This window comes from Cajanus cajan, chromosome 1, assembly GCF_000230855.2.
Source record: "Cajanus cajan strain Asha chromosome 1, NIPB_CcT2T_4, whole genome shotgun sequence".
Lineage (NCBI taxonomy): Eukaryota > Viridiplantae > Streptophyta > Magnoliopsida > Fabales > Fabaceae > Cajanus > Cajanus cajan.
The window spans coordinates 74302864-74409013 of NC_138517.1; the positions used below are offsets into that span (position 1 = coordinate 74302864).

The 106150-nt window shown below is 31.6% G+C and overlaps 6 protein-coding genes across 6 annotated transcripts; all 6 read right to left on the bottom strand.

The window, feature by feature from the left end:
- Positions 1–8450: 8450 nt before the first annotated feature.
- On the bottom strand, positions 8451–10424 carry LOC109803174 (ethylene-responsive transcription factor ERF098). The gene has a single exon (XM_083059181.1). The coding sequence runs from the start codon at positions 9330–9332 to the stop codon at positions 8934–8936; it is 399 nt and encodes a 132-aa protein (XP_082915307.1). The 5' UTR covers positions 9333–10424; the 3' UTR covers positions 8451–8933.
- Positions 10425–15130: 4706 nt separating this feature from the next.
- Positions 15131–17411, bottom strand: LOC145955540 (uncharacterized). Its single transcript, XM_083070419.1, has 7 exons — positions 17352–17411; positions 16648–17067; positions 16410–16548; positions 15827–16019; positions 15459–15602; positions 15400–15416; positions 15131–15282 (listed from the first exon to the last, which is right to left on the bottom strand). The coding sequence occupies exons 1-7, from the start codon at positions 17409–17411 to the stop codon at positions 15131–15133; spliced, it is 1125 nt and encodes a 374-aa protein (XP_082926545.1).
- Positions 17412–26275: 8864 nt separating this feature from the next.
- On the bottom strand, positions 26276–27709 carry LOC109803155 (ethylene-responsive transcription factor ERF098). Its single transcript, XM_083059461.1, has one exon. The coding sequence runs from the start codon at positions 26960–26962 to the stop codon at positions 26633–26635; it is 330 nt and encodes a 109-aa protein (XP_082915587.1). The 5' UTR covers positions 26963–27709; the 3' UTR covers positions 26276–26632.
- A 15547-nt stretch (positions 27710–43256) lies between these two features.
- On the bottom strand, positions 43257–45899 carry LOC145955554 (uncharacterized). Its single transcript, XM_083070439.1, has one exon. The coding sequence runs from the start codon at positions 45897–45899 to the stop codon at positions 43257–43259; it is 2643 nt and encodes an 880-aa protein (XP_082926565.1).
- Positions 45900–63574: 17675 nt separating this feature from the next.
- LOC109803779 (ethylene-responsive transcription factor ERF098) lies at positions 63575–63973 on the bottom strand. The gene has a single exon (XM_020365454.1). The coding sequence runs from the start codon at positions 63971–63973 to the stop codon at positions 63575–63577; it is 399 nt and encodes a 132-aa protein (XP_020221043.1).
- Positions 63974–102413: 38440 nt separating this feature from the next.
- On the bottom strand, positions 102414–103418 carry LOC109804576 (ethylene-responsive transcription factor ERF098). Its single transcript, XM_020366430.3, has one exon. The coding sequence runs from the start codon at positions 103297–103299 to the stop codon at positions 102907–102909; it is 393 nt and encodes a 130-aa protein (XP_020222019.1). The 5' UTR covers positions 103300–103418; the 3' UTR covers positions 102414–102906.
- Between the last annotated feature and the right edge of the window lie 2732 nt (positions 103419–106150).

Below are 106150 nucleotides of genomic sequence, written 5' to 3' on the forward strand. Positions count from 1 at the left end.
GAGTAAGAAGATCCATCTTCATATATTTATTTTGTATGTGTGCATACTAGATCCAAAGCATTGATAACCAAAACAAGCCTCCCTTAAGAGTTCTTGACTAAAGACAAAGAAAACCTTCAAAAAAGGTGTCTCCATTGCCTAAAAAAGAATTATGAAGTACCTAATGTAAAATAACTTTTAATTTTCAACATACATGGAAACTTATGATAATACCACAAATCCTTATGATTACGTTCTAACAATGGTCGTCTTACAAGGAGAAATGCTTCTAATAGTGTACAGAGACTTTTGTTAGGGAGAAATTTTTTAGGTAGTGGGTTTACTTCTACCTAGAGAATGGCTTAACTGTGCAAGCCTATACTTCATGTATTAGTTGTCTAAGTGGAGAAGGGTCACTTAAACAGCTACAAGAGATATTGTTTTATAGGAAAACTAGCTATAACCATTAATTGAGAGGCTAAACAAGAGAGAAATCTAACTCAACAAAGCCATCAAGCAATCATAATAAATTTGAGATCGAGAATTCACTCCCTATTGGATCGGGTTGAAATTTTGGTAGGTTTAAGATGTAATTACTTAATCTGAATGGTTGGATTAGTGATTGGTGGCACGTGGTGAGTTATTTTCTTTACATAATAACACCCTTTTTTTGTGTCTGTGTTTTCCATTTTCTTGAATTGTTTTTCAGCAGGATTTGTTGCTTGGTTGGCTATTTGCTCTATTTTGCGAACTTGATTGAAACTCTCTTGTAATGTTGATCATAATTATGTTATTTCTTTGGTTTATACAACCTGTAATGATTACCTTTAACATAAAAGGGATCTAACACGTTAAAAATATTTATGTCTATTATATTACTATCATTTATATAAAAAAATATATGTAAATTTCTCACCTTCAAACCTTTCTAATCGAAAACAAAAATCTGAAAAGAGTTTCAAAAATAAAATTCAGAACCATGCATGCAAATTATTCAAATTGGGAAACTTGAATCCTCATAATCCAACAATGAAGACGTATTTTGATTCCACTTGTCGGTATAAAAACCTTAATCCTCATTATTTTTAGTTTTCGTTCGGAAGCCAAAATTCTATAATTATACATTCTAGAATAATACACTAAATGTTCATAAGATAACAACATATTTGATTATTAAGGATTAGAACAAATATCTATCAATTCGTTAAGACTGGAAAATTAAAATCAAATGATTAACAAAATATCATTCCTAGATCACAACCCTTTAGCATAACAGAAAAAATGTCTCGTAAAATATATTTTTATAATGAGACCGCCATATACAATGTGTAAAATGTTCGAGTATAAAAGGATTCTCCAAAAAAAAAAAACCCTACAATTTAGGATAAAATACATGGCAAACCAAAAATAAGGCTCATGATATATACAACTCTTTTTTTTAAATACACTTACTTTATATTTTTTAAAAAAAATATAAAATATTGAAGTTTTTTTTAAATCTTCTATTTTTACATTTTTAATTTTTAATTTATTACTTTTTTCTTCTTTTCCACACATTTTTTTTTCTCTTTTAGTTTTCACATGTTACCAAAATAGGTAAGGTGAAGGAAATATAAGGGAGTGCATATAAAAATTGAAAAAAAGAGAAAAAATGTGTGAAAAAATACTAAATTAAATATTATGAATGTAAAATTAAAAAATTAAAAAAAAAAATTAAGAATATTTTAATTTTTAATATTTCTTTTTTAAAAGAAAGTGTATTTATAGAAAAAAAAGAAGTGTATATATTATGAACAAAAATAAACCTTGACCATGTATAAGTGATGATTCTCAAGAAAGTATCCTAGTATTAACGAAGTTAAAAACCTCTGAACAACGACCAAATATTCTCAGGAAAGCTACGTGCATTGGGCTAAGTCGAAGCCTAATCCACACTAACACAAATCAAACCCCAAGGGCCCAGTATATATCGGGTCAGGTAAAATCCAAACTAATATGCATACCAAACCCAAATCAGAAAAAAATAATATAAAAAAGGGAGTTAAGATGAAATTAAAACATGTGTCGGTGCATAAGCGAAGGAATGACAAAAAAATAAAAAATAAAAAAAAATAAAAACTCACCCACGGTTATTTGCAGATGAATATGTAATGGAATAAATGGATAGATTAAATAAACATCTGTAAATAATATGAATATATATGTGTATTTTTTAGTCATTTATAAAGCGGTGTAAACGGATATGGTATGTATTTATATCTATTTGTATCTACAAAGTAAAATTACTTAAATATTGATGTTTATCTTTTTTTTTTTAATATTTCAAGAATATTAACATTAAATACAAATTTAAAAAATGACTTAGTTATTTATTTTTAATATTTCAATAGAATTATAAGTTTGAATTTATTTGTAATAATTTTTTTAAAACAAATTCACATGTATCTATGAACATTCACAGGTACTTATAAAATTTATAAATATCTACCGGTTAATAAACATCTATACAAGTATAAATTGAAGTGTGTATAGGACAAATTTTTGTCCTAAACGAAAATGAGTATCCTATTATCTACGTCTCATTATCATCTTACATAAGAGTGAGAGGAATTCTCCGATAGGCTCATCTCAACTAATGGAGTGAAACGAAAGTGACAAGAGGTGGGGTTCTATGTGTTGGAGGCAATGGTAACTGGCTTGAATCTCTTTATTTACATTAATCTTGAGAATGGGTTCATTATTATATATGTTTTAATAGTTAAATGAATATAATGTAAAGGAGGCAAGGTGATAGTTGGCTTGGAGCACACTCGATTAGAAAAGGAAAAGAAACTAGCATGACAATTATAGCAGCATGCAGAAATACTTTTGTCATGTGTGTACGTGACCATGGAGCAAAAAAACACAAGTAATCAAATTTGTGCCATATAACAAAGAGCATTAGTTACTCATCGGGTAAACTTCACAATAAACATTTCTCAAAGAGAAAAATGGAAAAGAAAATATTTGTAATTTTTTTTATTAAATTCTCTATTTTTTTTTAAATTTACATATGTAAACTAGTTTTAATTTAATTTTTCCTTATTTTTTTTTCTTTTATAGTACATAAACCCTCTAACAAATAGACTAGTTGGGCCTGTTATGGTTTCATGAAGAAGAGCAAATAGAACTAGACCTCTACAAAGCGATTTGACATGTTTCCATAACAAGAATTCACATGGTTCAACACGGGTGGCTTGAGCATGGTTCTATTCAGATTATGTGAATAGAGAAATTTTTATTGGAAGAAACATAACTTAATGATCTTTAGGTTTACATAACTTAATTCGATGAATTTTGCTAATTAGTTGAAAATTTCTTGATAAAATAAAAATAAATAAACTCACATAATATTTCTCTTTCTATCATTATTACTATTACTATCATGATTATTATAGATATTATTATTAATTAATTAATAACGGTATTATATCATATCAATGTCAACACTACTATGTTAATCATCTTCACTACAATTATTAGTTGCCACACAATAATACACTTTAGAGTAATCTGAGTTGGATAAAAATTTTCAAAATAAATTTATTTTGAAATTAAAATTAAAAAAAGTAAAACTAATTTTTGAAAATTACACTAAAAGCCATCATGGAAGGGGCTTAATATATAAAACGTGTTTGGTATGTACTTTAATTTACTAACCTGATTGTATTTGTATATCTGCGTGGATTCGCAGAAGCTAAGCCTCTTCAAACTTCGGACACAGTCACGAATCTTGAACGAATAATGATCCTAGATTCCTAGTTTAATTTCCTTCCCCCATTTTTTGTTTTGTAGTAGACAAGTGGGGGTACCTATCCCAAATTAATTTATTATATATTTGCAGTGTTGCCGACAGGTTTAATGCGAAAAGATTATTAGATAATCCACCACTACTAGATTCTAACTAATTATTTAAATTTTTTATTTTAAAATAATAATTATATATTATGTTAAAATTAGTTAGAAATTATGTGTTACAAGACTTTGTGTGCCTGTGTTCCCTACTACTATAACATGTGTCCTCATGCACATTATTGTCGGAGACTCAAGTTGTATCTGCTCCTAATTATTCAATAATCTTAGCTGGAGAAGGGGATATAACTTTTTCTTTTTAATTTTTCGAAGTGAAGGGGAAAATCCTCTACAACGTAACAATTAAAAATTACTAGAGAAAACAGTAAAAGATACATTGAACAACTAATAAAAATAAAAAAAAAGGAGAACAACTTGTGAAATACTCTCAAATTCTTACATTGTGTTGGATATCCGTTAGCTTTTATGCTAACAAAAAATCTAACTTTCTAATGTACAAGATTACAAAGCAAATATTTTTATTTTAATTTTGTTCACTTGTTCTTAACTTGATTTGTCTTACGAAGAACCGTAGGATATATAGTTAATACGTGATATATTATTTATATAATAATATTTTTTTGGAAAAAGTTATAATTTTTTTTATTCTAAATAAATTATATTATTACATTTTTTCCTTCTTATTTTCATCATTTTATATTTTGTTGGAAAACATTATATAAACATATTTCTCCATTAACAGTAACGAAACATAAATATTTAAATATTTATAACTATTTATTATATATTAATTTCTTGAAGATAAAATAAAATAAAAAATACGTATAAAAATATTAATTATCCATCTATTTATAATAATTATCTTTTATTTTGTAATTATTTTGTATCTTTATTTTTATTTAATATTATTTTACTCTTTTCAAATTATACATTATTTCACTTAATTTATATGATGTAATTTTTATTATTTTTATATTTTATTTATATTATTTTTAAATAAAATATATTGAGACACACAATATCTCATTCCACTAACTTACTATAAAGCACACAAAAAATGTTAAAGGAAAATTTTGTATTTGAAATTTAAGATAAAAACATTTTAATAAGTTATTAAATATACTAATAATATTTTTAATTAATAGATATTAACTAAAAAGTGTAGATAAATAAATTGGGTCACTTACAGGATGTAAGGATATATTTTTTATTTGATTTAAAGTCCAATTTTGAATTGTAATAAAACAAATTTAGACTGTTTGGAGTGTTTAAAATTTAAAATCAGCTAAAAGAACAATTATATTTTTCAATTGTAATTCATTGTTTTTGTTATCGTAATATCAGTGTCAAACTGTTTAATATTTTTATAATTAATAATTAATCTTAAAAAAAAAAGGTCACAATATTTAGTAAAAAAAAATAATTCTAATCTCATTTTTTTATTATAAATATTTAAATATGAGACTTTGTTCAAAGGATTTTATTTTGGTGAATTAAAATATTTTTGAACCTAGAAACCTCTAGAAAAACATATACATCTAAGATCTACCCTTACAACGTTACAAATAAAATCAAGAGCATAATAGAAAAAGATGAAATTCAGAAAATAAACTAAGTTCATGAATAGTTAGTAAATCAATTGCTTAATAAGTCTCTCCCAACACGTGATACCACCTTGCAGTCCCTTCATTTCGATGAATCCCATGGATCGTTGTTATCACATTGGTATAAGGATATGTGCAACAACAACCTTTAGTTAGCAACATAATTACATTATGAGAATTAGAACAAACTTTAATTTTGTCATAGCCTTTCCCCCAAGCTAAATGAAAGTCATGATATATATATATAGCCCATAATTCAGCTAAAAGAAGTGAACAAGCTCTCAATTTTACTCCACAACCGCATAAGAAAGCTCCATTCTTATCTTGAATAAGTCCAGCATGAAAAGCTACAATCCTAAGATCTTTGATCAACCCATTTGTGTTCAACATCACTTCCCTATAGGATCCAAAAAATTTCCAAACTATGTCCCAGATGCTAAAAGTACATGAATCTTGACAATGAATAGCGAAAAACACTTCTTAAGAATCCCTAATCCCATATGTCATACTCATCACCTTTCTCACTAGATCCATAATATTCCACTTAACTTGATTAAAACCCATTAATTCCTTCTCCACCATGTTATGTACAACATGACACAAAAAAATATACTCCATATATATATCTCATACCAAGAACATCAATGTGGTTCAATAAATTATAAGCCAACCAATTCTGTTAATCATTATCCTTGAAGAAAGAATTATAAACACCCCCTTTGATAAGAAGGGCCCACCTCACTTGAATTGGTTTACACACTCTGAATAGCTGAAAGAGATTCTCTTCATAAACCCCACAAAAACAACATACATTTGTATAAGATAACTCAAATCTGAACCATCTTACATTGGTAAGCATCCCTTCGTGACCCAATTTCCACAAAAATATCCTCTTATCTTTTTAGGCGCCTTCCACTGAACACTTCTTTAAACAAAACATTATGTTCACTTTCCCTACTATGCGTAATAGCTTCATAAGAAGATTTAACCAAAACTGCCCATCACTGGTCAAACTCCAAACCAACACATCTACTCCAACATCACAATGAGGAGGATATAAGGAGAGTATGATGTTCTTCACATGAGATGGTAGAAAAAATTCTCGACCTCCTTTAGATTCTAAGTTCCACTTGATAAGCAAAAGTTAGTCACTATTTTATTCATATCCATCCTCTTTAGAAATATCAATTGAAGCACAATTATCTACCAGCCTTCCAACTCTTGGAACCGATATATCTTTCCACCAATTAAAAGAAGATTTTTTTGGGGGCAATGACGAAAGAAAAGATAAAATTTAGATCGCATGTTAGGAGAAGATGTGCCATCCTAAAAGCCATGGGAGTTTGGAAATTAAAGACATTAGTATTTTCAATGATATCTCTATTGACTAAGTGGAGTTGTAGCCTTTTCTACCAAAGGGGTAAATTTTGGGGGCAAGTCTTGGAGTCTAAATATAAATATGATGAATGGAAGAGTCTTAGAGAGGATCGAAGTTAATAGTATGTCTTCTATATAGTGAAGAGACTTAAAATAGGTATATGAAGGGGACAATCAAATGAAATGTTTGATAAAATTTTAGAGTGGAAACTAAGCGAGGGAATTTAAATAAAATTTTCGTTAGAAAAATGGACGGAAGAAGAAAGCTCATATAGGAGTCATTCATTCATCCTATAGCTATGTGGTTCCTAAATTCTAAACAGAAAGATCTAAATAGAAATATGGGGAATTGGGAAGATGAAAATTGTATATGGAATTTCAGATGGCATAGAAGGAGTTGAGTGGGAAAACAAGTAGTTGGATAATTTAAAAAAATTGATGATGAATGTAAAATTGCAAACAAGGTATGCAAACAATGGCTTGTAGACTCAACCGGAAAATTCTATGTCAACACAACATATATATATAGAGCATTAAACACAATATGTGGTTGGGAAGTCATTTTGATGAGATGTTTTCACAGGTATGGAAACTTAAAGTTCCATCCACAGCAACGCTTCTGATATGTAGACAAGATAAGCAAATAACTCGGATTAATATCATATTGGTTTTCTTTATTTTATTATGATTAGTTAATGAAAATAAGATAAACAAGGGAAGGGAAATAATGGCATAGTTATATATGGCTATACAACTTTCACAATCCAAATATTTTTATAAATATTTATAAAATAAGTATAGATAAGTTGTTGATAAGTTTTCAAATATTTAAGATCTAATAGAGGGTTAATGATGGATGACCAATTAGCTCTCATGATAATCGATTATATGATTAATAACTAATTTTATAAAAAGTCATGTTTTCTAAAATAATTAATTTTACATCGTCCATAATGGATTATATACTTTGAAACTTAATTTTGAATTTTGACAAAAAAAGACTTTCATTATGAATTAATCAATCATGCAAAAAAATTAATCAATTTCTTTGTAAATTAATCAATTACTTTGTTTATAATTTCAATCTGAAATGCATGTTGAGCAATTTAATCGATTAAGGTGAGTAATAATTGATTACAACAATTACATATGCTGATATTTGAAGATAACAGATCTTATGATCTTGTATTGTATATATCTTACTCTATGTATGGTAGCTTAATTATATATTTTTTGTTGATTGTTTGGAAAAAGAAATATATAAATAAGACTCTTGAAATTCAAAATTTTGTTGTTGAAAGGTATTACACAAACTCTTTGTAACATCTAACATGTCTCACATATCAATTACTACATGTTCAAAGAGTCACACGTAAATTTCCAACCAAATTTAATGCAAAATCTTTACATTTCTGCCATTTTACTATTTACTTGGCGTTTTTTTTACTGACATTTTAGTTTTTTTTAATAGTATCTTCTTCTTGTATCATCTTTCTTGTTTTACGTTTAAATTTTACATTTCAACTTGAAATTTTGATTCTTTAAGTTTCAAGTCATTTACATTCTTACAAGTTGTTTTCTTTTCAAAATTTTAAACTACTCTTCAAATTCACTTCCATGCATATTTAGATTTCATGTAATTTATTTTCCTTTACAGTCAATGTAAGTTTGAATGTCAATGCTTTATATATGCACAAGTTTTTAATCATTGTCAAAAGTCAAATTCGATTACATTTTAGTCAAAATATTAAATTAGAATTTTGATTTAATTAATTGTATGTCAATCGATTGAAACTTAAATGTTGGGTTGACAAAAAAAACAACAAACTCATAATAAATGTTAAATTCTAACTCCAAACATACAGTATAATTTAAAATCAAAGAAGGGAAATTAAACTCTAATTTCTTTTAAATTGAAAATCTTAAACTTAACCTGAAATGATTGACTGACACAATGAACAATTGGTGACACTGTCAAAAAAATACAGATAAAAATGAACATTTTCAGAGATCTATAAGAACTTTGAAACGTTGAAGACGAAGAGTCGAAGACACAAGTTATGATTTTAATGCAAAGGAGAAGAAAATGTAGGAGGAGCACAAAAACAGATAGTTCACTTGCTATTCTTTCTTCTTCCTCTTTTCTTCTAACTCTAGAAGTTCTTCCAACACCTTGTCATCCAAATACTCAAACTCAATAACTTCCTGCTGTGTAGCAGAAGAACTTCCAACAACACTAGTAGAAGACGACGATGACGATAAAAAAGGAAGATGAGAATGGTACTCATCGGGAAAATTAAGGATTGCAAGAGCACCCCTCAAACCAATTGCTGCACGATCATAAGCTCTAGCTGCTTCTTCTGCTGTGTCAAATGTTCCTAACCATTGCCTTCCTGTAGGTTTTGTTGGGTCTCTAATCTCTGCACCATACTTACCCCATGGCCTCCTTCTCACACCACGATACCTCACTTCTTCTCCTCCCTTCTCCTTGTCTTGTTCTTCTTTGCGAGCATCCTCCATATTGTTCTTGTGTGTTGATTACAAATAACACAGGTTGACACAAGAAGTAACAACTTGAATTCTTTGATAAAGTTGTTTATTAGTTTTGAATCCTAATCTTAAATATGAAAAAAAAAAAATATGTTGCAAAAGAAATACCTATTTTATGCGTACTTATAATCTTTGACATGCTAATAAAATAACAAATGTTTGCCCATTGCAAATTTGGTCTCTCCTTTTAACACTTTTTGAGTTTTCTTTACACTTTTTTTTAGTAGGGTGAGTTGGCTATGCTTCGCTTACGATCATGTATGTATATATAGGCAGCGTGTGTGAAAATTGTGTCACGTTGGCGCTTTTAGTTTTGTTGGGCCCTATTGACTTGTCTTCTTAGAATCTTAGTCGAGGAAGAGTAGAAATTCGATTCATCGACTCGGGTTTTATTAACTGGAATAAAAATATTTGGACCGGTAGACAGAAAAGAAAAAAAATACTATTTGGACATGATAAAATGAACAAATTCGTCATATGATGTATAAAGTCCGTGACTTAAACATCCATCATTCAAAGCACTTTTTGTATTAGGTTTATGTGGGGTGGCGATAGCATAATGCGCGTATTGCATAGGTTACTAGATATATAACTGCAACCTAATTCAAATTTGCTTATATCAATGGACTTGAATAATTAACGATATGGTTAATTTGACTTTAAGATCAATCATGATGTTTACTAATTGACCATGCATTGCATTATGATTCTTTTTATACTTCTAAATTCATGTATCTTTTTCGGTAAGAAAAGAGGGGCAAAACGCTTTTTGTTTCGAAAATTATCTCAATCGTTTTCATTTGCTTAGTAAATTTCTTTTTTTGTTTTGTGTTGTAGTATTTATTTAAATACTAGTTACCAATAATGACAAAAAAAAAGAAAAAGACTAGTTAGAGCATGGTGTTGATAGATAACTTCATCACTTACATATATAATAACTAGGGGTTTGATTATTAGTCTTAAATTATAAATTTAAGTCCAACTTAACTCTATAAAATATATTTTGAATGTGAGAATTTTCTTCTACTAATACACCATATTTTGTTCACATGTGACATCTCTTACACACACCTTTCACACTAAACTTTCCCATTAAGAATTAAATATTTCAAATATGAACACTACTACAAAAAGATTTTTAATAGCACACATCTTTTTTAAATGTTGATAAATGAAATTAGATATATAACAGGAGATACTAAACAAGTGTTGTTATAAGAAAAATAATAAACAGCGATTAATGTTATGAAGTGCTGTTAAATAGAGACCAATAAATAAGATAACACTTAATTTATTAAGTATTATATATTAATATAATAAATAGCATTAATCTTTTGAAAGTGCTGTCCAAAGTTTTCTACCATCCCCTGTATGGTGTAATATAATGTTTGTTGTTGTCCATCCGTGTAATCCAATATTTTATATCACGGTTAGTGTAAAAACTAAAAGTTTAGCCAAAAATAAGACTTCTACAGAAAGTCATGTCGTTACATAAAAATATAGTTGTCGCTAATCCAATGTTTTTACTTATTATATTTGTGCATGTTATTTTTATATATCATCTAAAATATAAATTTTGTATATTAATATGCTTTTTTTTTTATATACATGAAAATTATTTTCTTATATCATCTTAAATATAAATTTAATATATCTAATATGTATACTATAAAAATAAAAATCTTAAATCATTTTTTTGTCAATTTAGAAACACCTTTAAGACATGACACCAATTTTATTAAAATCTATGTGAGTAAAATATATTATATATCAATTTGTTTTAAAAAATTTAATAGACATTAGCCATGCAACTTAATTAATAATCCACTTATTTCATATATGATTATCTGATCTAATATCCTCATCGGTCTAGTTTTTAAAACATTGGTGATGATGTATGATGGAAAAAGTTGTTGTTGTTGTTGTTGCTATCCATTGACACCGTAATTTTTTATTTATTAAATTAGTTAATACTCTTTTGACACCATATATAGTTAAGTTTTGTTTAAAAAATAAAAAATTAATATCTATATGTTAAACACAAATATTTATCTTATGAGAGAGTATTTTTAGGAGTTTTTCTTCAATGAGAGAATTTATAGAAATTTTTAACTTGTTATTCAATTTGGTTTTATTTAATATAATTATTTATAAATTAAATTAAAATTTTAAAATAAATTATCAAAAATAAAAGCTTTTTTATTACAATAAAAATTATTTATCATAAACCTAAAATATAATTTATATGTTTAAAAATATTTATATATAATAATCTTAAATATAATTTTTATATTTATTCATATATATTATTTATTATAAATTTTAATTATATATAATAAATATGTTTATACATTACACAAACTAAATACTAATAATAAATAAATCATAATAGTAAATAAATATTATTTGAATAAATTAAGTTATCCTTCCTTAAGATCCATTTAACTTAATATTTTTAATATAAACTATACCTCCCTCATTTCAGAAATCTAAATATTGCATATAGTATTTATCCTTTATACATTAAAATAAACAATAAATTATAATTTTGTCCTTAGACATATAAATATTACATTATCACTCTCCTATTATTAATTTAGAGTCTTTAACTAAACATCACTAAAAAAATAATCATTATAAAATTTTTAAATATATTTTTAATTTAATTACTCATAAAATATATATATATATATATATATATATATATATATATATAATTTAATCATTCATAAAAAAATATACTTTTAATAAAAATATATTTTAAAAATATTTTTAGTTCATTGTTTTTCATTTACTTGATTAAATAATTATAAAAAAAAATATGTATATATAAAAAATAAAAAGTTGTCATCCTCACAGAAACTACATCATTCATACAACAGTAACAACTAATTACTTTCAAATCATTACATCATAAAATATATTCTAAAAAGTTGACCCATTTGCATAATTATCTAACAATATCAAAATGATTACATATTACAGTTATTTAACACACACACGCACAATACGCACACGCGCACACACACGCACACAAACACAGACACACACACAGAGATACAGACACACAAACACACAGACACACACAGACACAGAGATACAGACACACACACAATAATGAGACACAAACACACACACAATGAGACACAGACACAAACACATACACACACAGACACACACACACACAATCATATATGTAGTTACAAGTTACAACTAAATGCCTCTAAATGACGAACACTACTAGAATTTCTCTTATTACATGTTATTTTTCCTGCGAATTTTGTATTAATATCTACAACAAACATTATTTCTATGAATTTTTCTGTGAAATTTTATCTTCAAGTAATACCTTCATTAATAATATGCTTTTTCAAAACTCTCAACCCAAACTAACAAATTCTGCCACATGCAAACACAAAACACAATGCATAGGCTCCACACGACTCAAAATAAACTTAAATATCACATGCATCCAACCTATGCATCAAAATCATCAAAATCCTCATTTTTCTCAAAACCCCAAAAATGAGATTTTCTTCAATCCATTTATGAATTCTCAAGATTCATGCACCTATTGAGTTTCTAAACTCACATGCAACCTAAACAACAAACATTCTAGCTTTCCTCACTTGAAAATTGGCTCAAAATAGCCAATAACTGAGAAGAAGTAGAATTCCCTTCCGAAGCTCAACCCGGAACTTCAATCCTCCCAAAGTAAGCTTCCTAATTTGAATTTCAAGGAAAGACAGAAGACATTAGTGATCTAGAGGAGAAAATGAATCATACAGAGAAAATTTGGGAGAGAAAGGAGCTCACAGACCCAGAGTCCTTCTCTCTAAAACTTCTCTCTAAAAACTCATTCTCCTCAACTGCCCTTAACCCCTATTTATAGAAGTTTCGGAGTGGCCAGAACGGATTGTTCCGAATCTGGAACGGCCCGTTCTGTACCCCTTCATCATAGGCAAAAATCACATGCAGACGTTCTGAAATCAAAAAGGCCCGTTCTGAAATCAGAACGGCCCGTTCTAGGACTCCTCCAACCAGAACGGCCTGTTTTGGGGTTTGGAACGGCTCGTTCTCCCTCTATAATAGCCCATTCTCAACCACAATTTATAGGTCAATTTAATAGCTTGGAACTGCCCGTTCCAGATTGGGAACAGCCTGTTCTGGGCTACTAAATCACCTATATTTTTTTTAACTACGTTACAATACCCCCCAACAAACAGGAATTTTCATTCCCGAAAATAGGCCTACCTGAAAAGAGGAATGGATACTATTCCTTGAACTGACTCTCCACCTCCCAGGTAACCTCACCAATAGCTGCATCCCAAACAATCCTCACCAAGCTGATGGACTTGCCACGAAGCTCCTTCAACTTGTGATTAACCATAACTACCAGTCTCTTCTCATAGGTCAAGTTCTCTCTAACTTGCACCTCATCCATCTCTACCACTTGTCTCGGGTCTCTGATGTAGTTCCTCAACTGTGAAACGTGAAACACATGCTTTCCCTCTTCAAATTCTAGAGGTCTCCTCCTCCTATCAGCATAGGACTTTTATCGACTCTAGGTAGCCCTCAAACCTTTCCTGAAGCTATCTCACCATCTCAGTAGTCTAAAGAATTAACTCTGGACAAACCACTACTGACTCACCCTCCTGATACTAATATAATGGAGTCCTACACCTCCTGCCAGCTACCTAGATGATCCAACACACAAGCTCTCAAGAGATCCTCCAATGACTGAACTGTCCTCTCCGACTGACCATTTATTTGTGGATGATAAGCGGAGCTCAACCTCAACCTCGTCCCCAAAGCCTGATGTAGATTCTGCCAACCTGGAAGTAAACCATGGATCTCTGTCAAAAATAATACTAGAAGGCACTCCAAGCAACCGTACTATCTCTCTGATATAGAACTGTGCAAGCCTCTCAAAGGATCATCTCTTGTTGACAGGAAGAAAGTGTGCACACTTTGTCAACCTATCAACAATCACCCAGATAGAGTCACTGTTCCTAGTTTTCCTAGGCAACCCAACCACAAAGTCCATAGTGACACTATCACACTTCCACTCGGGAATCTCCATCAACACTAAGCTCAAAACCATCTGCCTTCTCAGGTACCATACAATCCCAAAATCCTCAACAACTGTAATTGCTTAGTTCCCACCTGTCTCAAGAACTCATTAGTTATGGTGATCATACCACAACTAATGTGATTTTGAACAACCTCCACCTCTAGTCTCAAATCTCTAAACTGATCAATTAGTTCCAACTCCCTAATCATCATAACCGACACGTGAATGAATTTCATACTCAATACATCTGCTACCACACTTGCCTTCCCAAGATGATACATCAACTAGAAATCAAAGTCATTTAGGAATTCCATCCACCTTCTCTGCCTCATATTCAACTCCTTCTGATCAAACAGGTACTTTAAACTCTTGTGATCACTAAATACACTGAATCTCGCACCATACAGATAGTGCCTCCACGACTTCAAGGCAAACATCACAACTGCAAGCTCCAAACCATGAGTAGGATAATTCCTCTCATGAGTCTTAAGTTGCCTCGAAACATACGCTACTACTCTCCCTTCTGCATCAACACACAACCCAACCCTTGGTGAGAAGCATCACAGAACACATCAAAATACTCACCAGTGTCAGGTAACACCAAAATTGGAGAAGTAGTCAATCACCCCTTCAATTCCTGAAAACTTTACTCACAAGCATCCATCCAAACAAAAAGTTGATCATTCCGAGTCAGTTAAGTCAAAGGCATTACTATTCGAGAGAAAACCTTTATGAATCTCTGATAGTAACCCGTTAACCCAACAAAACTCCTAATCTCCGTAACAGTCCTCAGACGCACCCACTGAATCACAACCTCCACTTTGGCTGGATCCACTGCAATCCCCTCTGCCAATATCACATGCCCCAAAAGTCTCACCTCGGACAACCAAAACTCACCCTTGGACAGCTTGGCATACAACTACCTCTCCCTCAGCACCTTTAAAACCAACCTCAGATGCTCACGGTGATCCTCCAAAGATCTAGAATACACCAATATATCATCAATGAAGACCACCACAAACCTGTCCAAGAATGACCTAAAAATCATGTTCATGTAATCCATGAACACTGTTGGAGCATTAGTGACACCAAAACGCATCACTACATACTCATAGTGACCATACCTGGTCCTGAAAGAAGTCTTCGATATGTCACTCTTCTTTACCCTGATTTGATGGTATCTGGTTCTCAAATCAATCATCAAAAACATCGAAGCTCCCCTCAGCTGATCCATCAAATCATCAATCCTCGGAAGTGGATACTTATTCCTTATCGTCAACTTATTCAGTTACCGATAATCAACACACAAACGGGCTCCACCATCCTTCTTTACTAACAGTACTGGGCACCCCAAGGAGAAACATTGGGCCTCACCATCTGTTTTTCCAACAAATCCTCAATCTGTTTCTTTAGCTCTACCAACTTAGTTGGAGTCATCCTATCAAGAGCCATTGATATCGGTCTTGCACCCAGTACCAGATCAATGATAAACACAACATCACGCATAAGTGGCAATCCCGGCACATCATCTGGGAACACCTCAGGAAACTCACTAAAAATCTCAATCCTAGTGATGGCCCTCTCTGTCTCAACACCCAAGGCGACAAACAACATGAAGCACTTAACTCCATCTCTCATCAACTGACAACAACACCTCATCCTCCAACTGAGGAAATACCAACTCTCTTCGAGCACAATCTATAAGGATGTGATGGGCAGATAACCAATCCATCCCTAAGATTATGTCGATATCCACCATGAGCAACACAATCAGGTTCACTCGAAATCTCTTACCAAACACCTCTATCGAGCATCTCACACACATCTCTGATGTCACCAAAGAAATTGAAACTAGAGTACATACATACAAATCAACGTTCCATGCAGACACCGATAACCCAATCTCCCCACACAATCAACAGAAAAAAATGAATGTGTGGCACCAGAATCAAACAGGAACAAAACATCCTCACCTGCTGCTTTCCTCTTCCTCTTCACCAAATCTGATGAAGTGGAAGTCCCTATACTTGATAAAGTAAACACTCTCCCCGCAACCGTAGGCCTGACTAGCCTCGAGCACTCCCAGATGGAGTCGGTGGCATCTGACAATCTCTAGAAAAGTGGCCCGGCCTACCACATATGAAAAAAAAATATTCCCCGAATGGGAACAATCTCTAACCATGTGGCTTCTCCACATCTGTAACACTGCACCGACTGTGCTCCACCCTGAGGAGTAGCAGGACGAGGTCCCCTACTAACAGCTTCTCTCTGAGACTGAACAGGTCTGTCATAGGGTCCCCTCTGCTGACCTCCCCTCCTAGATCTAGATGATCCCTCCTGAACTCTAGCAGTCTTGTCGCTGCTACTACCACCCTCCAATCTCTCAACAATTTTTGTCTTCTCAACCAAGGCAGCAAACTCCTCTATGGACATAGAGACTATGACCCTCTTTAGCTCATGCCTCAACCCCTCTACAAACTTTCTACATCTCCAAGCCTTAGATACGGCCTGAGAGTAGAAACGAGTCAATTGCTCAAATCTCATAGCATACTCTGAAACAGACAAGCTCCCCTGATGTAATCTCATGAACTCAGCATCCTTAGCGTATCTAACGCTATCTGGGAAATACTTCTACAAAAAGACTCCCTGAAGCAATCCCAATCAACAAGTACACTCTTGCTCTCTAACATCTGTTTGGTGCCTCTCCACCAGTACTCAGTCTCACCCACCAGTATACATACTGCATAGGCCAACTTCCTTTCCTTAGAAGATCTTCTCCATCTCACACAACCACTAATCTTTCACATCAGGATCTAAATCCCCCTTGAATTGAGGAGGCTAACATCTCCTGAACTCTGCTAAATCTCTCCCATCCTGAGAGACTATCGGTCTAGCTGCCTCAACTGCAACCCTACCCGCTCCATCTGAGCAAAGTGAGCACTTTGCTGCCGCATCACCATGGCCATCATCTCCATAGCCCTAGCGATCTAATCAAACTGAGGCCTCACCATACTAAAAGAATTCAAACATTCTTTTACTAACACTTCACCACTACAACTCACCAAAATTAACACATATCAGAGATATGACACAACAAAAACCTAGAAGGATCACTCCCCACAGAGTATCCCAAAAGACTTGACCGGCTCTGATACCATAAAAGTGTAACGACCCGCCATGGTCTCTACACTTAGTGGAATCGCACTACTGCTAATGAAACTAAGAGAAATATTAAGCTGGATAACTCATACATACATGTATAAATAAAAATGAAAATAACTAAGTTTCTGGTTATAAAATAGAACTCCATATATGTACAGTCATCCCAAAAATAATATTCCCTAATGCTGGTCAATCACAGACAAAACCGTTACTCAAAATGGTAACTCTAACACGAGGATCAAAACTCTCTGTCTCGCAGCGGACACCTCAACTCCAAGCTAGCCCTGACATGCTCCCATACCAAGTATGATCATCGCAGTTCCACCACATGGAAACAGAAGGGTAAGCTAGAGTTCAAAACCAATCATACAAGTACAGAATAAAATCTATACTACACATCATTCAACTATCAATCATGTTCATAGAGTCACACCATACACTCTATCCAACACTACTCATGCATAAAATACAATCCACCAATCATGAAGTCAAACACCACACTTCATCATATTAATAATCATGCAATAAATGCATCTCATGACAGATATCAATGCATATCAATCATCTAATGCGTTGTCACGCATACACCTAGGAGATCTTCATAACAATGGAGCTGTATAAGTGACATTCCATCCTGATGGAATCATGCTTTGGAGTGCAAGAGGTGACATACTCAAAGATCCAAGAGGAGTGGGCTAGACATGGAAGATTGGGCCAGTCTAGGCCCAATGGGCCCTATGGGCTTCGAAGGCCCAAACCAAGTTTCAACATGGGCCTATCTTGTTATTAACATCCTTATTATATTTTTGTTAACCTAGTTTGAATATATTTTGGTCTTGTATTTTGGACCATATAGAGTAGCATTTTAGGTTATAGGCTAGTTGGGCCTAGTTTTGGGCTTCATGGGCCTTTGGGCTTTTGGTACCCAATATTGGGCTCATTTTCATTCTTGTAATTTTTCCTTTCCATTGTATTTGTTTGACCATTGTATTTAGGTCATTAGATTAGGAATATACAAGAATTACTTAAATAGGTAAATTAGTTTAAACTAGGTTTAATTTGGAAGTCATTTAAGTTACATTTGAGTCACATGTTTAGCACCATGGGTGGCTGAACATGTGCCACTCAAATTAACCCTAAATAACTCTCAAATCAAACCTAAATGCATCTAGGCACCTAAATTTTTGGACTAGCACATGGGAGCCAAAATTTGAATTCAAATTTCAAGTTTGAATTCAAATTTTGGGCGCCACATGTAGCCTTGGATTTAGGCGCCCAAAGTTGCACACTTGGAACCCTACTTAAGTGATTCTTCCACTCTTTGTATTCACTTTTGAGAATAATGAAATTTGAGAGCTTATTCAGCCAAATTTCGTTCAAGAGTCACCATGAGAGAAAACTTCACCTTAGGAACCCTTGTGACACCCTCTACCCCATTATTAATATACAACAAATGTAACAATAAAATATTTCTTTTCTTCTTTTTGGGTAAATAAAATCTTTCATAGTTGACAAATATTTCAAATATCACAAGGTAGAAGATTACATTCGTAACTCATAAATCATAACTCCAGTGTAGAAATTATAAAAGAAAAGAAGTTAAGATTTTCAATACAATTTAGTGAAAAACAAGAAATCATATATATACAAATAATAATAAAGGAAATATAAATTAACTCCAGTAAAGGTGGCAGTGCCTCCTAGTTAGGGATTAATTTATACTCCCAAATCATATAATAATAAATATAACAAAGATGTACATTTTGGTCTTTTCTCAAGAACGTTCAAAATTACATAAGAAGAGAAAATTAAAGCTTTTAAAACAATAACATCCCTAAAAAAAAACAAGCCTAGCTATGCCCGATGTCACATCCTATCAAAGCATGCCCCACTAAAGCCTTAAGCCTCATCACCAACATCCCCATGATGTTGATCATCTGCAACACAATTTAAAACATATACAAAAACAACAAGGGAGTGAGAAACATCTCACTCAGTTTCAGGTGCAGAAATAACTGCTAGATAGCACACACACACACACAACATATATAAGTCACATGTAAACAATACACATAAATAGTTAATATCACATATATATACTCATTTATCATGCTTATGATGTCATGGACTCAACTCATAAATGCATGCATGTGGTGCCATACGGAAGATTCACAATTCATCATTGGTGACCCTAAGGTACACCTGGTTACATCACTGGTGACCCTAAGGTACACCTTGTTAGCATGTTACATCGTGGGTGACCCTAAGGTACACCTTGTTAGTCGTGGGTGACCATAAGGTACACCTTGTTAGCATGTTACATCGTGGGTGACCATAAGGTACACCTTGTTAGTCGTGGGTATGCGGCCTCAGCGGCACACCTGGAGTAATATATGCATATGATGCATGTCATACATTTATAATCTCATTAACTCAACATTTAACTTATTACATAATTTCATTTAGTACATCATGTCATTATTTGTCATAGTATCATAATCATAGTTTGTCTCAATAGTCCATTCTTAGGTCTCATGTCATTTGTCCATATTTCACATGGTCATGTCATCAATACTCCTCATAAGGTCCGCATAGGTATTCACAGAGAGCATTCTTTTTCATATTAAAACTCATTTATTATTAACATTAATTTCATATTCATTTATTACTTCAACAAAGAACAAAGTAGAATAAATAGAAAATCGGACAGAACAACGGCACCTTCAACAAAAACAAAGTAGAGTAAATAGAAAATCAAACAGAGCAACGGCAAGGGATTGAGATTACATAATCATTTATTATTTCCAACAAGGAATAAAGTAGAGCAAACAGAAAATAAGACAGCACAACGGCAAGGGATTGGGGGCCAATCCGACAAACAAACTATCCAACAATTATCCCCACACCCCCGAGCGAGGTTTCTCACTCCCCCCCTTACCTGGATAAGCAAGAGCTGGAACTTGGGCAGGGCCTCCTCCTCTAGATTCTCTCTTTCTTCCCTCTCTTTCTTTCTTTCTTTCTTTCTTTCTTTCTCTCTCTCTCTCTCTCTCTCTCTCCTCTTTCTCTCTCTCCTCTTTCTCTCTCTAAGATTTCACCTTCTCACTCAGTATATAATTTTTCACCCCTCAGCCTCCTATTTATAGGCAAACTGGTGTACCCGGAACGGCTCGTACTGATTTCGGAACGGCCTGTTCCGGATCCTTCAAACATGGGCAAATTTCTCAACTGGAACGGCCCGTTCCAAAATCGGAACGCCCGTTCCCTAAAAGCAGAACGGCCCGTTCTGAAACCAGAACGGCCCGTTCTCAATCTCAGCAAAACGGCCCGTACTTCTTCTAGAACGGCCCGTTCTCCATACCAGAACGGCTCGTTCCAGGCCCGTTCTGGGTCTTTAGAAACAAGCATATTCTTTCTTTTGGAACGGCCCGTTCTGCATTTGGAACGGCCCGTTCCGACACCCAGAAATACCCTTATTCCTTTATTAAAATTACGAAAATGCCATCAATAATTACGAAAATGCCATCTTTTAAAAAAACTGGGTGTTACAACCCTTCTAGGATTTCCTCCTCTTTGAAGTGAGCTTTCCCTTGCACCTTAAGCTTGGATGCTTCCATCCAAGGCTTAAGCCTTCTTCCTATCCGAGAATCTCCTCAATCTAGTGTTCATCACGTTGGTTTCTATTTCCTTGAAGAAGATCTGTGCATAAGGAGAGCTAAGGAGAAGAACATTCATCACTCCTCCTTACCTTCTCCATCACATCCTATCGAAACCACCCCAATCGTTTTCACGCCCAATTCGCCCGCTCGGTCATAGCTAAACAGGATATAATCCTCACTCGGGTTTACTCGGATGATGTCACTTACACAATTGAAAGTCCAGATCCACCGTCAGGTATAGCACAACTGGGTACGGGCTTACCACGACCTTGGCATGGATAACCAAGTCAATTGTGGAGTTCGCCCACCGACTATCCGCAAGGATCCACGCACCTTCCCGAGTACTTGGTTAAGGGAATAACCCTCGACCTCATACCCCGCTCCAACACTAGCTAAGGACTTAGAGGAGACTCACCCAACCTAGTGGCCTATCTGAGCACCACTCTCCCAAATCCAGTGGCCTCCCTGAGGACCACTCTCATATATCAGTGGCCTATCCAAGCACCACTCTCAAGAGACTCTATGTGAGCTCTTCCAGTTTGAAAATATTTTTCCTCTCCTCAAGTCCTAGGCTAGACTCATGCCATAAGGCATCACATGCAATTATGCATCATACATCATACATGGTCTACCACCATTATGATCAATAAACATACCCATATGAACATATACACATGTCATATCATATTCAAACATTCATACGTATCATCACAAAGCATACATATGAATCACACCGCACTATACATCATATATCATACATACATGATCTAAAATTTCAACTTTAAACAAGCATAAGCATCAATTTAAATCAATTATTTATAAACATATTCACGCTCGGCGCAGCCTGAGCTCGCCTAGCCTAATCCTAATCTAAGAGTCCTAAAACTCTTCCACACCCGGCCCGTTCAACTCACGCTCGGTGTCCTTGAGATAGAGACTCCTAAGAGTTTCCACGCCTGACGCAACCAAATCACGCCTGGTCCAACATCCAACCCTAGAGCCCTAAGCTCTTCCACGCCTAGCGCGCTCAACCTGTGCCTGGCCTAAATCCCAGTTAGAGAGTTCAAAACTCTCAACCCAAACTAACAAATTCCGCCACATGCAAACACAAAACACAATGCATAGGCTCCATACAACTCAAAATAAACTTAAATATCACACGCATCCAACCTATGCATCGAAATCATCAAAATCCTCTCTTTTTCTCAAAACCCCAAAAATGAGATTTTCTTCAATCCATTTATGGATTCTCAACATTCATGCACCTATTGAGTTTCTAAACTCACATGCAACCTAAACAACAAACATTCTAGCTTCCCTCACCTGAAGATTGACTCAAAATAGCCAATAACTGAGAAGAAGTAGAATTGCCTTCCGAAGCTCAACCCGGAACTTCAATCCTTCCAAAGTAAGCTTCCTAATTTGAATTTCAAGGAAAGACAGAAGACATTAGTGATCTGGAGGAGAAAAGGAATCATACAGAGAAAAGGAATCATACAGAGAAAATTTGGGAGAGAAAGGAGCTCACAGACCCAGAATCCTTCTCTCTAAAACTACTCCCTAAAAACTCATTCTCCTCAGCTGCCCCTAACCCCTATTTATAGAAGTTCCGGAGTGGCCAGAACGAACTGTTCCGATTCCGGAACAGGTCGTTCTGCATCCCTTTATCATGGGCAAAAATCACATGCAGAACGGCCCGTTCTGAAATCAGAACGGCCCGTTTTGGGACTCATCCAGAACGGTCCGTGCTCCATCCAGAACGACTCGTACTCCAACCAGAACGACCCATTCTCCAACCAGAACGGTTGGAACGGCCCGTTCTCCCTCCAGAACAGCCCGTTCTCAACCACAATTTACAGGTCAATTTAATAGCTTGGAACAGCTCGTTCCAGATTGGGAGCGACCCGTTCTGGACTACTAAATCACCTATATTTTTTTTAACTACGTTACAATACTACAAGAATATTTTTTACGAAAAAAATCAAAGAAATTATTACAAGTTCTATCAATAATTCTTCAACTTTCAAATGCTCACAATGAATTCATTCGAAGCATTTATTTCCACACCTCTAACATGTGATACATAATCTTTTAAACTCTAGGATTGTAGATTATAAGTCTAACACTCAACCATACAAATCAACTTGTAAGGTAAGTGTTGCCCCAACTTATATACTTTTTAATTGTTTTATTTTCAATTGATGTGAGACTTAGAGTTTTTTTTTTTTAAATATTAAACTAATTTTTAATTTTTCTTGCAGATTAAAATTGGCCGAAAAATCTGCAGGAAAAGTTACCTTTGAAATTTTTCTACCATTTAGTAAATATTACTTGCGAAATTATTTTTGCAAGAAAATCTGTAAGAAATAAAATAAAATTCTTACAATATTTTCTGCAATTTTTTACCATGGAAAAAAGTTTCTATGATCATTAAAATTGTAGCAAAATTTGCAAAATTTTCTTGTAGATTATTTTTCATAAAAAAATTTATAAGAAATATCTGTAAATTATTTTTTGCAAATAAATTCGTAAATTTTTTTTGTGAAATTATTATTGCAAGAAAGTTCATAAAAAATTTATGCACATATTTTTTTTGTAAGAAAATTTGCAAGAAAATGACCATTTTGTAGTAGTGGAAATATCTTCTGAAAGTTGATACCCTTGCATAACTATTCTACAATATCAAAATGACTACATATTGCATTTATTTTTTTTTAAAATATTATATATATATATATAAAGAGGATTCAAATGACACCGGTATAACTTTTACTAAGTGTTACACCACTCAATAACTTTATATTAAATGTGAATTTTGAAAATCCAACCGTTAGATTGAAAGTTCATATCTCTTAGATCATATATATCAAATTTTATATTAATCTAAAATGATTTGATACTTCATTCTCATAAAACAAAATTGACGTAATATATACATTTCAAAATATACTAAAATATGAACACTTTGATTACATTCAAGTTGTTGTTCAATTTTAACAAAATTTGACTTATATGATCTAAGAGATATGAACTTTCAATCTAACGGTTGAATTTTCAAAATTCATATTTAATATAAAGTTATTAAGCGATGTAACACTTAGTAAAAGTTATACCAGTGTCGTTTGAACCCTCATTATAACAAATTTTTTTTTATCATTGTAATTACTAATCACTGTATGAATATTATTTCAACTCTCACTGTTAGACAGATTCAGATGGTCAAAATATTTTTATACAACTTAAAGAAATTCTTTAAATTTAAATATTCTATACAAATTACTTTGCACATTGGAACAAAATATTAAAATTTTAAAAAGAGGTTTAATTATTTTTTAATTTTTATTATTTCATAAATTTTACTTTTTTCTTATAATTAATTTTTTTATTTTAATTTCTATACATATCATTTTTTTCTTTTGGTCCCTATAATCTTATATACTTTTCCATTTAATCTCTATAATTGCATAAATATTTCTTTTTAATCTTTATAAAAATATATGATAGAAATTCATATAAAAAATTATATGTATAGAAACTAAAATAAAATATTTTAACTATATAGACCAAAATATAAAATCTATGAAGCTATAGAGCTAAAATGATAAATAAACCTTAAAATTTGTAACAAATATTTTGCCCCTAATAAGGTTTTGCCCCTGTTGACATATATTTTCAATTTCGTCAAAGGATTGAGTAACATTCGTATTTTTCAGGAGAGAAGAGTGTTATTTACTCATATTATTTTAATATTAAAAATTTATTTAAAATAGAAACATAATAAATTAACTTTTATATTAAATATTATTTTAAGCTTAATTTCATTAGTTTTCAAGTATTGTAATTTTGAAATTTTAGGGTTTTAGTAATTGTATGATTTTTTATTTAAATTTTAATTGAGCAATTTTAATCTCTCAATTATTGTATTTTTAAAATTTTAGTTCATCTCATTAAAATTATAATAATTTTAAAATCAACTTCTATATATTAAACATGAACTTCAAAACTTCTATATTCCACGGAAGTATTTTTATTAGTTTTTCTTCAATGAGAAGGTTTTTTTAAAAAAAATTAACTTCTTATCTCAAATTTTATTTTACTTATCATAATTATTTATGAATTAATATTTTAATCTGTGCAATATATATGCTAAATTTTTATTATATATAAGTAAATTTTATAATATATGTATATATATATATATATACATTATATATTTAAATATATAAATCATATATAAAATTTAGATAAACAGATATTTTAAACATATAAATTATATATTTTTTCCAACAACACATAAATTATATTTTAGATTTATGATAAATAATTTAAATTGTAACATAATATTATTTTTATTTATTTTAAAATATTCAAATTTAATTCATAAATAATTATGATAAACGAAAACTAAATTATATAAGAAGTTGAAAAAATTTCTAAAAATTCTCTTGTTGAAGAAAAGTATTTAAAAATGCTTCTAGTCAAGATACAGGTTCATGTTTAATATATAAAGATTGATTTTAAAATTTTATACTTCCACACACACATATATACACACACTAGTATTTTAGTTTATGCATTGTATAGACTAAATATTTATTATGCATAACTAAAATTTATAATAAATCATATAATAAGTAAATATTATGTTGCAATATATAAATCGTATTTAAAATTTGTATAAATACATACTTTTACAAATATAAATTATATTTTAGATTTATGGTAAATAATTTATATCATAGCACATAACACCTCATTTTTCATAAAATATAATATAAATATTTTATTAATAATTTTTATATTTTATTTTATTAATAGAGACTGTTAAATATTTATTTTAATTATGTAATATATTTTAAAATATATTATACGACACTTTATTAAAAAATAATATAGCAAAAACATTTCCCATTTGACAATCCTTAGTTTTGTGGCCCATGGCTCCACACTCGTCACACATGAGTAGAGCAATAGGAGCTCCCATAATTTTCATTTGTATGCACATTAGGGTCTCCATAAATTTAGTCAAGGCATCTAATTTTTTATTGACTGAAGACTACTCCTCCACTAGATATGTCCCTATTGGTTTCTTTAGTATCTTTCCATTTACAATAAGGGTTATGTAATTGTTGGAGGCTAAGTCTTCAATTATTTTTTTATTTAATTTTGAGACCCATAAAAAGAGTGGTGGGAAAACTTTTGGAAGTCAATCTGAACCGTAAAACACAAGTTCAGATATATCAATACAAGAGACGGAAAAAAAAAAAAAAAAAAAAAAAAAAAAGAGGAACTCAATAAATGGGAATAGTCGAAATTTCAGTTCTTAGTCTTTGTTGCTTCTCTCTTCTTCTGACTCAAGAAGGTCTTCCAACACCTTGTTATATATCCAAACACTCGAACTCAATAACTTCCTTCCGTGGTGAAGTTGCAATTACCATAGTAGAAGAATTTGATGATAGAAAAGTGAGATGAGGATAATACTCATTAGGAAAATTAAGGATTGCAAGAGCACCCCTCAAACCAATGGCTGCACGATCATAAGCTCTAGCTGCTTCTTCTGCTGTGTCAAATGTTCCTAACCATTGTCTTCCCGTAGGTTTTGTAGGGTCTCTAATTTCTGCACCATACTTACCCCATGGCCTCTTTCTCACACCACGGTACCTCACTTCTTCCCCTTCTCTCTCTTTGTCTTTATGTGCCTCCTCCATACGTTATTGTTACCTATTTTGAAACAGTCTCCATAATATTTCTACTTCTCTTTTCACTCTTAACTGTGAGGTGAGGCCACTTATGTTTATGCCTTTCATGTGTATGTATATATAGGCAGATTACATATGTAAAAATTGGGTCAAGTTCTAGGTTTTATTTTTTGTTTGTTCCTATATTGACTTGATTTTTAGCTTTCGCGAGGAAGTGTAAAATTTCGATTTTTCTTTAACTTTGCCATGGATAAAATGATATTATGATTATCCATCCATTTGAATTGATGAGATAAAATATTAATTTTTAAATTTTTACAAAATTTACAAACTTAATCTATGTATTAATAGCTGTAAATTCAACGGTTGGATCGTTAAAATTTAATGTAAAACATGAGTTATTGAATGAAGTAAGTCTAGGTAGAATTATTCCGAGTGCAAACAAATCCCATATATATATATATATATATATATATATATATATATATAAATATAGGGTCTACATCAAATTTCAACGATTCAGCTATTGAGTTTAAAGTTCTTAAAGTATAAATCAATTTTACAAATTTTTAAAAAATTTAAAAACTATATGATACTTAGTTTTATTAATTTAAATTAACGTATAAAATATTTTTATGATTATCTGTTAATTTGAATAATAAAATGAAGTATTAAATAATTTTTAAATTTTTAAAAAAAATTTCAGACCAAATTTATACATTAAGAATTTTAAATTTAACCGTTAAATCATTTAAATTTGAATTTGATATTTTATTTAAAAGAATCGAGTTTAATATTATTCAATCTAATAATTACTAAAGAGAGGAATAATTATTACTCAGGGTACTTTTATATTTTGGAATGAATTCAAAAATAAAACTAAATAACCTCAAGCGTGTGGTTCAGTGGTAGGGGTTGATCCACGCTTAAGCAAGGTCAGGGGTTCGAATCCTGCCTTGTGTATGCAGTCGCGTTAAATCTTGGGGCCAGCTATCCCACCCTTTGAGGTGCCTCCAACGTAGCGAGGAGATTAGTCACTGCTGTCGGCGGCAGGGACGAAAAAAAATAAAAAATAAAACTAAATAAATAAAATATGTGGACAGGGTCCAATGCACAAAATTTGTCGTATGATGAGCATAGTTGTCACTTCACATCCAACATTAGTTTCTTTTTTCTTATTTTAGATTATTATTTTCATACATTAATTTTTTTTTATTATTTTACTTTCATTTCACGTTTCTCTTACTATTTCTTATCACATGTATTATCATATCTATCAGTTTTTTTTTTCTCTCAATCTCTTTTCCATACATACACTTCAAATTTATTGTGTATGTTTAGTACCTGCCACTAAGTTGAAATGAAATCAAGTGAAGTTAACTTTTATTGTTTAAAAGAGAAATATATATTATTTTAAACACTATATATATATATATATATATATATATTATTTACTGAATTTTAAGAGAATTAGAATTATTGAACCTTGTAACAGTGACAGATCGATCATCCGACGCGTTTCGAAAACCGGAGAGTCAAGATAATATTTTTATTTTACATGAGAATATAAAGTTAAAAACAGTAAAACTTAACTAAGAATGAATTATTTTAATAGTATTAAAAATAATTTGAATTTGAGTATATAGAATGTGTCCCACATTACCTAAATTACGTAAGTACACACGTCGTACGTTTCATTTTATTTTATATTAATTTCATGTTTTCTTATTTGAAAGATATGTGATAAAATTAATTATATATATATATATATATATATATATATATATATATATATATACGATAATAAAAATATCTAAAAAAACAAAACTTTATTTAACAATTTTTTTGATATTCTACCCTTTCATTTATTTTATTTAAACTCAAATCCTATATAAATAAATTTCTCATTAAGTATATAAGAAAAAAGTTCTCTTATAAGTTTAAATTAACTTTAACAAAAAAAAATTCGTGTTCGATTTCTTCCATATGCGAAAACCTTTTAATGTAATGATAATCACACTACCAAAATGAGATTTGTTTCTAATTCAATGAGTTAGAGATTCTATATATTATGCATTTTAATTTATATAAAATTTTTCTCATTTAACAAAAGTAAGTATCCAAAAAAATATAATTTTTAAAATAATTAATTTATTTTACTTTCTAATTCTTTTAATATAAGCAATTGCTGATAAATTTATCTAAATAAAGCTTTAAAATCCATGTTAATTAATGAATTAGTTGTAGTTCATAAACCAGCTGTAGATCATTTGACTTGTGTGTTAATTATTTGATTTGACATTTAAATTATTTGAATTGATCCGGTGTTGATGATGTGACCTGAATTCAATTCGATTCTTTTCGAAAATAATGAATTACATGTATATGATGAATATTAAGCTTAGGAAAATTTATTTTTCTCGTATTACAATATTCATATTGAAATTAATTAATTTTTATAAAAAAATTAGTTAATTTGTAAATATAATTCCTTTTCGAGACAGTTTTTCTTGTAAAAAAATTTAGTGACCACTGCATTATTTAAATATTATAATTCTGTAATGGTGAAGTTGAGATAATTCATGCTCAAGTTTGAATTTTGTTTTATCATTGTAATTTTTATTGATGAAAAAAATATTACAACTTTGTAATGGAAATGATTTTCAAATTTGTTAATACATATATAGAGTCATGAATAGACCTCATTTCTTTAAAAGAGTAAAGTACGATTTGTAAGTTCTGTGATTTTCTAATACATCAATTATAGAAAATTAAAGGATCTTTGAAATTTATGATACTCACATAATAATAATAAGAAAGTGTGTACCTTTCTCCATAGTAGAAAATTCCTTTGATCCTTAGAGTGCTTTGATCTTCTTGAAGAGAACCAAGATTTTGACTTTTCTTTCTACTCTCTATCTTTCGTGATGGCTAGAGTTTGAGAGAATACTTTTTATCACGGGTATGAACCTTGTCTCACATTAGTGGATATTTATAACCTGTAAAGATTATTATTTCCATCAAATAACAATTATTCTCATAAATGCTCCATTAAACTCATTTATGATTTAGTCTTTAATTATTTAATTATTTATTTATTAATCCCTTTATATTTTACATATTTTCCACATGAGACATAATTATCTTACACGATTATGATATGAAAATCAAATAATAATAATATTATTTGATATAGGAATGGTAATGAATAAGGTCTAATCCGTGTAGATAAAATCTTATAATACTTGTCTATATATTTTGGCATGTTTCAAAATAATGTTTATACTCGACTTAATACTCACACGAATAACAATGTTGATTTCCATCCTTTTATTCATACCTAGATATTGATATTCTTACTTAAACTCACACTTTACTTATATATAAAGTTACTAATAATATAAAAAAATTAATTAAAAGAATTATACAATTATATTAAAAATTTATTCTTAAAGAACCCTTGTTTATAGAGTATACTTCGAGAAAAATACTTTAAAGTTTTTTTTCCTATGTAAAACCAGATCAATATAAACAATAAAGAACACAACTAGTGTTACAAAATAATTATTTTCTCTCAAAAGATACCATTATATCCAACTTCAAATTAATAAGCGATTTAATTCTCTGTTGCTAGAAAAAGCACAGAGAAGTTAAAAACAAATAAAATACTCCCAGTGCCATTAAAATATACGAGTTTAGAAAACAAAATTTTTGTTCACAATTGAATAATCAAACATAATATTGGAATTAAAAACAATGTTTAACAAATTTTTCTTTTAAATATTGCCAAATGAAAATTAGAAACAATAGTTTTTAGTTCAATCTAGCAAGCAGGAAAAAACAAACTTGCTACAATGAAATCAAGGCTAAACAATTTTTATAGTGGTGTTTAGATGAAACAACGAGAAAGTGAGACAATAGTGGTGCATGAATAGTGGTGATAGAACTTGATAGTGTGGTTACGTGTAGCTTCAGATGGCCGTGTCACACTTGCACTCGTGGTGAAGGTCAAAGTTGTAGTTGCACTTGATCAGGTGAAGCTTAAAGTCGCAATAGCCCAAGCCACGAACTCATAGTGGTATTCACTACAACAAAATAGATTTTTAGTGACATTTAATATGATTTTTAACAACATTTTCACAATAGTCATTGTATGCAGTGTCGTTAAAATATTTAGCGGCAATTATTCTGAATACTGGTAAAAATCCTTATAATGGTCAGCAAAAGTGTATAATTTTTTATGATATTTTTTGCTTTCTACTCGATGTGAGACTTGTAAGATGAGAATTATCTTTTACTTATATATTTTATCAATAGTCGATATGGGATTTGGATTTTTTCCAGTACACCTCCTCAAATGTAAGAACTATTGAGAATAGTAAGTTATAAGTCTAACTTAACCTTACAAAACAAACTTGTAAGGTGAGAGTTATCATCTATTTATATACTCTTTAATTATCTTATTTCTGGTCAATGTGAGACTTAAGTTTTTCTAAATAAATAATTGTTGCTAATAGTAAATTTTGGTGTGATATAAATACATTTTTAGTGATCATTATATATTAGTCATTAATAATTTTATTAAATAACAAAATAAAGGCAATTAATTTATTGCCACTAAATAATTGTCGGTAATAATCAATTTTGTTGTAGTGTATTGTGCAGTTACACGATGTCAGTGTCACAGTAGAACTGTGCAAACGGTGAAACTGAAACTCATATAGTCGAACTCATAAAGGAAAAGAAAGGCACTACACAATTATGACTCGTGAAGGGGATGAAATTAGATTTAGGATTTCGCTATATTGTTAGAGACTCGTACTATTAGTATTAAATTATATATATAGAAGGGATCCACTTACTTTATTTAATAACGCATGTTCTACATCAAATTTTAACAATTCAATCATCAACTTAGGAATAGTGAAATTGTTAGGATCCTTCAACTTAGGAGGTAAAGTCTTCTAAATGATGATGCTACATATCTTGCATCTAATTCAATAGTGTCATCCTCTATGAACTTTCTCTTTTTTGTTAATAACTCCTTTATGAACTTCGCATAGGTAGACATTTTCTCCAATGCCTCAGGAAAATATATGTTGATTTAGAGCCTATTTAAAATATCCATGAAATGTGCATATTGTCTTTCTTTATCTTTTTTGGTAGGTACTAGAGGGTAAGGTAACTCTTTTATTGTTGTAGGATTCTCACTTTTTTTTTTCTCTTTCACCAATTGGTGTTTTAGCCTTTTGTCACCTTCTCCTTCGCCCACCATTTTTTTCTATTTATTTAACTTTATTTCTCTCTCTCTTTCTCACTTTTTTATTCTCCCTCAATATATATATTTTTTCTTTTGCTACCACACATACTTCTTTCCACTCCTTGTCACTATAACACTACATCTCCCACTAGATTGTGTGTGAGAAACAAACTTACCAAAACAATCCCTACTCAAGCCAAGTAGAGAGTTTCCCCATCTTGATCTCCAAGTCTCTAATTGCAGCCAATGTATTCTTCTGATTAGTTCTATTGAAATTCTCACCTTGATGACCTCCATATCTTCCTTGATTGCTCATATAGTTCATTTCTTGTTGAGGTTCCTCCACCATTGCTCCACATTGCCCTTGGAAATGTGTGGCTCCACAAATCTCACACCCACTAATGTAGTATGTAAAAGCTAATGCAAGTGCCTAGGGTTGTAATTGTTGGATTTGTTGCGGCATAGTTTCTCCACTTTGTTGTTCAGTATCTCAAATTGTCGTGTTAGGAGTTTGTTTTGGGCCAATATAGCTCCATTGGGACCCAACTCATACATGCCCTTCTATGGTGCAAATCTCGTCCTATGGGATTCAATGTGGTTGTTGGAGATATTGTTTATGATGATGAATGCTTCTTCTAGTGTCTTGTAGTTTATATTTCCTTCATTTGAGGCATCCAGAATGAGTTTATTATCATATAGCAGTCCATCCAAGAAAGTACACATCTGATCCATATCATCCAACCCATGGTTAAGACACTTCCCCAGCACATTTTAGTATCTGTCCCATGCATTCAATAATGACTCATCTACCTCCTACTAAAAGTTGTTGATGATCATCTTGCACTGCTTATTTTTTTAGAGGAAAGTAATTCTCTGGAAACTTATTAGCTAAATCATCCCATATAGGAAAAATATTGTGTGGAAATAATTGTAGCCAATAACTTGCTCTCCTCATGAATAGTGAAAAAAGGAACACTGCCAATTTGATGTTGTCATCTAGAACACCTTGATATTGCATGACACTACAAATTATGATGAACTCAAACAAATATGTAGGAGGATCTTCGTCATTGGCTCCAAAAAATTGATTCTCCTTTATCAGATTCAGTAATGTTGGCTTAATCTTAAACCAGGTTGTGCTGGTAGTAGGTCGTCCAATTCTATTGAACTCACTAAGGCCACGATGTGCCATGCAGTCATCCATCACCCTCTTTTCTAGTTGTGGATTAGGAGGAGGAGGAGGAGCAACAATAACAGTAAGGGATAAATTTATATTTGCTCCTGCTTCTTTCATTAGCTCGATTGTTGAAGAAATTTGACTTGCTAAAAGTTGTCTCCTTTGTAGATTGTTGTTTCTTCTACAAGTCCTACCATTTCTGGGTTGTAGTATACCTTTGCAACTAAATTTTGACTTCGCATAAACATAATCAAGCTAAAATAAGAATAAGTGAGATCTAATAAAATAAAAATAAAATTGATTGAATAAATAAAATTAAAAAATTTAAAACAAGAATTAAAAACTTAATCTTGCACCATATTATAATTAAACAATTATAAGAAGCAAGTCCCTGACAAAAGTGTCATTTACTTGATACGTATTTAGCAAGTATACCAATTGTTATAGGTAGTAAAGAGGATAAAAGTCCAAGTATCGAATCCACTCAGACTTAAGTTTATAATTATTTAATATAATTGTAGTACTAAATAGATGAATAAGAAATTAAAATTGTTCAACAAGAAATATTTAAATTTGCTAAGAATAAAGTAAGCAATAAATAGTGAATAATTTGAATTTATAGGAAGAAAACTCATAGATTGATTCACTCACTATTCCTATCCAAAATCTCTTAATTTTCCATTCAAAAATGCAATATTATACAATTAATTCAACAATTCATAATTGTATTTAAATCTTAATTCCTTAGGTGATAAATTCTAGTTTGTTTAAGAGAAATATCAATTCCTTGGTAATTTTTGCTAAACAATCCTGCAATTAGGTCAAGGATAAAAAGTTGACTAATAAGGTTTATCTCATTTGCTTGGTACTAAATGTTATTAGCATTTTATCTAGGTCATAATTTAAAAAGAGGCTTTCCAACCTCAACTAAAAGTTATGAAATCATGAAGACGTTGGTTAAGTCACAACAAGCATTAAGAACAAGAATAAAATGATTAACTACATAAATACTTTATTGAAGGAAAAATGAGGAAACATTTACATATATAGTTCAAGTAGCTATCTTAACCTGCAACAATAGAGACTTAGTCACTCATGACTAAGGATTACACAACAATAGAAAGACCTTCAAGCGATCCGTGATTACAATGATGATCTCATAGAAACACTCTCTAATCTCTCTAGAATTATGCTAAGATGAAAAAGAATGATCAAAAATTGGATAAAGATACCTCATAGACCTTGACTTTATAAGAATTCTGATTAACTTTTAGATATGATTCACTCACTTAGAGTACCTATGTAGCTTGCTCTTAGTAAGCATGTATGTGCTTCCAAGGATGGTCTCCAACTCCACTCATTCAAAGTGCCCATGTTGTTCACGCTGAGCGACCAAGTATATACTTCTAGAAGTGCTCTCTAACTTGGCTCGCTTAGAGCGTCCATGTTGCTCGCTCTAAGTGACTATGTATATGCTTCCAAGATTGCTCTCTGACTTGGCTCCCTCAAAGCGTCCATGGACACTCTGAGTGACCATGTCTATGCTTTTGGGATTGTTTTTTGACTTAGCTCACTCTAAGCGAATTTTCCTAGCTTGGAACAAGTCTTTGGTGTAGGTTGGAGCAATGATTCCCCTTTTAGCCATGTAGCTTTCAAATTATTTTCTACTTATGTCGTATTTCAACAAAGAAAACATAAAAAAATCTAATATTTAAACAATTAAGTTCTAAAATGAAATTAACTCTTGACTACATGTTTTGTAGCCAAAACAAGAATTAAAAGCATAATATATATTAATAATTACCTAAATTAAATAAATTATATATACATATTCGGGAATTATGAGTCTTTTAACAATCTTATTCAAGTCAATTGACTTATTTGAGGCATGCAATAAGGGAACAAGAAAAAAAGTTTTTTTAATCAAAAAATATTACTTCCATTTCAAAACCACTATTGAGTTGTTGCGCATGATTTAATTGGGGCAACTAGAACATCCTTTGTTAGTGATAAAAGGTGTGGACTAGTTGTAATGGACAATTATACAAGATGAACATGAATTATACTCTTAACTCACAATGGTTAGCTTTTCAAGGTCTTTTTTGTATTTTGTAAATGTATTCAAAATGGAAAGGTGTTTGCATCACTTCAACTAGAAGTGACGATGGAGTATATAATTTGAAAATGAATATTTTCTAAAGTTTGGTGGGGTTAATTGTGTCCATTAGAGTTTCTCTACATAAAAAATATCACAACAAAATTGTGTGGTGGAGAGAAAGAACGTGACATAATAGGAAATGACTAGAACCATAATGACAATCTCACTCTTATAAACTTTTGATCTTAAGTTGTAAAAGTTGCATGTTATCTTCAAAGATAAATATACATTAGACCTATTTTGAAAAATAATCCCTATTATTTATGAAAAGAAAGAAATCTCCACATTCCTATTTTCATCTTTTTGACCGTCAATACTTTATATTTGAAACACTAAAGATAATTTGAATGTTTAATTAACTCAAAGGTTGATAGAGGAATTCTCTTTTGATACTTAAAAAATTCTAAGGCTTGTAAAGTTTATAACTCTAGAAACTTAATCATGGAAGAGTCCATACATATTAAATTTAATGACAACACGCCTAAAAAGGAATTATCGAAATTGGACGATTTTTTTTGCAAATTTTGATCTCATTGGAAGTGAGCCAAAGCAAGCATCCAATGAGTCAGAACATAGCTCGTCCAAAGAAAAAGTTCAAAAACTCTGGTAGAAACTGAAAAAGAAATAACTATCACACTGAAGAGTAAAACATTGGAAGAGTCCATTACATAATGAGAACTATATCAACTTTTAAGGATCAAGCTCAAGTTGCACACTTGTCAGAATTGGAACCAAAGACAATGGATGATTCTCTACCAGGTGAAGGTAAGGTTGGGTGAAAGCTATGCAAGAGAAGTTTGACCAATTATAAAAGAATGATGTTTGGAACTAGAACCTTGTTCCTTTGGCAGTAGAAAAGTCAGTCATTGAAACCAAGTGAGTGTTCAAAACCAAGCTTGATGAAGTTGAAAATGTGGTAAGCGCGCATAGATGTTATTTTAAAGTCCATGAAATACAACTTTTGATCTTATCTAATAGAAACAAATTAATTTAGTTTGTTATCAGAATAATTTCAAATAGAGTTATCTTGTAATTGTTATTTAAAATAGTATTTGAAATTATTCTGACTAAATCAATAGTTTCGATTTTAATAATAAAATATGGCTTGCATCTTTGTCAAAATATTATTGTGGATAACTTCCACGTTAATAAAATGGTGATAAATATTACATATATTTATATTAATTATATTTTTTTGCTAATAAAAAATATAATAATATTGTACTAAATTATTATTTATTTGGTAAAATTAATTTTTTAATTTAATTATCAAATAAGTATTTTCTTATGCAAAGAGTAGAATGCTCGTTTGTATATGATCACATAGGCAAAATATACTAAACTAACAGTGAATTAATCAAAACTAATTTATTAATCAAGGTGGCAACCACTACTTAATGTCATGATAGCATGAAATAACATCATTTGCTTTCAAGAACTGTATCTGTCTGAAGGGCACACTAGTAATCTTCTCGTATTCTGAGGGCTGAACGAGAGCTCCGATCGAATATTCCGGTGAAGGGGAGGTACCTGCAAAAGACACTCCGACGCTCAAGTCAGGACAAAGCACAAATATCGATAGTAATTAATGAACAGTGACGTTACCTCGTGACATGAGCTTTATACTGACATTTATGAGCCCTGACCTCCCTGGGCCCTGTGGCAGGATTACCGTATTAGGTAATACGCCTCTAATCGGTTTATTGGTGTGATTAACTCTTAATCCTTAATTAGAGGGAGTCCTTAACTCTTTATTAGTGAGAATCTGGATGGATCATCTGGTTGCTGATCGGCCACCTGGTTCGGCTATTCGGGTGCCGAATGGGTGTCGGCCATCAGGTGGCCGAATGGCCGAGCCAGGTGGCCGAATGGCCTTGCTAGTACACTTGCCCCCTAGCCTTGTGGGAGGGATACCTTCTGCAAGGGTACAAAGATGCGGTTAAGTTATAGGGTAGTCGAGAGGTTGGGATGATCTCCAGCGTTGGATCTTGAAGATTAGGCAGTTACATTTTTTAATTTTTCCTGCCCTTTCCCTTTGCTATATATAGTGATGAGTGGTAGGGCCTTTTACGCGTATCGCTCTGAGCCGAACTGCATTTTCCGAGCCCGTTTGAAGATCCAACCGTGCGTGCCGAGTGACCTTCCTGAATTTACATTGCTGGTAAGTCTTCTGCTATGGCTACTTCATCTGAAATCTCTTCGGCTAGTGAGGTTCGGTCGTCATCATCCGAGGGGTCATCATCCAGTGATTCGGGGCATTCGCCGAATGAAGATGGACGATCTACCGAGAGCACGAGCGCATCCGAAGAGGCCTCGACCAGCGGGAGTGATGGGGTGCCGATTAAGACTAAGCGTGTCTTAAATCGGCAAAGATATGGGCCTTCCGAAGTGCCAGAGTATGAATGGGTTAACGGAGAGGTGACTTCATATTACTCGCGCTACCGAGACACCACTATGATTACCAACCTTCTGGAGTACACGAAGTGTTTGTATTTTGACGCGAAAGAGGAGCCATATCCAATCGGGGTTCGAGCGTGCCGAAACAACGCTTTCCCCGATCCCGACATGGTCTGTTTGGACAAGCAAGCCGAGAGAATGGCATCGTTCTATATGTATGACTGCCTTTTGAGGGATTTGAAAGTGACACTACCATTTGATGAGTTTACGATGGGAGTTCTTCGGGTTTTGAATGTGGCGCCGACCCAGCTTCATCCGAATAGCTGGGCCCAGCTTCAAGGGTTCAAACATTTATGCCGATGTGTAAATATTAGGCCCTCTCCCTTTCTTTTTCTTTACTTTTATTCGTCTCGGCCGTCAGACTTGGCGAAGTGGGTATCTCTTAACCGAGTGGGGACTCGGCAACTTTTGGATAGTTTTACCTCGTCGTATAAGAACTTCAAGGCTGGATTCTTCCGAGTGACCATTCGGCCGAACGGATGACGTTTCTTCTTCGGTGTTGCTGGCAGGAGTTTGTTTCCGTTATATTGGACACGTGCCCCTCGGCCATACGATGAAGTGCCGGACGAGCTTCTCACAGCCGAAGAGCAACAAAACGTTCAACTTTTGCTTCAACTTCCTCGGCGTTTGCCGACGAGGTCGCTGATTAACTTGGTCGATTCATCCCGATGGGATTATGATTTGATAGGTGAGTGACTTTCTAGTTTCGTCCTTAAGCTAAATTCCTATTGATGTTCACTTGGTTATTTATGCAGGAATCATGGTGAAGAGTGGTGCGAACGAGTTCAATATCCGCGACCTCCTTGCCAATCGGGTGCAACAAGTGAAGGCTTCTGGGATGATGGGTAGTTCGTCGATTGCCCCATCGCCTCGGCCAGAACAAGACAACCGGAGAGCCATAAAAGAAAAATTGCCGAAGAAAGGCCTGAGAAAACCAAAAGGTCAAAACAAACCGTGTCCTCACCGGGTGGAACGGTAATTTGCGTCCCCCTTGGTTTGATGTCTCGGTCCTTTTGGGGTGAAGGTGTGTCTGCCGATTCACTTGTTCGGCCGGAGGGCTTCTCGGAGCAGGGCTGAGAGTTACTGGGTCAGATGGACGCAGTATCAAAGTGGAAATATTACTGCAAATTACAGTTTCGGTCCTTAGCATTGGTGAACCAACTTGCCATGGGGCCGATTGGTGAATTGATGCAGATGAGGCAAAGATTGGAGGAGGCCGATAGAGCAATGGCTGAGGCGCATGCGACGACCGAGGAGGCCCTAGCTATGAACCGCCAGCTTGCAGCGGAGTTAGACGTGCAGAGGCGCAATAACGACACTCTTCGGTTTTCGTCATGCTCTTCGGCAAGCACGATACTTCGGCCGTTTTCGCGAGGGCTTTGAGTTTGATATGACCAAGGACTTCTACCAAGGGTCATTTATGTCATTTGGGGAGATGCCCGCCGGGGCTGTGCCTGATGAGGATGAGCCGACTGACACCCCTGAGGAGGAAGAAACTCAAGGTGCTTCAGATGACGATGCTGAGGATGAGCAACCCGAGCGAGATGGTGAGCAAGAGGACGAGCCGGAAACTCGAGAGGATGCCCCCGTGAATCCTGAGGATTAAGTGTTTTGAGAGGTCGATAGAGCCCCTTTTTTTTGTTTTTTTTTTGTTTTTGTTTTTTTTTTCTATGAACAAGGTCATTAGAACCTTCTAAATAAAAGTAGTGTTTTCTCTTTCATTCCGAACTAGTGCTGTATATTTTTGAATTGTGAAATCCGGGGAGTTTTACGCAAAACCGTATATTGCATAAGTTAATAATTCAATAATCCATCCCAGGAAGAACTGAGTAAGATTAATTTGACCCTAAACCGAGTAACCTTATTCGGTGCTGTTTTCACTTTGGGAGAAAACCGAATGGAGCCGTTCGAAATTGATGCCTTTTGAGTCAAAACCGAATGGAGTCATTCGGAATTGATGGCTTTTGAGTCAAAACCGAATGGAGTCATTCGGGATTGATGCCTTTTGGGTCGAAACCGAATGGAGTCATTCGGGATTGATGCCTGTTGGGTCAAAACCGAATGAAGTCATTCTGAATTGATGCCTTTTGAGTCAAAACCGAATGGAGTCATTCGGAATTGATGCCTTTTGGGTCAAAACCGCATGGAGTCATTCGGAATTGATACCTTTTGGGTCAAAACCGAATGGAGTCATTCGGAATTGATGCCTTTTGGGTCAAAACCGAATGGAGTCATTCGGAATTGATGCCTTTTGAGTCAAAACCCAATATAGTCATTCGGAATTGATGCCTTTTGGGTCAAAACCGAATGGAGTCATTCGAAATTGATGCCTTTTGAGTCAAAACCCAATATAGTCATTCGGAATTGATGCCTTTTGGGTCAAAACCGAATGGAGTCATTCGGAATTGATACCTTTTGATTCGAAACCGAATGGAGTCATTCGGGATTGATTCTGAGAGAAGCGTTGAGTTTTGAAGGTACATCCTTGGCTAAGTTGGTTACTCGGGAGGGAAACCTTGGTTGAGTTTTGAAGGTACATCCTTGGCCGAGTTGGTTACTCGGGAGGGAAACCTTGGCTGAGTTTTGAAGGTACATCCTTGGCCGAGTTGGTTACTCGGGAGGGAAACCTTGGTTGAGTTTTGAAGGTACATCCTTGGTCGAGTTGGTTACTCGGGATGGAAACCTTGGTTGAGTTTTGAAGGTACATCCTTGGCCGAGTTGGTTACTCGGGAGGGAAACCTTGGTTGATTTTTGAAGGTACATCCTTGGCCGAGTTGGTTACTCGGGAGGGAAACCTTGGTCATCCTTTGCTTGCACGCTTCGGCTATGATACGTGCCTTGTCACGGACTTCATCTATGACATCGATTTCTGCCCTAAGAGATGAGTTGTTGCTTTCTTCGTCAAAATGCAGTCGATGAAAAGAAGGTTCACCTACTTCCACGGGGATCATGGCATCAGTGTCGTATGTCAATCGGAACGGGGTTTCCCTTGTTGTGGATTGAGGTGTACATCTATAAGCCCATAACACTTCTACTAGTTCTTCGGCCCAGGCGCCCTTAGAATCTCCCCAGCGCTTTTTCAACTCTGTTAAGATGACTTTATTCGCCGCCTCGGCCTGTCCGTTCGATTAAGGATGTTCGACCGATGTGAATCGGTGCCGTATGCCCAAGTCTTGGATGAACTTGTTCAACTTTTGATCTGTGAATTGGAGACCATTGTCAGTTACAATGGCATATGGTATGCCGAAGCGCGTGACAATGTTCTTCCACAAAAACTTCTGCACCATACCAGCTGTGATTGTTGCTAACGGCTCGGCTTCAATCCACTTTGTGAAGTAATCGATTGCGACCAGCAAAAATTTACATTGGCCTTTGGCAAGGGGGAACGGACCGAGGATGTCCATCCCCCATAGTGCAAACGGCCAAGGAGCGCTAATACTGTGCAACTCTTCAGCCGAGGCGTGAATGATATTTCCGTGGCATTGGCATTGCATGCATCGCTTTACAAATTCAGCACAATCAGTTCTAAGAGTTGGCCAGTAGTACCTAGCTCTCAACACTTTGGCCGCTAGAGTTCTTCCACCCAAGTGAGACCCACAAATCCCTTCATGGATTTCTCTCAGCATGTAATTTGCTTGTGTTGAATCAATGCACTTCAATAATGGAGTGGAGAAGCCTGTTCGGTACAATTCCCCGTTTACTACTGAGTATCGAGCTGCCTGTGCGCGGAGCTTTTTGGCGGCGGAAGGTTCAGTTGGTTGCTTTCCCAACTCGATATAACTCATTATCTCAGCGATCCAAGTCTGTTGAGGTTCATCGACCGGCATACACTCATGTGGTTTCACACTAGGAGTTGCGAGGTCGAGATGAAGAGTAGTTCGAAGCTGCCCGGGTTTTCGGCTACTGGTAGCCAGCCGAGCTAATTGATCGGCGCGTTCATTGCGTTCTCTAGGGGTATGCTTGACTTGGACCTCATTGAAAGTGTTGCGTGCATTCCGAAGCAAGTGGTAATATTTAAGTTGGGGTCTTTCACTTGGAAGTGATCATTGACCTATTCCGAGACGATTTTTGAATCTGTCCAACACACTATTCGCCGAGCACCAACTTCTTGGGCGAGTCTTAACCCTGCCAGCAATGCCTCGTACTCGGCCTGATTATTGGAGGTCTTGAATGCAAATCGTAGGGACTGTTCGAGTATCAATCCGGATGGTCCTTCAAGGATTACTCCTGCTCCACAACCTTGGTTATTTGAAGACCTGTCTACGTGCATTGTCCACAGGTCACTTACAAAATGGCCTTTCGGCTGCAATTCGTTCACAAAATCAGCCAAGCATTGGGATTTAATAGGGCCTCGTGCTTCAAAGGTGATGTCAAACTGCGAAAGCTCAATTGACCAAGCCATCATTCGGCCGACCAACTCTGGCTTACGCAGTACCTTGGCAATCGGGCAGTCAGTCCAAACCACCACATGATGACTTTGAAAATATTGGTGAAGGCGTTGAGCCGCGTGCACCAGCCCCAGCGCCACCTTCTCCAAGAGTTGGTATCTTGTTTCGGCTTCTTGTAGCAGCCGGCTGATAAAATACATAGGCCGTTGCTCGCCGTTTTCCTGCACTATAACGACACTTATGGCTTCGTTTGATACACACAAATACACCACCATATCTGCCTGCGGATCGGGTTTAGAGAGAACGGGAGGGGAGCCGAGACGCTGCTTCAACTCCTTGAAGGCCTCCTCACAATCGACGGACCATTCAAACTTCTTGACCTTCTTTAACAAACCTGTAATAGGCTTTGCGATCTCTGCGAGACATGGTAGAAATCTTGAAAGAGATGTGAGCCGTCCAGCCAACTTTTGAACCTCCTTGAGGTTTTGGGGACTTCTCATATCGATGACTGCCTAACATTTGTCGGGGTTGGCTTCAATGCCCCTTGCCGAAAGCATGAAACCAAGAAATTTTCCACCCGATACGCCGAACACGCATTTTTCTGGATTGAGCCGCATGTCAAATTTGCGGAGTTGCTGGAATACTTCGGAGAGGTCATCTATGTGCTGAGTGATGCCTTCGGACATGACAACCATATCGTCGACATATACCTCCATATTCTTGCCGAGTTGGTGTTGAAAAATTTTATTCATCAATCTCAGGTAAGTTGCTCCTGCGTTCTTTAAACCGAAAGGCATCACGCGATAACAATAATTAGCTGTGTCAGTGATGAAAGCTGTCTTTTCTTCATTGCGGGGATGCATTCAGATTTGATTATATCCCGAATAAGCATCCAGGAAGGAGAGGACCTTATGACCTGATGCACCATCAACCAATCGATCGATGTTTGGGAGTGGGTAAGCATCTTTCGAGCATGCCTTGTTGAGATTAGTGTAGTCGGTGCACATTCTCCACTTGCCGTTTGGTTTTTTAACCATGACTACATTTGCCAACCATGTAGTGTATTGAACTTCCCGGATGAATCTAGCCTCAAGTAACTTTGCCACTTCGGCTTCCACTGCCAATTTTTGATTGGTTCCCATTTTTCTTTTTCGTTGAGCAACCGGTCGTGCTTCAGCGCATATTGACAATTTATGACACATAACACTCGGATCTATGCCAGACATGTTGGATGGTGTCCATGCAAACAGGTCCTTGTTCCGACTGATCACAAGGCTTAAGGCTGAGCAGTCTTCCTTGGACATATCGGCGCCGATGTATGTGACTTGCGTGGGAAGTACATCGAGCTGTAACTGGACTTTTTTGTCAGTCGGTTCAACACGTTCTTCATCGTTCATTCGTGGATCAAGATCCCAATCGACCGATTCGTCCAATGCTGAAGGGGTTACAGCATGAACCCGTTTGGATTTTTGTCGCCTTTCTTCGACGGGAGATATGCGCAGACTGGCGAAATAGCATTCCCGAGCAGCCTTCTGATCGGCGTGGATTGTAAGGATCTTCCCTTTGTCGGATGGGAACTTCATTGCTAAGTGCGGTGTCGAGACAATTGCCCCCAGCATGTTCAATGATGGCCGACCAAGGAGGATATGATAAGACGTGTTGGCATGCACCACAATATACTTCACCTGAATTTCTCTGCTTTCTTGTTCGTCAAAATAAAAACGAGTGAATAGCTTAATATATCCCTTAGTGCTTACCCATTCTCCTGAGAAACCGACCAAGGGGTCATCGTAAGGGATCAACTCCGTCTCGGAAATACCTAACTGCTTGAAGGTATTCCAGTATAAAATATCTGCCGAACTGCCCTGGTCAACCAATGTTTTCTTGACTATGCAATTGTGAATTTCCACGCTGATCACCATTGGATCGTCCTGCATGGGGTCGATGCCTTGAAAGTCGGCATCAGTGAAGGTTATGGTTGGTAGTCTTCGGGAAGGTTGCCTATCAACGACATGAACTAAGCGAATAGCACGTAAATGTCTCTTTTGAGCTGAGGAAGTTGATCCTCCTCCGGCGAACCCCCCTGCGATTGTATTGATAACCCTCTTATGCGCCGCCGAGGGGTCATCCTTTCTATCGCGAGACCTGCTTCGGTCGTGCCGAGTCCTCTCAGAGTTATCATGCCTGTGCCGATCCTGGTGTCGTTCCTGGTGCCGAGGTTGATATGATGAGCGAGGCCGAGATGAGTCGAACCAATCGACGAAGTTATGAAGTTGTCCCTGCTTGATCAAAGCTTCTATTTTATCCCTAAGTGCAGCAAACTCCTTGGTAGAATGTCCACGGTTGCGATGGTACCTGCAAGATTTGCTGGTATCTGCCCGTGGTGGGGTAGAAGCTCTCTTCGGGACCGCTAGTACCTCGGATGCGAGGGCTTGTTCTAGCACCGCTGCCCTGCTGGCATTCAGGGGGGTGTAATGAGAGTATCTCGACCCACGAGTGGGTCGGTCTCGGAGTGTTATTTCTTTGCCTTTCCCTCTGAAAGGTTGTTCTGCGGGCTTTTCGGCTTTGCTTAGTGACTCGGCACGGGCCTGATTACGGTATTCAGCTAATTCTTCCATTTGCATATACTTGTCGGCCCTCCTTCGTAAATCGTTCATGTCCGAAGGAGGTTTTTTGCAAATGCTGTTGACGAACGGCCCTGACTTCAATGCCGTTGTGAGGTGATGGAGTGCTACGGCCGGATTAAGGTCTCGGATTTCCAACGCTGCTTTGTTAAACTGATCCATGAAGGTCTGAAAAGACTCCTTCTTGTCCTGCCGAAGGCTTACCAATGATAGAGAGGTCAAGCTGTGGGGACGACTCGTTGCGAACTGGATGGTAAACTGCGAGGACAAAGTGTTGAATGAGTCGATTGAGTTAGGAGGTAGCCGAGTGAACCAACTCAAAGCCCTGCCTTTAAGAGACGTCAGAAAGATCCGAAACAAAGCCGCATCATCCGTGGTGCTCAAGGTTACCTGCGTGAGAAAAACATCAAGATGTTCATCAGGGTCGGTTGTACCATCATATTTATCAATGGGCAACGATTTCCAGTTATCAAGCAAGGGCAATTGCATAATGGAGGATGTGAAAGGGTGTCGATGTGAGCCGATGGTTGCCACGTCAGCGGGTCGTCCGACCGTATGCAAAGCCGAAGGGGATTTTGCTGGTGCCGCGGCCGTGCCGTGAGGAACCGATGTGTGGATCTCATGAGATTGATAAGACCCTTGTGTCTGAGTAGTGGTGGGATGAGTAGGCTTCCACGAAGAATCTTGGTTTTTTAATGCCTCATTTTTGGCTCTTAAGGCCGAAAGCTCCCTCGCATCCTTCTCCCGTTGTTGCTTCATCGCGGCCATTTCCTGTTTCAACAAACGCACTGTTTCGGACAGATCAGTTTCATCAACAACCTCGACATGTTCCTCCTCTTCAGTATGATGATCTTCTGTGTTGGTTCTCCTTGTCTTTGCCATAGCTCAATTCGGTAGACTCCGCAGCTGTCTTAACTTGTCTTCTCAGGTTTCTCGGTTGGCCCCACGGTGGGCGCCAAAATGTACCTGTCTGAAGGGTACACTAGTAATCTTCTCGTATTCTAAGGGCTGAACGAAAGCTCCGATCGAATATTCCGGTGAAGGGGAGGTACTTGCAAAAGGCACTCCGACGCTCAAGTCAGGACAAAGTACAAATATCGATAGTAATTAATGAACAATGACGTTACCTCGTGACATGAGCTATTTATACTGACATTTATGAGCCCTGACCTCCCTGGGCCTTGTGGCAGGATTACCGTATTAGGTAATACGCCTCTAATCGGTTTATTAGTGTGATTAACTCTTAATCCTTAATTAGAGGGAGTCCTTAACTCTTTATTAGTGAGAATATGGATGGATCATCTGGTTGCTGATCGGCCACCTGGTTCGGCTATTCGGGTGCCGAATGGGTGTGGGCCATCAGGTGGCCAAATGGCCGAGCCAGGTGGCCGAATAGCCTTGCTAGTACAAGAACCAACACAAGAATAACGTAATATGTCTTTCTAAGGCTCTAATAGTAACATAGAGCTCAGACTCTTTTATCAGAGTAAAATAAATATAACTTGTTAATTACATGCAGCCAAAATCTCAAGTCCAAGGAAGTTTTTAAGAATTTCCAATCCTAATGACATTTTAAGGTAATATTAACTATTAAATTTTTTCAATTGGATTAGTTCAAGAATTACGTACACCATCGTAAATTAATAAATAAGATATTAATTAATCTTTATCCAATGAAAATCTCTCTATATATATATATATATATATATTTGAATAATTAATGTCTTGTTAATCATATTATAAAAATAATTTAGATTAAAATTATAAAAGACTTGTTTCTTGTTATCATCAACCCTATCATGATAACAAGTTTAATATTTTAATCAAAGATCTAGTCAAATTAAATATTAATCAAATAATAAATATAATAATAAAATAAAAAAAACAATTTTTATTAATTATAATTAATAATATCACATAGGATTAATTTTGTTTGGTGGAACCTTCTTCCTAAATTTGTTAAGGAAGACTTTTGTCGTAATTGTTATGATTAGTCGATGTTTAAATTTTGTTGATGTATCATGGGTATTTGTCTAGTCTTTTAGTAAATTTTCTATTATGTTTTATCTTTTTAATATTATTTATAGGATGTCGCATATGATTAGTAAGTCTTGGAATGTCAGTGTTGTTAAAATTCCTTGATTCTATAGTGATGTTTAGTACTCCTAATTTTTATAAAAATAAATTATAATTAACCATATATTGATTGGGAATACATATTTATCTCAAACAATGTAGGCAATAACGGATAAGAGTAGAGGGAGAATCAGCTTTTTGACCCCACTAAATAAAAATAAAAATAAAAAAATACATGAAATAAATATAAAAAAAAACTATTTACTGAAATAGGTGATTTTGGACACGTAAGCAGACATGTGGCATAGAAAACGCATGGGGCTGGGCGTTTTTTAGAAAAAGCCTCCCCCAAGCGCCTTGTTTTGCTGATGTTGTAGCCAATGCAGCTGGAAAAGAAAGAGCAGGGAGGCAGGCGTTTTTCAGAAAGAGCCTCCCCCCAGGCGCCTTCTCTTTGTAGATTGACACGTGGCAATGTTTGAAATGAAAGAGCAGGGGGGAGGCCCCATCTGTTCATCATGCACAACTTCCCCCATTTTGTGTTTAAATGTGAGTCCAAGAGTAGAGGCTTAGATACGTTTTTTATTGAGAAAACGCTTGTACTCCCGGCGCTATAAGAAAACGGTTCTACCACTTACGTTCTGAAAAATTTTATTTCCCCACAAATTTATTTTTGCACGTTGTTATCAAGTATGATTTGTACTTTATTTATTTAAATTTAGAAATAAATATTTAAATCAAAAATGTTTAGGGCTGATTCGTTAATGGTTTTTGGGTGTGGAACGGCCCGTTCTGCAAACAGAACGGGCCGTTCTGATTGAACAATTTGGTTGTTATTTTAGATCTGGAACGGGCCGTTTTGGGGCCGTTCTGGTTGTTTGATTTACTGAAAAATGGAAGGATCAGAATGACCCGTTTTGCTTTCGGAACGGCCCGTTCCAGAACCCAATTTTAGAAACGTTTTGTGCAATGAGAATGGTCTGTTCTGGTTTCAGAACGGGCCGTTCTGATTGCATTCATGAAGGATTTCAATTGAAAATTTTGAATTATTATGAGGGATTAAATTAGGCATTTAGGCATTTATAAAATTTATATGTAATTAGTTGTTTGAGTTTAATATTTAATTTGTTTGTTTGTTTAATTATATCAGGATGTCTACACAGATGATTCATGCAGGATCTATCGACGATTCATTATTAAGGCTTCAACCATTCCATATATCTGAGCATATATGGAATGGAGCTGAAGATAGGGTTTTGAAGGTTAGGAGAGCAACACAATCAGAGTTGCGTGGTGTTGAGATTCCAGCTGCTATTCAGGATCTTCTACAGAGGGCTGATTTTATTGGGATGGCGCAGATTAGTTACTTTCCTGTGGACAATCATTTAATTTCTGTGTTAGTTGAGCGATGGAGACCAGAGACCCACACGTTTTGTGACACCCTTCTACCCCATAATAAATAACTAACAACAATAAGAATAATTCAATAAATATAACATCAAGAAGGGTCCACATATTTTAATAAAAACTCATAGGTTCACAAGTCTTGAAATAAATAGAAATAATAATAATAATAATAATAATAATAAAGTTTTACTCTTAAAAGAAAATTATCAAGGTCTCTAAAGAAAATGAAAGGAATCCAGAATTTACAAATATAAGGTGAATATAAAACTCTTAAAAATAAGTCTCCTCAAACGACAAATAACAATTCATAACTAAAGCATCCTAAATTCATGCCCCAATGTCACATCCTATCAGAGCAGAACCCTTTCCCTTTAGAACTCAACACTATGAGTGCCTTCATCTTCACCTAAAAGAAAACCACATAAAAACAGGACGGTGAGAGATAGATAACATCATATATGAACATAGAGCTACCCAATTCCCACCCCACACCGTGCACCAAAATATCATCATTAAATATAAACAACAAATACATCTCATATAATTACCAAACATCATTTTTTTTTTCAATCATACAAGCTTTCATACACATGCTCACTATATGCTCATACACATCTCCTCTCCTAAGAGTCTCAACTTGGCACTCTGCACAATGGGCGTACCTCGTTAATTCCCTTAGTTGTTGCCAATGCGGGCATACCGTTCTCACACCCTCCCAGGGCCGGTATGTTGCACGGTTAAACACCCAGCGGCCCGTGCAAAGGCAATCCACCCACCGTTAAACCCTCTGTGGCCAGTGAGCTGCGTAGTTAAACACCCAACGGCCCACGCATGGAATGCCTCCCGTCATGGTCCCCCCTGTCTCAACCCCTCTCTGGGCCCAGGGTCCAATGCAATATAGCCACGTCTGGCTTCTCAAGCACCACATGCAACTCATAAGTCTCATGCAACTCATACATCCCACGTAACTCATAATTAATGCATCTCCATTATATAACATCATCACATGTCAATAACAATCCATGCAATATCATCCTCACATGCTAGGTACCTATCATTAAGTTATCAACATCATAGATCACAAATTTCACATAATTCTTCACACACATCACAATATCTATGACATTCAGTTAATAATTTAACCATAACTCGAGATATACATATCCTTTCTAAGTGATCCCAACTCCATTAGAATCCTAACATCAATATCTACAACTTTCATGAAGAACACAAATCCTAATAAAGTCGTTTAGGTTACCATTCAGGGCTCACAAAAATTGATGTTGTGGTTCGCACACAGATTGGAAGGCTCAAATTGCAACTCACATAACGTGATCAAATATTAATATTTTTAACCGATTCTTGTGTCTAAATGGTATCCCTAGATGTCTAGTTTCTAACAAAACAAACAGCACTCGATTTGGATAACTACACAGAAAGATATCGCAAAATTACAAACGTATGTCGGGGTCTCGACGCCCGACGCCCAAAACTGGCGCTGAGCGCCCAAATCTCTGCCCAGACTCCCCTCTGTGCAATTAAACCTGCGTTTTACGAGTTCCAACAAGGTTTTTACCAATTTTCACTACTTCTACACCCCGTTGGTTCAGTTTAACTCCATTTATATTCTTCATACGTTCCAAATCAATCCATACACATCTCAAGCCTCAAAAATTGGTTTCCATTGGTTTTACAAAAAAAAATCTAAACTCTTCTTAACACATAAAATTCAAGTCATCAAATTTAAGGATAAAGAATTAACAAGAAAGCCCCAATGGATTTCAAAGACAATTCAAGGAATAAGTTCTTCCAAATGAATTAAGAATTTAGAACATCGATTGCACAGATAATCGTTCAGACTTTTAAATAGAGTTCCTAGAGGGACTTAGGGATTGCCCTCACTACCCGAACACCCCTATATTCACATATGAAGAAACCCATCCCCCGTACCTTAAGGATGATGAACGAAGGCCAACAGAAGAACGACGGAGCAATCTGAACACTTTACGCCTTCCTTCAAGAATTTTCTCCTCTCCCCTCTTCCTTCAAGCGTCTGACGTTAAAATGAATATTAGGTAACTGACTACCCCCAAAACCCCTCTAATAATTCCGACTGGGTCAGGCCCATACTCACCCGCCCATCCCCCTCTATTTAATTAAAATGGTAAATAAATAATTAAAAAAAATGAAACAGTTTCAACTTCTATAATTATTTAAAATACTAATTTATTTTCTGCTCTCTAGAATATAAATATAAATAACTACTAGACTCAAGTTTCTCTCGTAAATATAATTATTATTATTTAGAATCTACTGCAATTTTATAAAATTACTAAATAAAATGATATAAATTATTTTCATAAAAATAGTAATTAATTAAAATTTAATTAATTAAAAATTTAGGATGTTACACGTTTCACATGCCCTTTGGCGAGTGTACTATCACGTTGGAGGATGTTGTAATGTTACTTGGGTTGAAGATCTCTGGGGCACCCATTACTGGATACGCAACTATGGATTGGGGAGCTCTTGTGCAGCGCCTTCTTGGCATGACACCCCCTGAGTCAATGCTTGCTGGCGGTCAATTGAGGATGAGCTGGATTGACCGACACTTTTCTAATGTTTCTATATAAGCATATACATAGCCAGGAACATTTGGAACGTTATACTAGAGCGTTCATTTTACGCATAATCGGGGGATATTTATTAAATGATCACTCTAACTTGTTTTTATCTCTCAGATACCTGAGTTTCTTAGAAGACCTGGATGTTTGTGGTCAAATGAGTTGGGGGTCATGCGTCCTGGCGAATATGTACAGGGAGTTGTGCGTGTGCTCGAATTATGATCACAAGGAAATTGGTGGTTCAGGTATTTTACTACAATTATGGGCATGGTATCGGTTTCCATTTCTTGCACCACCTCATCCACCTTTATCTACATTTCATGTTCCTCTAGGGGTAAGGTTAGTAACTATATTACTTGTGATCGATTTAAGAATAAATATATTTAGAATTAATTTGTATATTGAAGAATTAATGATTTTTTTGTTTTTATAACAGGTGGAATTATGCCTTGCATAAACCTAGAGAGGAAACAAAAGATAAAATTGTGAAGTATAGAGAGTATTTTGACCGTTTAAAAAGAGAGGATGTAAGTTTTAATTTATAATATTTTATTGAAGATTTATATTAAAAAATTGTGATTATAAATGATAATTGCTAAGTACTTAATTGTTATGTTGTTTTGTAGTTTGTATGGCAACCATACTTGGAGTTACTACCTACATTACCTCCTTACTGTTTTGAGGACTCACAAGTATGGAGGTCAATTGTCCCATTGATTAATTTCCACATCGTCGAGTATCATTACGCAGATCGTGTCATGCGACAATTTGGGATGGTCCAACACATTCCTGCACCTCCTATTCATCCGGAGAAATTGCATGATCTTTCCTTGGGAGGCAAGGATATCACGGACTGGTCACGCATGCACGTTCAATTTGTACAGGAGTGGCAATCACGACTTCATCGTGTATGGACACAACCTGCGTGTGATACACCACACTTGAGCAATAGCTCAGAATACATGGTGTGGTATAGGAAACATACAAGGCGATGGATTTCTCCTTCTAGTGCAAAGGAAGGATATGTGGTGAGTACAAATCTACGGATGTATTTAAATAATTACTTGTGACATATTTACATATTTAGTGTTTTGATGATATTTGTTATGTTATTTGTAGACTGATGTTTTGGAACACATGTATCATGGCACCAGTGAAGAATATAGGGATTCCTTTGATTTTACCATGATGCATAAGAGGATCGGCCACTGCTTGCAGTTGCGAGATGAGGTGAGCAGGGTGAGTTTCCCTTTTACACCGGCTCCAACTGTAGCATTACCACAACCAGACGTAGTTCAGGTGGAGCACATTGGGGCGAGTCGACGAGAAGGAAAGGGGCTAAGTCGTCGACGTAGGCGAGTTGATCACCAGGGTTTACAGATGCCAGTTCCTCCGACAGAGCCACCGACTGGGACATATTATCCGACTACATTGACCCCGGATGTAGATGTCACACAATATGTGTATGGTAGTGCACAAGACACATCTTTTGGGTTTGACACAACAGGAGTGTTTGGTGCAGGTAATTTCCCGGCATCAACGTCGATAGGTTATGTCCTGAGTATGTCGGGTGGTAGTATGTTCCTGTTTACACCTACTCCATATGTTCCAGACATGATCTCTCCATCAGCACCTTTGATGGATTATCGAGATTATCGATTTGGACAGCCCTCAGTTTCGATAGGAGGACTTTTTGGTGGGGGTACGTCTTCCCAACATCTAGGTTTACGGCATGATCTTAATACAGCATTAGCAGCGAAAGCTGGAAGCCCTGAGGGAGATGGTGATGAGGTAGTTCGGAGGAACCCATATCGTGGTGCTCGCCATAGACAACGGCAATGTATACTAAGTCCCCATGAGCAGCACATGCGGAGAAATGAATAGGTAATTTGAATAATAAGTTATTAGTACTTAAACATAATTGATCGTTCTAAATTGTTTTGTTTACCTAAATGTTTAGTTTACTAATATTTTTTTTACAGTTGATATGCCATTAGACCACGCTGGTTACACTCTCGAGAGATTACGAGAATAGGTTGAAGAAGTAATTTGTATTTTTTTTTGTAATAGTTAATGTAAACGTTGTTGTCATTATTTCATTGTATAACAGAACAGTTTAATTGAACCAGAATTGACATATGATTTAACTTTGCATAAATTTTATTATTTAAATAAATAGCAAAATACAAACTTTTCATGCGTTATTCATAACATCTTCAGCCAGCATCGAGCAATTAGTTCTATTATGCCCTTCACGCCTACAATGTCCACATCGTTGTCTCCTTTGGGATTCAGTCCAATCCATTTCATTTCTAATGCGGGTGGATTTTGGGCGTCCCTTTGCACGTATCATTATCTCATCTGGGAGTATACGAGATCCATTATTAGGTTCAATATTTTCATCACTTCCAAGTGGGAACCATTGACCTGAATATGCCGCTTTGATGTATTCGTTAGTATATGCGGCATCAACAAAAGTTAATGGATCTATACGAACGTGTGCACAAGCTGCTATTGCATGTGAACATGGATATCTATATGCCTAAGAAAACATTGAAAACCTTCCCACCTCGTTGTGTTACTGCATTGAAGATTTCTTCAACTTCAAATCTTGTACACTCATAATTATACCTGCGAACGAAATGAAAGGTTGCTTGTTCTTGATTTGTTTCCATAGCATCCATTAACTTTTGACAGTAACGTTTATCTAGAGCAAGGTCAGCGTTTGCCTGACCTAACCTTTGAAGAAAGTACTCCACCAACCTAGCATATGTGCATTTAACTAACGCAGTTATAGGCAAGTTTCATGCACCTTTAAGGACTTTGTTAACTGCCTCAGACAAATTTGTTGTCATGTGTCCATATCGACGTCCTTCTTTGTCGTGTGCGATTGCCCATTTTTCAATGGAAATGCCATCAATCCAACAAAAAATTTCAGGGCTGACCTCACGGAACCTTTCCAACCTTCTTTCAAATTTATGCTTGTTGGTTGTGTACCCTGCCATATATGAAGTTTATGTATTAATATTTATAAAATTAAACTGAACAGTACACCACATAAAAAACAATAACTCCTTCAGTACCTATGTTAATCAATTCTACTTTAAGTTTAGTATCCTTGAATTGGTGGTTGAAGTTGCTAGCGATGTGTCGAATGCAATATACATGATATGCTTGAGGTGGTTGCCACCCTTGAGAATTTGCCACTACTGACTTGATGCTTTGATGTCGATCACTTATTAAACAAATACCTTATTTTCTCGTAACATAGCGACGAATGTTACTAGGAGACAACACTTCTGACCCATGAACAGTGTTTCTTTTAAATTCGAGATGATCTACACCGTTGATTCTGTCGGTGCGATCTAAGCCATTAGTTTTACCTACTTTATGCTTTACATTTTCAATTGTTATTTTTCATTGTAAGGAAAATATTATCACATTTCTTAATCACACACGTAAATATTATTCATACTTCAACACTTTAGTACTACATTTAAATTAAGACAATACTTTTAAACTTCAACAAACACTTAATTATTGTTTAACAACAACGACAACAACAGCATGAACTTAACAAAGTAAACACTGATTGTTTACAAAATAAACAACGATACAAACAATAGAGTCCTTTGCAAAAGTAAACATCATAACTTAACAAAGTAAACATTGATTGTTAACGTATACGGTAACCTACATGAAGTTTAGTTATCTTTCAAATGAATTGACCATGTTCCACATCTGCAATTATTGAGGCTCCAGATCTTCAAAAGTAACAAACAAATTCAGTAGTAATTCATTCGGGTCTTCTGCAAATTTGTGAAACATGAATGCCACATCTTCATCACAGGTTAAAGGATATATGGAGTATATTGCTTTCCTCCTTCTTCGTATTTAACTGGACAACGATAATGAAGTTGACTTATGCGTTTGTTATCCCCTTTGATCAACCTCCTATGAACCTCATTCAACAAATCAACAAGTGTCATGTCTTCGTTAAGTTTGATAACTCTTCCACTAGATGGCATTTGTATGGCATAATCAAGACCATATTGAGTTTCAAATATCTGAACATTTTGAAACACAAGAGCAAACACTGTTGCTGAACCCATTCTTCAAAATCACTACTACAATATTTCTATCTTAAGTTGAAGAGAAACTTAAAAGGCTATTCTTTCTCAACTGTCTGAACATAAAACACACACACACACACACTTATATTTATAGGCAGATGAAGCCTAACTAAAATAATAAAATAATATGAAGTGCATAATTTAACAATTTTTTTTTCATTACGAAATTACAAAACAAGAACAACAAATACATATTATTAACTGAAGTGCATAATTCTACCAATATGTAATAATAATATTCTCCAAATTTAAATTTTACAATCTACAATAAAAATTACATTACAACCATCCTAATTAGAAATAAACCAAAAACTAAATTACAAATATTTTTTTCTTATTAAATCAAATATCCTTCGGAATAACCTGCAAAAAATGCAACATACATTTGTTAAACAATATTAGTTACAAAATAAATTATATTTAAGTAACACTACTCACCCGTTGTACATTATTTTTAGTTATATTAACCAAGTAAGGACCACGGAAACGGTTGGGGGCAAACACGACAACCTGAAGAAAAAAAAACAAATTCAATTCAACACATAAATAACATAATTTAATATTATACAACAAATATTACCTGTTTCAGAATTAACACACACCCCACAAAAATGTCTTCCCCATATTGTTGGTGTTGCTTAACTTTGTAATGTAAGCTTGCACCAATCGTTGCAGTTGGGTCCTGAAATAAATATTTACAATTAATTACAAAACAATTTCTTTTAATGTACAACAAATTCACTAACCATACCTTTAAATTAATAGTATAATTTACCTTTCTAGTTGGGGTCATAGACTCCACAAAAGCAACAACTGTTGGGACTCTTTCTAAATTGTGGTTGATATTAATCAATGTTGTCACTTCAGGTAGATCTATTGTTAAAAATTAACATTATTTGCATCATTAAATTTACACACATGAAACTTAATATGCTAAACAAACCTCTAGATTTGACATAATGAACAGCATAGCGCCACGGGTTAGAGTTGAACACCAACATCGTAGGCCCGTTAAGATCAAACAAAAACTGTTGTGTTGGCAAGGGATTTTCAGATTCCCTGTTCCTCATTGTAGCTTGGACCAAACCAGCTGGTCCAGGAATAAGACGGCCAATGTCACGTGCACTAGATGTCTCTTCGTCATTATCATCCCCAAGTTTTTGTGTAGGGGGTGACAACGAAAACAATGGCTCATGTTCTCTAGCTTCTTCAGCCTGTTTAGCTGCCATAACACTTCTCATTATTGACAAAAATTGCTCATCTGTCAATATTTCATCTGATGGAACAATGTCTTCTTCTTCGTCACTATCAGGTACATAATCTATTCCTCTACGAGACATTCCTGATAAAATATAAATCAAAATAAATATTCCATTAATATTGTTTCAAATTCTAAAATTTAAAATATTCAGTATAATATCATAATTTTTAACATTGCAATAAATACATATATTCAATTGTAAAAATCAAATTATATAACTTTTTCAATTAAAAAAAAAATTTAATTGGGGCACTGGAACAGCCCGTTCTAATTTCAGAACGGGTCGTTCTCATTTCAACAGTTGTAACAGCCTAATGTTTTTAGATAATAATATTCTCAACATTATTATTAAGTATATTGAAAATTTTAGTTATGATAATATATATATATATATAAGGGAATAAGTATAATATTTTCACTATATATCCACAAATTTTATTATAACATGTTTAGTGAAACAAAATTTTAAAATATTTATTCCTAATTATATAATTGTCATGATTTTACTAATAAAATAGAATCACTTAATTTTATTATTTTATTATTTTTAAATCAAATTCTTAAATTTTAGTATAATTAAATACTAGCGTTTTATTAAATCTTATATATATATGTGTGTGTGTATGTTATCTAATTATATTATAAATATTATCTACGAAAAATAGCTTATTATAAATTTGCGTGATATTATAGACATACAAAATAAAATGGTTCAGTGGTTTAACTAAATATGTTTAAGGACTACAGGCACTGGGTCTTATAATTTTTATATGAATAATAAAAATTAGGAAATAGGACATGTAATTAAAATTAGGAAACAGTAGCAACAGATGACGCATATGCGTCAGCATTCAGGTAGTAAAAATACGTAAGCAGCTACTTGTAGAATTTATTGTGAGCAGGGATAAGCATTCAAGTACATAAAATTATATTACGGGATAAGAATGCTATCCGTAATTCATGAACTTAGTGAGTTTTATTCATCTATAAATAGGCTTCAATTTCACTGCCTCATTCATCTATAAATAAGCTTCAATTTCACTGTGTAAGAGATACGAAGTAACGGACTTGGTAACAAAAGAGAGAAGAGAGAAGAGAGAACGAGAGAAAATAGTGGAGACCGCAGCAGAATAAAATTTCAATAAGTGTGCATTTCAAGGTAAGGGGGAGGAGAACTTTATCTCTTTAATTTGATATACTTTTATGTCTATTTATTTTTGTTATTTTTATCTAGTGAGGTGCCCCTAACCTCATTTATTTGCTTATTCTATGCTTATTGTTATTCATAATAATTATTAATATGTTCATATTTTATATTGTTTAATTATTCTATAATAATTAACATTGTTATTTAATTAATTGGTGCTCTTAATATATTTTATTTACGTATATGTCATTTAATTAAAGTTTAATTAATAATAAATTCTCAAATTTATTTAGCGTTATTATTTTTATAATTAATTATAATATAATTTTGTTAAAATGTCTTTGACTCGTTTTAAAAATAAATATTGCTCTATGGCCATAGAAGATAAAATTTGAATTTATTTATAGCTGGAGGTTTGACCTTGGGGATTTAAATGAGTAATCTTTCATGATAAAATATTCTGTTGACATTTGGTTGATACTACAATAATGCTCATTTATCCTGACTAGTCACTATTAAATGATTCAAATTTTAATATTTAATTTTTATGTTATTATATATAATCTTGTTCTTTATTTAATTAATTATATTTATTTAATAATTGTTCTCACTCCCTATTTCTTGTTTGTGAAAAATTTAATATATAATAATAGATGGATCTGCCAATTCTTCCTGGCCCTTTTTCTACCGTTATCACTGCAGTCTTTCCAGGCACTAGTTGGGCTATGGACGCAGCTGCCAACGCGGTGACATTTCAAGGAATAGGATTGTCATCTTTTTATTTTTCACCAACGCAGCAACATCCCGTAGTTATAGATGGTCAGCTAGTAGTTACTTTTTATCTTCTTCCAGCCAATCATGTCAACCCTATAGTAAACTTATATCAGCCCGAAATGTAGATATAGTATATATGGTATAGGTAATAGATAGATTATAGCAATGTACATTATTGTAAATATTTCTTTTGGTTATGACGCAAATATAAAACGTTACTAGTAAGGTATGTACTCTTATAATAATAAAATGAGATGTAGGTGAATATTAAAAATAATAATGTAAAATTTGAGTAGTTTGGATTTCTGTATATATTTTTAACAAATATTTTAAGATAAGTGGATGTGAGTTTAATAGCTTTCTTTTACTTACTTGTGTTTTAATCCAAAACAAAATATAAATAAGTAAAATTAGGGTTAATAAGTTTTATATTTTAGACGTTTCAACAGTGGTGTCTTATCTATGGATCTAGAATGGGCGTTCTGAAATTAGAACGACCCGTTCTCAGAGAGCTCATAAGATGTTCATTTTAGTTCCGGAACGGCCTGTTCTAAAAGGAGAATGTGCCGTTCCAAAGCAAAAAATAACAAATCTTCAATACAATAAGAACAGGCCGTTATGCTTTCAGAACGTCCCGTTCTTATTGTACATAACCCTCCTTACTTTACCAACCAGAACGACCCGTTCTGAATACGTGCGTTTTCAGAACGGCCCGTTCCACGTTTAAAACTTACGTATTAACCATTGTATTTAAAAAATAAATAAATTATTACACCACTCTATTTTACAAAATAAACAACGATACAAACATACAATATATTATAAAAATTAAAATTTAAAATTACAACAAATAAAATATATTACTCACTTGCACTATCCTGGACCACCAAATAAAATATCACCTGGACCACACCGGAAGAAGTGAATTTTGTGAAACCCAATAACACGTTCTACATTTAACTACTTTGAATTTCATAGCACCTGGGGGAGAGGCGCATTGCAACATATAACCACGTAAACAGATGGCACCTGGGGGAGGTTTTTTCTTGAAAACGCCTCCCCCCTGCTCTTTTTTTTACAAACCTGCCACGTGTAACATCTACAACAGATGGCGCCTCCCCCCTGCTCTTTCTTTTCCAACCTGCATGTAAATAGAAGGCGCCTGGGGGGAGGCTCTTTCTGAAAAACGCCTTCCCCCCTGCTCTTTCTTTTCCAACTGTACTGACTGCCACATCAGCCAAACAAGGCGCCTGGGGGGAGGCTTTTTCTAAAAAAACGCCCACTCCCCATGCGTTTTCTATGCCACGTGTCTGCTTAGATGTCAAAAATCACCTACTTTGATAAATAGTTTTTTTTTTATAATTTATTTCATGTATTTTTAATTTTTTTTATTTAGTGGGGTCAAAAAGGAGAATCCTAATTATAATATCAATAATTCCAGTTTTCACTCATTGTACATCTTAGGTTATCCTATACTAAAATCCTTCACACACTCATTCCATGGAATATACTAAAATCCTTCACACAAAAATATATTGCTGAGAAGGTTTCTGATTTATTCAAGGTATTTATAACCTTTTTATCATTCAGTTTTTATAATTATTACTGTTAGAGTTTTACTATATGAGAACATATGAATATAATATGTTGGACAATAGTAATGAGTTAATATATACAGTTGATTAATTGTACAAATTAAATACGCAAGATCTTGAATCAATAATTGTTCCATTAACATACTATAAACGCATTTTTCAATGATTGTTTGCAACTGATAGGATTATATAGCACACTTAGTTACTTGTTATTAAATTTCAGAAGACAAATGTTATTGTTTAGTTCAGAATAAGAATAAAATAAGAAATAGTACACTAAGACTGTTTATTCTACTACAAGTATGGTTTATATATATATATATACTATGCCTCTATGTAAACGACTAATGTATGGGTTATTATTGAATGGAGTAACTCCACTAAGTGTTATTGTTGAAGTGAACCCCTCATTGTCTCTATCTCTTTTCTCTATGTTTCTCTCTCTCTCTCTCTCTCTCTCTCTCTATATATATATATATATATATATATATATATACAAAATTCATTTAATGCTCATAAGAGTGTCATAGGAGAAAATAGATTAAAATTGTTATAATAATTAATTTTGTCTTATTATATGCATCAGAAATGAATATTCCTGAAAATAGAAGGTGGATGGATAATAGAGTGGATTGTCATAGAAGTATCACAGAAGAATTTATTTGTCTGAAGAAAACAAATCATTGAAAGAACAATTGCAAAGCCATGCAGATTTGATTTGTGCTTCACAGGAAGAGTCTCAGTTGGTTCGTGAGCAGTTGAAGCAATTTATGGAGATGTTTTCTCAATCTTCTCGTCCTCCCCAACCTCCTCCTACACATGATGCTGACACTATATAATCTGATGATAATGAGTTAGATGATGATCATGATATAGATGTTTAGGGATGCATTATCTTTTACTATTATGTTTACTATGCTTTAAACTTATAATTTGTTATGTTTAAATTTTATTATAGTACTTGTCATACATTAGGGGATCAACTAAAGTCATGAACTTTGTTATATTTGGTGTTATTTGTATATCTATGGTATGCTTGACTTTCTTATATTCGTGTTTAGTTACATGCTTTTATAGAATTGAGAAATTTTTCTTAATTATTTATTTTGTTATTTTTTAAACAAATAGATAATAAATTCAACTTTTTTGATTAATTAATAAATTATTTGTTAATCACAATTACAGGAGAAAAATATATTCTTTACAAATTTATGAAAAAATAATTTACAATTTGTGATGGATTTTATTTATCACTGATGGATTTCATTTAGCACAACAGTTTGTGACAGATTTTACAGTTATTCATCGCAAATTTAGTTAACACATACGCCCAGTTTGTGAGTCATCCTAGTTTGTGACGGATTTGGTCATCACAGTTAGTGACGGATTTTATCCATCGCAAATTGTGACGGATTAGTCATCGCAGTTTGTGACGGAATTCTGGCGTCGCAAATTGTGACGGATTTTAGTCAATCTTGGGCATCACAGTTTGTGACGGATTTCTTTCGTCACAAATTGTGACGGATTCTAGTTAATTATAGTCATCACAGTTTGTGACGGATACAAGTCATCACAGTTTGTGAAGGATTATATTCATCACAATTTGTGAGGGATTTATAGTCATCACAATTTGTGACGGACTCACATACCTCTCAATCCCTCTCAAATTGCGAGGGATTTAGTCCCTCACAAATTGCGAGGGATCTAGTCCCTCACAAATTGCGACGGAATTACAGGCGTCACAAATTGCGACAAATTTTTATTAATTTCTAAACATTTATTGTTACAAATTAGTGACGAAAATTATATTGTTTGTGATGCCTTAATTCCGTCACTAATTGTGACGGACAAAATTATCCGTCACTAAATATTTTGTGATGCCAATTTTTGTGACGGAATCATTTCCGTCACAAATTTCGTCACTAATTTATTTGTGACGGATTTTTTAAAGATTAGTGACGGATTTGTTCCCTCTCTAATTTTAATTTTTCTAGTAGTGCCAGTGAACGTAATAAACAAACGTAATAAACACACACACACACACACACACACATATATATATATATATATATATATATATATATATATATATATATAATATTACCTCTAATGAATCAATTTTTAAGTTAGTAGAAGTTTAAAACTCGAAATTCTAACATAATATCTGTTAGATATATAGGCCAACAACAGTGAAATTAAAATAGCATATGCAACGTTAGATAAAGCCACTAACCTTTTTAAGGTTGCCAACAGTTTTCCCAGGTTACAGCATTATTTTCCATCATCTGCCAAAACTCTCCAATTTGAAGATATATATATATATATATATATATATATATATATATATATATATATATATAGCTTAATTTAAAAGAAAATAAGTTGTCTGGGAAAGCATAATTAAATTATCAATTTAATATGTTTTGCACATTATAGAAAAAGAAAAAATTGACTTCATTTCATAGAACTATGAGATATGTAATAAAGGTAATTATCATGCAATGCAGTTCAACAATACCGTATCACCACCAAGCAGAAATTATCATGCAAAGTTTTAGTAATTACAGAATTTGTACTCTAACCAAACAAGAGCAAGGTTTACATAAATAAATTTTAGAAATGAGAAATGATGCATAGAACACTTCTGAAATAGCGTGCCATGATCCGTAAATAAAATCAGAATCAACGTACGTACCCTCACCCGCCCGCATAACTTTACTCTTGAATTTTGAGATTTCAAGTATCTATCATCCTAGCTAATTAAATCCTTATTCATTAACCACATTGAGAAACATACATTCCAAATACCCAACCTCTGAACTATCTACTTCCAATTTCAAAATGCAATTTTAGTCGCTGAGATGCAAAATATAAAACGAGAATAGACTCTATATAAGAAAAAATTAAAAACATAGAAACGAGAAATTTTAAAAAGAATGTAAAAACGTAAACGTAGAAAAAATATAATAGAAAAATAAAAAAAAATTAAGAGAAAAGAACATAATAAATTTACATAATTATGTCAATTTAACCTACTTTCATAAGAGAAAACGGATTCCATTATCTGAAAAATAAAATCAAGTCTTTATAATAGAATAATTCTATGCTCATCTCAGAAACTTTTTGATCTCTCTAATTGATTATTTGTTCCTCTTTACGTAACTTCTTCTCAACTTTCTTTGTTCATACTTTGCATTTTATTCTCACTCTTTTTCTCTTAGTGTTGCACTAAGATTCCCAAATATATATATATATATATATAGAAAGAGGAATCCAAGATACTAAGATTAAATTCATCAAATTAATAAAGATAAATATTCAAAGTCTATAACAAAATTTAGTTACTGATTATAACAGTCCATACTTCATACCAATATATGGTTACTAAAAATAAATTGAAACATTTTTTAGACATATTTAATTCAATTTAATTAATGTCTATTACCATTAAAATTAACTGGGGGGAGATTTTAGGAAATCAACCTGAACCCTAAAACAAAAGTTCAGATATTAATGCAAGGAAAAAAGGGATTAATCCTATTCTTAGGTTTCCTTCCTTCTCATCTCTTCTAACTCAAGAAGATCATCTAACACCTTATCATCCAAATACTCAAACTCAATAACTTCCTTCCGTGGTGCAACAAAAGAACTTCCGTTGCCCTTAGTGGAAGGATTTGATAATACAAAAGGGAGATGAGAGAAATACTCATCAGGAAAATTAAGAATTGCAAGAGCACCCCTCAATCCAATGGCTGCACGATCATAAGCTCGAGCTGCTTCTTCTGCTGTGTCAAATGTCCCTAACCATTGTCTTCCCGTAGGTTTTGTAGGGTCTCTAATTTCTGCACCGTACTTACCCCATGGCCTCTTTCTCACACCACGATACCTCACTTCTTCACCTCCTCTCTCTTTTTCTTGTTCTCCCATATGTGCCTCCTCCATTTGTTACCTACTCTTTTTTTAAAAACTTTGGTCACTTTAATGTGTCACTTATGCACTTATGGTTATGCTTTTTAATGGTATGCATATATAGAAAGCGTATATATATGTTACACTTGTGTCGCCTTTTGAGATTTTTGGTTTCAGTTGGTCTCTATTGACTTGATTCTTGGCTTTCTCGAGGAAGTGTAAAAGTTCGACTCTTCTTTGACTGGCTTATATGTAATATTGAATGAATCAGAACTGGAATAGAAATATATGGACAGGGTCCATTTAATGTATAAATTAAGCCATATGATGTGCATAGTTCGTCATTTTAACATAATACTTTTAGAGTTCTTGTCGAGTAGGTGCAAAGTGAGGTGGCGACTGGGTCGAAATAAAATTGAGTGATGATTTATTTTATTATTTTGGAATTATAGATCGTTTAAATTACTGTAGAATGATAGAACCCTGTATCAGCGACAGATCCTCAAAGTTTTGAATAGCGGAGACAAGATAATATTTTTTATTTTAGACGAGCAAATAATTTGAATGATTAGAATAAAGTTAAAAACAATAAAACTTAAATAAGAATATTATATTATCATAGTGTTAAAAAAATTGGAATTCAGTGGAGAATGTGCCCGTATTACCTTACGTAAGTCCATACATTTTCATTTTGTTTTATGTTTCTAATTTAAAAGATACATGATAAAATTATTCCTTTTTCCTTTGAATACAAAACGTGGTAAAAATATATAAATAATAGAATAAAAATTGTTTAATACTTTTCTTTTTATTTTATACCATTCCAAAATTGTTAATTCTTTTTCATCTTAGGTACAGAAACCCACGACTTAACTAATCCAAAATTGCTGTAGATCATATATATTTTTTAATAAGGATGCTGTAGAACATATTGGACTTGCGGTGTTAATGATTTGATTTGACATTGATATCATTCAAGTTGATCCGGTGTAGGTGATTTGACCTGAATTGTATTATGATTCGATTTGTTTTCTTTTTCGAAAATAACTTCATAACCATTTAAATATAAAATCAAACTTATGAAATTTATTTTTCTTTTACAAAATTTTTTTTAAGATAAAAAAAATTATAAAAATAGTCACAATGAAAATTGAATTTAAATTTTCATATTTTTAATTATCCTAACTCTTATTTTTGTTTTTATTTTAATTTAGTACTGTTAATAATTTATTTTTATAAAATTTTCTATATTTTATATTTTTTAAGAGAAATTTTACGATATCTTTAAAAATTTAAAGGGTTTCAAAACTGTTTTTGATTTTTAAAAAATATGTACTCTTTTTTTAAAATTCTTTATATATATATATATATATATATATATATATATTTCATGAAACATTTGGATTTGAAAAGGATGTTTTTATATATTATTAGTCATAATAAATTGAGATTTTTCTTGTATGTAAATTTTGAGAAATAAATTAAATAAAAAATTCATACAATTTTTCTCTATTTCAGCAAATAAAATTTAATTATGTTTTTTTTAAGTTATTTTGATTTTTACAAAATAATTTAAAATACTTGGACTACTATTTAGTGAGAAAAAAGAGTAAATTAATTACTTAAATTATCTATTTATCAATAATACATTACTTGGTGTATATGGCAAAAAAAAAAGTAAAGTGAAAGAAAAAAAAAACACTTTACGTCACTTTTATTTTTTAAAAATTAACTGTAGCAAAATATGTTAATTTAAAAAGATATGGTTATAACTTCCAATATAATATCATATATTATGGAATTTATCAAGTAAAAAACTCCTTTGTTACGAAAAATGAACACTAGAAATCTGAATCATATATACCATCATACATTATGGGACTTATCAAAGTGATAACTCTTTGTATTATTAGAAATGAAAAACTATAAATTTGAATCATATATATCATATACATTATGGAACTTATCAAGGGAGAACTCTTTTTATTACGATAAATGAAAACAGTAAATTTGAATAATGTATATCATCATGCATGTTATTTAATATATGTTTAATAAAGTTACAGTTAGCGCTCAAATGTTCACTTAAAAATTTATGGGCATTTTTCATATTATATGGAATAGAAACTATAAATAAGTAACATACAAACTATACATGGATTTTGTTTTTAAAAGCAAAGAATTTTTCGTTTGAAGACAAGGCATTTGCTTCAAAGCACATGATGTGCGAACTAGTAATTACAAGAGATTTTGTAATGTCTAAAGTTTTGTCAATATAACTATAAAAAACTAAGAAAAAAAAAATATATAGGTCATATAAAATTATGACACAACTATAAATAAAAAAATCAAAATTAAAAGTTAATTAGTTGACCACTTAAAAAAGTCATGACACGAATATAAAGAAGAGGACTAGTCAAAGTCACGGTCTAATTCACTTTTAATAAAATTATCAAGTGTTAGATTGCCTTGCTTAATATAATCTTTATCGAATGAAAATTAAACTTTGTATCAACTTAAAGGTTTTAAGCTAACACTCAAATAGTATACAGTATTATATTAACATTTAGGGTCGGGTTAATGGGTATGATGAGATATGAGATCCTTATGGTGATGAACTTTGTTTTTTCAAAGAAGATTTCAAGAAAAGATAGTGTAAATAACAGTGCAATTGTTTGAGTTAAATGTTTTTCTATTTAATTTTATTGTGTGTACTTAAATAATTAACTATAGTCACCAGTAATTGAGAAATTGTTTTATAATTTTGACTTAAATATCAATCTATTATTGAGAAATTCTTTATAATTAAGACTTAAATATCAATCTATTATATTTATTGTAGCCTAATCACACTATAAGGAAAATAATCTATTTATATTTACGGTGTTTTAATTTTATAAATATATAATGACAGTGGAGAAAATTTAAAAAATAATAATAATGTCTATAAATATTTAATATATTTATAAGTGTTTATTGTAAATAAAATCTCAAAAACTCATAGGAATGGACGGGATTTTTGAGTAATTATAAAATACATATTTACCCACAAATTTGCAATTTTCATAGATAATTTTCGTCTACCACTACAATTTCTTGTTGTGATATCAAACGTTGCTTAATTATATTGAGAGGTTATAGTTAAACAAATTAATGTTTCCTATAATAAAATGAAAATAATTAAAATTTTATAAGTAAACTTTATTTATACTATTTGTGACTTTCGTGTTTAATTTGAATTTTTTTAAGTTAAATTTAATTTATTGATCATTTGTTAATTAAATTATGTATTGTTGTGTGTTTCAATTTAATTAGTTGTTGTTATTTGATTTCAATTGGATTTATTTTATTGTGTTAATTAGTTTGTTGTTGTTGTTGAGTTGTTTTAAGTGATTTTTATTTTTTTTTTGATTACCTAGTATGAGTTGAGTCTTATAGAATGGTTTAAGAGAGGTGAGGAGGTTGGCTGAGTTGTTTTAAGGATTCAGAAGGGAGTTCTCATCCTAAGAGCTCATAACTTATTTTCTAAAGAGGGGACAAAAGAGAGAAAGAGTTTTAGTAAGAGAATTTCCTTGTCTTGCGTGAACCCTCCTCTCCCCTTTTCCCTTGCTCATGAAGTTAGCCCTAGCTCTTGGAATTCTTGGGCATTCTTGAAGTTGGTTGTCTTGTTTGTTTGATAGTTATGTGCCTAGTTGAGTGGCTGAGGGTTTTTGAGTAGAGAGTGTCTATACGAAGTCTTTGGTCTTCTATGTTTCTTGGTTGTTTAAACTTGAGAGAGGTAAAAGAAGCTTACCTATTCTTTCACATATTTTGCATCCCGAAATGGGGTTTCAAGTACATTGTATTGGTTGTTAAAATTCTCGTTGGATGCTTGGTTAAGTTAAATGAAGTGGGCTGGATTTTAATGCTGTAGTTACCTAATTTCGTCCAGAAAATATTAATTTTGTTCTTAAAATAATAGCAAAAAAGGTATATACAAAAAAGGTTATAACTAATACAAATAAAATATTAAAATAAAATGAGTTTAAATTTGAATTTTATGAACAATAATCATTCAAAAAGAGATATGTGCAGAAGATTTCCGATTTTCATCCGCAACACGTAAAGTGATAGATACGCATTTATTGCATAGGAAACGCGTGCAGCTGCAAGAAAAACAAAAATGGCTATTTCAGCTTTTGATTGAAAAAAGCAAGCTCAGGCAGGGTGGAGCAAGAGTGTTTTTGGGGAACTTCTTTTTCATGTCATTCTCTTAAAGGCCAACGGGAGGGTTCTTGATAACCAGCACTCAAGCACAGTCTCAGGGGACTTTCTTTCACACACAAGAACGCTTGCAAGTTGCCTAACAACATTGACCTCCTTCCATCACATTCATGGCTTTGAGTGCACCAGCCATGTTCATTTGTTTTGATCCACCATGACCACCCAACACCTCGAATTAAATGACAACCTAAATGACTCAAGCTTCCATGATTTCTCTGTTCCTTACATAATCTCTGCACAATCCCTCACTTCTTCCCGACAACATTCATCATTCTAAGAAATCTCAAATCAAACTACCAAACATACCATGCATATTCATCACGTCCGAACCTGGCAACCCCTTGCGTTTTCATTTTATGCATTTGGTCAAAGACATCTTGGCTCGAAGGTTCGTTGTTTTTGCATGCGAATCATGAAACCGAAAGTGTTCTAAAGTCTCAAGTCTTCACTGTGGTCCATGGCTGTTGGTTTGCTTCATATTAGCGACTTCATGGAACTTTTCCACAACCATTCATTGTTTACCAACCACGTCATGCGAAGCTAAAATAGCATTACAGGCTCTACAAGTGTCATATTTCTTTTCTCCTTGATTATTTTGTTTTATTTTCACCATTTCAAAATATCTTCCCACGTACATATATATTTGATAGCATTTCAACTTATTTTACCCCTTATTTTTAATATATATTTATGCCTCTAGTATCTATTTCTTCGTGAGCAATAAGTTGGGATGTGACTGCATGCAGTACCCTTCTTCCTATTTCTTTGCCTTTTACTTTGGTTTTTGCTGCTACGTTGTTGAAACGGATTCAAATAATAGTAATAGTTATAATAATATCAATAATTATAATTATAATAATAATAATAATATGAATAGTTACTGTTATAATAATAATATTAATAACTATGAGATTCTCCCTTAACATTTATATTAATGATATTTATCATTTTAAAAAAATTATTAGAATGTGACAGTTTTTTATTCTAAAGCTTAAAGATGCAAGTTGTGACAATTTGTTATCTAAAGTACTTTTTATCTAAATTTAAAATATAATTAAATATAAAAAAATATTACCACAATATTTAACATAAATTTTTAAAGTTATTCTACGTAAAGATTTTATTTGAGAAATGGTTAATTAGATGTGACATCTTTTTAACTTTTGAATTTAAGATACAAGTTGTGATAACATGATATCTTTAGATTTTTCGCCAAAATAAAAATAGCCATACAAGAATTTTTTTTAATATATACCATAGTAACAATAATTATAATTAAAATTAAATATTTTATTGAGTTGACTTTGGTGTACACCTTAATCAATTTTATATTTTTAGGGTGAATGAGCTGAGACAGTTCAAGAATCCTGTATTTAACAAAAATAAAATTTAATTAAAAAATATCAACACACAAATATTTTCTAAAAAAAACTACGTGACTCTGATTCTTCATCATACATGGAGATACGTGAGAGCAAGAAATAAATCTTGTCAAGCTAAAAAATAAAAAATATATTATCTTCCTTTTTATATAACAATAATAATTTTAGCTTCTTTTAATGCATCAGTTAAGTTAGTTAAATATTTGATTATTTTAGTGAGATAAATATTTTATAAATTATAAATAATTAGTTTAATTAATTAAAGGTAATCGTCTTAGGACGAACGTTGTGAGGTGCTAATACCTTCCTTACACGTAATCGACTCTCAAACTCAAAAATCTTGTTTTCGTAGACTATTTTCTACTTTATGGTTTTTCCAATGTTTTTCCGTAAAAAATAACATTGGTGGCGACTCCCTCTTTTTCAATTTATTTTTCGCCGTCCTGTCGCGATCTCGGTTGCGACAGATGGCGACTCCACATTGGTGGCGACTCCCTATTTTTTAATTTATTTTTCGTCGTCCCGTCGCGATCTCAGTTGCGACAATTGCCTTTTTGTTGAGCATGGTTGTGACTTGCTGAGTTTGTTGATTTTTGAAATTTTCTTGTTTGCATGTTATTTTTGTGGTTGGAATCATGTTCTATAATGATGATTATATGAGTTTTTATGGTTTAGAATTGAGTTTGAAGTTAGGAAATGAGTTAAGGATGGATTTTGGTGGTTTGAGAAGTTCAAAATTTTGGAGTTTCATAAAGTGCAAACTCTAAGCCTACGCCTGCACCGGTCAGAAAAACATTGTATTGGGCACGATGAAGTCAGAATCAGTTTTCGTGGTTTGCATGAAAGTTGTATCTCTGGATGTTAACTTTCCAATGATACTATAATCACCCAAAAAGAAGGTCTAGAACTCAAGTTATGGTCTTTTTAGTGAGCAAAGGTTAAACTATCATGTTTTACATAGACTACTAGGGTTTTTGAGGTTTTTAGCATAGTAGATGATAGAATTAGAACTTGAGGTCATCATAAGAGTTAAAGATAATCTTTTTATCTTTCATATGAGATTAATATGAGTTTGTTTTGGTTGGTAGAACTCCAATTGTGATGTGTTTTGCAGAAGTGTTGTTGTATGCTAGTTGATGATTACATGTTAAAATTTTTATGTTACTTCAATTATAACATATGGTCATGTATGATGTGCTGAGATAATGTTGAAATATAATGTATATTTGATATTTAAATGATGTTAAGTGATAATAATTGATGATGAGTACTATTGATATTGAGTTGTATATTGTTGATTAATTTAATGAAAGTTAAAAGATGTAAAGTTGTATACTACATAAAATGTGGTAAAGTTGTGGACATGTCGTTGAGATACACACTACTAAAAAAATTAAAATTTGTGACGAAAATTTGTGACGGATAAAATGTCATCACTAATAGTGACGACTTTTGTGACGAAAATTTTATTTTTGTGACGAACTACTTATTTTTAGAGTTTGTGACGAATTTTGTGACGGAAAATTTTCCGTCTCTAACAATTCCGTCACAAACGGGGTCACTAATAAAAAAAAATTGCGACGGATTTAGTGACGGATTTTGATTCCTCTCTAAATATTTCGTCACAAATTCCGTCACAATCTGTGAGGGATTATGTATCCGTCTCAAAATAGAAAATTTTATTGTACAATTATTATATTTAAGAATTATGTATAAATAAAAAATATTTTGCTAAAAAAATAATTAAAAAATTATGAAACTAAAATATTTTTTTCATCAAAAGATTAAAAATTAAAACATAAGAAATGAATTAATTTAAATAATAAGTTGTCATTTTGAAGTATAAGAAATTAAAATATGAATTAGGAAAAAACTTTTAATTTAAAAATACTTATGAAATTATAAAAAGACAATATTATTTTGCATTTTAACTAAAAAAGCTAAAAATAAATATATTAAAGTATATTTATAAATTATATATAATTATATATAACTATATATATATATAGTTATATATATATATATATATATATATATATAATGGTTGACGCTAGAAAATTCATTGTACTTGATCATTTAATAAAAGTACAATTAAGTCTATCAATAAATATATAAAAATATTATCATCATACTTTATAATATACTTAAATGGAATAATTTAATATATATTATATAATTAATAAAAGGTGAATATATATATATATATATATATATATATATATATATATATATAATTAATTATAAAGTGTATTATATATATTATATAATACACTTTATAATTAATACTTGTATATTAGAAAAAAAAGGTGAAAATAATATATATTATATAATTAATAAATCTGGAATAATTTAATTATTTTTATTTAAAAATTCATAAAAATAAAAAATTAGGATTTTGTGACGGAATTGAATCCCTCACAATTTGTGACGGATTCTGTGACGGAAAATTTTTACAAATTGTATTCCGTCACAAATTCCGTTACAATTTGTGAGGAATTATGTATCCCTCTCAAAATATAAAATTTTATTGCATAATTATTATATTTAAGAATTATGTATATATAAAAAATTGTTTTGCTAAAAAAATAATTAAAAAATTATGAAACTAAAATATTTTTTCATCAAAAGACAATATTAATTTGCATTTTAACTAAAAAGTTAAAAATAAATATATGAAAGTATATTTATAAATTATATATAATTATATATAACTATATATATATATATATATATATATATATATATATATATAATGGTTGATGCTAGAAAATTCATTGTACTTGATCATTTAATAAAAAGTACAATTAAGTCTATCAATAAATATATACAAATATTATCATCATACTTTATAATACACTTAAATGGAATAATTTAATATATATTATATAGTTAATAAAAGGTAAAAATATATATATAATTAATTATAAAGTGTATTATATATATTATATAATACACTTTATAATTAACACTTGTATATTAGAAAAAAAAAGTGAAAATATTATATATTATATAATTAATAAATCTGATATAAGTTAATTATTTTTTATTTAAAAATTTATAAAAATAAAAAATTAAGATTTTGTGACGGATTTTGAATCCCTTACAATTTGTGACGGATTCTGTGACGGAATATTTTTAAAAATTGTATTCCGTCACAAATTTCGTCACAATCTGTGAGGGATTACATATCCCTCCCAAAATAGAAAATTTTACTGCACAATTATTATATTTAAGAATTCTGTATAAATAAATCATATTTTGCTAAAAAAAATAATTAAAAAATTATGAAACTAAAATATTTTTTTCATCAAAAGATTAAAAATTAAAACATAAGAAATTAATTAATTTAAATAATAAGTTGTCATTTTGAAGTATAAGAAATTAAAATATGAATTAGGAAAAAACTTTTAATTTAAAAATACTTATGAAATTATAAAAAATACAATATTAATTTCCATTTTAACTAAAAAACTAAAAATAAATATATAAAAGTATATTTATAAATGATATATATATATATATATATATATATATATATATATATATATATATATAATGGTTGACGCTAGAAAATTCATTGTGTTTGATCATTTAATAAAAAGTACAATTAAGCCTATCAATAAATATATAAAAATATTATCATCATACTTTATAATACACCTAAATGGAATAATTTAATATATATTATATAATTAATAAAAGGTGAAAATATATATATATTAGAAAATATATATATAATTAATTATAAAATGGATTTTATATATTATATAATACACTTTATAATTAATACTTGTATATTAGAAGAAAAAAAAGGTGAAAATAATATATATTTTATAATTATAAATCTGGAATAATTTAATTATTTTTTATTTAAAAATTCGTAAAAATAAAAAATTAGAATTTTGTCATTTGCATTTATTTAAACTTCTTTTAATTTTTATAATTAGTTTAAAAAATATTTATGATAATTTATAATATATAATTTTTATAATAATATATGAAAGTAAAAACACTCGTTAATAAATTAATAAAGATGTGAATCTATTATAGCAGATCAATATCTGTAAATGCAAGTAATGTAAAAATAATATATATATATATATATATATATATATATATATATATATATATATATGGTTGATGCTGGAGAATTTATGGCGCTTGATTATTATTTTGGATTTAAGTGTAAAATTTATAATTTTATTAAATATTATAAAAAAATCATTATTTATAATATTTTTTATTAATTAAAAAATTAGTTAAAGGATTATAAGTATTAGAATTAAAGTTAAATTTATAAAATCATCTGGTAATCGAATATAAGGTTTTAGTAATTGATTACAAGTTTCACAATCTAAACAACTATTTATTCTTTTCATTTTTCCTCGTTTAACCGTTTCGAATAAATTGTTTTAATTTTCAAATTATATTTATGCATTACAGTTTCGGAGTCTATTGTCCTTTTCTTTTTGGTGGAGTATATCACACTGAACTCAGTCCGTGCGTATTGGGTAGTTTGGTCCAATCAACATTATTTTTTGGTCTTAATTTTTGGATGACTTAATTATCAAAAGGTTTGATCTTTTCTTTTTATTTTATTTTTTTTGGGAAAATAACGCAAACAAATATAAGTTTAGTTTTTTCTGAAAATTTTTACTTAAGTAGTGTTATGAGAGAAATAAATTTTAAAATATATTTTTCATTTAATTATTTATAAAAATACTTTTATATTCAAATATTTACTAAAAATATACTTTCAATTAAAATATATTTTAAAAATTTTGTTAATTCATTATCATTCATTCACTTGATTAAAAAGTGATAAAATAAAATTAATTTTTAATTAATTTAATAAAATAAAAATTCTATAATAAATTATATTATGATTTTAATTATGAATCTATTTTAAATTTATTAGTTTGATGTTTAATGATGTTTGATATTATTGTGATAAAATTGATATTCTTTCATATTTATATATATATTGTTAAATAAGTATTGAACTGATAAGGTATCTCAGATGGCTGGAGAAGGAGTGTTAAGGTTAGAATTAGTAGAAGATAAGGGGTTCGAATCTTACCACTGCCAATTATTTGAAAATTAATAATTAATACTTGTAGAGTAGAAAAAAAAAAGTGAAAATAATATATATTGTATAATTAATAAATCTGGAATAATTTAATTGTTTTTTATTTAAAAATTCGTAAAAATAAAAAATTATGATTTTGTGACGGATTGAATTTTTCCGTCACTAAATATTTTGTGACGCCATTTTTTGTGACGACCCAAAATCCGTCACAAATTCCGTCACTAATAATTTTGTGACGGATTTTCTTTAATTTTGTGACAGATTCTTTCCGTCTCTAATTTCCATTTTTCTAGTAGTGACATGTCTATGTTGAGATATATAGATGCTAGAGGTGAATTAAATTATTTTAAAATTTACTTCCCTTTAGGGTCTATGTGATTTTGGTATTGAAGTAGTCGAACCATATTTTAGTTGAACGATTAATTGAATAAAGTATAAAGTCATAAGAAGTTAAAATTTCTAACCTAGTATCAGAAGGTTGTGGTATTTGGAAGGTATTTGGAAGGTATTCGATGAACTAATCCCATAAGTGACTTAGTTAAGCTAGTTAATATCATAGTAGGCCTATACCAAACTGTTCTACCTTGACATAGTATTATACTTCCTTATTTAAGTGGCAAAGCTTGAAAAATAAAACTAAGTTGTCTATACCTAGCTCTCTTATGAGGCCTAACACTATTATTCCTGACCTGGTTAAAATAGGTCTAACGTTGTGATTTAATTGGGACAAATCACTTAAAATTTTCACTTTAGTTGCAAGATACACTACAAGAAAATTCGCTATTACAGACGGCCAGAATCCGTGGGAAATGCCAAAAATTTGTGGGTAATAGTGCATTTTCGACGAATTACCGACGGACACTAATCCGTCGGTAAATTTCTTGTCTGAAATATTTACCGACGGATTTTTATCCGTGGGTAACTTTCCGACGAATTTTCCCACGGATTTATCCGTGAGTAATTACCCACGGATTTACCCACGGATATATCCGTGGGAAATTACCCTAAAGGAATTTCTAGTGAAAATTATAATTTTTTTTAATTTTAATAAATTTATTAATGTAACAACCCTCATATTTGGCTTCTCAAGGGTTCTATTTCACGATATTTCATTGTTTAGCATGTTTTATCCTTATTTGTGCAATTTCTAGGAAACTTCCCAGAAGGTCACCCATTCATGTACTACTCCAAGTCAAGCACGCTTAACTGTGAAGTTCTGATGAGTAGGCTACCGAAATGTATATGTATATTGTTAGTATAACTTGTACAAATTAATTCATTTAAGTTATCCTCAAATATACAATTTCATATTTGTACTGTAATAATAATATATAATAATTTTATATTACAAATAATAATAATTAATAATAATAATATATTTAATTATTATTTATTTATATGTACTTACTTTTATAATTAACATCTACTTATTTTTATTTAAAATTATAATTTAAATTATTTAATTTTATAATTTATAATTACGATATAATTTATAAAATTATAAATATTTATTTATTACATACTTATAAATTAAATTTTAATATTTTAAATAAATTATTAATTAATTTAATATATTTATTTACCTTAAATCAAACATATAAAATTCAAAAAATGTATTTATCCTTGTTTTTTTTCTAATTATCAACTATTAATAAAATACTAACTTAAAATCTTATCTAATTATATATAATATTCTATATCAAATTTAAAACCAGATATTAGTTATACAAAAATATTAAGATCATATAGTAAATTGTCAATAAGATTTTAGTTAAATAATTTAAAATAATTAATAATTATATTGTTAATTAGCAAATAATTTATTCAAAAACTAATTAATTTTTTATATTAATTATTAGTAAAATTTAATAACATTTAATTTAACAATTAATTGGATCGATAAAATTCAACACACGCCATGAGTTATTGAGCGGAATAACTTTACCAATAGTTATTTTGTAAGTTATCTTTAATCAAACATATAAAATTCAAAAAATGTATTTATCCTTATTTTATTTTTTAATTATCAACTGTAACACCCCAATTTTCAAAAAGGTTATTATTATTATTATTATTAGATGGTATTTGGTCATAATTATTTTAATAATTATAGAGGAATATTATTTTGTACGTTTTAAATAATAATTATTTTAGACAATTATTTTGTACGTATTAAATAAGTATTTTTATTAGCATTTTTAAATAAATATTTATATGTTTTAAGAGAAGTTTGATTTTATATGATATTTTGTTATTGAAATTATATTATTATATTTAGGGTCAGAAATATATTATTATTATTATAGAGAAAAAATATTTTATAATATACATGTATTTATTTTATTTAATTATTTTGAGGAAAATTAGAAGTGGGTTAGAAGAGAAGGAAAATGGGTTGGGTTGACCCAGTCCAATGGATTAATTTTAAGAAAGGAGTCAGGTGGTGTTAACCCTATCTGCCTCATTTGCGTTCTGAAGGGTTAGGGAAAAAAAGAGGAGAAACAAAGAGCTCTAAGGAAGAGTACTCAGGAACGATCTTAGATCACACCAAGACCATTCATCTTCTGCTCATCCAGGTACGGGGGAGATGGGTTTCTTCATATGTGAATATAGGGGTGTTCGGGTAGTGAGGGCAATCCCTAAGTCCCTCTAGGAACTCTATTTAAAATTCTGAACGATTATCTGTGCAATCGATGTTCTAAATTCTTAATTCATTTGGAAGAACTTATTTCTTGAATTGTCTTTGAATTCCATTGGGGCTTTCTTGTTAATTCTTTATCCTTAAATTTGATGACTTGAATTTTATGTGTTAAGAAGAGTTTAGATTTTTTTTTGTAAAACCAATGGAAACCAATTTTTGAGGCTTGAGATGTGTATGGATTGATTTGGAACGTATGAAGAATATAAATGGAGTTAAACTGAACCAACGGGGTGTAGAAGTAGTGAAAATTGGTAAAAACCTGGTTGGAACTCGTAAAACGCAGGTTTAATTTCACATAGGGGAGTCTGGGCAGAGATTTGGGCGCTCAGCGCCAGTTTTGGGCGTCGGGCGTCGGGACCCCGACATACGTTCGTAATTTTGCGATATCTTTCTATGTAGTTATCCAAATCGAGTTCCGTTTGTTTTGTTAGAAACTAGACATCTGGGGCTACCATTTAGACACAAGAATCGTGTAAAAATATTAATATTTGATCAAGTTATGTGAGTTGCAATTTGAGCCTTCCAATCTGTGTGCGAACCACAACATCAATTTTTGTGAGCCCTGAATGGTAACCTAAACGACTTTATTAGGATTTGTGTTCTTCATGAAAGTTGTATATATTGATGTTAGGATTCTAATGGAGTTGGGATCACTTAGAAAGGATATGTATATCTCGAGTTATGGTTAAATTATTAACTGAATGTCATAGATATTGTGATGTGTGTGAAGAATTATGTGAAATTTGTGGTCTATGATGTTGATAACTTAATGATAGGTACCTAGCATGTGAGGATGATATTGCATGGATTGTTATTGACATGTGATGATGTTATATAATGGAGATGCATTAATTATGAGTTACGTGGGATGCATGAGTTGCATGAGACTTATGAGTTGCATGTGGTGCTTGAGAAGCCAGACGTGGCTATATTGCATTGGACCCTGGGCCCAGAGAGGGGTTGAGACAGGGGGAACCATGACGGGAGGCATTCCATGCGTGGGCCGTTGGGTGTTTAACTGCGCAGCTCACTAGCCACAGAGGGTTTAACGGTGGGTGGATTGCCTTTGCACGGGCCGCTGGGTGTTTAACCGTGCAACATACCGGCCCTGGGAGGGTGTGAGAACGCTATGCCCGCATTGGCAACAACTAAGGGAATTGACGAGGTACGCCCATTGTGCGGAGTGCCAAGTTGAGACTCTTAGGAGAGGAGATGTGTATGAGCATATAGTGAGCATGTGTATGAAAGCTTGTATGATTGAAAAAAAAAATGATGTTTGGTAATTATATGAGATGTATTTGTTGTTTATAGTTAATGATGATATTTTGGTGCACGGTGTGGGGTGGGAATTGGGTAGCTCTATGTTCATATATGATGTTATCTATCTCTCACCGTCCTGTTTTTATGTGGTTTTCTTTTAGGTGAAGATGAAGGCACTCATAGTGTTGAGTTCTAAAGGGAAAGGGTTCTGCTCTGATAGGATGTGACATTGGGGCATGAATTTAGGATGCTTTAGTTATGAATTGTTATTTGTCGTTTGAGGATACTTATTTTTAGGAGTTTTATATTCACCTTATATTTGTAAATTCTGGATCCCTTTCATTTTTCTTTAGAGACCTTGATAATTTTCTTTTAAGAGTAAAACTTTATTATTATTATTATTATTATTTCTATTTATTTCAAGACTTGTGAACCTATGAGTTTTTATTAAAATATGTGGACCCTTCTTGATGTTATATTTATTGAATTATTCTTATTGTTGTTACTTATCTATTATGGGGTAGAAGGGTGTCACATCAACCATTAATAAAATACTAACTTTATCTAATAATATCATAATATTTTCATATCAAATTTAAAACTAGTTCTTACATTTTCGACAAATATAAATTTGTCTGAAATATTTCATCAATAATATAGCTTTTCCTACAAAAATTTCTCATCAAAAATATAAATTTTTCGACAGATTTAATTTTGTTTTATAAGAAATCATCTTCGATTAATATAACATTTTGTATATATGATTTAAGAGTAAAAGATTTTTAATTTAACGATTGAATTTACAAAATTCACATTTAATATAAAGTTATACGTAATCTTGTAACTGATTTTATCTAAAAAGTAATAGATAATCATACCCTTAACTGATTTTTATTTTATATATTCTAATTTTATTTGTAATAATATGATTATATATTTAAATAATTTAATTTTAATAATTTTTTAAGTATATTTTTGTCTTTTCACTTAAAATATTTGAATTTCTATATTTTAATTTGAATTATTTTTTAAGTATATTTTTGTTTTTTTGTCTTAAATTTTTGAATTTCTATATTTTAATTTTAATAATTTTTTATTTCTATTATTTATTAATTCTTTTCTTTTTTAATGTTTTATAACATTATTAAAATTTTATAATTTTAATCTCTATAATTTTATCTTACTTTTTATTTTATAAATATAATTTGGATTATTTATTTTATAATTAAATTAATTTTTTAAAATTTTTTATGAGTTTACATTCTAAGATTGTATTGAAACCCCTCAATCTTTGATGTTTTAACTTTAATGTTTTGTTTTAAATAAAGAAGATTTAATCTAGAAAAAATTCCATTAACCCCTACTTGAAGTTTTTCTCAATAACGTCATACGTATATCTCTTCTCAAATTTTTAAGTGAGTATTAATTTTCTTATTTTTTTATTTAAGTGGCACATACAACTACTTATATAAGATAACACTATTTATATACTATTAAGAGAAAATAATTTATTAATACAAATATCAATAATTAAATGAGATTTGATCTCTTATTTCATTATTTCAACTTTTTTGAAATTTATTTTAAATATCATGCACACTGTGATTTAAAAAATATATTAAATTTAAGTAATAATTTTAAAAATGAATTGAAAAAAATCTTATTTTCAAAATTGAAGATCAATGAAAGTTTTCATGAAAATAACATAGTATTGGATGTAATTTAGAAATAAATGATAGATACATATATATGATTTGCATAACATAATTTAACCTTGTTTTCCTTATTTAATTAATAACGTTATTTTCAAAGAGATGAGTGATTTTTAAAAATTAAAGAAAAGATATGTTATTTTTAAATTTGGACGTCATGTGTTGGTATTTTTCAAGATAAGTAAAAAAAAAACACATTTACGCTAATTAGTTTATAATTTATAATAACCTAATTAAACATATAATTATATATAGGTAAATCATACCTCACTCACTCTGATTTATATTTATCTTATTCATTACAATATATTTATATTTTGAAAACACCCATATAATAATGAAAATATTATATAGTGCATTGTTGTGTGTATCGATGGGATCGGGATTGCTTGCATTTGAAAAATAATTGGCTTATATTTTATTTAATAATTTCAAACGGATTTAAATCCGTGGGAAATTTCGTCAGAAATTTCAGACGGATTTAAATCCGTCGGAAATTTCGTAAAAAATTTCAGATGGATTTAAATCCGTCGGAAATTCTGTCGGAAATTCCATCAGTTAAAATTCTGTCGAAAATCCCGTCGGAAATTTCTGACGAATCTAAATCCGTGGGAAATTATCCGTCAGAAATTTAACTTTTTCTTGTAGTGATATCTCAATAGGTTGATATGCATGATGATGCATTATTTATTTAAAGTTGTTATACTACAATTGATGTTATGTTGAGACTTCCATACATGTTGTAAGTTGTACTGGTTATTGAAAATTGAGATTGATGTTGATTCAGTTATTAAATTGTTTAGTTATTTTAGTTTATTGAGAGAATTATATTGCTATGTTGAATGTTGGACACATGTTGCTAAGTTGTTATTGTTGAAAGTTATTTGATGGCTAAGTCATGAATTATACTTTTAAGTTGTATGTTGATTTCCTATTGTTGATATTTATTTGTGTATTCTTGTGTAAGTTTGTCCTTCTTTTTCCTTATGGTTGAAACTATCATGATCATACTTGATATGTAAGCAAAATAGTATTAGATCAATTACTTGGAACTTTGTTGAGTTGTTGGAGGCAATATGTTTTTGTTGATCCCACTGGAAGGGATATCTTTTTTTTTGTTAGACTTTGATTGGCAGTCTAGCTTTACTTGTAGTCTTTGGACTTGAGTTGTATAAATTTTATGTTTAGATTTTATTTTAAGTTGTGTACCTCTAACATATTTTATTATGCATGATCAATTTATATTTCTACAAGTTTCACCTAGATGTTATATGTTTAGTTTCCGATAGTTGTCTTTTTCATTATAAGTGTAGAGACCGTAATGTTAAGTCAGACGAACAATTCTCAGAAAAGTTTTGAACATGAAAAATATAATACATATTGTTATTACTAATCTGTGTAGTAGTGTTTCATATATGTATAAGAGCAGGGAAATCTAAAGAAGGGTCGAGCAAAACAAGGATCCGATAAAACAAGTCAAATAATAGAAGGATCATGGCCTGCGTATCAGTCGATAATGTACACCAAACGAAGATACGCCAAGAACAATCCAGAGCGCAATAGAAGAAATTGGAAACAAAAGTAAAGAAAGACCCAAGACAAAGTTGACTCAAGCACCAAACAAACATCAGACGAAGCTCAAGGGTCAATCATACATAGTCAAGAAAACAACCATTAATCGTTGGACAATCCAAGACGAAGAAGCATTCTAGACGGAATAAGAATTATTCATCCTCAAGATTGATCAGACGAGATGAAAAAGTCAAAGTCTAAATCTTAGACGGAGACTCAATTTCCTAAACGCAAAAGAAGCACGATGAAAAGTGTCTAGAATCCACTAGTCACAACGAGGAAGATCATACATCATCTCCAGTTATGAGAAAAGCGCACGGAGTTATCAAAGATATGAAAAGAAGGAAGAAAAATGCAAGAGCATGAATTCACAAGTTAAAGTTGCGTGTGTTAGGGCAAGTACACCTACTTTTCAGAAAGGCAACGCCTTTGCAACTATAATGACAGAAAAAGGACAAACATACCTAGGGCATGATTGAGGCAAAAAAAAAAGGAGACAAATCATGCAAAGGACTTCACGTGAGACAAATTGAGCAAACAAAGCATTTAATGCAAAATCAAAAGCATTAAATGAAGAAGATCTGTGTAGCCATGAACGAACGCTTATCTGCACCAACGGAAAACTCTACCTCAACGGACACATTCAAATTCAAATAACGGGCAGATCCAACACAAGGCTATAAATATCAAGACCTGAAAAGAAAAAGAGTAGAAGAGAAAAATAAAAAGTAACAAGCCAAAACAAGCGTCAAAACAATCTTACCTCTCTTCTTGTGCAAAAGTTGAATATTCGTGTAAAACTAAGATAGCCTATCTTAGTGAGTGTAGAAATCATCTTATCCTCTCTGTTAGAGTTACATACACACTCAAAACACATTCTTGTAAAACTAGGGTTGAAAAACTTAGTGAGTGTTGAAACCATTTCATTCTCTTTGTGAGAGTTACAAACATACTCAAAACAACTATCGTCTATAAAGTCTGAAGAGGCTAGCAAAACAATACTTGTGGAACCAGAAGTGTTTTAAGAATACTAGCGTCAGCAAATGAAGTTGACAAGCTAGGAGTGGTTGAGAATAATTGGGGAACCAGAAGTGGTTTAAAAATACTAGCGTCAGCAAGTGAGGTTGACGAACCAGAAGTGGTTGAGAATACTTGTAATCCGTTGTGATTAGTGGAACCCTTCAGTTGAAGGAGACTGGACGTAGCTCAAAACAAGTGAACCAGTATAAAAACTTTGTGCATTGTTATTTATTTTAGAAACGCAATTTTACTCATATTGACTCATCACTCTGAAAAACTTCGTCTACTACTACCTATTTTCCAAACAATATTTAGACGAACTTATATTTGTTTGACTGAGAAAACCATTTTTGATTAGATGATAGATCTTCAGACGCATAGTTTCTTTTAATCAATCTTGCACTTTCCTTACGCAGCTGAAACATTATTTTCTAACGGAAAGTAGCACCTTTGTGAAAACGTTTTTAAGATCCTTCGTACAGATACATTCAACCCCCCTTCTGTGTGTAGAGACCATAGTAGATCGTTATACTATTCATCCACATTGGAAAATATATTGTCTAAAATACATGGTCACATTTGTATAATTGTGGCTTAAATATGTAATATGTGTGACAACATTAAATACACATGAAAAGCTTAGCCAAATTGAGCTTAAGAAAAACTCAAAAAGAATTAGGCCAATTTGGTCCAAATTTGTTGACCACCTAGAAGCTATAATTTTGAAGTCCAAAACCTATTGCACCCCTAATTTTATTTTAAATTTTCTAAAATTTAAGTAAAAATAGAACAAAAAAAAAAAAAGACCAATTTGACTTGGTTTGACAAACTAGTATGTTAAGCTAAATCATAAAATAAGTGGCTCATAAGAAGTTAATTGAGTTGGATTAAATGAACCTATTATTTTACATACATTAACTTGAACTATTGAAGTTTCATCCAAGATTTAAGAATATTATGTGTCTTTTTCTATCTTCCCCACTTGAACCTAGATGGAGAGTTTGGAGGACACCAACAACCTTAATGTTGTTTCTAAAGTTGGATCAAGTGTGTGATGTTGGAGTAAGGTATATATCTCATGGTTTTTGTGGTGCCCGAAATCTAATTAATGGTATAGGATGCACCAAGTCTTTATATTGATGGGTTAAAGAATTTGGATAGCATTTTTGTGGGAAGTGTTATATGAAACACAATCAAATAAAACTTACTTGAATAAGCAATATCTAAGAATATCGGCACAAATTAGTGTTTTCTTAAACAAACATTATCTTAAAGTTGTGTCTTATCAAATAACATTTTTCCCCAAAAGTTCTATCTGAATGCTAATATATGAGGATGTTTTTGGCATACTAAGAGTGTAATGACCCACATGATCACTATACTTACTATGGTCCAACAACAAATAAGCGGAAGCTTAATCATCGAACACATCTACCTAAGATGTCATGCAAAAAGTAGGTAAATATCATGTAAAAGTAGTCATATATATAAGAAATAAAAGAACTATTCCTAAACATATATACATACTTCATACAAGAAAAAGTAAATATATATTACAAAATAAAGCTAATCATAGTCAAACATTTATACAAAACCCAACTACCTCAAGATAGCAACATCCAAAAGAGAGTTACCTCCAGCATGACTCACCACCGAAAAACACAACTTTGCCCATTAATCTTTTCTTGCTTCCATACTAAGTATGATCATAATAGTCTCAAACCACAAGGAAAAACACAAGGTAAGCTTGTGATACAAAAGTAATGTCATATAAAAACATGCAATATAAACAACTTAAAATGAACATCATTCATTATTACATCATATCATGTTTTGTCATTCAACTTAAAGTACCCAAACACTTGTACAACTTAGATAATTTCATCACGGTTATCAAACAATGCCTCGTCTTCAAACAACATTACGATTACATCATTCATTGTATAACAACTCATACACCTTTGTACCTTCAACAAAGACAACATAAATAACATCATTTAATACGCCCTATAATAATTCTACAACACAACTTAAAGCACTCGAACAACTCATACAACTTAGAAACTTCATTACAAATACCATATAACACAGTCATCAAACAACATCTCACTCATAACTATCACCACATAGCAACCTATACATCTTTATACCTTCAACTTAACCACTTTCAATATGAACACATACATATCACCATATAGCATGAACATTTATGCCATCAACACATCATAAGCAACATAGAACAATACAAACATTCATTCGACTATCATCCACCCCAACACCTTCAATAGAACAACATAATTTATATGTATATATATAAATAAAATTGATGTGTTGTCACGCATATTAACTATAAAGATCTCCTACAACTAAGTTGAACAATTTAAGTTCCTTGACCTTACCGAATCATAACGACTAGTATAAAATTAGAAACAACGGCTGACACTATAGTTAAAAACATTGGTTGATACTAAGGCCAGAAATAGGGGCTAGCATAAGCTAGATTGATTTCTTAGGTTTTTCCACTTAATTAAACTAGGAAGTATGATATTATGTTAATGTAGAACAACTTGGGTATAGGTGTAACGCCTTAATGTAACGCCCAATTTATATAATAACAATTATATATTTTCTTATATAATATTTTCGCAATTATATCATTAACAATATTTTTTTATGAAGATAAAGATAAAGAAAAAGAATATTTGGTGAACTTAATACATGACATATCGTTCTAAAATATTTACAATAATGTATTATTTTATACAATATTTCTTTCTTTCACTTCTATTACAATATTTACATTGATAGTGGGAATAAATTTACAATAACAAATAAAATTATAATAGATTCATCAAATAGTCTCCACATTCCAATTCTTTCCAAGGAAAACAACAACTATAACAACTGTAAAATGATCTGGAATCCCAAGTAGATCCATCTATTTTATAATATATTTAATTTTAAAAATAAAGAAAAGAGAGGAGTGAGAACAATATCCAATAAATACAATAATTCAAAAGAATATACAAAATTATTTATAATCAATATTAAACATATATATATATATATATATATATATATATATATACAGATCATATATTAGATTTTCATGATACAATAAAACTTGAATTATACTTGTAGTGACAAGTCAGGATAAATGAGCATCATCATAACACCAACCAACAAAAGGATATTTTACCTTAACCAACAATCGGATATTTCACCTTCATTCCTTACTCATTTAAATCCCCAAGGTCAAACCTCCAGCTACAAATAATTCAAACTTTATCTTCTATGGCCATAGAACAATATTTATCTTCATAAATACGTGAAAAAATAACAACAAGACGAGTCCAAGATATCACAACTATATCATAGTTGATTATAAATATATTTACAATAAATATATTTACGTTAAAAAAATATATTAAGAGTACCAATGATATAAATAAATATGAAAATCATTATAAAATAATTAAACAATATAAAATATAAACACCTTAATATTTATTATAAATAAAAATAATCATAGGTTAAGCAAATAAATGAGGTTAGGGACACCCCACTAAATAAATATACATAAAAAATAACATAAATAAATAAACATAGTAGTATATGAAATTTTAAAGAGATAAAGTTCTCCTCCCCCTTACCTGGATAAGCAGGAGCTAAAACTTGAGCAGAACCTCCTCCTCTGGATTTTCTCTTTCTTTCCCTCTCTCTTTCTTTCTCTTTCTCTCTCTCTCTCTCTCTCTCTTCTCTCTCTTTCTCTCTCTAAGATTTTCACCTTCTCAGTCAGTATAATTTTTTTCACCCCTGCCTCCTATTTATAGGCATCCAGGGGTTCCCGGAACGGCCCGTACTAAATCCGGAATGGGCCGTTCCGGAGCCTTCGAATATATATAAAATTTTCAACTAGAACGGCCCGTTCTAAAATCAGAACGGCCCATTTTCAAAAAGCACAACGGCCTGTTCTAAAATCAGAAAGGTCCGTTCTAGGGTTCCTTTAAACACATATTGACTATAAGCAGAACGGCTCGTTCTGGAGAAACCCAAATAGGCCTTTTTACAAATTTGGAATGGCCCATTCCACTTTTGGAACGACCCATTCTGCTACTTCAGAAACAATTTATTTTCATCATTTGGAACGGCCCGTTCCACTTTTGGAACAGCCCGTTCTGGCCTTAAAAAAAATAGATTTATAAAAATTTCATAAATAATTTAAATTATTAAAAACCTTTACAATATTCTATAAAACCTCTTTAATTAACTAAAATAACTATAAGAAAAATAATCTTCATAAAAATAAATAATAATTAACATTGTATTAGTAGAAAATTCGGGGTGTTACAATTCTTCCCTCCTTTTAGAAATTTCGTCCCCGAAATTTACCTGAAAATAAAAATGGATAAGTTTCTCGCATCTTGCTTTCTAATTCCCATGTAGCACTCACTACCTTATTGATGTACAACTCTATCAATCTCTCCAAGAAATGTCTAATGTTAATAAGTACAAGGTGAGCAAACTTGATAAGCCTATCCATTAACCAAATAAGATCAAATTTCTTAAGAATATCATACATAACTACAACTAAGTCCACAGATACAGAATCTTATTTCCAAATTAGGACATCTAAAGGTTGCATTAGATTTGAAAGTTTTTGGTGTTTTACCTTAGCTTTCTAACTTACTAAGCAAGCATACACAAATTCCTCCACTTTCTTTTTCATCTTAGGCCACCAAAACATCTTTTTAAGATCTTGGTACATCTTAGTGACTCCTGGATGGATACTAAGACTACTTCTATGACCTTCTTCTAGGATTGCTCTCTTAAGCTCTGGCACACTAGGAATGTACAACCTATTCTTAGATCTCAACATTCCATCCACTCCAAATCTAAACTCACTCTTCACACCTTGATTTAACTTCTCTACTTGACTCAATAAGAAAGGATCTACCTTCTGACCTTTTTTAATCATCTATCAAGCTATTAGTCACTCAAAGCTCCTAACTTAATACTCTTAGAGGTCAACTTACACCCTAATTTCATATCCCTAAACTCCTGAATCATATGCAATTCCCTAATCATCAAAGAAAACACTCTCAAAGATTTTCTACTTAAAGTGTCAGCTACAACATACGCCTTACCGGGGTGATAATTCAATTGGAAGTCATAATCTTTAAGAAACTGTAACCATCTCCTCTACTTCTCTTTTCACCTTAGACCATCATGTTTTCGCTGTGCCACTCTGATACATTTTAGTAACTCCTAAATGAATGTTAATAGTACTCTTATGTCATTTCTCTAAGATCATCTTCCTTAATTCGGGTTTACTAGGCACATAGATTCTATCCTTGAACCCCAAAACACCATCAACTTCCACTTGTAAAAGGCTATTTATATCCCTACCAATTTTTTTTTTCATTTGGGTCACTAAGAAAGGATCTAACTCCTGGGTCCTCTAATCTCATCCATTAATCTATTAGTCCTTTCAACATATTCAATTCAATGTTCCTACGGGTGAGCTCACACATCACGCTTAAATTTCTAATCTCCTCAATCAAGTACAACCCTTACATCATCAAAAATGATAAATGAATGATCATCCTACTTAGGCATTTGTCACCATATTAGCTTTAATTTTTATGACCCTCTCCAAGGATCAAGTACTTAAGCGTAAGTTTACTAGGTACGTATAATCAATCTCTAAGTCTTACCACCCTATCTATACCCAAGGTAACCTCATATCTACTACCTTGTCTTATGGTCTCATGTCTTGCCATCAAAATGGATCAATTAATTATGTTTCTCTAATTTTCCTTCAATAGTCCATTCTTTACTCGAGTTATACCTAGTTTCACACTACTAGGAGTAATTTCACAAGTTAAACTTAAATTCTTAATGTGAGCTAAAAGATACATCCCTTTAACCATAAGGGAAGATATATATAGAGGTTTCCTACTCAAAGTATCGACCACTACATTAGCTTTTTCCAAATAACAACTAAGATTAAAATCTTAATCCTCAACAGTTTCCAACTATCTCTTCTGTCTCATATTCAACTCCTTTGGATCAATCAGATATGTAAGATTCTTATGATCACTAAATATCTCAAACTTAGAATCATACCAGTAATGTCTCCAAAATCTTAAGCGTAAATATTACAATCTCTAATTCAAGGTTATGGGTAAGGTAATTTTTCTCATGAATTTTACATACCTAGATGCCTAGAAATATAAGCTACTACCTTTCCTTCTTGCATCAACAATCCACTCAAACCCGTCTTCGAAGCATCTCTATATAACACATAAGACTTACTAGAGTCTGGTAATCTTAACACTAGTTAATCTTTCCTTAAGAGTTTGAAAACTACTTAACACTTACTATTCCATAAAGGCAACTCTCTCTTCTTGGTTAATCTAGAAAAAGTAATGTTATTTTAAAAATTTCCTCAATAAACCTCCTATATTAATAAGTTAATGCAAGAAAACTCTTAACCTCACTAATTGACTTAGGTATCTCCCACTTAAACACAACTTCTACCATAAATAGATCTACATTATATCTCCATTAGAAATCATAGGACCTAGAAAATTCACTTCATATAATAAAAATTCATACTTAGATAACTTAGCATAAAACTGTCTTGAATATATTTTTACCCTCAACTCCAATATGATGATATCACATCCTAAGGTCAATCTCACTAAACCCACAAATATTCATTAATGGATCCCTAAGGTCATCTATCCACATATCCACATACATGCATCAGATCATATTAGAATACTTACTTTAAACCTTCATATATATCATTCCTAAACATGTACGAATCAATCACCGTTTACACCATATAACATGTACATGAACCAACTTAACCACATAGCATCTTACAACCTTAAAGAAACTTTTGATCCACGAGACAACACCTCAAAACATCAGAATAAAATCAATTTCATAATAACTTACAAACATCATGATAACATATATATCCCTTTAACAACTATCAAAGAAAATGATACATAGAGAATTATACAGGCTATCACCAAATGATCTCAAACCTATCACCAAAAGAAAACTAACAGGATAAGCTATCACTCTTATGAAGACTTAAAATTCTAGAATGATCATATACTTAGTTAAAATTTCAAAAACTGTAATAGATATAATCAGCGCTAACAGCTAGACCTTTGCTCACTAAAATATTCATAACGGAAGTTATAGATCTCCATTGTACCTGATTTTGGTGCCCTTAGAAAGATAACATCCAAGACTACAACTTTATGAAGATCATAAAATCCAATTTGGTTCAATATAATACTTGTACTGGCGCAACAAAACTGCAGCTAAAACATTCCCTACACTGATTAGAAAAAGAGCACACCAAAGTCTAAGGCCACAAAAATACCTAAAAACACTTCCAAACCATTATTTAAGCTTTTTCCTACAATCCTAAACCAAAATAACTTACATATTCAGCACAAAGAACTTAGAAACTAAAATAAAATCGTCATTCAACCTAACCCATAAAAAAAAATCAACATGTAAGCATCAAAAATCAAGAAATCATATAAAAAAATTTAAAAGTAATAAAGGAAATATAAATTAATTCCAGTAAAGGTGGCAGTGCCTCCTAGTTAGGAATAATTTATAGCTTCCAAATAAAAAAAATAACAAAAATAACAAAATTTCAACTTTAGCCTTCTATCAGAAATATTTAAAACTCCAATTCTCAACATACATCCTCCTTAGATTCAATCACTGCAACTATAGACTTCTTCTACCAAAAAAGCATAGTAAACTCATAACTCACAGCCGATTGAATCGACCTGCTCTGATACCACTTAATGTAACGCCTTAATGTAACGCCTAATTTATATAATAATAATTATATATTTTTATATAATATTTTCGCAATTATATCATTAACAATATTTTTTTAATGAAGATAAAGATAAAGAAAAAGAATATTTTGTGAATTTAATACATGACATATCGTTCTAAAATATTTACAATAATGTATTATTTTACACAATATTTCTTTCTTTCACTTCTATTACAATATTTACATTGATAGTGGGAATAAATTTACAATAATAAATAAAATTATAATAGATTCATCAAATAGCCTCCACATTCCAATTCCTTCCAAGGAAGACAACAACTATAACAACTGCAAAATGATCTGGAATCCCAAGTAGATCCATCTATTTTATAATATACTTAATTTTAAAAACAAAGAAAACAGAGGAGTGAGAACAATATCCAATAAATACAATAATTCAAAAAGAATATAAAGAATTATTTATAATCAATATTAAACATATATATATATATATATAAATATATATACAGATCATATATTAGATTTTCATGATACAATAAAATTTGAATTATACTTGTAGTCACTAGTCAGGATAAATGAGTATCATCATAACACCAACCAACAAAAGGATATTTCACCTTAACCAACAATAGGATATTTTACCTTCATTCCTTACTCATTTAAATCCCCAAGGTCAAACCTCCAGCTAAAAATAATTCAAACTTTATCTTCTATGGCCATAGAACAATATTTATCTTCATAAATACTTGAAGAAATAACAACAAGACGAGTCCAAGATATCACAACTATATCATAGTTGATTATAAATATATTTACAATAAATATATTTACGTAAAAAGAATATATTAAGAGTACCAATGATATAAACAAATATGAAAATCATTATAAAATAATTAAACAATATAAAATATAAACACCTTAATATTTATTATGAATAAAAATAATCATAGGTTAAGCAAATAAATGTGGTTAGGGACACCCCACTAAATAAATATACATAAAAAATAATATAAATAAATAAACATAGTAGTATATAAAATTTTAAAGAGATAAAGTTCTTCTCCCCCTTACCTGGATAAGCAGGAGCTAAAACTTGAGCAGAACATCCTCCTCTGGATTCCCTCTTTCTTTCCCTCTCTCTTTCTTTCTCTTCTCTCTCTCTCTCTCTCTCTCTCTCTCTCTCTCTCTCTCTCTTCTCTCTCTCTTTCTCTCTCTAAGATTTTCACCTTCTCAGTCAGTATATATAATTTTTTTCACCCACTGCCTCCTATTTATAGGCATCCAGGGGTTCCCGGAACGGCCCGTTCCGGAGCCTTCAAATATATATAAAATTTTCAACTGGAACGGCCCGTTCTAAAATCAGAACGACCCATTTTCAAAAAGTAGAACGGTCCGTTCTAAAATCAGAAAAGTCTGTTCTGGGGTTCCTTTTAACACATATTAACTATAAGCAGAACGGCCCGTTTCCAGCTTAACTTTTTAGGCATTTTTCTTACTCTGGAACGGCCCGTTTCACTTTGGGAACAGCCTGTTCTGGAGAAACCCAAATAGGCCTTTTTACAAATTTGGAACGACCCATTCCATTTTTGGAACGGCTCGTTTTGCTACTTCAGAAACAATTTATTTTCATCATTTAGAACGGCCCGTTCCACTTTTGGAACAGCCCGTTCTGGCCTTAAAAAAAATAGATTTATAAAAATTTCATAAATAATTTAAATTATTAAAAACCTTTACAATATTCTATAAAACCTCTTTAATTAACTAAAATAACTATAAGAAAAATAATCTTCATAAAAATAAATAATAATTAACATTGTATTAGCAGAAAATTCGGGGTATTACAGTATAGGCCTACCACGACATTAGCTTGCAACATTAAGCCCCTTATGAGATTAGCCAACCAAATATTCTCCAAATACCACAACCTTTCGATACTCTATTAATGACTAAGTTCTCGACTTCATATTTTACTCAGTTGGTCACTTATAATTAGCATAGCTCAACCTTGCCTCTATATTGTGGTCATTATATAAATGTATGTCTCAACTTTTCCCACATACGAATATCACATAAAACCTAGAGGAGACAACTGAAAATAATGTACCCATTCAGATGCTAACTTATTTACTGAAAGGTTTAACATAATGTATATCTGTACATTGGAATATTAAAGTATGAAAACATCTTTAACTCTCCTCTAGCTTCTATGTATCCAAACATATACATATATCACAACCACATGCCTAACAACTAAATATAGTTTAACAACTTATCATTGTACATCGTTACAACTTAAATATCATTCATTTTATATGTTAACCATACAACAACATAACATTATATCAGCTTACTTCTTTACAACTTAACATTTTTCAATATACATACCAACTTTTAGCTTAACGATAATAATAAATAAAACATTTTATACACAGCAAATTTATATCTTTCAACTTTAACAACTATCAACATCCATCTTATATCTCATATATCCTTATTCAACTATAAGACAACTTAAACATCAAAGAAATATAACAACTTAACATCAAGGTAGCTTTGTAACTTTAAGCATACACCAACAGAAGTAAAATCACCAATTAGATGAAAATAGCCACACAAAAAAACTTAACAACTGAATCAACTTCAAACACTATTGAATAACTTGAAGCACAACTTCCAACAATTAGTACAACTTACAACAAGTATAGTAATATTAACATAACAACTTCAATCATAACGTAAATAACTTTAAACATCATCCTCCACATCAATAATTCATCATATATATTTCAACATTTAATAACTTATGATATCATGTATTACCATATGTTATAAGAGAATTAACACATCATTTTCAACTAGTAATCATCAATTAACATATAATGACAACTTTCACATAATACAACATAATTGGAGTTCCATTAATCCGATCAAACTCATCTTTATCTCATATGAAAAAGCTAAAATGTTCATCTACAACTTTTATGAAGACTTTAAGTCCTAACTCCATTTTCTACTATACTGAAAATCACAAAAACAAATTGTAGCAATTTGCCTAAAAGTTGACAATTTGAACTTGACTCACTAAAAAGATTATAACTAGAGTTTTAGACCTCATTTTGAGGTGATTCCAAAATCATTGGAAAGCTAACATCCAAGGCTACAACTTTTATAAAGACCCCAAGACTCAAGTCAACCATTAATTTACTTTCGTTGCTACAGTGCTCAATCTGGAATTACAACGCTAGATTTCTACTAGCCTAGTTTTTCCCAATCGTTGCAACACCTAACTGTTGTTGCAAAGCTATCTTTGTTTGAACTGCTTATTTAGGGTATTCTTAGTGCTCTAATGTCAAAATCAGTGCTCCATCACTGAGTGCAAAGTTTTTTTCTGCATGTTCATGATTTCTCCTTCATTTTTCACTTGCACTAGTACTGCACAAGTTTCACCTCTAACACTTGTGGAATGCTCTTTTACACTGATTTTATCCACACTAAAATGATATGCATCCAAATTTACACAATCAAGTTCATGCCTTTTGCATCAAAACCCAACTGAAATCCACTTGCATTTTCAAATTTTCTTCATAAACACCATCTACAACTTATTTTCATCACAAGATTCAACATACATCAACATTTAATCATCCATCACCTTAAATTCCTCTACATGTTCAAGAAACCCAAACCTCAACTTCAACGGGGAAACAATTCAAAACCAGCCACTATAATAAAAATCATCATCTCATTTTCCTTAACAACAATAAGATGAATCATACGGAATAATGTACACAAGATTTACAAGCAACTCAAGTATCCCTTACTTCTTGTAGAACCGAATTTGTATGAGGAGAAGAGAAATGCTAACTCTATATGAGCCCAAAATTGAAGCCTCAACTTCACAAGCTCTAAATCTTCAAACCAATAGCTTCGATCGACTTCAAAGGGGGAAGAAAAAAGCTTTTTGACCAGAGAAAAAAAGGAAGAAGATTGACTCTAAAAAAAAAAATAACAATAAAAACCTCTCTCTAACCATTCTCTCTAAATTCTTGAAAACTTTTTCTATATGGTTCAAAAACCTAAAAAAGTTCTTTTGTACCTCCTTTAGTTAACTCTAACAAAATTGACACAACTTAAAACAAACATCTAAAAATATGTGTCACATATAGGACTTATATTTTCGCATCACTCTCAATAACATAACTTGAATTATCATGGAGAAGGGTCGATGAATATCTTAAACTAAATCTCCATGGACCTGGAAGTTAATAACCTTGATAGATGACCACATCATCATAGTACGTTGCATCAGCCTAATCAGTCACTACTTTCTCATGAAAAACAAATTAAGAGCTAGTGTTCCAACTTGAAAAGCTTATTCAGGAGCTGGAACACTTGCATGCAACACCCTTGAGAAGCCACCAAACAGCCATATGACCACTAGAAGCTATAAAATAACTCAGGAAGTCATATTTTTTATACTCTCCATAGGTACATCTTGTACTTTATTAAATATGATTTAATAAAAATTCTGTTTTGCTCTTTAAAAAGAAAAAATAACTCGAGAAAACAAGTACACTCGGATGAGAATCTGAAACCTTGCCCAGAGAATACATTACGTGGAATGCTCTCTGGGAAGCTTAAAGCGTGTCATCCAAATTAAAACTCTGGAGACAACCTAAGCCTCAAGATGATTTCCAGACAATGGTGATGAGCCATTGCACTATTAAAAGAAGGTGGCACAATGGTATCGAATCCTCCTATATGTTATTAAAGAAGGCATTGTCACTATATTTTTGTGCTTAAAGGTAGACGTACATTGTAACACCTAAATTAATTTAATCACGTGTGTTTTTCGTATATATATCCATTGCACCAAATTAAGGTTGCATACATCAACTATTAAACTCTAGCCATAAATGTGGAGCAGCGTGGTTTCTCTTATTATATGACGCCATGAATATGTAAATCTCAATTATTCATAATGACCTAAACTCAATTGTTATCGTATCAAGATCTTGACAACCATAATTAAATAAAATAGTAATAGATCACTACAGAGTATTGTCTCTCAAGATCAAACATCAACAAAGCATCATTTATTAATCATTTTTGGAAATTCGCAGTTTTTATGTTCATACTTATTAATATAAACTTCAGTTGAAAATATAGGAATGCCAAATACAAATTCACACAAAAATTTTCACCGTTAATTACAATGTTAAAATACAAACAAAGTTCACATTATTAGATTACTAGAATAAACACAAATTTATAAACGCACAGTTGTCTTTATTAGTCATAAACCTTTTAGGAAATAACTAAAGATAAAATTATAAAGACTTAAATTCAAATTGAATAATATTTTACCGATGTAAAAACGTGTATGTAACCCATGGACAAAAGACACTAATAAAGAAGTTTAGTAGAATTTGGTAAAATTACTCAAAACCAAAGGAAACATTTGATATAATTTAGCAGAACATATAAGAACAAAACTAGGTATTAATACATTAAAAAAAAATTTACAATCAATTAATACATTAATTTAAATATTTTTTAAAGATAAACAAAAAAAAACTTTCAAGACCAAAATTATAAAGTAAAAATAAAAAAAGCCATATATAGCTAAAGATTTAAAAGGATAAAAAAAAAAATAAAGACAGGCAATGTAAATAAAGAAAAACAGCATTGCTTACAAATAAAAATAAGATGAAAAAAAAAAAAAAAATATATATATATATATATATATATATATGGGAAATGCTAATATACTCTCACCTATTTTTTAGTGGGAGTATGTTAGCAACCTACACCAAAATTTTAGGACAAAAAAATCACTCATTTTTTTTTATTTGTTTAATTTGTATAAAGGATATTATAGTAATTTAATTTAATTTTAAATGAAAATTAAATATTTTCTCTCTCTTATTAATTTATTTCACTAAGTCAATCCTCTCTCCTATTAAATTCATTTTCTAACCCATTTATCTTTCTTATTAAATTCTTTCTCTAACTTATTTATCTCTCTCCTATTAAATTCCTTCTTTAACTCATTTCTCTCTCATCTCCCATGATGTCTCCCCCCTCTCTCTGAACAAATAAAAATTAATTAATAAAAAAAAGAAATGACTTAATGTATGAAGTTAATAAGAGAGAGAAAATATTTAATTTTTTTTTAAAATTAAATTAAATTACTATAATATCCTTTGTACGAATTAACCAAATAAAAAAAATGAGTGATTTTTTTGTCCTAAAATTTTGGTGTAGGTTGCTAACATACTCCCACTAAAAAATAGGTGGGAGTATATTAACATTCTCATATATATATATATATATATATATATATATATATATATATATATATATATATATATATATATATATATATATATATATATATATATATATATATATATATATAGGGAGCATATCAAGTGAGAGAGAATTTATTATGAGAGATGAGAGGATTAAAATATAACCCTTAGATTAATCAAGTGAGAGAAAATTTGGGGTTTAATCAAGTGAAAGGAAATTAATCTAAGAGTTATGTTTTAACTATCTCATCTCTCATAATAAATTTCCTCTCGCTTGATATGTTCCCTATATATATATTTTGGTGATAAATTAAATTTAAATAATTAAAAATTGATATTAAAATTTCTTAAGTGTTATATATGCAATAATTAAATACTTGAACATAAAATGTGAATTTTGTAAATCCAACCGTTAGATTGAAAGTTCATATCTCTTAGATCATATATATCAAATTTTATATTAATCTAAGATGATTTGATACTTCATTCTCATAAAACAAAATTGACGTAATATATACATTTCAAAATATACTAAAATATGAACATTTTGATTACCTTCAAGTTGTTGTTCAATTTTAACAAAATTTGACATATATGATCTAAGAGATATGAACTTTTCATCTAACGATTAGATTTACAAAATTCACATTTAATATAAAGTTATTGAACGGTGTAACACTTAGTAAAAGTTACACCGGTGTTGTTTGAACCCTCCTCTATATATATATATATATATATATATATATATATATATATATATATATATATATATAGGGAGCATATCAAGTGAGAGAGAATTTATTATGAGAGATGAGAGGATTAAAATATAACCCTTAAATTAATCAAATGAGAGAAAATTTGGGGTTTAATCAAGTGAAAGGAAATTAATCTAAGAGTTATGTTTTAACTATCTCATCTCTCATAATAAATTTCCTCTCACTTGATATGTTCCCTATATATATATATTTTGGTGATAAATTAAATTTAAATAATTAAAAATTGATATTAAAATTTCTTAAGTGTTATATATGCAATAATTAAATACTTGAACATAAATGCAAAAATTTGCTAGTATAATATAAAATTTAATAGTGACAGAAATATATATATATATATATATATATATATAGTGAATAAAATAAAATGGTTAACTTAAACTTCTAATAACTTATGGTAGATCTTCTTAATAATAATAATAATAATACAAGTTTTTTTCCTACCTTAGTTTTTGTTTGGAGTCCTGTATAAGTTTCTGCTAGTTTCTTGATTTCGATATAATGTGATCACTAGTCAAAGTCCTTCTTTCTTTTTCTCTTTAATTTCACTTGTAATTAAGATGGTTAAGTGGTCTTTGTGAAAATAAATAAATAAATACAGTTTCTAGAATTACCTGTTTATAAGAAAAAGGTAGCTTAATTAGTTTGGAAAAGTAATCATGGTAAAAAGATTTTAACTTTGGTTAGTGTTGCTTATACCATGGCTATTACACCCTTAATTATGACACTTAAATTATTATATTGGTGGAAAGAGGATGAGCAACGTGGACATTGAGTCAGCTTGTTTACGTTACTTAATTCCATTTAATAATACCTTCCCTATTCATTATGGATACAGTACTGGATAGTATCTTTAATTTATTATTCCTTCTCCAAAAAGCTAACCATGCAGCCCATTCTCCTCGTGTTATCCTTTGTCCTATTTAATTCAAATGAAAAATTATAGTTCTAGAACAACTTACTAATTAGATTATAATCTTAATTGGTTGACTTTTTTAGGAATAAAATAAACTAGTTACTTTCTTAAAGATAATTTTAAGTTTCTAATGATTTTAATAATGAAATCAATTTTTTTCATTTAGAATTAATAGTAATTTTTTGCTTATATAAGTTATAAAATAAGTTTAAATTTATCTTTATTCCGTAAAATATTTTGAAATGTTTATTTTAGTTTCAATAAAAAAATTTACATTTTTAAGTACTTACATTTACTTGGAAATACATGTTTTTAGTTATTAATAAATAACTAAAAATCACATCACTTTTGAGAAATGAAAAAACGTATTGAATTTTTAAAAGAACTAAAATTAACATTTTGAAATAGTTTAACGGATAACAACATATATATTATAATATAAAATTAAGAAAATTCCAATTTTTCTTCTATAATATAGTTTTTTTATATTCTGAATTATATTTTTTTCATAGAATAACTTTATTTCCTATGTTCTTATTTCTATTAGAGAACTTTTTATAATTATTTAGGAATTAGTTAGTAATTTTCTGAAGTTTCTGTTAGAATGCTTCCATCTTGCTGATGGAACACGGAATATCGCTCCGATATATTATGTTGGTAAACAAAAGATAAAGAGGATGAAAAGGAAACTAAGCTTCGAAGCTTTATTTTAAAAAATATATAAAAATGGAAAAAATAAATAAAAAGAAGGAACTCAAAATTAAATGGAGTAGATTATATTGATTTAATTTATATATGATATGGATGACATATAATAGTGCTCTATTAGAAAAAGAACTTGTTAATAACTAACTAATTATTTACTCTCCTAATAAAACTGAACAGAGGTTGGGACAAAATTAATAAACATATGGTCCTCACAGACTTGCAAGAGTCCTAGCTTATCTCTCTATAAATTAAAAATTCCATCTTCATAGAGACAAATAGAATGCTATTATATGGGGGGGACACCTAAAATATAAACTGGTTCTATATATATGCTGTTCGTACAAATTAAGCCTACAGAAGTTTGTAGATATATAGAATACAGTGGTTGAGGTAATTCACTGGACTAATCTATTACACAACTTGGCAAAAAAGATAGATAGCAAAAGTAAAATTAAAGGTTGTAACTTTTTTTTGGTAGAATTTAATATATTCATTGCATTATAATAAACGTTTAAAGAAGAGACAACGGAATTTTATCCTAATAATGACATCAAATGGAAAGAATGGAGGACTTGCTAATGACGATCAATTTTTAGGAGGAACTATCCTAGTAAATATCAACATGCTAAATTAAAATGAAAATAAACAACATTTCACAAACAGGAACTATATATCCCCAAAACAAATAACGCAAAAATATATCATTTGGTTTAATAATTTTAAAGATGCATGAAAATAAGGTTCCATTTATTTAAGCAGTAGCTAATATATATGAAGACCGACGTCCGACATGGCGACTACTAAAACTAAAGTGTGTCCTCTGTCAAAAGAAAAAAAAAAAAAAAACTAACTAAAGTGTGTCCAACCACTATAACTGCCATTAAAAGAAAAAACAAATAAAGAAAATTTAAATATAGTAGGAAAGCTTTTTAGTACGAAAGTTACGAATAGTTGTGTGTTGTTATTTTATTGAAGAACAACACTTTATTTTCTCTCTTTTAAATTGTCATACATATTTTGATTGGTTAAGTTGAAATTCTTGTAATTTCGTGCAGGATTCTTGGTGTAATATAGCATTGCTCAAAATAAAAGAGTAGTAAATTACATTGGGTATATCTTGAAGTTGTTTGAGATCACACATAATTAATCTCCTTTTTTTTAAATATTTATAGCAATTTTCTTATAAGAATGCACAATGTAATGTTTTTGAAATTACTAAGGGGCATTAATATAATTTTTTTTAATAATAAAAGAAGTTAGTATAAAGATAGATAAAGGAAGAATGTGGGATGAAATTTGATGAAACATCTTGGAATATCGATTTAATTTACTCAAGTACTTCTTTTATAGTTGAGGTACAATAAGTAGATATAATATGTATAAAAAAAATGATTCCATGCTTGGATATTTAGAACAAGAAGAAAATTGAAGAAAAAAAATGCATGTTCAATGACACCTTTTGAAAATGTGATCTAATGAATTTGTGAAAGCATGTATACATAAATAACAAGAAACACAATTTTCTACTCTTATAGTACTCCACGATTTTCTACTCTTATACTTTCTCTCTATGACTGAATCCTCAGTGAGAAACATAGACATTTAGTGTTGATGATCTTACATTAACTAATAATAAAACAAAAAAAAATGTATATAAGTTGAGAATAAATCTCATTTTACAAATTGATTTTACAATGTTGAGTTGACTTCTTAACTTACTTTCTTAAGATGGTGTCATAGTTTATCTTAACGATTTTTGTTATTGGATTTATTAGATTACTCATTATTGAGTTATTATCTAATCATTCACAGATGTTTAATCCTCAGCATGATGAGTGTGTTGAAGATCTCACATTAATGATAAGGCCAACAAAGTGTATATAAGTGAGAAATAATTTTTAATAAATAAATTTTAATCCAATAAAGTGTATATATATAAGTGGAGAGTAATTCTCATTTTACAAGTTCTAATTCAACAAAGTATATATTAATAAAAATAATTCTCACTTTACAAGTCAATTTCGTAAAATTGAGTTAAACTTCCAACTCACTTTCTTAAGGTTTGAATCATATAGTATCACTAAACCTAATTTCCCCCATTGTGGATCTTAGGCATACTATAAATCCATAATCCAACACTCTTGGTCATTCGAATTAACATAATAAACACACATGCACACATAGAAATGATTATTTTCAAATCTCTAAAAGAAATCACATAGTTATTATGCAGGCCCTCCCTGAAGAAAAATATGAGATTGTACATTTTCTCCGTTTTGATCATACTAAATTAACCGATCAGTTGAAATTTAAGACGGAAAAAGTCTAACATATACCTATTAGATTATAATTAAAGGCCAATTAACTAAAAGAAAAATAGTAAAAGCAATGTAATGAAGCCACTAGCCTTAAGATTGCCAACGGTTTTCTTTTGCAACATCTCGTTATTTTTCATCATCGGTCAAAATTTTCCAATTTGAAGATAGCTTTAAAAAGGAAATAATTTCGGTGTCTGGGAAAGAATAATTAAATCATCAATTTTAATAACTCAAGTTAAAGCAGTTTAATGCTATGCACACTATCAAAACATTAACTTAACTCGATTTACTTCAAAAAAATTATGAGACATGTAAGAAAGGTAGTCAACTAAAAGGTTACCAAGAGATTGATGATTTGATGGACAAAATTCATGCTAAGGCTATATAATGACAAGCTTTCAAAGGGGTTATAGTGTTGAACCAATGCTGTTCAACAATACCGTGAATCATTCACCACCAAGCAGCAATTATATATATCATGCAAATATATAGTAATTACACTATTACAGAACTTATCCCAATCCAAACATGAAAATAAAGTTAGCATAAATAAAGTTGAGAAATGAGAAACACTACATAGAGCACATACTTACTGAAATAGCGTTCCATGATCTGTATAAAGAATCCGAATGAACGTAACCTCACCTACATACAATTTTCACACTTGAATTGTGTGACTTCAAGTATCTATCATCTAAATTGAATCTTCATTAACGACATTGAGGAAACAAATTTTCCAAATACCCAACCTCTGAACTGTCAAAAACAAATTTCAGAATGCAATTATAGTGGTTGAGATACAAAACAAAAACTTGGTCATCCATTTCCTCAGGAAGGCACCACGATATCACTTTAAATATTTATTAGGAAGATGCTATATTGCTATATATTATCGTAAGATTTGGTTCCATGAGATTTTAAAACCATACACAGTTTAATTCAATCAATGTGAAAAGACCCTAAAAAGTGGGGGTTGGGGATGAAGAATTTTGGAAATGAATTTGATGAACATGAACCCTAGATTAAAACACAAGTTCATATATTAATAATACAAGGTGAAAAAAAAATGGGCTCAAAAAAGGTAATCGTTCAGTTCCTTCTCTTCACTTCTAACTCAAGAAGATCTTCTAACACTTTGTTATCCAAACACTCGAACTCAATGACTTCCTTGCGTTGTGCAGCAAAAGAACTTCCATTGGCAGTGGCAGAAGGGTTTGATAACACAAAAGGGAGATGAGAATCGTACACTTCAGGGAAATTAAGGATTGCAAGACCACCCCTCAATTCAATGGCTGCACGATCATAAGCTCTAGCTGCTTCTTCTGCTGTGTCAAATGTTCCTAACCATTGTCTTCCCGTAGGTTTTGTAGGGTCTCTAATTTCTGCACCATACTTACCCCATGGCCTCTTTCTCACACCACGGTACCTCACTTCTTTTCCTCCTTTCTCTTTGTGTTGCTCCCCCTTATGTGCCTCCTCCATATGTTACCTCCTCTTTGATGAGAAAACTTTGATCTCTTTAACTTTTAATATTCCTTTCTTTGCACTCTTTTCTGGTGAGGTGGGGTTATGATTACACTGTGACACGGTGACATGTGTGTGTATATATAGGCTGCCTATATATGCCAAAACTGTGTCGCCTTCGTGCTCTTGGTTTTTGTTTGTGCCTATTGACTTTATTATGGCTTTCCTGAGGAAGTGTAAAAGTTCGATTCTTCGACTCAGCTTATAATTCGAAATGAACTAGAACCAGAAATTAAATATAAAAAATGTGGACTGGTCCCATACACAAATTTGTCATGTGGATGTGCTTAGTTCGTCACGTTAACGTACGTCCAACATTCGGAGGTCCTTTTCGGTTAGGTGCATCAGGCGGCGACTAGGTTGAAATGAAATTGAGATTATTTGGATTGTTTTAGAGTAAAATGTATAGAGTTATAACAGTTTTGAATAATATAGACAAAATAGTTTTTCTTATTTCACATAAGAAACAAAATGATTTGTAAAAATAAATTGTTCAAGACGGAGAATTTTAAATAACAAAAAAAAATTGAGCTGGGCATTGACGATAACAAATTAAAATTGTGTTGGGCATTGACAGTTATTGTCCACTTTAAGATTAGATTTTAATGTAATTATTTTTTGTCGATTATCATTAAAAAAACCTCATATCAATAAAGATTGTACATTTTATAAATTCATATTTATTTTCTTATATTATATATATGAAGTTTTATTTGTATTTAACAAATTGATAAAAAATAAATAAATAACATTCTACATCAATTAAAATGAACATTTTACATAGGTTGCATGACCGATGACTTAATGTAAATGTCACTGATGCAGAACAAATGTGATTTTTAACATCAGTTAAATTTTACTACATCACTTTTTTACATGGATTTACACAACTACCGTAGAAAGCAATGTAAAATAGAATTTTTGCACTAGTATAACAAAAATAATTAATATTGAATATGGGGATGGGAGAAGGTCTCCTAGGGTGGGGAAGGAGAAGCTATTCGCAGATTTCATGAATTTATTGAGTTCTCTTTTAGTGTCAAACTAAGGTAAATGCTAGCGTGGGTGGGGAAATCATTTTCTACCTTTGGATATTTTAGATTTTAAATGGACCGTTGAGATTTTTTTGTTCTTTTATCTATTTTTGCTATTTTAACCCTAATTTCTCTCTCCTTCTCTCTCCTCCCTCACCACCAAATCGGACAACTTTTGCCATCATCGTGACATGTCCAAAGCTAATGACAACAATATAATTCGAGATGTAACTGTTGGGCACAGCTATCTCGTGCACGCACATAAGTTCCAAAGAACTGAGTTTTCTTTGAATTTGAAGTGGTTTGTGGATCTAGTTTCCTAGTCTTGTGGATCTGAACAGTAAGGATCCAACTTTTTCAAGTGGTCTTTAGAGGAATATGTGAATGATGAAAGGGATTTGTTGATATAGTTAGAGAAAGGAAAAAGATAAATAGTCTCTAGAGTTCTCTGAAGTCAATAAGATGGTCGATGAAGTTGTTAATGATTCTTGTTGGTTTTCTATTGTTGTTAAGTTTGGTCTTAATGTATGTAATTTGTAACAATTTGGTTCAATTTGAAAGGGTGTTTTATTTGAAGTAGGTAAATATGGTGTTATCTATGTAATGACAAGTTTGAGGATGTTGTGCTCGGATATTTTTATAATGTTTCTTTAATCATAATGTAATTATGAACAATTAGTAATGATAGTATTGAAGCATTGACTGATGTTTAAATTTAAGTGTTAGATTTCAACAGTACAAGAGTAAAACTATTATCTGTGCAGCAACGTGGAACCAAACCAATAATCATAGAAATATATATATTAAGCGCTAAATGTTCAAAGACTTGAATACATATAGTCTGAGAAGATAAAAAAGTTAAATACATATACTAACAAAGTTCAAAGACTGAAAACAGAACTTCTTAACACAAATTGGTTGTGCTAAAGCAATATGATTCAGACAAATCACTAAGGAGGGAAATCATCTAGATAATGTTGCAGGTGCCAATTATACATCTTGTCCACCATATAATTATAGTGTTGTTCACATTCATCCATCTCTTGCAATCGATGATCCATACACTAAATGACTGACAGGTAGGGGTGGGTATATAAACCAGTCCGACCTGTTCAAGGCTCAGTCCATAAAACTCGCATTTTATAGAATCAGACTTATTTGTTCCGTAAAATAAATGGACTTATTTTTTAAGTCCGTATCCGATCCGCCAAAATCCGTAGATAACATACTGATCCACGATCTAAATAATAGTTTTAAAAAATAAATTTTTAAAAAATAAAAATACATAAAATTAGAAGAAAAAAATATTTTTTTTATTTATAAGCTAAATTTCATCACACTAAAATTTATCAACGGTTAAAATGGTTTAAAATAATAAATATTAAAATATTAAAAAAAATAATTATAATTTATATAATAGTACCAAACTTTTAATAATAAAAGTATTAAAATGTCATAAAAAAAAGTAATTCAAATGACAAATACATACCAACTAAACATAGTTTTAATGTCATATGACTTAAAAGATTAAATACACAACTTAATATTAAAGTCTTAATATCTAAAAATATTAATTAGTGAAGTCTGCGGACTAACGCACGAGCCCGCGAATTAAATCCATCAAGTCCGCAGACTTCACGGACTAGACTCAAAAATTAAACATAATCATCCGAATTAGAAAAAAATGGGTCCCTTATTCGCAAAATTTGCGGGCTTACGAACCAGTATGCGGACCTGAGGCCATCTACCCACCCCTATTGACAAGATATCAGCAT

Coding starts and splice junctions, on each gene's coding strand:
- LOC145955554 (XM_083070439.1), bottom strand. CDS start 45,899: ATGGCAAAGACAAGGAGAACCAACACAGAAGATCATCATACTGAAGAG.
- LOC109803779 (XM_020365454.1), bottom strand. CDS start 63,973: ATGGAGGAGGCACATATGGGAGAACAAGAAAAAGAGAGAGGAGGTGAA.
- LOC109803174 (XM_083059181.1), bottom strand. CDS start 9,332: ATGGAGGATGCTCGCAAAGAAGAACAAGACAAGGAGAAGGGAGGAGAA.
- LOC109804576 (XM_020366430.3), bottom strand. CDS start 103,299: ATGGAGGAGGCACATAAGGGGGAGCAACACAAAGAGAAAGGAGGAAAA.
- LOC109803155 (XM_083059461.1), bottom strand. CDS start 26,962: ATGGAGGAGGCACATAAAGACAAAGAGAGAGAAGGGGAAGAAGTGAGG.
- LOC145955540 (XM_083070419.1), bottom strand. CDS start 17,411: ATGGAGATGATGGCCATGGTGATGCGGCAGCAAAGTGCTCACTTTGCT. Junction 16,020..16,409: donor GAGGAAGAGGAAAGCAGCAG/GTGAGGATGTTT, acceptor GTGTTGAGACAG/AGAGGGCCATCACTAGGATT. Junction 15,603..15,826: donor AAGAAACAGATTGAGGATTT/GTTGGAAAAACA, acceptor CCATCAAATCAG/GGTAAAGAAGAGTGACATAT.